The sequence below is a fragment of the Mytilus edulis genome, chromosome 8 (genome assembly GCF_963676685.1).
Source record: "Mytilus edulis chromosome 8, xbMytEdul2.2, whole genome shotgun sequence".
Taxonomy (NCBI): domain Eukaryota; kingdom Metazoa; phylum Mollusca; class Bivalvia; order Mytilida; family Mytilidae; genus Mytilus; species Mytilus edulis.
In genome coordinates this window covers 31,484,884-31,629,062 of record NC_092351.1, presented here as the reverse complement: position 1 = coordinate 31,629,062, position 144,179 = coordinate 31,484,884, and the positions used below count along the sequence as shown (strand labels likewise).

At 31.4% G+C, this 144,179-nt stretch overlaps 5 protein-coding genes across 18 annotated transcripts in view; 3 read left to right on the top strand and 2 right to left on the bottom strand.

The window, feature by feature from the left end:
- Positions 1–397, bottom strand: part of LOC139486972 (fibrinogen-like protein A) — a 6,725-nt gene extending 6,328 nt beyond the window's left edge. Inside the window, exon 1 of the mRNA XM_071272010.1 lies at positions 232–397. Coding sequence (XP_071128111.1) covers positions 232–394 — 163 coding nt within the window. The 5' untranslated portion in view covers positions 395–397. The remainder of the gene's footprint in view (positions 1–231) is intronic.
- Positions 398–2,097: 1,700 nt separating this feature from the next.
- Positions 2,098–16,713, bottom strand: LOC139485346 (uncharacterized). Of its 2 annotated transcripts, XM_071269764.1 has the most exons (9): positions 16,670–16,713; positions 10,888–10,952; positions 10,561–10,743; positions 7,696–7,883; positions 7,279–7,313; positions 6,836–6,877; positions 4,766–4,855; positions 3,528–4,136; positions 2,098–2,777 (listed from the first exon to the last, which is right to left on the bottom strand). In XM_071269764.1, the coding sequence occupies exons 3-9, from the start codon at positions 10,726–10,728 to the stop codon at positions 2,482–2,484; spliced, it is 1,428 nt and encodes a 475-aa protein (XP_071125865.1). In that variant the 5' UTR covers positions 10,729–10,743; positions 10,888–10,952; positions 16,670–16,713; the 3' UTR covers positions 2,098–2,481. The 2 variants fall into 2 exon arrangements, with proteins under 2 accessions (XP_071125865.1, XP_071125866.1); XM_071269765.1 differs by lacking the exons at positions 10,888–10,952; positions 16,670–16,713 and adding an exon at positions 10,005–10,033.
- Positions 16,714–21,336: 4,623 nt separating this feature from the next.
- Positions 21,337–28,698, top strand: LOC139485344 (uncharacterized). 4 transcript variants are annotated; one of them, XM_071269762.1, is made up of 7 exons: positions 21,337–21,449; positions 22,362–22,512; positions 23,313–23,506; positions 25,531–25,577; positions 26,261–26,371; positions 26,997–27,036; positions 27,727–28,698. In XM_071269762.1, exons 1-7 carry the CDS (start codon positions 21,442–21,444, stop codon positions 28,271–28,273), a joined length of 1,098 nt encoding a protein of 365 aa, XP_071125863.1. In that variant the 5' UTR covers positions 21,337–21,441; the 3' UTR covers positions 28,274–28,698. The 4 variants fall into 4 exon arrangements, with proteins under 4 accessions (XP_071125863.1, XP_071125864.1, XP_071125861.1 ...); XM_071269763.1 differs by having other exon boundaries at positions 21,341–21,449; positions 27,766–28,698; XM_071269760.1 differs by lacking the exon at positions 21,337–21,449 and adding an exon at positions 21,818–22,069.
- Positions 28,699–35,278: 6,580 nt separating this feature from the next.
- LOC139485343 (uncharacterized) lies at positions 35,279–44,109 on the top strand. The gene is made up of 7 exons (XM_071269759.1): positions 35,279–35,466; positions 36,082–36,232; positions 40,034–40,227; positions 40,883–40,941; positions 41,181–41,291; positions 41,656–41,704; positions 43,200–44,109. The coding sequence occupies exons 1-7, from the start codon at positions 35,357–35,359 to the stop codon at positions 43,747–43,749; spliced, it is 1,224 nt and encodes a 407-aa protein (XP_071125860.1). The 5' UTR covers positions 35,279–35,356; the 3' UTR covers positions 43,750–44,109.
- Positions 44,110–54,757: 10,648 nt separating this feature from the next.
- On the top strand, positions 54,758–126,408 carry LOC139485372 (LIM domain only protein 7-like). Of its 10 annotated transcripts, XM_071269809.1 has the most exons (22): positions 54,758–55,141; positions 66,921–66,994; positions 68,450–68,519; positions 74,110–74,219; positions 91,875–91,920; positions 98,789–99,481; positions 101,861–102,000; positions 105,088–105,277; positions 106,400–106,777; positions 108,074–108,194; positions 110,324–110,350; positions 111,906–112,064; positions 114,035–114,567; positions 115,128–115,214; positions 115,757–115,979; positions 116,705–117,000; positions 117,471–117,637; positions 118,169–118,227; positions 118,615–118,763; positions 119,901–120,846; positions 122,159–122,323; positions 123,273–126,408. In XM_071269809.1, exons 1-22 carry the CDS (start codon positions 54,944–54,946, stop codon positions 123,296–123,298), a joined length of 4,857 nt encoding a protein of 1,618 aa, XP_071125910.1. In that variant the 5' UTR covers positions 54,758–54,943; the 3' UTR covers positions 123,299–126,408. The 10 variants fall into 10 exon arrangements, 9 of the variants coding, with proteins under 9 accessions (XP_071125910.1, XP_071125911.1, XP_071125912.1 ...); XM_071269810.1 differs by lacking the exon at positions 110,324–110,350 and having other exon boundaries at positions 108,074–108,198; positions 111,910–112,064; XR_011655305.1 differs by lacking the exons at positions 54,758–55,141; positions 66,921–66,994; positions 68,450–68,519; positions 74,110–74,219; positions 110,324–110,350 and adding an exon at positions 78,262–78,660 and having other exon boundaries at positions 108,074–108,198; positions 111,910–112,064; positions 123,273–126,026; positions 126,122–126,408.
- Positions 126,409–144,179: the final 17,771 nt, after the last annotated feature.

Sequence of the window (144,179 nt, the reverse complement as noted above, 5' to 3'; positions counted from 1 at the left end):
ATCGAGAAATGTAATTTGAACATAGCTTTTATTATTATATTGACCCACTATTCACAAATAGTTTTGACCTCATACTATCGTTTTGTTCATTTCTAAAATTTTGTTAAAATTAAGACAATTTTGTCACTAGAGTTTCCCTGTACTTTCTCTTCTCTCAGTAGGTGAGAATGTTTTTTTTTTAAAACGAAGTGTTATCTTAGATTATCATCCTATCAAGAATTTAATGCTTACCAGAATCTGATGTAGATACAACTCTTTTTCTGTTTAACTTAGTATCCGATGCAACCAACACATTCAGGGTGGTTAGAACAACAAAAATAGATAGACAGGAAGCCATTTTAGCCCCAAATGGAGAACTATACATGCGATACCATTTTATACTTTCAGGATGCATGTAAACAGATATGCTAGTGTTATACAAGAAGGCAACAGATGGTTACCAGATAGTTTTAACACGAAACAATTTCCAAGAATCTTGATATTTCTTGTTTTTCTTTGATATACGCCAGAACAAGTCATAAATAACTGATCAGTCGTTTTCACTGTTTCTGCTGATTAATATGTTTAATGGAGTAGGTCCGGTAAGGACCGATTTTGGCCTCAAATTTCAGGTTCATCTGACAAAAGATTTTGACCACTTTTTAAACACTTAAGTGTCTATTTTATTTGAATTAATTAGTTTATGTGAAAGATTTTAACAGCTTTAGTCATTAAAAACGATCCGATTTAAGCTCAAATATGAAAAATCTACCTAATATGACGAAAAATGTCACTTTTCAGATGGTTTTTGGTAAAAATGAAAGTGGCCGCATCCGTGTTCATCCTCAACCTTTATATATGTTATATATTATCATAAAATACAACTTACATTTCAATATTAAGGATGAACACGAATGCGGCCACTTTCGTTTTACACGAAAACCGTCTAAAATTGAACCTACTCCTTTGTCAGTTTGATGGATATCCTCCTTTTTGAAGTTTGGTTCCCCCCCTTTTATATATTATGATACTTACAAAACAAAAAAATTTACATGTGTATTTTTCTTCCTTTATATGCATGGGAGTATCACCGTCCTGTTGTATGTTCATGTTCGATGTGAGATCAACAAATGTGCTGGTATGTGCGAATTAATTATATATAAGTTCTGCTTATAAATTCGAATATCCATTTGGTATCTTTTGTCTCTACGATTATAAACGAGCATAGTTACTCTTTGTTTTTCACGTATAGAATAATTAGTACCGCAAGAAAAATCGATTTGGTAATCGTTATTATTGGTCGCTGTACTTTTATATGATGATAAGTCAATAAGACGAAATTTTATGAATCATACTGAACAATCTAAAAATAAAATAAAGACACCTTGTATGATTGCCAATAAGACAACTTACTACTAGAGACAAAATGACTGTTCAGATATTGACCCTCGTAGTACTCCTTGTGTTTCCCTTATTAACACCTTCTCCCACAACAAGCTGATGCCAGAATTGCGTGCATTTGACATAGAGTGAGGTCGGATGCCTCAACAAGACAAGGTTATTTTGCTTTTCTTACCTCTGCCGTAATGTAAATCTAGACTCAGTAAGAAAAGTGTATAAAGAACAACGGTAAATTAACTTTAAGTTTAATATTCCATAGGCATATTAGAATAATAAGGACTTGAGCGGTATTTGGTCAAAAGAAAGGTGCCCACCATATCTACAAAAAAACAAAAGTGATTTGAAGGGCTAAATGATTGCCTTCCGAGGCGTCCGAGATCAGCCTAGTTTATGGTAGGGCTGGTGTTGTTCAATCTTTAGTTTCTATGTTGTGTTTGGTGTGCTATTGTTTGTCTGTTGATTTTTTTCTTTTTTAGTAGTACTGTGCAAGTACAGACCCGAAGATAAGACTAAAATTAATTAATGAATAGTGTAAACTTTTAAGATTTCGGTCTAGCTATATAGTTGTCTGCCTTCCTATCGTTGACAGCAAAATACATCTTCATAAATTATTTCAATAGGTTATGCGGTTACCATGGATCACATGTCAATCCCATTAATATCATGTTCATTCATATGACATTTGTTGATTATTCATTAGAGAATATGAAAAACACATTGTTCAAAAACTTCTTTTAATATGAACTTAATGAGAGTGAAACAAGAAATGCCCATAAAACCTTAAAAACATGTACATCAACATTACAAATGATTCAAGAGAAAGCTGAGAAATATTAACCAAACTTTTTGAATACTTTTTTTACAAAGAATTCCAAACATTTGTGAACCAATTCTTGGAAATGATCCGATTAAGTAAATTTCAATTATAATAAAAAGGTATATAATTTGAGCAACTATCTATTCAAAAAATCATCTTTGATTTTTACATAAAAAAAACAAAGAAACGACAAAAACAACAAAAACATATACATGAACAAAAACTTCAACAAAAATAAAGACGATTTGTAAACAAATATTATAAAATATTGATTTGCTCAATAACTAAGCACACAGTCTTTTAACCGTAATGTTTGCATGATTATTAATTTTGGCAACTATTTCATTAAGACCTAAATCCTGAATTTTATTGATAACGTCAGTTTCTGTCTGTATCAGTTCTTTTTGTTTTAATTTCAGTAAAACTTGGTATCCTTGCTCTACAACATCATCCTTGCAGTTCTGTTGAATATTCATAAGATCAGTGTCAGACAATCCTAATTCCCTTGACAAACTACGGAATTTGTATCGTGGTCCAAGGTATCTTGCTACTTTACTCATAAACGTTGGTGACAGCTCTTCTGTAAAATAAAAGTTTTTTTTGGCGTAAACACAAGTGTTATGATTTTGCAGAGGATCAAACTACGTTTTTGTGTTTTAAAAGAGAAACATGTTCTTAAAATTTAACCAATCTCTATCATTATTCCTGTTGATATTTTAATATTATTTATTCTATCTATTTCAGAGTTATTAGGAGGATTTTGTTCTATTTCATGGTTATTTACACTTGACAAGCATGTACCTAACATGTAAATCAGTTAAAATAAATGCGTGTTACTTTCATCACGGATGACTTTGGTCAGTAACATTTAGATGTTGATTAAATTTTATCTAAGAATACGATCGTAAAAACAGGGGTCCTATCATTTAAATTATAACGCCAATTTTGTCTTCTGTACGTAATTCGCGTGAATGCATGCAGCTTATCAACACCTCATGTTTTCTTTAAATGTCCGGTACTAAGTCAGGAAAACGGCAGTTGTTATCGTATTGTTTTATTTTTTTTGTATGTTGCATTGTCGTTTTTGTTTTTGTTGCACTTCAGTTTTTCTCATGTTTTGTTGTTTTCCTGTTAAAGTTTATGTGTTTCCCTCGGTTTTAGTTTGTAACACGGAATTATTTTTCTCTGAATCGATTTATGACTTTAGAACAGCGGTTATACTACTGTTGCCTTTATGTGGTCCCATTAAATTTAAAATTATGTCGAATGTCTTATTTCATCAATGTTGACTCAAAACATAAAGCTACTGTATACATTATAACATTACTACCTTTGTTTTCCCATCCCCGAACTTTCCTGAGAGCACTCTCTTGACCACTTGCATGTGTTGCTAGAAAGTTGTATGCTGAAATAGTACGCCTGTGATTGCTCTTATCTGACCAATTATATTTACAATCCCATGTTTGCACTTTTTCTATCACTCTATTTTTATCTGGAACATTGAAAGACAGAAGAATCTTGTGTGGTTCTTGTCGTGATGTAAAATCTGTTATACCAGAATCTAGAATATTGTTTTGTATTGATACTTTGGTAAAACTCACATCAGGATACGAATACCGCTTTGAAAGACTTAAACTTGAGTCTTGTTCAATATCACATATATTTTCATTCGATTCTGAATCATCAGCTTTTAATTCACTGAAAGGATATGTAAAAAGTCTCGTCCGTTTTCGTCTGAACGGAAAGCGCCCACATGGTGGAATTAATGCTTTTGTTTCATCATCTTCTTCACCTTCTGAGTCACGGTGATTATTTCGTTCATCAAGTTTCTCATAAGTACATTGTTTTCCTCTCTCTCGGTGAGGACTATAGTTGCAAATCATATTGTCGTAAGAGCCATATTGTCCAGCTTCTGCCTGTACAGCATGTCTACGCTGAGCTAGAAGAAAAGAAAAGAAAAACACTTCAACTTTTGATCATCTGAGAGCCCTGAAAGTTGCATTAATGAACTTCTTGCATCCATTTGTTTTGTACATGCTCGTGTATTTATAATCTTTCAAAGGGTTAAAATTTCTACATACGAATTTTTTTTCCCTAGAAACGGGACAAGTGCAGAGGCTTGCCATTCGATATTGATACGGCAATCTGTTTCGTTCTGGTCTGTTCTTGGACGCCTAACTGTATCTTTTATTTCTTTTGTTTTGTTTTGTGTCTTGATTCCTGTTTTGTTTTGTGTCTTGATTCCTGTTTTGCTTGTGCATATCAAAGCGTTTATTATATAATATAATTAATATTCGATGACAATTAAGCCATCTCAATTCTTCTTGTTTTTTTAATACATGAGTATTGTTTAATCTTCTCCTTCCTTTCTTCCATTCGAATCTATTCAATTACATAAGCGTTTAATGTTATGTCGGTTCCATTAAAGTTTTTTGTTACAAATATTGCTTCTTGTGAAACATCAAATATCGCATACTCGCATAAGCCGAGCAAAACAATAAGACTCTTTTCGTTGAAACTTTGACATTCTCATTTGAACAACTTTGTCAATTGTTTTTAAGTACTCACCTTTTTTCAATTTCCATCTATATCTAATTACACCAACAGTAATAATTATAATAATTATTACCAATGCCAACACAATTCCTGCAATTGCATCTAGAAAAACGGAAATAAAATAAAACAAGTGAAACTGCGAGCTACTGCTCACTGATGATACCCCCGCCGCAAGTGGATAATATTAATAGTGTAAAAATATGCAAGTGTTCGGTAAACAGGAAGTTGTCAAGTAATGAATCTGAAAACGCATCACACGGTATAGCTGACTTATATAAATCCTGAAACCAAATTTCAGAAATCCTTGTATTGTAGTTCCTGAGAAAAATGTGACGAAAATTTTCAACTTGGCTATCATGTGTAAAATCATACAAGTGTTCGGTAAACAGGAAGTTGTCGAGTGATGAATCTGAAAAGCATCACACGGTATAGCTGACTTGTATAAATCCTGAAACCAAATTTCAGAAATCCTTGTATTGTAGTTGCTGAGAAAAATGTGACGAAAATTTTCAACTTGGCTATCATGTGTAAAATCATACAAGTGTTCGGTAAACAGGAAGTTGTCAAGTGATGAATCTGAAAACGCATCACACGGTATGGCTAACATATATAAATGTTGATACCAAATTACAGAAAGGGTGGATGTGTAGTTCCTGAGAAAAATGTGACGAAAATTTTCAACTTGGCTATCATGTGTAAAATCATACAAGTGTACGGTAAACAGGAAGTTGTCGAGTGATGAATCTGAAAACGCATCACACGGTATAGCTGACTTATATAAATCCTGAAACCAAATTTTAGAAATCCTTGTATTGTAGTTCCTGAGAAAAATGTGACGAAAATTTTCAACTTGGCTATCATGTGTAAAATCATACAAGTGTTCGGTAAACAGGAAGTTGTCGAGTGATGAATCTGAAAAGCATCACACGGTATAGCTGACTTATATAAATCCTGAAACCAAATTTCAGAAATCCTTGTATTGTAGTTGCTGAGAAAAATGTGACGAAAATTTTCAACTTGGCTATCATGTGTAAAATCATACAAGTGTTCGGTAAACAGGAAGTTGTCAAGTGATGAATCTGAAAACGCATCACACGGTATGGCTAACATATATAAATGTTGATACCAAATTACAGAAAGGGTGGATGTGTAGTTCCTGAGAAAAATGTGACGAAAGTTTCATGGGACGGACTGACTGACGGACGGACTGACGGACAGAGGTAAAACAGTATACCCCCCCTTTTTTAAAGCCGGAGTATAATAAATTGAAACTGTCATATATCACATCCAATTTCTTTCAAAAAAAAAAAAGGATAATTTATAATATTTTTGAAAACATTTGTAATTTTCTGTCTTGATATTCGTAAAGATAATGTTAACAGTTAACAATAATGTTGCACTTAAATGTAGGTTTTATATACTTATATGTCTACTCCTATTTAAATATTTATCAAATACCGTTCATTCTGGTATGTTGTCGTGATTTTTGTTTTCTGGCAGTTCCTTTTTTATTTTGTTTGTTACTTTTATGACAGTCGCATCAAATTCCTACGTTATATATTCATTTGATATGTAGAAAATGGTGAATAAAACCTTGTGTTATTGCTAGATAAACCTTACAACAATATGACAGTCGCATAAACAGCTAAGGCATATAAAACACTTCAAATCATAATATGGATGTTTGCAATACATTAGTTTTAAACGATTATATGACAGCCGTAAAATAATAAATTGGAAGTTGGCTAGCCTAAAAGTTATTCCAAGATTCATAAATAGATTCAATCGACAAATAATAAAAATATCCCCATACAAAAAGACCATATGACCTATCATTGTTTACTCTTTTTTTTTTTTAAACATTATTACTTAGATGGAGATTTGTCTCCTTGGAACTCATATCACATCTTCTGATTTCTATATACTAGTGATAAAAATTCTATTGATGATTTGCAGTTATAGTACTTGTAAAAGCTCCTACTTGCATGTAAGTATTACAAGTTACCATAATCTCTAATATTTAGAGATAGAAAATATGCAATCCAAACAAAAGAACAATGTTTTACAGTATTGTAGCTATACCTGATTGTAATCCATCAGAATGCGTATCTCCGTCACTTTTATCTGAAAATCATATTTATAATGAAATTATTGAAAAACATAATTACGTTCAAGACTACATATGAATATTTGTATATTTAAAGATGCCTGCGTAAATCAAGTTAAACAAATAAGTAATTTTTCATCAAAAACATAAAATGTTTACTTCATAAAGCTGAAATTTCGTTATGTTTACTCCAAGTTTTTTTGCTATAAATATTTTACTGTTTCGATATAATTAGCCATTACATTTTTTATAGTTGAAATATACAATCGAAACTTGTCTTAAATCTTTTTTTCTGATTGGTGTTAAAAGATGATTTTCTGATATCTTAATCTCAGTTTTATTCGCAATGGAAACATTTTTTTTTTGCCGAACGATTTATTTGTCAGATGCCAATCTCCTCGAAATACGTAAGACTTACCAGTACTCCTAGATTTGTCCCTTTTAGCTATAAACCTTAAAATAGATATTACAAATAAGTGACAATTAAACAATTTTTAGTACATAAATTATTATAAGTATGTTAATTCTCTTTAAATAACTGGTCAATCAAGCACATTGTCTTTTAGTAACCTCATCACTTTATGAAACGCATAACTTCGAGAACGTTTGTAGAGCCATCAAATCTGCTTTGAATTTGCTGAAGTAAAAATAAATCAATTGGGGCATTGAAAAAAAAACAGCATTTAAAAGAAACAAAATATACTACAATACACAGAAAAATTAGGATTGAGTAACTATATCCTCAAATACAATTATGAGTAAACACATATGATCCAGAACCGTTTGTAGTGTTTGTCGTAATATACATATATGATTTATACTTCTACTAACTTACTGCAGTTCTCCACAGACTGTGTCCTCTTTTGAAGTACAATACATGCGCTGAGACTTGTTTAACTCTGTACAGTTGGTACATAGTTTACATTTGTATGCATGTACATCACTATAATACCCTGGTTTGCACGGGCGGCATGGTATACAGCTAGATGAACCATATGGTGGATCTACTACGATGTCAGATTCCTGTTGGTAACGAACAACATAAATGGAAAAAGTAAGATAAAATGATTATGGTGTAATTGATCCGAGATCAAAATATGTCTTAAAATCATTGACCTAATCACAGCAGACAATCATACGAAAATGGAGATACAAGTTTGAATTGAGGGATACTGTACATTCGACTCATCATATTATGCACATTCAGTTATGCAAGTTTAATCTATTGCAACATACTAGTAATCATTATTTGATATCCATTTATTTTTTTATTTTATTAAAAGTATACGATTGAAACTTCAGCATACCTTATGTTAATAACATAATGGCAGTGTGAACCATACACTTGACAAATACGCATTTTTATGTAATTGATACAGCACCATAAGTGCAGTTGTCAGTAGATAACTTTTTAAAAGTTTACCTATTTTCCTAAATGATAGTTCTTGAGAATCTATTTGTTTTAATATTTTTGTTATAGATGTTTAATTTCATGATGCTGAGGTACGTGTTGGTTGCGACTGAGGATTGTGCCAAACATTCAGGAAGTATCATGCATAGAGTAATACCTAAACATTACAAAAATAGAACTAACAAAATGAGCCAAACAAAAAACACTTCATGACACCTAACATAAATCAATTAGTGAATTACACAAAAAAGCCATGTGCAGCTTTGTATGTAAACAATCTAGCAGATACCTATATACATGCAACACAATATATTTCAGACGAAAACAAAAATATGTAGCTTTACAAACAATTTTCTCAATTCATTACATAAAAAGTGTACAATTGTAGAAAATATGTGTACCAACGATCAGTTTAGAAACAGCGGAAAGAAAAATTAAGTTTGAGCAGCATGCATTCCTCAAAAACTTTGGTTACTCTCAAGTGTGCCGGAGAGGTATGCAGATCCTGCATAACTAGTGGCTCATGCTGGGTTTCTCGTCGTAAGTCCGGTTATGAGTCTCTCTCGGTTATGTCGCAATTGGAGAAATATTACAATCATAAAAATTACACATATAAAATTGAGAATGGAAATGGGGAATGTGTCACAGAGACAACAACCCGACCGTAGAACAGATTACAGATACACAAAAGATTCGTTTTGTTTGAGCATGTTTCCCCTAAGACACCAACTTTGATTAACTGCTCAGAGTTTTCAAGGTTGTAGCTGAATGCATTTTTTACTTCCTAACAGGAATACATTTACTACCGCCATAATATCCCTGGATAAAACTGAAACATGTGCACCACTGATTAAAAGATAATGATTGAAATGAATTGTTTTTATCAGATTGATCAAACTCGAATGTTGTATGATCTTATAGAGTTTATAAACAAGGCCATTTGGATTGCCCCAGAAAATGAAATGACCTTTTACTTTGATTGTTAAAAACGATGGACTACATTTCTACTTTATTGAATGATATATGAAACAGGTTTGCATTGAAGTCAATTGAGATTTGTTTACTGAATTCATCCCTCAAGATCTGGATCTGAATTGTAGTTTTACCTCTAACTTCCTTTATCATATACTAGTATTACAAAGTCCCTTTCATGCAATGACTACAGAGGACACAAATAAACTTTTATTTCGCGACATTTTACTTACTTATTTTGTTTAAGATGTCCAATTAATCACAACAAGTAAATGATTAAGAACTACTGCGTAATTGTGTCCCACTGGGGATGAAGAGGATAAGTAAGTAATATAACTACTAACGTAATGATAAAAACTATCAAAATGAGTTGTAGTAAGTTTCCCGACCATGTATGCTGGCGCAAGAGGAACTATTATATTAATTCATTTTACAAGTCATTGAGAACTTCATCAAAAAGATATTCATATTGTTAACACTAACCAAATGTATAGCTAAATAAATTTTACCTATATATTTTTAACGTGGAAAATGTATTTGTTTGTTTATTGATAACTTACAACAAAAAAAAACTTTGAGAAAATCTGAGACTTTGTTGGTTGTTACAGAGAATTAGTATTCATAAAACAATATAATCCTGTATGGTACTAGATTTCTATAGAAACGATTTAGTTGTCTCTATCCATTTGATTTACAAGAAGCATTATAGTTAGAAAGACGATATTGAAACGAAGAGAAACATATATGGTTTGAATCATTACCTTTTTGGTTCATTTAAATGTTTTCCAATCTGATAAATAATAATAAATAAATAAGATTAGATTGTTTCGAATTTTTCAAATGACAATAAACAATAATTACACTAATTTTATCTGTGTGTGCATAAGCCAGACATATATTAATTAACTTATATGTATACTATATGGTATTACTATTAAATTTTATATAAAAAAAAGGGAAATCAGCAAAATAAATTTGGATATGAAATATTTTTTATGCAATTCATACGTTTTTCATTTGCGCGTTATGTTTGATAGGACACGTTTTTCTTGTATATTTTAGCTCACGGCTATTCAATAGTGTTCCATTCTACAATAATGCACCAAAATGAATGCCTTTTCACATCAATTTATTGTCATTATTTACTCAAGGTTTTCTTTAAATTTCATTCACCGTTGCAATTTTCATGGCAAATTTAATATCTCCACAGGGGACAAACTGAATTATGTATAGATAGGTTATACATTTTTTATAGTTTATTTGTTAGAATTTGCTGTATCTAGATTTGTCCAGGTGAATTTTAAGCATATCTATTACCTCTAGTGTTATTTTTCCGAAGCCAACAGGACATTTTTCACATGGGATACACTCGTTAAGTTGCTTATGATATGAAACATTATCCAAAGGATCACAGCGCAATGTCATGGAGGTAACTGTGGTTAAACTTGTAAAACACAAAACACAAACTATCTGGATAATTAGCATGTTATTGATTCAAATCTGAAAATATAAAAGAGAAATTACAAGTTCATTCTAATTTTCAATGAATAAAAATATCTAGATCAAACACTTGTTCTGTTAACCTGTTATTTTGCACTGCATTTGTAAAATGACAAAAAAGAAGAATTTCAACACTTCACTTACCTCGATAGAAATGAAATGGATTTTGTTCTAAGTGCCATCACTCATCATCACTCATGTATTATTTCCTACAAAAATGATAATGAAACTTTATGTTTCTGTTTTCCGTCCGAAACGCTTCGTTGGATTTACTTTTATCATTAATGCTCGAAACCAAAACCAGTTCAAAGCCAAGGGCCCATAAAAATCAAAATATTCAAGCGCTTTTTCACCAAAAGGAACCTAAAATAAAAGCCAAATCTATCTGGGGTGAGATTTGCCTGGTGGAATCGTAACCTTAGTTACTTAATTATTAACTGACAATTTATGAACTGTATGTTATTAACCAAGTCAGACTATTCAGCAAATGATACATTTGGGGACCAGCAATGGTGTCAATCCAATGCTATAAAAAAATAAAAAATATCACTTTATAATTTGTATGCGTTCGAAGAGCTTTTCTTGATTTATCAAACATTATTCAAATGTTTAACCTTTTAACGTATAATACAGAAATCCTTATATCAGAAAATTATAACTTTTGTTACATTAGTCTGTATCTGAATATCTAATATAATCAAGAAGAGACCTTGAAAATAGAGGTACAAATTAGAATAATAATATTGAGTTATCCCTCTTTGTTCTTGTCTTTTCTTCCCTAGTGTACTATACATCTTTTAATAATTAGTTATATACCAATGAATGTTTGCTTGCGTGTGAGTGTGTATATCAATTATATGATTATTTTAATAAATTTCCTGTTCCAAAACTTTGAACTTTGAATTTTTCGAAAAACTACAGATTTTCTTATCCCATGAATAGATTACCTTTGCCGTATTTGGGAATTTTTGGTCCTCAATGCTCTTCAACTTTGTACTTGTTTGCTTTATATCTATTTCGATCTGAGCGTCACCGATGAGTCTTATGTAGACGAAACGCGCGTATGGCGTATCAAATTATAATCCTGGTCTCTTTGATAACTATTTGAACATTATTTGTTTTTTTTATTGCTTATTGTAATTAGCGATTTGAGATAGTCTTCAAATAAAATTTTAGAATTCCATGAGTGTCTGTCTACGCCTTCACAGATGTAATATCACCAAAATGACGGCCTTTCAGACTCATATCAAGCAGAATTCATACAGAACCTTCTTAAAAAACACAAAGAAAATATATCATACTGAACTTAATACCAATGATACAACCGAAAGTAAAAGGTCCGAGTTGTATCTGAATAATTGACTTGACAATGACGTTGACATGGAAGAACGATCTCACACTAAAATGTATGTCAAACGCGATGTTTTCAACGATCCAATTGTTAACTTCCCATTACTAGTAATCAACAGTAATTTATCGTCTATTCCATCCTATGGCGTTTACATACCTCAGTAAAAACACTATATATATTATATATTTTATGCTCGTGCATGTTTACCGTTCGTTTTCTTATTTTGTTGTTCCTTTGTTTTCCTGTTATAATTGATGGGTTTCACTCGGTTTTTGTTTGATTTCCCAAGTGTTTTTTTTGCTGTTATGTGTATCTTCTTATTGAATTGGTTTGCTATATACGAACATCAGTACCGGAAACCTAGTGTCGATTTATTTTTATCATAAAAACATGTTTTCATTACAGGTAACATACTAACAAGACAAAATGATAGGTTTTCGGTAGTTACCTCAACTGTCAAATTAATCTATACAGTTACAATTTAAAAAAATAAATACTCAGTCTTGAATGTTTAATAATTATTTGGTTTTGATTATATGATACAGATGTAACCTATGAATAATGACGAAGTCCATATTAGTAGTAATTCATTTTTGTTCATCTTATTACTTCGAGAATGATATTTTTTACAATACACAATTCATAAAACTAAACCCCTAAAGATAACCGGTAGTCAGCTGAAATGTACCACGTCCATGACGTCATCATTTAGGCCTGGACAATTAATACGAACAAAAATAAACGAATTTCTAGACTATCGTCGATTGTGAAAAGAGTAATGAAATACGTATACATCCCGATGTTGGTCATGATAATTAAACCTGATTTTGATTAAATATAGGTATTTGCGCTCATTCCAGGATCTAGATTTTCTGTATCATTCTTCGGTCAATGTATCCGTACACTGGATATTGGAAAAATACACCACTGAACATACTTTCCCAAGCTGAGGGATGAAACAGTCGCAGAACAATATGATTTTTTTTACATACAGGTGAAAAGTAAAATCACAAAAATACTGAACTCAGAGGAAAATCAATTCGGAAAGTCCATAATCACATGGCAAAATCAAATAACAAAACGCATCAAAAACGAATGGGCAAGAACTGTCATATTCCTGACTTGGTACAGGCATTTTCAAATGTAGAAAATGGTGGATTGAACCTGGTTTTAAAGCTAGCTAAACCTCTCACTTGTATGACAGTCGCATCAAATTCCATTATATTGACAACGATGTGTGAACAAAACAAACAAAAACAATAGGCAAAAATGTCACAAATAGGGGTAAAAAGTCTAATTCGGTAGGTCACATTCGTGAAAAGGGAACGGGATTGTAGTTACGACATAAGGAACATATCCGATATCATCTGTGAAACGGATATTCCATAACGGTCAACCAACTCGTGATGACGTCCGTAAAATTTACAAAGTGATGATTTCAACTTCACCATTTGGAACTCTTGGTTTAAAAATGAAAATTCACACAATTTGGAAGCTGAAATCATCTCTTTTGTCGAAAAATTTAGTTTTCAACCGACTCTCATAGTCAATTTCTAGATATAAGTCATAATCAAATGGCAAAATCAAAAGCTCAAACACATCAAACAGATAACAACTGTCATTTTCCTGACTTGGTACAGGCATTTTCTTATGTAGAAAATGGTGGATTGAACCTGGTTTTATAGCTAGCCAAACCTCTCACTTGTATGACAGTCGCATCAAATTCCATTATATTGTCACCGATGCGTGAACAAAACAAACAGACACAATAGGTAAAAATGTCAAAAGTAGGGGTACAGCAGTCAACATTGTGTTATCATCTTAATCACTATAAAAACAACAAATGTAACGAAGAAGCACAAAAAGGCATACATCAAATTAACATCCTCATTTTGATTATATTATACGATTTTATTTGTCTATGTAAAAAGAAAATGACTTTTTAGAATGTTTTTAAATTTTGTATTCACTGCATGACAAAAAAACATTTACTAATATAACCACTAGTAACATTAGATATATAGATAACAGAAAAAACTCAACGGTCATCATAATGAAAGTACTTTTTAAAAATGTGTAAGAAGCTTTCAAGGCAGTGGCAGATCTTGATAAAATTCTAACAAGGCTATCAGTATTCCTATGGCAGAATAAGTACTACCGTGCAACATAAGGATTTTTTTTTAAATTAAAAACTTAATGCTATACACAATACAGAAAAACTCAACTAATAATTTTTTCAAATATGAACAACATTTTAACCGGAAATGTTGTTACCAACTTTAGACTAAGTAATTGTAAAAGAAATCGGATGACATGAACGTAAACAAATAGCTTCGGAAAACCAAACCTGCTGCAACAATGTGAAAGACTCTATCGATACCTAACGGAATTTTTAGAAAATAAAATGTTTGTAATCGTTAAGCATTTTTTGTTTTCAAATCTCTTGATTTAGATTTTAACAAATAAAATTGAGAATGGAAATGGAGAATATGTCAAAAAGACAACAACCCGACCAAAGTGTATAAAACATCCGAAGGCCACCAATGGGTCTTCAACACAGCAAGAATATCCCGCACCGGAGGCGTGCTTCAGCTGGCCCCTAAACAAAAATGTGTACTATTTCAGTGATAAAGGACGTGATAATTTGACAAATGTATAACTAGATTATTATACATAATTTATTTTGCATTTAAATAGTTTATATTTTCGAGATGAGACAAGAAAAAAAATCAATTTAGAATAATTTAATATAGTTATTCCTCTTTGTACTAATCCTGACTCCATTTATTGGTAAACTAGTTGTCAAGCTTTATTTTCAAGCTTTTATCTATATCAGTATGAATTTTTGCACTCGCATAATGTATGCTTGGATGTTATATACATTTGGTAAGTATTATTTGATCTGATTTAAACCTCGTGGGGGAGGGGGGCACTTACTATATAATGACTGGTAGGGATGAGCTGTTGGAATATGTCACTATTGTATGCGCCAAGATATATGAAAAGGGTGAGTAATTCAGATTAAATATATCAATAGGTTGATATTATCACTTGCTTGGTTATATCATAAGTATATAAAATTAATCAGATGTCAGTATTTTGTCAGCCAATTGAGCATAATCAAATAATGCTCAAATAGACTTTTTCTACCTGTGTCATACATCAGCAGATTAATCACCGTTCAAACACCAGTACTAATTGACCATGAAATGCACGCATTAAATTTTAGCAAGTATCAACATTCAATTTAAACACTCTGATATATTGAAGATTAGTATACTAGATAAGTTAACAGTATATAATAAGGGAAAATACAACATCACTTTAACACTTTAAGATTCTTAAGTAAGCCACCTACCAAAATCAATTACAACAACAATATATGTTGATGCTGTCAAACCACAGTCGTAAATGCAAACGCTATTTGTCAAACCAATTAACTTCTATTTATCCCAATGTGATATTTCCACTAATGCCAAACACTTTGACATTTGCACCTTATTAATATTCAAAGGTTTGTATACATGAAACATAACAATTTTTAAAACAAAATTCATAGTGTCATAGTCCTTAAAGAAGGAACGGCAATGCAATTTTTTTTCATCAGTTTTTTATTTCAAATATTAAACTCAGTGAAAGTGCAACTCTCTGGGGTGTTACTACAATCACCTGAAAAAAAACATATTTTATTGTCTATTGAAGTTAAAATTTGCTTCATAATGCAAGATATGAAAAGGGCAAATAGTGGAAAGTGTTTAAGATGTGATAAATTTACTGGAAAAGCAAGGTGTGATATAAGTTAAACGATTGCGTTAATGAGCGGGTCTATTCTTATGTACCAAAAGATGAAAAATATTCAAATATATCTTTAGGTCTGTTTTTTGTTAATTGATATATGACAAGTTACATATTTTTGATAAACAAAATACATGAAACGGTTGGCTACTTGATGTCTCACTGCTCACCCGTACAAAAAAAAGATTGAAGTACCCCTTCTTCCCCGAGATGTAAACATTCAAATATGTTTTGTTTAAACAATATCAAATAAAAATAATATTTCATAAAGCTCTTGTAGCATACCATGCACAAACTATCGATGATTATTTATTCGCTAGTTACTTGAAACAATATTTTATAGAAATGAAATCAACACACTTTTGCATGTTCAGCACTTGTGTGACTATAACTAAAAATAGGAAAGGGGAATTCTTATCCTGTCACTTGTAGGAATGAATGAACCTGTAATGGCTTTATAACATCCGATACGTACCTGATTATCTTGTTGTTTTTACATTAACATTATTGAAAAAACTCATAAAAAAAACAAAGTGCGGTCAAAACATTATAAACTGTTAAGCAAGTATGAATCAGATATTACGTCAAAAAATTGGGTCACGTGATGTCTTCACATGGCAAAAATGTCATTCTAAAAATCTGACAATAAAAACATCATGTAACAGTTTATACTTAATTCTAGATTATGTATGTTATCAGATTTTCATTTCTTACCGTTCGGCACATGCAGCAACAATCTATATAATATGATTTGAATGAAGGAGAAATTATTCGACTTACCGACAACAATGAAGAACTGGAAATAACCTTTTCTAAAAATAACTTATAGGATTGACTTGACATACGGGCCGGGCTGAATGCGTGATAATGTATATTGTTTGCGTGTTTTTTTTTGTTTACTTGTTTGTTTGCTAGTTTAGTTCAAGTTATATCTGGTTTATTATCATTATCATATTTAATTTTACTGTAATGAATAAATCATTGTGTGGCTTTGATTTATTTAGTTTTATCTTTTTTTCGTTTATTCATAAAATATAGTTTAACAATATCATGTTTTGTAGACATTGAAAATATATGAAAAATATATTATACATGGCTGAATATACATTTATTTTCATAACTTCTCTTAATATCAGCACAACAATGTTAAATCTGCAAATTTACAAAAGCAATTTTTTGTTCTATCCCTTTGAATTTATTATTTTGCCATTATATACATTCATTAGTTTGTCAGCATAAAACCTCTGAACCCACACAATAAAATGAAAATGTGTGATGACATACTATGCAGATGTGCATTTCGACAGACTATTATGAATATTATGCAGCTGCAGACGTGTAGTTAATTTTGTCTAGTATATTTGTGTTTTATTCATTGTTTTAGCATAAATGACTGCAAGATTAGTTTACTGATCGATGTTCAAATATAATCAATAGATTTAGAAAACAATCAAGATATTAAACAGAGACTTAGATAATCTGAACTCTATCTAACAGCAATATCCAATGCGTCGATAAGTTATCCGCGTCCAGCTATTCATGCATTCTCTGCCATGCGAATACATACATGTATTCATGTGTAGCATAAGTTGTTTTTCCATGTTTTTCCATGCATTAATTAACGTTTTGACATTGATGGGAGTGGGGGTGGTGGTGGGGGCGGGGGGATGGGGGCTGAATCACTTTTATTAAAGACACATGTCTATGAAAAAAGACTAGTTGTATACCTTGATATAACGCAAGGTACCTAACTCGCATATTTAACATTTTTTTAAAACCCTGGTATCTATGATGAAGTTTATTAACAACTGTGTCGATACCACTGCTGTAGGGTTTTTTACCCAGAGGGTATCACCAGCCTTATAGTACTTCTTTGCCGACGAATATTATCATTTATATGGTCTTAATTTTAAATGAACTTTTAAAAAACTTAAAATTAGCCGTTATTGGTAAAATCTTTCGTTATTTAATGTGTTCAATGTCATACTTTATTTTGCGTGTTTTACTATTTTCATTCGAGCGTCAATGATGAGTCTTTTGTTGGCAACACGCGCATCTGGCGTACACAAATTTGTTTTGGCTTTTAATTTTGCCATTTGATTCGGGACTTTCCTTTTTGAATTTTCCACGGAGTTAAGTATTTTTGTGATTCTGTTTTTTAAATTTTTATGGATGATGAGTATACTGATATTTGATAAATCTTAATTTAACGTGTAAAACACGCATTTTTTTTGTGATCGAAATCGTTTGTAGCAGGCCTTCCACGTACATCAACATTGAATTATTTTGTCTTTTGACGAAGTCAAAACCTACCTAACCAGAGAGGGTACACTACGATTGCTGTAATGCCATGAAATATTCAAAATTATGCTATGAGAGAATGAAAAATTATAGCACATGTCATCGTCCTATATTTGTGTGGTATATTGAATTGAATTTTATTTGCTGATAATGAAGATCAAAAGAAAAGCAAAACAGAAACGTAGTTTGTTGTCCTTCTTTAATATCATTTTTGTCATTTCAAAGTAGCCCAGGTCACAATGTTTGCATACATTACGTTAGTCAAACACTAACCAATCGATGTGATCAATATAAAATTGAGATTTGATTTCCACCACAAATCGAATGACATAGATGTTAACAGATATAGGTCAACGATCAAGTATGATATACACATACAACGACATTTAGTCAACTAAATTATAATTAAACAAAGCAGTTCAAGTATTTCATGAACAATACAAACCACAAGTACTTAACATTAACCTTTTTAAACCTTCACCGTAGAGTACCAACAAAACTACTTTTAAAGAGATTTTTTTCCCTGACCTATAAATACATCAAGTTGAATTTAAAGGCAATTTTGTTTGTAAAAAAATTACAGTTTTATACAATTCATGATATTGCAATCAAAAATAGATAAAATGTACTAGATATTTACTTAGTTGTATTCTAATGTAAAAAAGGCGGTGACACTATTTGAATCACCCGGCTCTGTTTTTTGAAACGCTGGAGGCCCTAGTTTGTATTAATAAAGTATATAACTGAGTATATTGTGACGTCTCAAAGTTATATGAGACGGTAGTCAATTATGCCTGACGTTACTTTAAAGCAGAATATATATTTAACCTCCTATTGGACAACAAAACGCAAACAATATTTTAGCATGCTATAAGGAGGAAACAAAACAATGACCAGAATATGAACTACCCCATTTCGATTCTCAATTTTATAATGAGAAAATATTAGCAGCTGAAAGTTGTGTAAAGCCGGATGTGGAACAACATATACTATGCATGAAATTTTGATAATTTATTAATATCGTTGTCGGTTTTGAGCGTTCATCTCCTATTGAAGTTTAACCCAGAACGCATGCAATTTATTAAGTATTGTTTTATTTTCTTTCTCTAAAAAGACATATTATTTGTTTTCTTAGTTTAGTACTAACATTCTTAATGTTACCCATTATAGTATATATCTTACGATAGTACACAGCCATTTCGAAAGCATCACTGCCTAATATTTGTTTTGAAATAGCTAGTTCATCAACGCAGTCACTTTATTCTTTACTGAGCGCTCAGTTTAACATTCACTAATAACAGGTAATCACGGGATGTCACTTATATTTTGTATTTCAATTAAACATGTTAGTCGTCCGTCAACGAGATTACAACCCAATATCACAGAAATAAATCTATAAGCCAACATACGGTATGGGTCAATAGGTCTAGCTCTAATTCGTCTTGCTTTTACCAATAGAGATCAATTCCTAATAAGGGGTAAACATATGAAAATTTAGATAAATAAATTAATATTTCTAACCAGGTTCTGTTTTTTTTATAGCCACATTACAAGTAGTTGGGGTTTAAATATTTCTAGTCGATGAGGTGACACAAAATGAAAAACGTTGATGCAATTAAAAAAAGCCTTGATATTTCCATTTTCAGATTCATTCGAAAAATAACGTCTCGTCCTTTTTCTAAAAACCGTTATGAGAAGATACCAAGACTACGGTGCAAATACGTATCAACTTCACAAACAATATACGATGGCTTTGAAGTATAAATTAATCATTATAAGTACTGGCGTTGTCAATATTTTTAATAACGTGTAATGGTATTCTTCTATTTGTCGTTGCAAATTATTACTTTTAGTGGTTATATAAAAAAGAAGATATGGTATGATTGCCAATGAGACAACTCCCCACAAGAGACCAAAATGACAATTAGTCTATTTTTTGCAATATCATTTTGAAATGGACATATACTTATAAATCACGTCGTTATGCTATTTTGCTATGGTATTTTATTGTATTCTTTTATTTCGTTTTTGATAATATGCTTTGTTTTTATGCCTTTTTCTTATCTTTGTTGACATATTTGCTTGTTTTTATAGTGATTATTATATTACCACATTGTTGACTACTGTATCACTTGTTTGACATTTCTACCTGTTATGTTTATTAGCTCATGATAGATAACAGGATTGAAATTTTGTATTTGCGCAAGACGCGCATTCGTCTACAAAATACTCAATAGTGACGTTCGAATCTAAAATTTTTAAAAAGGCCAAATAAAGTACGAAGTTAGAGAGCATTGAGGATCAAATATTTTGCAAAATACAGCTGAGGTAATATATTCCTGAGGTAGAAAAGCCTAAGCATTTCTTTGTAAACAGTCCATTTTTAATTATGACCATATCAATGACAATTCTGCCTGTTTGTTTTGTTCATACATCATTGTCAATATGATAAAATTGTATGCGACTGTCAAACAAGTGAGAGGTTTAGCTGGCTATAAAACCAGGTTTGATCCATCATTTTCAACATTTGAAAATCTCTGTAACAAATCAGAAATATGACAGTTGTTATCCATTCGTTTGATCTGTTTGTGTTTTTGACTTTGCCATTTGCTTAAGGACTTTCCGTTTACAATTTTCTTTTGAGTTTAGTATTTTCGTTATACTATTTTTTATCTTCATGTTTTGTAGAATTCTGTAGAATTTTGTAGAATTATAGGATACATAGAAAAAATAATTCAGCGAGCTCTTGACTTTTGTCGGCTATTCTCTCGTTAGTCCGATTTTGAAAACTTACGATATTAACATTACTAATGAAAATGTGTTTGTAACGTGAAAATCCATAACCATTCATATACTGATATGTGAACAAATTATTTAAAACACCCTTTGAGTACAAATATTATTTGTAATAATAAGTACATCTGTGTTGCCATATATATCATCTGACATTAAAAGGGGCTTTATTGATACCAATGCACCTGTATAACTTTTATCACGATAAATATCAAAAATAATCACCGGCTTTTATTGGTCTATTTAAATGCTTTGTACAGCAATACATGTATATAGTTTAATAGGAAGTAAATCTAATATTGTCACGTGATGTACTAGTACTTATCAAATCTCTTCCTATTTCGTAAATAAGCGGAAAGTTCAATTCAAAAGTATTTCAAGTTGTGATTTTGTTTAATAAGCTTATTCGCGTTGAAGCACATTCGGATGACGGTCGTGGTGCAAACATAGTCGACAACATGCTCAGGTCAGCACATTTAACAGATTAACATTTTAATCTAAAAACAAGTTACTTCAAATTATGAAAATATAATAATACACAATTAAAAAAAACATATATACAAAATTTTAAAATACAGTTCGACAGATTATCAGGGATTAAGCAGACATTAAACATCAATAATATGAACATAAATTGATATTGAATGGATAGGAACTGATATTGGTACATTGCATACTTTGTAAAACATTTAGATGTTTATTCTGGTTTACAATATGTATATTAAACTAATATTTCAAGGGTGTTTACTGTTATGATTATCTTTGTTTCTAATAAAGAGACACAAACTTTTGAGATTCATCAACTAAACCGGTGCAATGTTCAAGGATGTTTTTGTTTTACAAAAGTACGAGGAGGTGAACATCATTTGTGATAAGTGTTCATCAGTTTTTGAAATATCATATTAGGTTCCATGCTTCTAAACCTTAGATAAATATATATTTGTATATATTCAAATTTAAAATTCGCAGACTACATTTCACATCAAATAATAACAGTGCGTTAAAATATATATACATGTTTTTCGTTTTACTGAGGAAGTACAAATATCAGCAGTATTACACATGGAATGATTTTATTGAAGCTAGGTAAACGTTCAGTGACTTACATTTCATACATTTTAGGACGTATCAAATTTATAATAAATAAAAAAGGTAAAGGCTCTGCAAGGTATATCTCAGAGTTCAACATTTGTGCTCGACACACTGAAGCAAGAGATTTCATTGATGGATTTCTAAGTCTGTCTACAAAAGTCGTACTCCAAAGTTTTATGACCACAAGGCCAAGATGACGGATGGCTAATTGGGACCGTCAAGATAAATGAAATTATGTTTGAAAAGCCATTTGCATTGTATAAAGTGTCATATTTGTGTTTTGCAGCATAGTTCATGTTATTGGGATAGTTCTTTGTCTCGGACCATCTATTGCTGAATTGTGTTTGCCGGACGACAATGTGTACTACCACAGACAGTTAGGGACTTGCGAGAAATGTGACAGTTGTCTGCGTGGAGCAGAAAAGGATACAGTTAGTGTAAGTCACTTAATAATGGTTGTTGGTATGTTATCGTAAATAGTTATTTTTGAAGTAATTATGACTTAACATCTATATATTTCTGATCAAATAGATTAAAATTAGATTACGGAAGAAACCTTTATACAGGTATTGTTAATAGTTTCACAATGCTACACATAATTGTTGTATGTTCAGCTGTACACTTCATTTTCCGTAAATTAGTGTCTTTCAAAAAAGTATGATACCTTATGTTTTTAGTATTCCTTCCCTAAGATATATTTTGAAATAAAAAAAAAAATCTTAACTGAATGAACCCGAACTGTATACAGGCAAATCGTATTATATTAATGTTGACACTGGACGGGAGATAGTGTAACATTTTTAGTTTTTTCACACAAAAACCTTGTTCGTAAACTGAAAGATTAGCAAAGATGAATTATTTCCAAATACTCCAAAAACAATGAAATGCGTACTGGGCTCATGTTACATACGGGAAATTGCCGTTAGCATTGCTACGGGAAAAAATCAGAAAAATTATATAACTTGAGACACTTTGCAATTACAGATATTATATTTCAAAAGGATACACTAATTTGAAAAATTTGAAAAAAAATAAAATTAATAATAAATATATACAGCACCACTTTTGTTTTAATCTAAGAATGATTTGCAGATATATTATATTATATTATTTGTGCCAAATAGTTAATTGATAATTATATCGTGACATTATCGAAGCACTGATATTTACCTCATTTATGAATAACTTTACTGTATTGAAATCTCGCATGTTTGCATGAATATTTTTGTTTTCAAAGGTTAATAAAAAAATCAGATGGGATGAAAATCATGGAGCATTGACTTGTACACCTTGTGTTCCATGTTCGAATGGATACTACAACAATCGAAGAGCATTCCACTGCCAACCATGCAAGAACTGCTCACAAGAGAATCGGTACGAATTGCTGTCATGCACAAAAAGAAGAGACGCTGTTTGTGGAGACTTCATTATGTGAGTTGAAAAAATATTTTAGGTAAACCATGATCATGTACTTTTGTACTTTTGATATAATATCAGATTTTGGGAACAGTAGTTTTGTACTTTTGATATATTATCAGATTTTGGCAACAGTAGTTTAGTCCTGTAATGTCATGTTGTCATTTTAATTTTATATTTAACGTTGCTATTAAAGCGGGAGGTTTGGCATGCCACACAACCAGGTTCAACCAGGTTCAACCCACCATTTTTTTTCTTTAAAAAGAATATCCTGTACCACGTCAGGAATATGGCCATTGTTATATTATAGTTCATTTCTATGTGTGTTACATTTTAACGTTGTGTTTCTGTTGTGTCGTTTGTTTTCTCTTATATTTGAGTGTGAATTCACATTACTATAAGACGTGTCACGGTACTTTTCTATCCCAAATTCATGTATTTGGTTTTGATGTTATATTTGTTATTCTCATCGGATTTTGTCTAATGCTCATGTCGTTTCTGTGTGTGTTACATTTTAATGTTGTGCCTCTTATATTTAATGCGTTTCCCTCAGTTTTAGTTTGTTACCTCGATTTTTTTCATCGATTTACGAGTTTTGAACAGCGGTATACTACTGTTGCCTTTATTTATCGATGTTCATATAACAAAAAAGAAATTTGCATTTACCAAAATTGTCACAGGAGGGCATATAACACAAATACAATATCCTATAAAATATTTGCAAAAATATATCATATCAAACATTTGCAGAACAATATTAAAAACAATTTAGACAATAGACAGCCGGAACAAAAACAGCAACGCATCATGATAAAATTAATATCATTTCACATTGATCCAATGACACTAGGCAAGTGTAATTTGACTTTCAAATGAACAGAAGGCATACTGCATAATGGAGAAATCTCTCCAGATAAGTAAAAAATATTAATAAAAAAAATACATTACTATGAGGTATACTGCAAATACTGAAATTATTTAATACAATACAGCATATAACGCTTAAAATGAATTACAAAAAAGAACAGTACAATGGAATTATAAAGTTACTGGACATACGATTGATATGATACATAAAACTGTTATATTAAGGATTTATTTCAATTTCAATAACATCGCTGTTTTCAATTCCTGTTTATTAGAGCAATACTATTTCAGTATATTTCGGTTGCCTTTATGAATTGAATTAGATATATTTTCCCCCTGTTTAATGATAAAACTTGAATGTGAAAGACTGATATGTAAACACTCCTACACTAGGAAGTTAAAGTTCGTCTGGTCATTGACACTTCAATAGTAGTATACTTCAGGAAGTTTTTAACTTTGAATAGTATTTTTTGCATCATTTTTTTTTATGAATGGTGACAAAGCAGAATGGGATTGGTTGCAAGAATATATTATCACGGTCATATTTCATTTTCCTTGTTGTAGATTTCACAGTAAAATGCAATTTTTGAAAGAATGTGTTTTTCTCTGAAATCATGTAATTCATCATCGCAGATAATTGGTTACTCCAAAGTTAAGAACTTTCTCTACAATATGTTTTTATCTTTTGGGGATGTTTCGAAAAAAACTCGTTTCAGGGTCTTGGTTTGTTCATACGTAGTTATGTGTGTGTGCCTGTGCGTCCAGATTTGTTTCGCTTATTTTTGGGGAGGGGTTCTGGCCATGGTTGTGTCTACTAATATTTCCAATAACCGTACGAAATAATCAGATGTACTATTGACTTAAATGTTACACATAATAACAATATTATATCAATATGACTGTTGGATAAATATTGTTGCAGTCAGTTCAAATTAAAATTAAGAAAAAAAACGAACATGATTTCTAAAAAAAAATCCCCGACAATCCAGATATATTGGTGCAAAGAAAAACACGGCAGTGAAAGATTGATGAATTACAAACGTTGAAAAACAGAATGTTCATCAAGTTTCTTGTTGCTGGAAGCTGTCCTTATATTACCATGTGAGCATTAAAATAAAAATTTACAAATTGTAACCAATATTGAAATCATGTGTTTTAAATATGTTTGACAGAACGGAAGTACCTGTAACATACAGCACAAGAGAATCCATCCCTTCAGGTACAAATTGAATCTTTATATAGAGGTTTTTGTGTATATGTCTTAAAGTTTGAAATAAAATGATATTTAATGATCAAGAAATCTGCCTTGGTATCTTAAAAATGTACATGTATTATAAATATTTAGTCAAAAACATGTCAGGCATAACATTTGTTTTTTTTTTTTTTTTTTTTTGGCACAAGGTATTCGAGAAACAAATAATATGTTGTTATGCTAAGCGTACTAAAGTCAGTCAATAATTGTCTCAAGTTTTTTCTAAGTTAAATTAAATGCAAAAGGTTCTTATGCGTTTTGTAGATCGCACATTATGTGAGAAGCTATCTTATCATCAAATAATTATGATTTCATGAACATTTCTTTATTCTTGAAATGGATATTATTTAAGAAACCCTTAACATTTAAAAGAAATGTTCCAGATTAAAACAAAAAATAAAACAATCAGGTCATTGCAGAATATAAAACAATAATTATTAGAAATATAGAAAATTCCGAAGTGGAGGTGTAATTCATCATGGTGAGTAAGCAATGCCAATTCAAATGCAACGACCATTTATAAGCCAATTCGTTGTATGCAAAATGACAGAGTTACCTTTTACATTCAAATTAATGATGGCATTAAAAAAAATCAATTTGGTTGTGAAACACTGATTAATCGTCTTATTTATTCTTGTAATTTCTTTCAGAGCCTTCGTATTTGGTTGCATGGGTGGTCGGTGCCGTTGGCTCTGTTGTGGTAGTTTTGGCAATCATTGTATGTTTGCTACTCCTACAAAAAAAGTTGAAGCTGTCTGAGAGTAAGTGTTCTAATGAATTATTCATATAAGACTTGTCTTATAAAAGGAGAGGTTTTATATATCAGTGTATCTATATTATATATACAATCATTATTTGACAAACCACAAATGGTATTTTTTCAATCCGTTCAAATTCATATCGATTGAATACATACATAAATTTGATGATATATTCTATTCCGTTTATGTACTAATGTGTCATATTTGATGGTGCTTTAATGTTATAATTGACATATGAACATTTTACAATAAGTATAATTCTAAGTTAGTGTAAATTCCTTAATTATTGCGCGCATGCATTATTGGGGTTTTTGAAGCAACTAAAATGCGAGAGTTATTTTTGATTTGTTTTAAAATCTGCATACATAAATGTCTCAGATGTCTGCATGTGAGTTCTTAGTACTGCGATTATCACCCAATCGCATTAATCGCAATCATTTCAGAATTTACAGAATGTAAAAGCTAAATGCAAAAATGTATTTGACATCAATTTATATCTTTAAGATATTTTAGTAGTAAGGTAGCATGTAAGGGTTTCTCAGATTTTAGAGGGAATGTGGTTCTATTTTTAATTTAGAAATAACAAATATGTTACACAGTTGTATATATTTTCCCTTTTTTTCAGAAAACTTTGCAATGGATAACTATTCAGAATCTGCACAGAAGTAAGTTATAGACAAACATGTTTGAATTTGGTTTTTTTAGTATATCTTGGATATATATAAAAAGGAAAAATAAAAAAATCATAAAACGTCGATTGTATGAGTATGTATTATTTCTTATGATAAATGTTTGAAATGAGATCCAGGGTAATATTAAAAAAAAAATCACACCACCTACTTACAAAAATTGTAACTATTGTTATCTGAAAAAAAAACGCGAAAAAAAAAGGATAACCACATGATTTTTATGCGTACATCACAATTTATGTATGTGAACGAAACAAGTAAATACATACAATTCCCTGGAAGAAATTTTGATATTCGTCTTCTTATAACTATTTTGTGAAAATAATCATTGCTTTAATAAAAATATTCTACCTTATGTTATAGGGTACCTTTGGTTGTTACCCTTTACAATAATCTTGATAATACATATTCTACCTTATGGTATAGGGTACCTTTAGCTGTTATTTATAATAAATATTATACCTTATGATATAAGGTACCTTTGGTTGTTATTGATAATAAATATTCTACCTTATGGTATAGGGTACCTTTGGTTGTTATTGATAATAAATATTATACCTTATGGGATAAGGTACCTTTGGTTGTTATTGATAATACATATTCTACCTTATGGTATAGGGTACCTTTGGTTGTTATTGATAATACATATTCTACCTTATGGTATAGGGTACCTTTGGTTGTTCTTGATAATAAATCAAATTCCAGTGGTCAGAAATGGTTTGAAAGAAATGGTAGCTTCAGTTCAAACCGGGAAAGAATAAATACTCTCTCCACAACTGCTGACAACAGCAGAAACAGTGTTTGTGACTGCGAAAAAACACCGAAAGTGATTGTTGCCAGCGTTGACGATACAAATGAACACCAAAATCGAGAAACCACTGTCCACCTTAATCATGGAGAAGTACTTTTTCATCAACAACACACAGAGACAAAAGTAAAGAAAAACAACCTTATTTGCTGTGCTGCCACATTTGATCCGTCCATTGAGGATGTTAGCAAAAGCTCCTACATTTGCGATAGTGTGGATTCATCATCAGAAACATTATTGAAAGAAAGATCTTCAAATAATAAAAATACAGCTCTGTCAAAAATTGAATCACGTGATGTTAAAATATCTGATTGTAGACCTTTGAATAACTTTTTTCATTTAAAAAATAATAATGTGAACTATCCGTATATTTCCAAATGTGAAAGTAATTATACTACAGTTTAATTAAAGGTGGTCCCTAACACTACAGGGAGATAATTCTGAAAGTTCAGCTAAACGTTTTAATCACGTTCTTTTGTTAAGTAAATCTGATCGGAATTAGGATCAAACTGCTATATATCCAATGATTTTTTTTTCTCGAAAAAGTGATTGTTTCAAGTTTTTTGAAATTTTTATATTTTTTAAAGGGGTCAAAAAAATATTAAGTCAAGGTGTTGGGTACCACCTTAAGAAAGGGTATTATTAACATTAGTTCTTACAAGCTATTATGACCTTGAAGATATCTTATGTACCAGGGTTATAATCTAATTTTCATATATTCATTTTAACATATTCCCAGTCATTTTACATCTTTCATAATAATATTCTTATGTTGAAATATGCATGTATTATTTTTATTATTTCTAAATAAACAAACCTACAAAATCAAACTAGACTTTGATTAACAACATCTTCATACTTTTTTTAATTGATTAGTGTAAACAGTATTTATACTCAATTTCAATTTTAACAAATTGGATTCTCGCTACTCTGTCTTTTGTTTTCAATGTATTTATTTTCATACCGTGTTTTTTGTATTTTCTTTCTAAAATGGCGGTGACTTTGTCTGGTCTTCAACTTATGGTTTGCGACTGACCATTCCTTTTCTTAAACTAATAATTATACGTAACAAATTTATAGAATTGGTGCGTTCGAATCATTGACCTTCTTGATCTACCATCATCAAAAACGCTAAAAACCAGACAATTTGAGAGCTATAGGTGTATAAATACGTGAATGCTTGAGGGAGGGATCTATGAATAAAAAAGGTAAAATAATTATCCAAATACGCCTAAGGTTAGGTTGCCAGAGGGAACATTTTAGTTTCTCAATAATGTGTAAGTGTATCAACGGATAATATAAGATAAAGGAATACAAACAGTATCTTCTCAAGGAACCCGCTTCTAGTCATTTGTCTTGTACTTATACTTTCTAGATTCGATATTGGCAATGGAAACCTTGATATTAAAAATATTACGAATAACAAATAGAACATCAATCCAATTAACAACGAAACGATATGATTCTCAACACCAAAAAGAAGTGCCAATTAAAAATAGTTTCACTCGAACAATTGTACATATTCCTATAAAAATACTAGTCACTTTTCCTATGTTCATATGTTCTTCAGGAATTCGTTGTTAAGGTGGTATGGGTGTCTTCGCCATCTTGGATTGTAAAAAACAGAGAATCTAAGGTCCGTATTTTCTATCAAGTTAGCAAAATTTGATGCGGGAATGCAGATATTTAATGTGAATTTTCATTTATAAGAACCAATTTATAAGAACATAACTTATAAATATTAATATTGTTACAAGTGTTGATTATTTTTGGTTGTTTTTAAATATTTTCAAATTGGCATTTTAAGGGGAGATAACTCTAAAACAGTGCATTTTCTGAAGGACTATACATGGAATTTTTCTATTTTGTCTTTTAGCCGGAAAAAATGTACGGTGACCCTATCTTTTCTTTTGATATTCTCAAAGCATTGTCTGAAAGCTATCTTTTCCTAAAGTATATAGCAGGTTTTTAGCCATGGCGTTGTCAGTATATTTTTCGATCTATGAGTTTGACTGTCCCTCTGGTATGTTTCGCCCCTCTTTTAGACAGTATGGTAATATTATTCATAACTTTTCTTAAATTTGTTGGTTATTCATGCATGCAGAGTTTGACAAATTGAATATTTGTGTCTACTATAGACTGTTTTAACCTCTGTACGTCGCCTAAATATCTTTTGTATAGATAAGGTGGTGTTTTATTTTTGTCTCGTTGACATATACCATCTTTCAATGAACTGATTCTGACAGTTCTTTTCAGAGTGTTCTTTTAAGTCATTTTCGGTTTTCTTCAACAGTATCTGTTTGAAGTAACACATGCAACGGTAAGCGTTGCTGCAATGCATTACTAGTGCAATATGTGGAGCAGGATCTGCTTACCCTTTCGGAGCACCTGATATCACCCCTAGTTTTTGGTGGGGTTCGTGTTGCTTAGTTTTCGATGTTGTGGCATGTGTACTATTGTTTGTCTGTTTGTCTTTTTCATTTTTAGCCTTGCCTTTTCAGTTTATTTTCGATTTATGAGTTTGACTGTCCCTCTTGTATCTTTCGTCCCTTTTCATAATTAAGAAAGAAAGACAAGCAATAACATTGGCAAAAGAAACTAGAAAAATAGACAAATAATAGTCCCTAAGTACAGTTCAGAAAGCTAAAGATTACGCAATTCAAATATTGACAAAAAACAAGGGGAGCTAAATTTCTAAAGAAGGGTAATGAGTTCTAAAACCACGTTTCGTCTGCATCCTAATCAATTCTAAAATAAATAAAAACATAGTATTAATCAATACACTTAAACTTTTGATGAACAACATATCGGAATCCACATATCTACATATCAATTTAACTTCCTTATATTTCATTTTTAAAATAAACATAAAATATTATTGGTTCTCCTCTAGTATAAAAGTCTTATCTGATTGCAACGCTTAACAAGTACTTAATTTCAAGGAGACTTTATCATCGGATTTGTCACGTTTACATTGTGTACTTTAAAGATTTTGTCGAACTGATCATCGAAAATTGTCAAAATAAAACGCTAAAATTTTAAATCAAAATTTATTTTGTCAGATTGCACACCGGAAATGAAATACAATAATAAATAGTATGCGCGTGTATAATGATCTTTAATATAAACAATGATGTGTAAACTATACTATACAAATCCTCAGTATGAATATAAAAATGCCCCCGATACCTGCTTTAATTCATATAATTTAACTATTGATCTGAAATATTGAAGATTGATGGTATTCCATATTTAATATTTCTAAAAATTAATAGTCCTAATGTTGCTATATATCTTATATAAGATATTTCAAGACGTAACAAGTTAAAAACATTTCGAGATATCGAAGTTCTATTTATATGGTTGTCAATTAAAAATAGCGAGAAAAGGAAGCAATGTGATACATGTACATTGAAAAAAAGATGTGTCATGATTGTCATACATAATAATAATCAAGTACATGTGTACTAACAAATACTTTCTGTGTAAGAGTATAAAAATGCATGATTTGTTTAGTTCCTCCTTTTTACTGAATCATAGCCATAATAAACAATCTGACAAAGGATATCTGCATGATTGTGAACTGACTTACAAAGATACATTTAAAGTTATTTTCAATGCCGATAATACCCTTTATGACCTTAGTAGCTTATCAGTTATGATATATACTAATCCTACTTAAAGTATATTATTATAACTTCTGGTTTTACTAGTGAAACATAAAATAGATTAAATATATAAAGATAAAAACCCATATCTATTATAAATACAGAAGGAAACGCATCTACCACAAGAAGAAAACAAAGGAACAATTAACAAAGCAAAATTGACTTCAATAAAAATGCGATGTAATTGTTTTTTACGTTTCTCTATTTGAACGGGACTAAGGCCTTCTTGTTCATCTATATGTAATCTTAATAAATAATATAATACAATCAGATATTTGGGATCATCTCGTCTTGGTAAAGTCGCTAAACTCTATATATTCAATGTCTATGAAAACATGACTACACGGCAATTATAATTGCACCATATACGCATTTCTTCACCAAACTTCTTTTCGGTGAAAAACCAAAACTACATACAAACGCTAGAGAGCTGATAAAACTTAACAGCGAAAATCGGACATGACGCTAGAGCTTTTCATGAAAGAAATACAGTCCTTAATTTAAATCGGTTTACTAATCTTTATAACAAACAAACTGAATGAAACAGTATGCGTATGTTCATGCTGGGAGGCTGATACCTTCGGGGATAAACAATCCTCTAGCAGTGTTATCGATCCAGCGTAACACTCACGGTAACAAAAATTTACTGAATCAGATTTGCATCTCAACGAAAAAGGTCTCTTCAGTGATGTTTTGTATGAAGCCAAATTATAAAAAAAAAAACTAAATACATACGATGAAGACCTGTTAAAACCAAAATGGACCAATAAATGCTTTCAAACGATTTCTTACACAAAAAAAGGATTACAGTATTTCAATATAAGTTGAATGATCATAAATCTAGACTCTGATAAAAAAAATATCGAAGTAAAATAGAATGAAAGTTTTTAATCAAAAGTAAGAATTTGTAGTTTAAAACCGGTATCCTTACCATTGTTAATGTTATTATTATTATTATTTTAACAAGTAATTTTCAAAGCGCATTTTATATCAATAATATTACTCTAAGCGCTTTACATGTTAATAGGTATACACAAATTCGTACATACACGAAACTACAAAGTACAAAAAATGCTTTTAAAAGAACACAACATCAAATCAGCTATAAAAAGTTATTCCGATTAAAACGTTTATGATATAATATTGATAACCGACAAAGGTATAAGTAAACTCATCATAGATACCAGGACTAAATTTAAGAGCATAGAAATCAAACTCATTATAGATGCCAGTATTAAAATTGTGAACGCTAGACGCGCATGAAACCTTCAATAGACTTAACTGTGACGCTTGAAAAAAACAAAAAGGTTAGAATTTAGTATGAATTTGAAGAGCACTTAATTATGAAAAAGGGACGAAAGATACCAGAGGGAAAGTCAAACTCATAGATCGAAAATAAACTGACAACGCCATGGCTAACAATGAAAAAGACAAACAGACAAATAATAGTACACATGACACAACATAAAAAACTAAAGATTAAGCAACACGAACATCACCAAAATGTGGTTGTTCTCAGGTGCTCCTGAAGGGTTAGCAGATCCTGCTCCACATGTGGCACACGTCGGGTTGCTCATGTTATTACAAACCTGGTAAAATACATCTTACAATATCTTTTCCTGGGATAGGAAACACTTTTATTCATCAACAAAAAAAAAAATTTGTAAACAGTTAATTTATAATTATGACCATGTCAGTGATAATTCATGTCCAAACAGAGATGCTGACTACTGGGTTTGTGATACCCATGGAGAGGAAACCTAAATAAAAAATGTTGTTTTGCTCAAAATGAGCCATTTATTATATACACCATATAACATTGGCACATAACACATTATAATGATATGTAACCGTACTTCAAGAACTAACACCATACTTCCAACAGCTAAAGCTTAGTCTTGTTTGAATGTATAATGTGCACTAAGTGGGTATATTCTTAAACGACACATGCATTTCTTAATCAGCAATGGCGATTCACAGGAGACTAATACAGTAACATTACAATTGTGAAATCCAACTTTGATTTTAGTCGACCTTAAAATTTATAGACACCGCTGATGCCTAGACTCATATTTCTGTACATGAAGTCAAACTTATTAGTATCATCAATTATCATATGTGTCCCATTTTGTTTGTTTTTTTTTATGATAAGCATCTGTCTAATGGATCAATAAGATTTCAAAAGAGATGAACTACTGTTTGTTTGAATATAATACGTTATAAACTATCATTGTACTGACATGATTTACAAACTTTGCTAAAATTTTACGCTTATTAATTTAGAAATTAATAAGAAACTAAGGTTTCAAATCCCTCAGGCAAAGTTTGGCTATTCATTTTAGGTATTTTTACATATAGCTCTTCAACGGTCATCTATACATCTATACATCTTCGGATTTCAAATGTTTGGCTTTGAGTGTTCCTGATGAAAGTAAATCCAGAAAAGCGCTTCGGACGCAGGAAATTATAAAATGTGTTGTTTTCAATTTTTTGTATATGTAAAATAAACAAAAATCGATGAATTTGATTGATAAATTCATTTTGTGCGAAACATATGTTCATAAAGTGTAAATGACAGGCGAAATAAACAGGAGGTACATCCAAACTCGTAAGTCGAAATAAACGGACACCGCCATGGCTTATAAAGAAGAAAAACAGCAGATAAATAATAGTAAACAAAATCAACACAGAAAAACTTAAGACTGAGCAACCCCAACTCCATATATAGTCGGAATGATCTCATGATCAGGTGTTCCAGAAGGTAGATAGAACCTGCTACACCTGCGGCATCTACATGTGTAGCCATATCTTGATATTGTTATACTTCCAATGCAAGAAAGTCAAGATATCGCAATGTTGGGTGACTTTTAGAATTAATGACAAAATGCTGATATAGTTTAAATGAAAACACATCGTTGAACAAAAGCGAAACGACAACTGGTAAACATTCCAGTTTTTCCATTTCTGTTTATTCATTTGTTTCGTATAGTATTTTACAAGATAAATTTACGAGATATGGACATCGGTAAACTGATGTTATGACATATTTATAATGTCTGGATAGTTAAACTTGCACTTTTGTTGGACTTTGATCTAGGGTTATAATGTAACATTCATTTATGAATTCCCCGACTAGTGATTTTGTAATAACAAACTTTTATTAGTGATTTAATGGAAATAGCCGGAGTTGAGACTATACAAAAAAACACGTATAGTTAAGATTAACCAAAGTAATTTTAGAATTATACGCCTGTGTTTGCCCCACATAACATTAATTATGATCAAATAATTAAAGGAGATCCGTGACATTAATCAATGAAACAACCAGCATATATTTTAGAGACTTTTGAAAAATCGGTGTGCACCATTTTGTTTGGTTTACAATGGTATATTTAAATGATCATTAATGTAATTGCACACAGGTGAAGTGGGGATTACCCTTCTATTTTGCATAAAAAATGAGTTTTTTATATCTTGTTGTTAAAGAGGTACGACTGTTATATAATTGTTTACTCTTCGTGACAGTGTTTGTTTTTAACCCATTTAGTAGGTCAAACAAGATAAGATAAATGTTTCGTAGTAACAGGGATTACTACGAATCAGAAAGCACTGCACAAGGGGGTTTCTTATAGGTGTTTTTCGGGCTATTTTTATCTTCAAAATATAACCTAAATAAGATACAGGTATCGATTGGTGGTTTTTAAATTTCAACGTAAGTCTCTCTTAACTATTTACTAAATTAGGAAGTATAAACATACATGACGTTGTGTATTGGCTTTAATTTTATACAACACGTGACTGCTTTCATGTGTTATTATCAATGCGGAAATTCTGCTTAATATATCAAATCTTTTCTCACACATTTTCTCAAACTTACATTTACTCATTCACAAGAAGGTTGTGTGATCCATCAGTTTGCAAAATGATCAGGTGAGTGGGTGAAAAATACTTGGGTTTGATATCAGCTTTTATATAAAAATTGTCATTGGAATTTTTTTCCAAATAATCAGCTGATATCATGAATATCTATTCAAAGACTTTAACTAATTTATGTTAAAATGATATTGTTCTTCTAAATTGAATACTTATGCGTCTGATACTTTATTCATAAGTCTAAAAATATTTTTTAACAAATATTTCTTAAGACATATATATATATATATATATATCTGATGTGCGCCATGAAAAAGCGTCTTTTGTATGCTTGTATTTTTAACTATTTAGTGATAGTTTAACTTAATCTGGTCTTGCGAATACTATAGTGATGATCAATCCAGGACGATTGTCTATTCTATTATATTTTAGTTTGCTATTATTTTTTGTGCTTCAAAAACAATTTATTTGGCTTCGAAATGTTTTGGTCAGTAACTTGCTTATTTTAAGTAGTTCGAGGAATTACTGAGTACTTCGACATTATATGTCCTGCTTTACAACAATTACCCGTCATACAATTGCATTGTCACTAAAGATTATTAGTCTTACAATGTACATTGTATTGTTATTTATGCATTTCACTGTTCACTAACTTGATATTTTTTTACACAGTAACCGTCAAATATGCATTATCATGGTATGTGTTGGTTTGGCGATTGCTGAAATATGTTTACCAGACGATAATACGTATTACAACCCTCAGCTAGGAATGTGTGCAAAGTGTGACAGCTGTCTACGTGGACTAGGAAAGGATACTGTAAAAGTAAGATTCTTTTTGTATGGTCGTGCCATTTTGAGTCACGTCTTTATAAAAGAAGGGCGAAAGATATTAGAGGGACATTTAAACTCATAGATCTAAAGTGTGGTTGAAAACATTTTGATTTGATTTAAGAAAACAGTAAATTCGTATACAATAACAAAAAGTTCATCCGATTTTTAGTATATAGGGATGATAACAAATATTTGAGGTACGTAAATAAGACAGCATGCCAACCACAAAAAAAAAGACATTCAATCATCATCACACAGACTTCAATAATAGACTGTTTATTATGTTGTTTGTCAAATTTTCAATTTCCCGAGTTGTTTATATATTTGTCGGATATAACTAAGATTCTACAATCAACTTATGTATGTGCCTGTCCCAAGTCAGGAGCCTGTAATTCAGTGGTTGTCGGTTGTTTATGTGTTACATAAAAAAAGCTGTGGTATGATTGCCAATGATCAACTGTCCACAAGAGACCAAAATGACACACACATTAACAACTATAGGTCACCGCATATTTGTTTTTCGTTCATATTTTTTTTTATATATATATATATAAATAAGGCCGTTAGTTTTCTCGTTTGATTTGTTTTACTTTGTCATTTCGGGGCCTTTAATAGCTGAATATGCTTTATGGGATTTGCTCATTGTTGAAGGCCGTACGGTGACCTATAGTTGTTAACTTCTGTGTCATTTTTGTCTCTTGTTGACAGTTGTCTCATTGGCAATCATACCACATCTTCTTTTTTATATTCAATAACAAATATAATCAATTTCAAGATATGTTGACAATAGAATACTGCTTACTGGTGTCTCCGTCGTAAAACACACATGTATAAGGTATGTACGGGTAGGGTGACACTAGATTTTATATGTAACTGGAAATGACCTTTTAATCGACCAGGGGACTTCCCAAAGTAACATAAACACATTAAGCATTTAACCCTCATATAAAACTAGTATATGATAGATAACAAAAATCTCAATCCAAACCATACCTAAAAGTGATCGCATTTAGTGAAAGTAACGAAGACGGATTTGACTTAACTGTTTTCATTAATGTATTTCATGTAAGCGTTTGAATCATTTTATATAATCTAAAAGCAGCTGAATGTTAGTTCCCGAAATAGGTAGTAAGAAATAAAAAAATCTACAACTATTAATTTCCAAGAATATGACGATACACACTACTGATGGGTGCTGACTGGGACTATTTAAATGCGTGAATGCAATGTTTACTCCTGTTGGTTTTTTTTTTACATATTTGTGAATATTTGAGCGTTTTATTTAAGTTATTCTATACTTTATTAAAGAAAGTATTCAGAATTGAAACTTGATAATTCGATGTCTGATTGGTAATTGAACCACCTTGTAGAAGATGATGTGATTTCTTGTTAACTGCCTTTCCAATTAATATGTCCTCCTTTGATTTCTTGGATAGATATTTCTTGGGATATGTTAAAGTGCAATAAAAACTAGAGATACTGCATTAGCATCTATAACACTTGATTTTAAGGAAGTATTACTGCATTAGTTTCATATTATTGTTTGATGTTTGGGGCATGTCAAGCAGATTGTTTGATTGCATACATATCATTTTGAGGGATATACTATACTGACAGGATTTCATTACATTTACAATGAACATGCCTTTCATTCAAATTTGACGAAAGATTCAACCTTTTCTTCTTTAACAATAAACTGCAGAAACGGTTATTTTTTTTAATCAGTTTTGTTAAAAGTGTCTTTAACGCATTTTCGAAAGCTATTGTAGTTATTGTATAGCTTAATTTACAATATAATGTTGTACCTGATGTAAAAGTGTGCCGAGCCATTTGTGTCTACTGATCAATATGTTCCAGTAAAAAGCACTGGGTACGAGATAAAATCAAATCCTCTAATACAACATTTCCACCGACACACTATAAAATTTCTTGTTATTACTTCGACCTTTCATTTTTTTCTAATTAAAATCGACGTAAAAGTAAAAGGTAAATTCACAAAAATACTAAATTCCGAGAAAAATTCAAAATGGAAAGTTCCTTATCAAATGGCAAAATCAAAAGATAAAACACATCAAACGAATAGATAACAGCTGTCATATTCTTGACTTGGTACAGGCATTTTCTTATGTAGAAAATGGTGGATTTAACCTCGTTTTACAGCTGGCTAAACATCTCACTTGTATGACAGTCGCATCAAAATCCATTATATTGACAACGATGAGTGAACAAAACAAAAAGACATATCAGTTAAAAAAAAAATCAAAAATAGGGATACAGCATTCAACATTGTGATATAATCTTAATCACAAAAAATAAAAAACAAATATGTTATACATGTTTTATGACCAGCAGTAAATCATAACAAACAAATTTGTGAGGTATTCAATAGATTCGCAAACAAATATAATATCAAATGTTTCTTTTGTGTTACTTATAAATGACTTTGACCTTTGTTTATGAAAATTAAAGTTTATAAAAGCGATATCCTTTCTCAGAACGCATTGAATGAATAAATTGAGAAATTATGTAACATTATCGTAGCTCTGTTAATTGTTTCCTGGTACTTTTTTTGAAAATCTAGAGAAGGTTGCACTTAAATTTGAGAAAGCATTGTGTTTATGCAAATGCATAGAAAAACTTTCTTTTCGTTTGGGTCAGCGTGTTTGCTTGTTTACAATGAGATCATTACCCGACTGAATGGTGTACATTTTAAACAAATAATTCACTAGTGCTTATTCATAAATGTCATGATACATTTTGCCATACAAGTAGTTATCTTTTATGTTATTTGTTAATGACTATGATTATACGTTGATTTGTTTCTTTTTTGTTTGTATCCCTTGAGGATCACATGAGATAACCCCGTTTTATTGGTGGGGTTCGTGTTACTCAGTCTTTAGTTTTTATGTTGTAAAACGCCTTTGTTTTCGACATGTTAAGAATCTCTTTGGAATATTTTACCGCTCTTAAATTTATGAAAATTGAACACTTGTACACCACTGCAGCCTAAACGTTTTCTTATGTCCTTGGAAACTTTTCATTTTGTATTTCTACATTCCGTCTTTAAATCAAGACATTTTACATGCACCGATGGTTTGTACTTTTGTTTAGCTTCAAATGGTTAAAGACGTTTAACAATCCCCTTTTAATGTTTCATTAACACCGGGTTTGTGTCATTATAGGATTTTAGCAAGACAAACACAATGCATGTTGATAGAAAGCAGGACTGAGAACCTCAAATATTCAGTAGATTTAGATGTTGCTGGTAGTGTTAACCGATCATTTTGACAAACTATTCTGATTGTCCCTTTGGCTTTAGAAGATATCAGAAGGTGTTCAATGTGGTTCCTTATCCCTTATTTAAAGTTTCGAGAAGTGGAATTGAGAAAACGTTTTCTTAATCAAATTCATATAGTTTTTTCACCATTTTCGATTTAGGGCCTGTTCCATCTCTTTAAAAGTTTAGATTAGGTCATTTTGACTGAACAATATGAATAAAAAAAATCTTTTGATTACTGTGAATCTATATTGAATGGAAAAGTCGAGATACATACGCACTTCGTTTAAGCTACTTATCGTCGAATGAATGACAAAATAAAAAAAATAATTGCAGACCTTTCACGGTGCCCATTTAATAAAATGTTGATTTGGCCATAGTGAGAAATAAATCCTTCATAGAATGAAAAGTATTTTTCAATGTTACTATAGTTTGTATATCTTTCTCAATTAAACATTGCAAGTCTTCGGAGATAAGTTTATAAATTAATCATTTAGCTTTTTTTGTTTACTTCAGGTTAACGAAAAAATAAAATGGGACCAAGTACACGGAGCACTTACGTGTACACCATGTATTCTTTGTACTAATGGATTCTATAATGACCGGCGGGATTTTGACTGCAAACCATGTAATAACTGTTCCCAACAGAATCGTTACGAAATAGAACAATGCACATCAATATCGGACGTAAAATGTGGTTCTATCATCAAGTAAGTCCAAAAAAAAAGTAGTAGTATGATACATATATGAAATGAAATTGAAATATGAGCAAAATATTGTTGCAATAAAGGAATAAAATAAAAAAAATTTAATGTTATTAATTTCAAAAAAGTTATTTGTCTAAATATCCAATTTGATTTAGAATGCATACAAAAACTCACCAAGGATGCGAAGCTTTTAGCTAAGTATGCCGGTCACGCGTCTTTCCAATACTCATTAGCTGTGCTTTTAGCAAGATATTTGTAAGCAAAAACATCATTTCCAGATTTGATTATGACCACCAATTACGGAAAAAATTTACCACTTATAATGCTGTTCTAGAGAGAAACTGGATTTTTTATGTATATTTAACTTATTTCACTGATAAGTTTTGTAATAATTGTAATGTAGGTAACACTAGCCACTTTCGACATGTTTAATGACGTCATCACGATATCTCAAGAGACTTTTGTCAGCAATTTCAAAATTGTAACTAACATAACTTTGAAATATTGAAGATTTTTACTTTTCTTGAATTGCAGATGTCAAAAAATGTCTCTTATTAATTTTGCTTCTTACATTAGCATTGTAAATCATGTCCAAAAAAGTACTTTGGTAATAATATAAACATGGCCGATCTATAAATGTGTATCTTATTATTTTCAGGACGGAACATCCAGTAACAGGCAGTCTACAAGCAAATCCCACGTCTCTTAAAATAAAAGGTAGTGTAGAAAAAAATTGTAGGTAGTTGTGAAATCAACGTTAACGTCTATTGAAATATCATGAAAAATAATAAATTGTTAATAAATTGTTAATAACTAATTTAACCTTATAAGTGCGAAAAACAATTTTTTGCTCAATAAATAGAGAAAAGTTTTATTTTAAGCAATAAACAATTATTTTGCATGCATTTATTTCAGATTTATAAATTTTTAATTCATAGACCAATTTTTTTCTTCAGAATTCCATATTTTGATAACCCTAGTTGTAACTACGGTTGGTTCATGTTTGGTAATAGCATCAGTTTTGTTATGTTTTATTTACCAACGAAGAAGGTACAAATCAAAAGACAGTAAGTGTATGACATTCATATAGTATATAGACATAAGATATGATAAACAAGTAACACGAATAATCAAATAACAATTAATATAATATTATTTAAAGAAAAAGAAAATAATAAAGTATGTATATTAAATGGCAATTGCAATCATGCTGTTTTCATGTATACTGTTGTTCAATGTAAGTTAAAACTTCTGTTAAGTCTGGTCATCGCTAAAGGTAACACTAAAACAAATCTGTGATATAAAACAAACCATTAAGAGTCTAATGCATTGGTACACTTTTTTTTAACAATCATCATCATCATCATCATTATGAAAAGAATTATTATAATGATTATATTATGATTTAAATTATGATTATTATTTTTGCAGGAAGCTGTACCATGAACAATAACATAGAGTGTAATGATTCCATGCAAAGGTAAGTGTAATGAACAGAAAGACACCTCTTATTTTGTATGTGCCTAATAGATGATGTGGGTAATACTTATCAAAGGTACCAGACTTATAATTTGATACGCCAGACGCGCGTCTACATACGACTCATCAGTGACACTCAGATCAAATTAGTTAGAAATTCAAACAAGTATAAAGCTAAAGAGCATTGAGGAACCAATATTTCAAAAAAATGTGACAAATACGGCTCAGGTCATCTATGCCTGGGATAAGCAAATCCTTTGTATTTCGAATAATTCATACTTTTGCCAACAGTAAATAATACGTCAATGACACAACAATCAAAGACACGCACTTTCCAAAAGACACATAGATGTCGGTTAACTGGCATTAAAACACACGTGCAAATATCACATGTCAAGCTCTAAATAACCTAAGTGGGGCTAGTAACATCAACTACGGTCGAGTTTGGAGCACATGATACCATTCCCAGTTTTAGTTCGTGTTTCGCAAGCATGTGTATTCCATGTAATGTAGATTTTCGTATTGTCTATTTTCAAATGGAATAGTGTTGACTGTTTTGTTTTGTTATGAGGTTATTTGATATATCATTTAATTGCAAAAAATTACTAACATTACTTCTATATGAAATGTGATCCATCTTCTATATTACAAGTACATGTATATGTGTGTCAGACGTATTTAGTGGGTGTCCCAGGTACCATCCCTTATTTACTTTATCTAAAAGATAAATTGGTAGTCATCAATTATTTTAGTACTTGACTTGACTAAGACAAAGGTCCCACACCTTTTGTATATATCGGATTTAAGATTCGGTTTTCAATGATGCTGTTTGTTTTGTGTGTTTTTTTTTTTGTATTTCATAATCTTAATTTTGTAATATATTCATATTCTATTAGTCTGGTTACGTTCTAACTGAAGTGAGTTGATACATATAGGAGGTTAATAGATCAGGAATGCGAACATATAGATAAATAATTAAAAAAAAAAAAAAAGAACCTTTAACGTTTAATTCTTTGCAGTTAAGTAATCATAGTGCTATAACTTTTAAAATTGGAGAAATAACTAAGCCGATAGTTTAACACAATTCCAAATATAAATAGTTTTTAAACATTTAAATGATAGAAAATAAAGACTACAAAAAAGGTAGTTGCTGAGTAATACTTTAAATTTTGACCACCTCGAGTACTGTTTTTCGAGAGAAAAAAATAAACCAGGTTCAACCCCTCCATTGTTTTCTTAAAGTGTCTTGAACCAAGTCAGGAATATGGCAGTTTTTATCAATTATTCCGTTTGTATGTATGTTGGCGTTTGTTTTTGAAGCAGATCAGTGTTTTTGATGTTCTGTTATTTTCCTCTAATAGTTAACGTGTTACGCTCAGTTTTGGTTTGTGACCCGGATTTATTTAAGTTAAATCGATTTATGATCTTTGAACAGCAGCATACTACTATTGCCTTTATTCGATAATCTTCTTATGAACCAAATTTGTTTTTGACAGGGTACCACTGGTTGTTGTTGATAACAGATCAAGTACATCACCATCAAACAAGGACGAGGATCGCACATATGACGTACCTAAAAAACAGAGCACAATTATAAATATTCCTACCTCCAGTAACACAATTTCACAACAGTTGTCACCAGGGAGTGAAACAACACCAAAAGTCGTTGCATCAAATAATGACCAAAATCGGGAAATTCAATGTAACTCAGAAGTATCATCAAATAATCAATGTTCATCAATAAAGGAAATAAATTCAAACAAATTTTCAAACAATTGTGCTAAAATACACAGTCCATTATTATGCTGTGCGGCCATATTGGATTCGTCAATAGATGATGTAAGTAAAAGTTCATTGAGCACTGGAGGTTCACCGTTGGTGTTAGACACTTTCTTGAGTGAAAGAAATGACAAATCAGTATACCCAGAAACCTGTATGCTTAAAAGATCTAATTGTAGCATTTTATCAAACGGGTCTATGTTTAACCACGATAAAGAGTGTAGTCCATCTTACTTCTGCAAATGCTACGATTGTTCGAATCACTAAATTCGTGTTGATAATGTTGTTTAAATTTAATAATTGTATTATTATTAGTATAATTAAGTATTGAATAGAAGTAGTAATAGTAGGAGTATAAGTGGTAATATAATGACTTATATTTTTTGGTGTATAACATATGTTCATATTTCGAATTAAAATATTTTTTGGTGTATAACATATTTTCATATTTCGAATTAAAATATTTTTTGGTGAATAACATATGTTCATATTTCGAATTAAAATATATGTATTCAAGACACTGCATAGTGATAAAAGACGTGATGTTTACACGTTTGCATCACTTTTTAATATTTTGTTATTGAATAAGGGGATGTATTTTAAATAAAAGATGTCTTATGCTATTTTCTCTTTATCTTATTTCATTTTTTTAACGATTTATCGTTTAATGATGTGCGATCTGCTGCTCAGCCATTTATCAAATATTTAAAATAACGATTTAGGAACTAACAAGAGTTACACACAAAGACTTCACTGTTCCCGGGATGTTTCATTCCCGGGAGTATCACCAGTCTAGCACATCTGTGCTGACGTTAAATAGCATTGGTATGGTCAGATATCTAAATTAACTGTTTACATAAATTTAAATTATTCGAAATACATAAGATTTTCTACCCAGATTACCTTAGCTTATTTTAGAAAAACCTTTGAAAATTTTAAGTCATTGATGCTTTTAATTAAAAAATTTGTGTTTTGAACGTCACTGGCGAGTCTTGAGTGGTACACGGTGGTTGTGCACAAAATGCTCAGAGACAGAATGTATTTCTAATATACAATTTATGCACATTTCGAAAATGTGTGTAAAGAAAAAAATCAGTAATAAACTCCCCAAAAGATACCAGGAATAAAATGTGTACCCCGGATGCTCGCTTCATCTACTAAAGATTCATCAGCTCGTATAAAAAGGTGAGAAAAAAAAAACCAAATTTAAGACCACTGAGGTCCTAAAATTCCGAAAGGTTTTGCTTAATACAGCTAATTTCATCTTTTTTTCGGATACAAAATCATTAGTATATCGGAAAATATATTTTTTTGTAAGACATAAATAAAGGCAACGATAGTATACCGCTGTTCGAAATTCATAAATCGATTGAGAAAATAACAAATCCGGATTACAAACTAAAACTGAGGGAAACACATCAAATATAAGAGGAGAACTACGACACAACAGAAACACAACATTAAAATGTAACACACACAGAAACGAACAATAATATAACAATGGTCAATATCCTGACTTGGTATAGGACATTTTAAGAAAAAATGGTTTAGTTGAACCTGGTTTTGTGGCTAGCCAAACCTCCCGCTTTTACGGCAATGTTAAATATATAACATTAAAATGCCAACATTACATGACAGGACTACAATACAAATAAATTGGAGAACATAGGGAACAGATAAACACACGAATATAAGCTAACAAAAGGTACCAGGTTTAGATTTAATACGCCAGACGCGCGTTTAGTCAACACAAGACTAACCAGCGACGCTCCGATCAAAAAATTATCAAACCAAAACCAGTACAAAGTTGAAGAGCATTGAGAACCAAAAGTTCCAAAAAGTTGTGCCTAATACGGCTTAGGTTTTTTGTCTGGGATAAGAACATCCTTTTTATTAAGAATAATTCATATTTTTGCAAATTGTAAATTTATAAAAATGACTATATAATAGATATACATGATAACACCGAAGTGGTGACTAACTACAGAATAAAAACGGATACAACCCAAACCAGCACATAATAATTCACAGCCGAGTTAGCCAAAGAGATCAACACACAAAGTGACGTCACATTTGAATTTCTTATAATTTCCCCAAAATAGGATAGATTTAGGATAGAATTCAAGATTAGGTTTGTAAAAATGATATAACAATTATTTTATAACAATGAAAATTACAATACTAATTAATATAAAATTGTGGTAGTAATTAGATAATAAAATGTATTATCTAGCTATTTCGGTGTATTCTAAATCAAACTTTAAACCAAATATGTCGTATAAATTTAGTTGACCCAAATTAAAATCTAATAAATGAACTGGGTGGTTTATTATCTTTACCATAACACATGAATACAACAGAAAAAAAAAAGATTTACAACTACAAACGATAAGACACATAACATTATCAAAACATATGAAGTTATTATATATATATTATCTTTTTTAAAAACATAAAAAATTACATTTGAAAGATTTAAGAAAAATAAAGCCGAGAGGAGGACGAACTCAACGAAAGAAAATTTATGTACAACTCAGGGTTATTTCCGATTTACCTTATAAATCAAATTGAAATGAAAAAGGGATTCCACAGAGTCCACAGAAGCAATCAAAATAGTAACACCAAGCAAAAACGACGAAAAAAATAACAACAAAGGCTCGAACTGTTTCCTCTAATTAGGTTATCCCTCAAATTTATTCAATATCAGATTCACATCTCGTTTTGGGCCTAAACCACCTGATAACATAGTCGAGTTCGTAAAACACTGTCATAATTTCAATATTTTGACTCGCGAACTCAACTTTAACCATCTTTAACAGTCACAATTCAAACAGACCGTTGACTTTAACAGTGCTTATTTGTTTTCAAGGGAGGTTTGTACGAACTCCCCGAATCCACCTGGCTACGGGTATGGTTTACATCATATATTGTTTTCCTCTAACAAAAACCCTTGACGATGTATGAAATCTCTCTGTTAACATATATATATATCCCAGTCGAATTGTTCTGGAAAAGCTTGCTCACACATTATCAACAATTTACTTGGCCATATATTTATATGAGCGTGCAGTTACTTTTTCGTGAATTGTTGTAATGAAAAAAAATGTAAAATAAAGATATGAAAAAAGTCTTTCAAAGAATAGGTTCATAAGTAATTACAAATGTATTGACATTTGATCAAACCATTTAATCAAAATCAAGAAGCTTACTTCATAATCAATGTACACTTTTTAAATAATTAAACAAGCATGTATAATTAACGATCATTAACTTCTAAATTTTTGTTTTGAAATAATTTTCGAAACTGAAAATGAATGGGTAACGGTATAACAAAAATAGAAAAGAATGAGCGAACAATAAAAAATAGACAACTACATAGTACAAAAGTAATCTTCGACGGACACATCCAGTTACACGCCACGATCAAATTTGGAGAACGGGAGATAACTCTATGTTAATGTTTAATCTACCATTTGCTACATAAGTTAATGCCTGTACCAAGTCAGGAATATGACACTAATTATCCATTTTATTGATTTGTTTGAGCTTTTGAATTTGCCATTTGATTAGGTACTTCCCGTTTGAATTTTCCTTGGAATTCGGTATTTTTATGATTTTACCTTTTAATACCTAATGACATGCTGTACGTAAATGAAAAGAAAGTATTTTGCAAAACACCAAAACATCTACAGGTCAAAAGTATTTCAAAAACAAGATAAGAACCCAAAATTAAACTGTTTTGAACTTGCAATTTCAATAATTGTCTAACTCGATAGCAACACAATTGGTAACGAGAACAGGAAACCGTTAATGCGTCATATATTGAAGTTATTTTGCTTTATTTTGTAATGGTTACAATTCGACATGCTGACATTACAAACATATATTTGACATAGTATAAATAGTGAAGGATTCCTAAACCAAACACTAAGAGGCAGTTGTGGTAGCATAGATTTTTTTTATGGAGATACGTTTTATTGTCAAAACAGGGACGTATGCGTAAGTTGAAATCATACCTTCGTAAATTTTACGGAAGCCATCACGAGTTAGTTGACCGTTATGGAATAACCGTTTCACAGATGATATTGGATATGTTCCGTATGTCGTAACTACTATCTATTCCCTTTTCACCACGAATGTGACCTACCTTATTAGACTATTTATCGGGATTGTAATAACATGAGCAACACCACGGGTGCCACATGTGGAGCAGGATCTGCTTACCCTTCCGGAGCACCAGAGATCAACCCCAGTTTTTCTTGTGGGGTTCGTGTTGCTTAGTCTTTAGTTTTCTATATTGTGTCTTTTGTACTATTATTTGTCTGTTTGTCTTTTTTATTGTTAAGCCATGGCGTTGTCAGTTTATTTTCGATCTATGAGTTTGATTGTCCCTCTTGTATCTTTCGGCCCTCTTTTTGGAGACTTATTTCCCTTATTTTCCCTGAATCTGTTAAAATGTGTATTGTACAATTTACTATTATATTTCGATTTTCTTTCGGTCATTGATATCCACAACATTGCACAATAGTCTGAATATAAAACAAAAACGCAAAACAGCAAGTACCAGCCTGGAATATACGATAAGACAATATATATATATATATATATATATTAAATTGCACAAACAAATGTATTAAGATTGGCAAAATATTACTCCTTAATGCCGGCGTCACACATTGGCGTATAGACCGGCGTGCACCAGACGGACAGAGAAAATTGACACTGACTCAGACGTACTTATGAATATAATTATTTTCTGTGACTGTATCTTACATTAATTTGTAGGATCCTTTACTATAGATAATTTAGCTGATCTGTAACAATAACATCTTCATGCCTTATATATCATGTACTGTAGTACGCCGCTAGATTAAAACTGACGTGGAAAGGTAACACATGCCCACCGAAAGCTCTTTTTTTTTGAGAGCCCAGGTGGTCGTGTGGTCTAGCGGGACGGCTGCAGTGCAGGCGATTTGGTGTCACGATATCACAGTAGCATGGGTTCGAATCCCGGCGAGGGAAGAACCAAAAATTTGCGAAAGCAAATTTACAGATCTAACATTGTTGGGTTGATGTTTAGACGAGTTGTATATACATTATGTACACAGCCATGTATCACCATCATTGATGGCGATCCGATGGATACATCTGTTGTAGGGTTGTCACTGACTCAGACGTACTTATGAAAATAATTATTTTCTGTGACTGTATCTTACATTAATTTGTAGGATCCTTTACTATAGATAATTTAGCTGATCTGTAACAATAACATCTTCATGCCTTATATATCATGTACTGTAGTACGCCGCTAGATTAAAACTGACGTGGAAAGGTAACACATGCCCACCGAAAGCTCTTTTTTTTGAGAGCCCAGGTGGTCGTGTGGTCTAGCGGGACGGCTGCAGTGCAGGCGATTTGGTGTCACGATATCACAGTAGCATGGGTTCGAATCCCGGCGAGGGAAGAACCAAAAATTTGCGAAAGCAAATTTACAGATCTAACATTGTTGGGTTGATGTTTAGACGAGTTGTATATACATTATGTACACAGCCATGTATCACCATCATTGATGGCGATCCGATGGATACATCTGTTGTAGGGTTGTCACTGACTCAGACGTACTTATGAATATAATTATTTTCTGTGACTGTATCTTACATTAATTTGTAGGATCCTTTACTATAGATAATTTAGCTGATCTGTAACAATAACATCTTCATGCCTTATATATCATGTACTGTAGTACACCGCTAGATTAAAACTGACGTGGAAAGGTAACACATGCCCACCGAAAGCTCTTTTTTTTGAGAGCCCAGGTGGTCGTGTGGTCTAGCGGGACGGCTGCAGTGCAGGCGATTTGGTGTCACGATATCACAGTAGCATGGGTTCGAATCCCGGCGAGGGAAGAACCAAAAATTTGCGAAAGCAAATTTACAGATCTAACATTGTTGGGTTGATGTTTAGACGAGTTGTATATACATTATGTACACAGCCATGTATCACCATCATTGATGGCGATCCGATGGATACATCTGTTGTAGGGTTGTCACTGACTCAGACGTACTTATGAATATAATTATTTTCTGTGACTGTATCTTACATTAATTTGTAGGATCCTTTACTATAGATAATTTAGCTGATCTGTAACAATAACATCTTCATGCCTTATATATCATGTACTGTAGTACGCCGCTAGATTAAAACTGACGTGGAAAGGTAACACATGCCCACCGAAAGCTCTTTTTTTTGAGAGCCCAGGTGGTCGTGTGGTCTAGCGGGACGGCTGCAGTGCAGGCGATTTGGTGTCACGATATCACAGTAGCATGGGTTCGAATCCCGGCGAGGGAAGAACCAAAAATTTGCGAAAGCAAATTTACAGATCTAACATTGTTGGGTTGATGTTTAGACGAGTTGTATATACATTATGTACACAGCCATGTATCACCATCATTGATGGCGATCCGATGGATACATCTGTTGTAGGGTTGTCACTGACTCAGACGTACTTATGAATATAATTATTTTCTGTGACTGTATCTTACATTAATTTGTAGGATCCTTTACTATAGATAATTTAGCTGATCTGTAACAATAACATCTTCATGCCTTATATATCATGTACTGTAGTACGCCGCTAGATTAAAACTGACGTGGAAAGGTAACACATGCCCACCGAAAGCTCTTTTTTTTGAGAGCCCAGGTGGTCGTGTGGTCTAGCGGGACGGCTGCAGTGCAGGCGATTTGGTGTCACGATATCACAGTAGCATGGGTTCGAATCCCGGCGAGGGAAGAACCAAAAATTTGCGAAAGCAAATTTACAGATCTAACATTGTTGGGTTGATGTTTAGACGAGTTGTATATACATTATGTACACAGCCATGTATCACCATCATTGATGGCGATCCGATGGATACATCTGTTGTAGGGTTGTCACTGACTCAGACGTACTTATGAATATAATTATTTTCTGTGACTGTATCTTACATTAATTTGTAGGATCCTTTACTATAGATAATTTAGCTGATCTGTAACAATAACATCTTCATGCCTTATATATCATGTACTGTAGTACGCCGCTAGATTAAAACTGACGTGGAAAGGTAACACATGCCCACCGAAAGCTCTTTTTTTTGAGAGCCCAGGTGGTCGTGTGGTCTAGCGGGACGGCTGCAGTGCAGGCGATTTGGTGTCACGATATCACAGTAGCATGGGTTCGAATCCCGGCGAGGGAAGAACCAAAAATTTGCGAAAGCAAATTTACAGATCTAACATTGTTGGGTTGATGTTTAGACGAGTTGTATATATATATATATATATATTAAATTGCACAAACAAATGTATTAAGATTGGCAAAATATTACTCCTTAATGCCGGCGTCACACATTGGCGTATAGACCGGCGTGCACCAGACGGACAGAGAAAATTGACAAAGTCGGTATACGTTAGTTGCACGCCTGATGAACGCTAAGCAATCGTTAAACGCGCGTTGCATAAGTTTGAAGTAAGTCGAAATGCAAAGGTATACGCTTGGCGAACACTATAACTCCAGGAAATGTTTAAGCAGCATCAAAATTTTCATTCAGCTCAAGCGTTTGTCTAACGTGTAACTATACGCTACACGCACGTTATACATACGCTACACGCGCGTTGAAAACGCTACAGATAAGTTTGAGACACGTTGAGGGCACGTTGTATACGCTTCAAGATCGTTCGACTTTGACTAGAACGTATGCTGATGTGTTTGTAACAAACACCCTATGATAAAACGTCACAGACACGCCGAAAGCACGGATTATCGTCCCAAATATAACCGGAACGCGTCTGAAATACATTGAAGAGACTTTTTTTCCTTCATATCGTGCATTCCATCTACGCTAGACAAACGCTAGGCATACGCCAACATACGTTACTTGAACGCTCGATAAACGCTTAGGTATGCTTCTCGTACGCCCAATACACGCTTAAAGCTCGTTGTGCACACGATACAGATATGATTGACAGGTTGAATGCCTCCAAAATTACTAGCGTATTGGCAGCGTACATGATTTTTTACCACGCCCGGCGTACGTCGGAGCTGTACGCTGATGTGTGACGCCGGTATTACCTTGAACGGGACAAGTAAAATCACTGAAATACGACTTAATACACAGGATTGACGTATAAGTGGTGAAATTAACCTATGAAATTAAGTTAATTCTTTACATTTATAGAAGCATTATAGATACAAAGATACTAAAAGACATTCAAAACTAGTAAGTAGAAGAAAACTGACAACCCCATTGCAAAAAAAAAAAACGCCACAAAAACAGAACACTATATGTCTACATTACCCCCACCAAGACGTTAGGACCTCAAAATAAATGTCTTAAAATGGTAATTATAAAGTATTTTCTATTCAATTATTTCGATAAGACTAGGACTGTTTACGCTTTTCATCATTATACTAGATATACATAGCGTTAAAAAAGAATGCTCCTAGTGATTTGTTGCAATTCAAATATGTATTGTCTGTTAAATGTATAAAACATGACTTAGTGAATCATCTAACATGTGTTAAAATGCATATTATCAAGTGTTTTAATTTTTTATTGCCGTTAAAAGAGCACATGAAAGACTTAATTATGTTGCATATAAATGTATGCACATGTCAACATTCAAGATATGTCATCGTTGATTTGTCATCTCAATTTTAATCTTGAGAGCTTCGACAACTTTTGAAATATTATAATTCACAATCTTAAAACACTTCAAAGAAAACTTCAAATTATCACTTAAGATATAAGATATACCTCAAAAGTTTTCATTTCACCACGATAAATACCGGGTCTTCATTTCTCTTCCATTGAATTTTGAGGGGATGGGCAGGGGTGAGTGATTATGCATGGGTATAGTAAAAGGTGTTGGTAGCGGAAGTCAGGAGGGATGAAATTGGGAGTCAGGACCGATAGCCAGGGAAAAGAGGAGTTACAAATAAGGCTATGCAGTAAAAGATGTTCGACCGATTTTCGCGTAGAAGTAAGGGAAGGGAAGAGGGAGTAAAAAAGGGGGGGGGGGTAAGGAGAAGGGGAGCGGGAAGTGGGATTGAATGTAGAGAAAAGCTGGGGAATTGGGGACAATCAGTCAATCTTTTTATTTTATTGTCGTTACTATCATTCAATATGTTATCAATATTATCACTGATATAATTTAAAGTATTAATATTAAAAAGAATAATATTTACAAAAAAATGTAATGTGAAGAAGAAAGAATGGTGTTAATTAGAACGAATTCGTCTGTCTCTATAATGTATATATTTACTTATTTACATTTGCTTTTTATTGATATTTCTATTTTCTATTTTTGTTGTTGTCTTGTTATCTCAGGTTTTCTTTGCTTGGTCATATATATGATGCTGTTCGTTATCTTAAGCGTACGGTTGTCTAATGGTTTCCTTTATAAACTTTGCTTGTTTGTGCAACTGCAACTTTTAAATTTACTTTTCCAAACATTATCTTTCACGCACATCTTAATTGAAATCATCCCTTTGTAAATTTTACGGACGCCATCACGAGTTGGTTGACCGTTATGGAATAACCGTTTCGCAAATGATATTGGATATGTTCCTTACGTCGTAACTACAATCCCCTTCCCCTTCATGAATGTGACCTTACTTATTAGACTGTTTACCGGATTTGTTATCACATAAGCAACACGGCGGGTGCCACATGTGGAGCAGGATCTGCTTACCCTTCCGGAGCACCTGAGATCACCCCTAGCTGTTGGTGGGGTTCGTGTTGCTTTTTCTATAGTTTTCTATGTTGTGTCATGTGTACTATTGTTTGTCTGTTTGTCTTTTTCATTTGTAGCCTTGACGTTGTCATTTTATTTTCGATTTATGAGTTTTTGACTGTCCCTCAGGTATCTTTCGTCCCTCTTTTTTAATTGCTATAAAGATTATGGATAGGCTAGCTATCAAAAATGGGGAAAAAAATGCATTGAATAATAGAGTCGTGGATTGATCGCAAATCAGAGAACTATATATATATATAAACGAGTCTAAATTGAAAAAGACGTTCAAACCTATGATTGCGTTGGATAAAACCGCAATTTTTATACGTGTGCATGTAAAACAAATTTTGTTGTAGAAGGGTCTAAAACAGCACAAACAACATTTTTCAAAAGACCAAAAAAGTGAAAAAGTATATTTAAACAAAACGCATGTGACTAACAGGTCGAACAACTGATGTTCTTTAACCCCGCTGATTGTCATTGGCGATTGCCAAAAAAATTTGATCACAAGATGTAACAAAATGGATCTTAATATAAATTTAATACTAAACAGAAATTTTTGTTTAACTTGTGGCCACGTTGTTATGCCACAAACACACGGTGCCAATATTTATTTAGTACACCAGATCCGGATTTCGACAATAAATGAGGGGGAGGACAGGAGGTACCCTTCTCCCTTCTCCCATCCCTCTTCTCCTTTCTCCCACCCCCGTTCTCCTTTCTTCCATTAGAATAAAACATCTCCTTTTGAGATATTTTTTCTTGAAATATTAGATCATTTTTTAAAAGGAGAGATATTTTATTTTTTCTCCTTTCTCAAACTTTTTCTCCTTTCTCCTTTCTCCCACCCCTTTCTCCTTTCTCCTACTCCCTTTCTCCCTGTCTCCCTTACCCCTGTCCTTCCCCTCATAAATGTCTCTTCAGTGATGTTAGGGATCGAAACGGTATTTGGAAGGCTTAGGCCGTATAAAAAGTACCCTCATTTTTAGAAAAAGTACCCTCATTTTATATATATATATGCATGTTAAAAAAAGGGACCTGAATGATAGTATTGTATCTTTTTATTGCACCTGCCACAGTTTTAATTAAGTGTGATGGAGGTTATACATCTGTGTTCAATTTTAGAGGTGCATGGGACCGATTCGAAGAAAAGATGCCGTGCAGTGATAATTGTTTTGCCGATTAAAAAAACTATTTAATATCGAAAGAATGATACTTCTTTCCGATCTTTAGTTTCCGCCTTTTCAGAAATGCTTTTATTTAATTTTTTGTAAAGTAATTTGGTTATCATTTTCCCACATAAATATAGGCCGAATTTATAAGTGTAAAACCAGACGTATATATTTCATTGTAGTATATATGTCTCTGGTAAAACTTAAAATTTTGAGTAGTTATCACTTACAAAAAAAAAAAAAGATTTTGCATTGCATAATGATAAACTGCGTATAAAAATTTTAATTAATAAACTTATTTTTGTAAGATAATCAACAAAAAACGGTAATTACGTAGTTCCGTGTGAACGCACTTCAAAGCCAGGGTTGTTAAATTACATTATGTTAAAGATTATCTCATATTACTTGAAATCATATCACAATACACAAACCAGATTAAAATTAGCGATCGTAAGTGGTCATGTCAGTGTAACGTTTGCGGTTCACCGATTGATGTATTGGCGCAGGTAGTCTAGAGTGGAATGTCTTCATGCTCGAGTGATCATCACAAGATTTGTTTACAGCCTGACAATGTTCCACTGTGTGTGAGCTTGACCACAAACCTGTACACAATGGCGAACGAAGAAAATGATGAAAGTTGGAATATAAAATTAAGGCAGGATACTGAACAGGAATTTTTCACCGAACTTGCGCTGCACGAAGCTGAACGTTGGATACAGGTGAGAATCCGAGGAAGTTAACTTGTCCAAAATTCATCAATGTTAGATTATGCCCTAGATTTCTTGACATAATTTGCCTTCGGCAGTAGAAATATTATTTTTTCAATGTTTACAAAATAAAGATGTTTTTATATTTCAGAGATTTGTGTAGTATAAATTTAATTTTAGATTATCGCTGGGTTATGCACGTGTAAGAATTGAAGCACGGTGTAGAAAACAAACTGCATAGGTACTGAAATGCAACATATAAATTTGATTCATCATTTTATGAATATGCTTGCAATTGTTTAAATGAAATTTCTTATGATTCATTTCAAAATTTACTATATTACCATGTATAATAATATATACGGAAAATAAAATACTTATGATATATCTTGCCATGGAAAAAATACAAGCTGTCGCCTTGGAATATAAAAAATAAATCCTTTACAATAACCTCAGACAATAACACTCTTGTATACACTTGAACTATAAAATTGAAAATAGTAGTTACACGTTTAGAATATGATATTTGTACACTTTAAGTCTGAGGAAACTAGTAATATATAAGAACCCTGAATTACACAGTGAGTGTAAAAATGCATTTTTGAAGACTATGAATGAAATAGCTAGAAATACAATGGACAAGTATAAAGGGGATCAAACCAGTAACCTGGATAACTGCCTAAAGGGGGGACTTTCTTTACAATGGGACTCTATACTATATAGTATTTTTGGAAAGTCCCTGAATAAAGACAAATACAGAAACCAGTAATGTTAAGATAATATCCTATCAAATTAAAAATAAAATGATATGCTCAATTGCAAAGAAAATGAAGGTGTACTTTTGTTTATACATAAATTCTTCATTCATATGGTATTGTTGACAGTTTCAAGTCAAGGCCAAATGTCACATCATAACATATATGTTTTTTGACACTTTGTATTTTACATCCATGGGGCCTAAGGGTGATCATGTGGTCAGTTTGAAACCTTGAACAAAAATTTTTACAAATATATTTACAAATATTTTATTTTATTGGCACAAACACAATTACAATAATTGGCAAAGGCCCATATTTCAGTACAAACAGAACACCTAGTTAGTTCATGTACTTATACATGTAAGTAACTGTTTTTCCTTAATGTTCCATTATCCCTCTTTTTAATTATATAATCAGATAATGTTGTTTGGTAGTAACATACATTGTACATGTACGAAAAACAACTCTCTATTTAAAATAAAATGCAGAATTTGGACTTTGAAAAAAATAGGGTGGGAGACAACATACAAGTGGCACAAAGTATATGCCTCTATATAGTATATAGTACTCTAAGGTGTAGCTCTTTGAAATGATCTGATAGGATTTAACTGTACCTTTCTATGAAATATTTTTTTTGGATAATGGTTACTGAAAATTTTGCATGCTTCATCCATATAGTCAGAGACTGCTTCTAATAAATGACATGTTATTTCCGCGATCGATTGATAATTTAAGACAAATCTGCCTGCCCTGTGCAGAGTGTTGTCCCTCCTCAACCATATAGTATAATACATGTATGTGTCATACAGTACACTATACCCAGTGGTGGATCCAGGGGGGTCCATGGGTTGAAATCCCCCTCTTTTTGGGACATCAATGCATTTGGATGGGGACGTATGGTTGGAACCCCCTCTTTTTGGGACGATCAATGCTTTTGGATGAGGTCATATGGTTGGAACCCCCCCTTTTTATCCTGGTTTGGTAATCCCCCTTTTTAAAGTGGTTGGATACACCCCTGATACCAGTACAATTAGTCTTCTAGAAAAAGAGCAGGTAGATGCAATCTAGTTTACATTTTAGATAACCTTCTTAATCATAGGATTAAAAAGTATATTAATATATATATATATAGATAAAAATGTGTGTAATTAGTCAAGTATGTGTTACAACTTTGAATATTGAAACCCATCTATAATGTTAAATATTGCCTGTAGCTCTTTCATAAGATGTTTTTTTTTGAAAATATTTTAACATTTGGTTGCTAATTATAATTGTCTCATTGATTGACAGAGTAACATCCTCTTTAATTTACATGAACATTGAGGATAATGAAGGCTTTGTCTTTACCCCATCTGGTTGTTTACATACTAAAAGTACATCACAAATTATAGATTCATGATATCATCAGATTCTAAAACAATATGTACATGTAATATAAACTGGACCCCTGTCAAGTTCACTTATTGCTATATAACACTTGGTCTGGAGATTTAGATGGAAATTAGCAGACTAGTTTAATTCTGAGTGGCATGCGAAATTGGATTTTGGGTTTTAAATAATTTAAAGAAAATCTTCTGTCTCTGCTGGGCAGATTTTTAAGAGTCACTTTCCGGACCAAACTCCTATCATGATTATCTAAGTTTTCCAGGGATTGTATCCATTGTAGGTGACCCATCAATGAAAACTTGGTTAGTTGACATATTATATTGAAATAAAATTCATTTCACTGCAATCTTAGTTGAAGGTCAGAATGGCCTTTACCATGTTTACTGTCAAAAAAAAATCATAGGTAGTAAAGCAAGAAACATATTTTTTTTGGCCTAACAAATAATGCCCAATACACATTACTAGTAAAGTATTGCTGACATGCAAAGGTGTTAATAATCTCTGTTTTTCAAATAAAAAAGAGAAGGAATTTGTGTATTTTGTAGCTTAAATGTATTGGTTTACTTCACTTCAAAGGGGAGCATTGTTAATTTGTAAATACTTATGTCAACAAAATAGAAGAATGTATACAGAGTTTACTGACTTGAACATACTTTATTTACAAAGTTAAGATAGGACCATAGTTGTTTGATAAACAAACAGATTACTATATCTAGGGTGATTTGGTAAATAGGTATAATTTGTAGATAATACAAAATTACTTTGTTTAATCAGGCTTCACATAATCTGTGAAGATAAACAATCAAATTAGTTGAATTTCATATAAATTTCAGAAAGTCTGTTTTAAATTTACCGATTACTAACTAGATTTTAAATTCATATACATGTACTAAATTTTGTTTTTAAAATATTCAAATATATATCAATTTAATAGACTTATTACCATGATTACTTAAAAAAAAACAATTTATTATTTATAAGATAACTTAAAATTTTTTATGAAATACATATTTATGATGAATTGAAAATGAATATTTTCTGCTTCACAAAATTCAGGAAACGATTGTGTTCCAAAGTGAAAAAGTGAAAATAAGTAAACATGCATACATAGAAACAGATAATAATGAATACCAGTAGGTAATTCTCCTGCCCCCCGATATCCCCTAAAATATATCATGATCATGTGAAATCTAGGCATTTTTGCCATTTGGATGCACTGAAAGCAATTTCTTTAGGCTAGCTGACTTCTGACAATGATACAGGTTAGATTGTGGGAAGTAACAGAGAATAAACAATTTAAACATGCAGTCCTTGTACCCTAGAATCTTTCTGAGGGGTGGGATGGATAATGTGAAAAGATGGGGGTCTTCTTTTTTGATTGATTGGCTGTTGCTTCAGCTTAATGCGCACATGGCATCTTATATTATTTGTTAAATATTATGTATGCCTTTTCCCAAAATCGACCTGATTTTTCAACAATTTCATCTATTCTGGTACCCTCTGCCCATTTTATTATAGCTGGCAAAACCATTATTTCCAGTGGCAATCTAATTATTTTCCACCCTATCCTGACTCTGTCATCCAAAACTGAGGGTCAACAATTATCCAACAACCCCATCAAATGACTTTATTAAACACATCATTACACATGGGCATTGATTATTTATTTTTCTTGGAAATTTACTTCTGTTTATTGCTTTTTGAGGAGTCCATAGGCAGACTGATGCATAAGGCAAAGTTTCTGCCTCTGTAACTACAAAACACCAATAGTTTCCAGTGGCAATAGATAAAGGAAGATGTGGTATGAGTGCCATTGAGACAACTCTCCATCCAAGTCACAATTTGTAAAAGTAAACCATTATAGGTCAAGGTACAGTCTTCAACACCGAGCCTAGGCTCACATCAAACAGCAAGCTATAAAGGGCCCCAAAAATTACTAGTGTAAAACCATTCAAACTGGAAAACCAACAGTCTCATCTATATAAAAATGAGAAACGTATGAATCACATAAACAGACAACACGACAACTGAACATCAGATTCCTGACTTAGAACATGTGCAAACAATTGCAGTGGGATTAGATGTTTAATGGTACCAAATCTTCTCCCTTTTCCACATTTTCTGCCCTTCAATTCTATCTTCGGACTTTACAGAACCAATGCTCTTGTCCAGAATATACCTTCAATCAATCAACCCCAATGCTCTTGTCCAGAATATACCTTCAATCAATCAACCCCAATGCTCTTGTCCAGAATATACCTACAATCAATCAACCAATCTGTCATTTTAATACATTTATATGATATTGCTGGATTATAAGGTTGATAATGCTATTGACAATGAGTTTTAGTTATGTTAATAATTTGTTTGATTTCCTCTGACATATTGTTGGTTACCATGAACATTTAGTTTAACTTCAATTACGGCATGTCAAATCAATATTGGGGACAGATAACCCAAATAGAAATTTAATTATAACTTCAGATTTAAATTTACAGTGCTGATAATACTAAGATTAATTGTACTAAGCTGTGACAATTTTCACATAATACTTTAACTTGAATTAAAGTCAATAATTTCCTCAGATTATCACTGACTTATTGTTACAGATAATCTCTGCTTAATACCTGTTGAAAATATAATCACAACCACTCTTGCAAAAAATTATTTGTAAATATTTCTTTTGGTTAGTCAGCAGATATATAATATACCAGGTATAATTGAATTTACAAGAATCAGACTGTTTTTTAGAAGATGTTTATATTATAAGGCTAGGATTACAAAATGTACTTTCATATATATTTTAGAGAATTATATTTTCATTCAATTAGATTATGAGGAAGTGTTTTTGATTAACAAATTGCAAAGAATTTATTTGAAGTGTAACTTTGAAGAGTTAGCAATTTCACATGGTGAAAATTGAGCTTATAAGAAAATGAAGAAAATGTGTAGCATTTATCCAAAAATATAATAAGGAAGCTTCAAGGAGGTCAAACTTAAATGCTGGTACATTATAGTAACAACTTTGACTGTTCAATGTTCTTAAATATACTCATAAAACAGCCTCAGTGGTCTGTTTGTGCACATAGCATAGTTAGGGTGCTCCAATTGATTGCAATTGTAAGTCCCTATTGTCATGATGGTCAAACTAATAAAAGGCTTAAAAATGTATTTGCTTTCTGACAAGCATGCAGCATTTAGGAGAAATTGTGAAGACTTGTTTGTTCTCCTCGAGAATTTGTGTCTTGGTTAAAAAACCTGTGATTTCTTGGAGAGTGGTCATCATTTTAGTTAGCACATTGAAAATACAACTGAGCATAATACATCTACTAGTACATACATTGTAGCAGTGTTTATTTTTCTATTTTCATATTGCTAAATTAGAATGACCCTGTCCTGAAGGTTGACAGGTTACAGAGTGCATATCAAATATCCCTTTGGTATTTGTCAGGTTCTCTAGACTTATAATCAAGTTATTCAAGTTTTTTTTATAAACAAAGTTTGCTATTTCATTGGATGATAGCAATCCATCTGTCCATACCTTCTGATTTTATATCAGTCAGTTCATTTACAATACATCAGGATCCAATCTTGAGACCTGTTTTATAAGCCTACATTAATTTTAACCAAATATGGTCATGCATGTTTATTGATTTGATTGTTGTTAACTAACAAGTCCAGTGGCAAGTACTTTAAATGATGCTTATTCAGAACAAAACATGTAGAGACTCATTTATAAGAAAAATATTATTCAAAATACAGGCCCAGCTGTTTATTATAAAGGGATCATAAAGGTTAAAAGTATTTGATCATGTTGATGATTTGCATACTGAAAAACTCTATATCATGTACACTGTAACAATGAGCATTAACTTGCAATGAATAGAAAGCAAGTTATGTGTAAAATGTAAATGAAACCATAAGACCTTTTATATTTCTGATGGTGTCATGATTATTTCTACTACTATATATACATGCAGTGTCATGTCACTATCGTCATGATGGGAACATATTTTGCTTATGATACAGAATGGATTTTGGCTCAATGTTGAAGGTCATATCGTGGCCTATAGATGTTTAACATTTTTGTCATTTGGTCACTGATCAATATCTCATTAGCAATCTTTCAACATCTCCATAGGTTTATCATATGACGTTGAAATAGCATTGAGTGTTAATCTTTTATAAAACTTCATTTGGAAAAAGACAGAAATTTCATTTGTTGCAGGGTTACCAATTTTTATGTTGTTAAACTTTTCATTCATTGAAAAGCCTGTGGTTTCTGCTTCATTTACATTAGTTTTCCAAGACAAATATATAGTTTTGTTCACAACAATATTTACAATATATATATGCTTTTGTAACTCTTCACCAGAACTAACAGCTGAGAGATTGATGTTGTAAAATGCAGCTTGGATAATTTACAAGTAGAAAAGTTTGGTGCTGATCGTATATATACATCAGATGATGTAAAAAACATGCACAGGCAATTAAAACGTGTGTGCAAATGAGTAAAACATATTGATTCAAGTACTGCATTACAACTAATGAAAGTCTGAATGAAAGGAATTTATTCATAAGAACAATTACTAGTATATGTGTTAGTGAAATGTATCTAATGTAATTAGATGATGGTTATGAATGGAATAGCCTGAATTTGATATGAATGAATTATGTGGTTTATGAGATAAATTGAGAATGGAAATGGGGAATATGTCAAAGAAGCTACCAAAGGGTCTCCCACACAGCAGGGAAATTCCACACTCAGGAAAATTCCACAATCCGCACACCTAAACATGCTAAACAAGTTGCTTTCTTTAAAAAAAGAAATGCAATCGTAAACCCAAATGCTTGTTTGGCATTATATATATATTAGATAATTGTTTAATAAAGATGTATTGTCTTATATTACTTTTGTTGTGCATAAGAATTAGAAACATGACTATCATAATACTAGCAGTGTATCAAACATGCTGAACACACTAAACTGGCCTATTTTAACACAACGCAGACTGCGTGCACGCCTGGTTATGATGTACAAGATCACACATCATTTTTTTGCTATACCATCTAGCACAATTCTCATCCCATCAGACTCAAGAACCAGAAAACATCATTTTCACACCTGAACACGTTAAGGGCACATTGCATACAAAAATACTCGTCGCCTTAAAGCTTTCATTTAGGAAAAGAAGTCCGATACGGGTGAAACTTCATCAAACCTACAGAAGATATTACACCCTCTCTAACCATGCAACATGGGACTAGACATAGAAGTACAGGAACTACTCACATTAGTTTGAGCTGTACAAGACTCTACAAAAATATCCCGCCTGCCTCAAAGGTGCATATAAAATCGACCATGGTCCAGCACTAATGATACAAATACCAACCAGAGTTACAATGACGTGGTAGTAAGTCTTTAAAGGCCACCGAGCGGCCTCCAAAAATGAAAAAAAAACTACTATTTAGTCGGCTATTAAATGCCCCGACCATTAAGATTTAAAAACAAAAATCAAACAAAACTAAACAGCCTTATTGATAACAAAATAATTTACGAAAACAACTTGACCGACATGAATTATGAACAACAACCACTGTACTACATGTTTCTGGCTTTAGAATGGACATTGGCACATAAACAATGTGGTGGCCATAAACCCAACCCTCCCAAATGAACCAAACCTTAAGGACAACACATCGCAAGAAAAACCTGTAAAATATCAGTTGCAATTCGCGTCCCTAAAATTATGGGTACGGTGCACAATAATCACTTACATAAAAACAATAGACACAAATGACTGAAATAATCGCACTTACCGAAAGCTATTTCAAAGCTAGTGAACATGTAGACGAACCAGTGGACATAGACGGACTGGTAAACATGTAAACAGACGGGCGAATGTGACAGACTTATTGACAAACATTCACATATAGACAGACCTGCAGTTGGGAATGTAGGAAGACCAGGAGAAACGCTAAGGTACGCTTTACGCACACCCAATACACGCTTTAAGCTCGTTGTGCACACGATACAGATATGATTGACAGGTTGAATGCATCAAAATTACTAGCGTTTTGGTAGCGTGCATGATTTTTTTTACCTCGGCCGACGTACGTCGGATCTATACGTTGATGTGTGAAGCCGGTATTACATTATTCAAACCACTAAACAGGCTTCTTTAAGTATTCCAGTTTTCCATCTGAATAAAGATGATTAATAACTGGTGCATGCGTGGCCTATTTATTAAAAAGAACTAGTTAATATTTTAGTTATATACAAAACGGTGCAGAGAACAGATGTAGTGATTAAAACTATGTACAGGAGATGAAGATTTTTAAATGATAGTGGAGAGAACAGCATATGTAAGCTGATCTCTGAAAGAGTCGACTGTCTGTGTATTTACCACTGCGGTTGGTAAAAGATTCCATTGAGTTATTGTTATGTATATGGGAAAAATGAAAATCTGTACGAGTCTTTTGATGTATAAATGTGTCTGAAGGTGTGAAAATGATGTTTTCTGGTTCTTGAGTCTGATGGGATGAGAATTGTGCTAGATGGTATAGCAAAAAAATGATGTGTGATCTTGTACATCATAACCAGGCGTGCACGCAGTCTGCGTTGTGTTAAAATAGGCCAGTTTAGTGTGTTCAGCATGTTTGATACACTGCTAGTATTATGATAGTCATGTTTCTAATTCTTATGCACAACAAAAGTAATATAAGACAATACATCTTTATTAAACAATTATCTAATATATATATAATGCCAAACATTTAGGAAAAGAAGTCCGATACGGGTGAAACTTCATCAAACCTACAGAAGATATTACACCCTCTCTAACCATGCAACATGGGACTAGACATAGAAGTACAGGAACTACTCACATTAGTTTGAGCTGTACAAGACTCTACAAAAATATCCCGCCTGCCTCAAAGGTGCATATAAAATCGACCATTTTGTTAATTTTCTTTTTTGACTGATTGTTTTACATTGTCAATTCGGGGCCTTTTATAGCCGACTATGCGGTACGTGCTTTGCCTGTTGTTGAATGCCGTACGGTGACCCATAGTTTGTATTTCTGTGTTATTTTGGTTTCTTGCAGATAGTTGTCTCATTGACACCAAACCCGATATCTTCTTTTTTTATATTCGATATCTTATCGCCGACCTGGTTAAGTCTGCTAAAAATGCATGCATGATTCATTTTTAGGTTATCAGTCGTAATTAAAGTGGCACATTTAATTCGTTGTTTCATTGCTTGAAGTATCATTTCTTACATCTGCATGGTCAAATGTGTATTTTTTTTAAATAAATTTTAGATTTAAATTTCAGTCACGGTTATTTTTTCCCCCTTCATATTGAATATCTATACTTATCAGTCGCATTTTAATGACGAAAAGGATTCAGAGGTTATTAAAAAAAAGTAAATAATGCTGCAATATTTAAACAAAGAAAATAACTTTAAATTTGCAATATTAATGAAAATAAATACGGACATAACTTTCATAATTAATTTTAACGTTATTTTCAATAAACGATTTTTTTTAAAATCCTCCTTTTTACACCTATTTGAGGCACGAATTTATGATTTTATTTCCATGTCCTTGGTCTATCCTAGACGTAAAATTTCAAAAAGTGCTAATACTTTTTTTAAAGATATTATTTTTAATTGTTCTCGTTCAAAATATTTTATTTTTTCATATTCAATATCTATTTAATTTTATTTTTAATAACCATTTTTTTTTATTAAAGTTGCAATATTTAACCCAAAAAAATAACTGTAATTTAATCATATGCAAGAAAGACTTCCCTTTAATTTCAGTATAAACAAATAAATAGCTTGCTTTTTACAACATGTACATCTTCACTAAGCGTAAAATCTGAAATAAAATGCTACTAAAACTCTTTCTAAAGATTTTATTTTTAATTATTCTCGTTCAGAATATAACATTGTATAAAGCGCATTGTTTACATGAAATCTTATCTCATATCTAAACACAGCTGGTTACATCGTTTGACTAATTAAAATACTACGCATGTAGGTTAATATTAGCAGCTTGTAATCGTGTGCAAGAAAATATTATATCATAATAAATTTCAGATCATACGTAAAATATCTCTATAGCAACTTAAGATGCTAATGCATATTCAACAGATTTGTAAGCTATTGCGCATGCATTTGAAAGGTGGTCATAGCTATTGCGCATGTATTTGAAAGGTGGTCATAGAAAGACCAGAAGTGTTCCGACTAACAACCGGTGTTCCGAAAGACTACATCACTCGTCCAATATATACTGCGTAAACCCTCAGGGGTTTACGCAATAAAATATAAAGATGAGAATCTCATTAAAAATCAGATATTCTTTTTCTCAATGGTATAATCAAAATTTGGTTAATTAAATGAAGGCGAATAAGATGTTTAGCTAGCTAGTGGTTCTATGAAGGCTTCAATGTAATGTTTAGGGTTGGTTGAGATGAAGATTTTTTCATGTTCAAAATTTGGCCTGACTGTCTCATACTTAATATACACAAGCATTTGATATATAAATATATTAGCTGAGGATCATATTTTTTAACTGTTGTAAGAGTGAGAACATGTTGAAGGCCGTATGGTGGCCTATAGTTGTTAATTTCAGTGTCATTTTGGTCTCTTGTGGAGAGTTGTCTCATTGGCAATCATACCACATCTTCTTTTTTATATATCTGGTTGATGTACTTATACAAACATTCCTTATTTCAAAATACAAAATGTAGAGTGCTACAAGCTAATTTTTACAGTAATTTCAAAAAGAATTCCAATCAACAATATACAAGTTGTATTCTCTAGGTATATATGTATACATGTTTTAAATCTTATCAAATGTTTTGTTGTTTTAAATCTTTGAATTTTCTGGACACTGGTCAAATTATTTAAATTAAATTTTATATAGACACCACTTTAAACTGTTAAAGACAGTTTAGTTGACCTCTAGATAGCTTTGGGTCTTTTATTTGTGTAAATGGAATGCTGTTTCATATCTTATTTAACAGTTTAAATTCCTTTTATTCATATATTTTAAATATTAATATGCATAGAGGTGGTCATGAAAAGTTATCAATTATCAATTAATTTACTGTTGTCATTTGTTAAAGAACATTGTATAGGTGACAAAACTAAATAGTTCTGTTAAATGTCAGTATATATATTTGTTTTGTATGCTAATGTGACACCAGATGTTTTACTGAGGTCATATCAGTTATTGTTTACACTATGATCAATTAAATTTAGGTTGTGATTTAATATTATTATCTTTGTGTATTCAATATTCAATTTATATACATTATGTGACATCTTGTATTAAATCAATTATTATCATGATTATTAGAAATTTAAAAAGCAAAGAGTGTCCAATGATTCAGCCTATAGAAATCAAATTAGTGTTGCTCAGAAGTCCTAAATTTCATGTCAATATTACACATGATCGTTTTTTTCTTTCTTTTTTCCTCTTCAACTCTTTTAATACAAGTATGTCACACAAAACTTATAAATTTAGGACATTTTTCTAGTCTTTTCTTTTAAAATCTTTTCTACCATCACTAATACCTAATAATCATGATTTACCTTAAAAGGGAGATAACTCCAACTTTTTTTTTTGTCTTTACAGGCTGTGACAAGAAAGAAATTCGAATACCCAGATGATTTTAGAAAATCCTTAGAGAATGGGGTACTGTTGTGTGAGTAAGTGTCACTTATATAAAATAAATAATAAGGTATAAAAAAGAAGATTTGGTATGATTGCCATTGAGACAACTGTCCACAAGAGACCAAAATGACACAGAAATTAACAACTATAGGTCACAGTACTGCCTTCAACAATGAGCAAAGGACATACATCATAGTCTGCTATAAAAGGCCCCGAAATGACATGTCAAACGAGAAAAACTAATGACCTTATTTATGTAAAAAAATAAGGTATACATTTTTGATAGACTAAAGAAGTCCCAACATTTAGCATTATTTTATCTAGCATTTGTGTAAAGTTGTCTTGATTTCTCTGCTTTTACTGATGGACAAACTCTTGATTAGTCTTGAAATACTGGCAGTTCATACGAAATAGTGTAAGAGACTGATTAAAGTCTTAACTGTACTTTGATGTCCTGAATATTCACTAGGTTTGTTATAATTTGTGGTATAGCATAGGGTCTTCCCTGAGCATTAATTATTGACTGGTCCAAATTGAATATAACTACAGAAGAATACATGGATATAAAGAATTAGTTTCATGAATAAACTTTAGACCCAATGGAAGCTCAAAAAGAAGATGTGGTATGATTGCCAATGAGACAACTCTCTGGGACACAAGAGACCAAATGACACATACACAGGTATAGGTCACTGTATGGCCTTTAAAAATGAGCAAAGCCCATATCGCATAGTAAGTTATAAAACAACTGATGTTCTTAATGAATGCTTTAATTTTGCTTTGATTCTTTCTGCAAACTTTAAAATGTGTATACATTTTGCATATTTTCGAGAATTATATTTCATGTAAATATGTACTTATAGTCCTTATTATAAAAGTCCTATATAAAAGTGATATCAAACATTTACTTTATAATAATATTCTGTAATATCATCATAATTCTCATATGTCAAACTTCAACCTTCTATAAACATACAATAATAAAGTATGATTCATAGACATTAAACCGATAAGATGCATGTGGACAATTTCTATAGGGTATTTCATGGGTGCATGCACATACTTCACAATACAGTTGGTGTCTCATTTGGGTATTATAATATCAGATCTACTTGAATACATAATCAAGTACATTTTGTAATAACATAATAAGACAATCATTTTATGTACAAATGAAAATGTTTATATGATAGTCATACTTTAAACCACATGCCTATAATTTGAAAATTACAAAATAGCATGTGAAAAATGTAAAATCACAAAAATACTGAACTCCTAGGAAAGTTCAATCGGAAAGTCCCAAATCACATGGCAAAATCAAATGATAAAACACATCAAACAAATGGATAACAACTATCATATTCCTGACTTGGTACAGGCATTTTCAAATGTAGAATTTGATAGGTTCAAAGGTTAGCTTCATATTTAGATACAGAATTATTTTTTTGAAAATCCGAGCAATATTTTAAGCAATTCTTGTTTACTTGAAGGTTGTTGAACAATTTGAAGACAGGGTCAGTTAAAAGAATTAACAAGCTGCCCACACCTTTGGCTGGATTGGTAAGTATTGTTGTAAGCCCATAAACGTATCCTGTTAAAAAGTGTCCACTTGGACACTTTTCCCCAGAAAAGGTATACATTGTGTATTTGAATGTGTCAAATGCTGTAAAAAAGTGTCTATTCAATCAGACATAATTTCATGTTAAATACTATTAAATTATGTCCTGTATATATTGATTGTCAATATGAGGACACTTTTTCAAAGTTAGGTGTCCTTCAAAGGGAGATAATACAAAAATGTTGCTGAAATGTTTTAGCTATATTTGATTTTGTTTTACTAAAACAAACCAATTTAGAACCAGTTATAATTTGATATAAACAGATATTGAAGGTAGAATTGAGAATGGAAATTGGGAATGTGTCAAAGAGACAACAACCCGACAAAAGAGCAGAACACATCACATGTAAGATATTACCCTTAAAACTCACAACTTACAACTCCTGTTAGTGCTGTGTGGTTCATATGGTGACAGTTGGAATTTATGTAGGATTTTAATTTTACACAGACATGTTGTTGGACTGTCACTCAATTCTATAGCTGTAGACCAAGAACAATTTTTGCTCAAGACTTCTTTCCTTTAAATTGGTTGCTGACCAAGATGAGGTCAAATTTCTAACTGTATTTTGTAAAAGATTTCAAATCATTATCCTCACTAGCTGACAACCTTCTTCTGGCCAGCTTAAGTACCATGGCTTGCTTTGCACCTATAAAAAGAAGCATAGCCAACTGAAATGAAAGAGTCTACGATTCCCCACCACACTTTATATATTTATTAACCAAACCAAATGTGTAAAACAACTCTTTACCAGATTTGTACCATCACATTTGCTTCTAAATATTTTGTGAAACACTATTTTTATGTAGAATTATTATATATAGTCATTATGTAATCTGTTTTCATATATAATATTTGATGTGTTTCATAGCGCAGCAGTAACACAATATGAATGTTTTAGATCAGATTTATTACATTGCTAAGATTCTACGATTTGGAGGATCTCTTGATTTCAAAGTTGATAAGTTTCAGTTGTTTAAAACAGGGAATAATATTTCAGAAGCTAAAATACATATACAATCAATATAAACAAATTTCATGAAGTGTGTCTTCCCAATTCTTCTGGTTGACTTTACATACATGAAATGAAGTATGAATATAAGTAACAAACAGCCTTTCCAAAGTATATATACTTATAATATTTTGAGCATTATGACTTAAGGTTAGGTTATATTGAGTTGTTTCCCCTTGAACATATTTTAAAGGAGGTTACAAGAGCGCAATTATTTGTAATGCATTTTCCATAGGACCCCAGTGGTATTCAAACATTTATTTCTTGAAGAATAAACAAACTACAAAAGAATGGGTAGCAGTTCCTGAGACTATAGATGTCAGCCTTTTATTACAGCAAAAAAAAAGTATATGGTCATGCGGCAAAAAGTGCCCAAAAATGCAGTTGTTATGGAAGCTTCCTAATTCTGCACTAAATTGGAAAGGCTAATTTTGAATGGATCCTCAGTTAATGAAATAATTCTATCTTCTACACATTGTGAATTATGAATTTAATTTTCACCAATTTTCAAACCTAAATGGATAAGCTTTCAAATAAAAAATAATTCCAACTTGCATCATCCAATCAGGAGCTTCAAAGTTTTTTTTTCTGAGTACCATCTTGGGGTAAAAAAGTTGCCAGTTGAATTTTAACAAATAATTGCGCTCTTGTAACCAGGAATCAGTATCTCCCTTACAAAATATATTGATAAAATGCTTTTGAATATCAATGTTTGACTTTGGTAGGCATCAATAGTTGTCTGGACCATACCTATAGATGTGAACTTTTAAAAATCAATATTTAAGGCATTCTGACTACTTTAAAAAATGAGAAAAAGCACTCATACAAGCACTGTTCCTTAATTATGTTGGCGTGTTTCTAGTTTTTTATGATATTTTCATAATGCAAAGATCTACCAAATATCATCTTAAAATCAATGTACCAGTATGCTTATTCCAGTTTAATACTTATTCAACATTGTTCAATAAGATAAACAACTACAAGAATTTATGATAACATCAGCATGTCAATGACCAGATAAAAATTCTTATGATGGAAATTACATCACAAATGTTCCATTTCAGCCCAGCTCAAGAATGTTGTTTAAATTATAGTAAAAATATGATCGATTGCTCCTGTCTATAATATATTCTAATGTTAAATTTTTGTTACTGCTTATTTTACATAAAATGTACATAAAATGTACTGTAAGTTTGATGACCTGAGGTTTACATTTTATTCAATTTATGAATTTCATGTTAAAGAAATTAAAGTTTTTTTCATTGAAAAAAAAATTAAGTTATCTCCCCTTAACCATTCAAATTATTTGTGTTGGCTGGAACATCATAGTATAAAACATAAAACAACTGAACTGAAATGAGGAGCAACTGATACGAACTGATTTTAATAATAATAATAAGATAGGTACGAAAAAATGTACATGTACGGTAGGACCACAAATATTGCAAATGCAAGTTACCCACTGTAGAGATGTATGTGTGTTTGATAGAGACAGAACAGATGTTTTGTTTCACTACAATTTATTAATTCTATCTGAATTATGACAGAAAATATGAATGATAACTTCTTTTTATAATGAGAACAAATGGGTTTTCATAGTTCTAAAACATATGCATACATTTTAAGGACACAAGATGTACATCAATTTTAAAGTTGTTTTATACAGTCTTCTATGAACCTATGTAACTGAAGCAGTAACCATAAAATGAAAATAACCAAAAACATCTAGAGATCTACATACAGTCTTGAACGTTAGGCATTTGTCTTTAAAATATGTATAGTCAAAGTAAAGTGACTCAAAGTAAAGTGACTCAAAGTAAAAGTACATTTCAAGTGCTGATAAATTGAAAACCTTTATATCATAGTGTGAACTAGATTTCAATTGATTGTTAGTAAAGAAGTTGCAGTTTTCTATAAAACTGTTGTCCCTGATGAAGGGGAGGCTATCAGGTTGCTTCAAAATTGAAAGATTATAGGATGGTGACCTCTATAAACTTACATTTGATCTTTGTTAAGTCAGAAAAAAGCTTAGCATATATATGCAAATATACTTAATATCTGAATAAAGTGAACTCATTTTCAACTTCTATTGACAGAAAATATTTTTGATATAAAGATAAAAGTAAACTCCTCAAAAATGTAGTTTTATTCACAAGATCCTTTTTGACTATTTTTGAAACCATTTTATACTTTTAAAAATCTGTCTAAATCAAACACTACCAACTTAACAAGTTAGCTTTTAATTTTCCTTTATGTATTTCAAAAACGTAATTAGAAATTTTCAAAGCTGTTAGAAGACAGAATATTAATAAAATATTTAAGTGTATCCATGTTTATTCTAGTGTTGATTTGTTAACCAGTTCAGGACAATTTAGAATAAGGCAGTATTATAAAGGTACTCATTTTAAAATATTTCATTTCCATGAAGACCAAGTGCCTGTATATAAATAATATTAAACCAATTAAACATTTTGATTTGACAAAAACTTAGCTGCTCTTCATGCAAAAAATTTTGGGGTATGAGTTTTGCTGAATATCATATGGTGATTCATAATAATATAGCTGTTTACGTCTATTTCTTTTTGTCGCTTGGTGGAAAGTTGTCTCATTGTCAATCACATCTTTTGATTTTCACATAGCTACAAAAAAAAACATTCTAATTCTTAACTAATTTTCTGCAAGTTGTCAATTCATGATTCAAATTGTTACAAAAAGAAAATATAAATAGTAGCTGTTGTCAGTGTTTGAATTACATTTTAAATATACCATGTGATAAAATTGAGAATGGAAATGGGGATATTATGTCAAAGAGACAACAACCCGATCAAAAAGCAGATAACAGCCAAAGGCCACCAATGAGACCATTTTAAATTTGATTTTGAATTTGTTTTTGTTTTTGCAGATCTCAAAAAATGACATTTCATATTTCATGATTTTTTTGTGTATATTTGTAAAGATTTAATTACAATCCTTAAATCTTTATTGAATTTTAAAGTTTGAAATTAAATGTGAAACTATCATCACTAAACTAATTGTATATTTTTCATAAAACTCTATACAGAATAGGGGTATAATTATTTAAGGTTTTTAATATACAAATCATTTGTCATTGTTTGTATATCATGGATTTTGTTGAAATTTTACGATTTGGAACACCTTTTATTATAACAGGTTAATATGTTCTTCAGTATATTTTATCTTGGAACCATTCATCATACATTAAGATCATTGCTTGTCCCTATTTTATTATAACATATCTCAGAATACATTAGAATTGAGTCTCCATACAAATTTTGTTTCTTTATTTAATAATATTGACAGTTAATCCACATAATTAGTTTGTAAGTTGTAGTTTGCATGTCCAGGATGGCACACCTAAATGTCTCATTGATGTAAAATTCAAGGTTGAATTCGTTTGGGGTGTTTCTTGGGGTCAAAGAACAAAAGCAGTCAAAACAGAGGAAAAACTTCCAGGAAATTAACAAAATAATAATTTTTGAGGAAATATAACATTTCTTTTAGGTTTTGAAAAATATGAGGTTACCAATAAACAGAAAGAAATACTTCTTGAGACAAGTTGTATTACAGCATATCATTTGTTAATAAAAGCCTAGGATAAAAAGTCATGAACTGCGTATTCCTTAACAAATAAATGACTGCATTTTTGTGTCGATTGACAATGCAACAATACATCATTCTTTTATGCACATGTCAATTATCGGAGATTTAAAAAATTTACATCAGATAGCGGAACTTGAAACTTCTAAGTAAATAGATTTTTTTTCACAAAAGTACAAAAGTAGACTGCATTTTTGACACCATGGACCATTAATTTAGTGCAAACACAGCTTGTTTATTTAAAAAAGATTTAAAAGGGTGGCCTTATCTGATATAATGAAGTTAAATTATTTTCAAATTCAAACTGCGTTTAAAAAAAAAGTAGGAGTTCTGTTTCTGTTTATAATAAGCACTATCCTTTTACAAAAGTTTATCATATGTATTCAAAAAATAAATTTGATTCAAGATTGTTTGTCATCTTTAATAATCATAGCAGATGTGGGTCTTAATACATGTTACTTCAATTGTTTCATTTAAGATTACATTTTTGCATAACTCTTTCCAGCTACCATCAAGAAAATTACTGACTCTGTGCTTTTGTGATAGCAGACTTGCATGCAGTGCAGTAGTATGGGTTGCTCTCTTCCTGTGCTGTCATCTGTCTTTCTTGAAGAACCAAATTTTATTTGAGAACATTTCAAACATGTTAATAGAGTGTGTTTGTTGGGGTCCAAAGACAAAAGCAGTCAAAATGATAAAAATAAATATAGACCATGCAACCTATTGTAAGCATAAGGATCTGATATGATTACGGATTATGTTGTGGCATAACATATACAACAGTAAGGTATTGTTTGCAATATGATTAAATATGGCAGAACTGTATCTATTAAATAGATATACATAACTATACAGAAAATACATTATTTTATTTTGATATGTTTTTAAATTGTTTATATTTCAGGACAATATTAATGTATTTCTCAATGCTTGCAAAAAGAACTTTGGACTGAAAGAGAATCAGCTGTTTGACCCCTGTGACCTTGAAGATTTATCCCAGAGAGCAATTTCACAGTAAGTTACTTGTCAGTTATAAGATGAAAAAAACTTGTTGAAAAGAAATTCACCAAAATATCTGGTTCACATGTAGATGCAATATATATCTTAATGTTTGCATTTATAACCTAAAAGCTTTTTGGTGATTATTTTTGGATAAGATTAAAAAAGGCTTCAACTCTTTATATAATAAGACTGTCAAAGTAATATCAAGTTGCTAGAGATTTTGATTATATTAAAACATTGCCTTATTTGAACAGCTTTAGTAAAAAGATATATCGTACTAAATTATGCACAATTTAACATGTAATAAAGCAAAAAAAGTACAGAATGCATCAACCTAACTTCTTAAAGTAGCATGCATAGACATTAAACGTCCAGTGTCAAATATAAAAAGCATATACAGGATGAAAAATGCATAAGAACCATGTTTGGTACAATACTAGCATCATCTGTTGTTACACTAAACTAGGCTCCATGCAGACCATTTTGTTCTAACAGTTAAATGCTGTGACATCCCCATAGAAAATGTTATTCGAATTCCAGTGAAATATTGTTGATTCCACTGACCCATTGGAATTCCACTGGTAAATTTTATAAAACTAAAAATTCCAGTGGCATTTTATTGGTGATTCCACTGGAATGACATTTGAAAGATTTACCACTGTAGTTCCACTGGAATACATTATACATGTATATGCATTTACAACTAGTCATGATCATGAAGTACAATGCTCAGTGCAGAGACATGGAAAACCAATTTGAAAGTTTTACACTAACTTGTAACAAGGTGATAATGCTAGCATGAGACTATACTGGGTTTTCTATAAAAAAAAATAGGAGAACTAAGGTTTGCTGATTGGTATAGATTTACAAACTATGTTTTCCATGAAAAACAATTCTGAGAATGCCATTCATTTCTTACCTGTACTATGGTATATAAAATTCTTTGCCAGTGGAAACCTAATTTGGAAAAACTTTGTTGAATTAAAAAAAAATTCTAGAACAATCTTGCATGTAAAGACCTTCACAATCTCACCTGGTGTTCTGATTGGCATTTAGACTATTAAATAAATCATTCAGACATTATAGAAAGTTGTATGTAAATTGACTGTTAAAACGACAATATTGACACTTTTTAGAACAACAGACTGATAACCACCCCATAGGAGGTCTCTTGGTTCTGTGTGATTATGACATCAAAGGTCATATATTCTGTGTAGACGGAACCAGGGTGTGATTGGACCTACTAATTAAATCGTGAATAATGTCTACCTTGTCCTTGATTGGTCAAATTGCTTAGGTCTAGCTATATTGAAAAGTTTGAATAATGACATTTCTATATTTGTAATAATGATTAACTTGAAATCGTTTGAAGTTTTTTGCTAGAAGTAAATTTCTTTGAATGGGGAAAATGTGGGGTCCAGATAAAGGGCAAACATTTTTCACTGTACATATCTTTTTGTAGTTTGATAATTATGGGGGAAAATGAATACATTAAATTGAATGACTGAGTGCAGAACATTTATAATTATGGTTGCTAGACTAAGTTAAGGGCTGTATAATTATTCCCCCGTATAGGTGGTTTCCCCTTTTGTAACCTCAGATTGAACTGTTGTGTAACTTTGTGTCATTTCACATCAAGAATTAGTCCTAATCAGGTTGTCCTTTAAGGTAGTTTGTATAATTTAAATGGTTTGGAGTGTTTGGTCAATGGCTTTGATAATTAGAGCATTAATAAGAGACTTTTGTGTTACATTTAAACTATTGTAGAATTTTTGTAAAGATTTGAATTACCTAATAACATGAATAATGAATATTGCATTCAATGGTAATTACATTTATAACAAGCACATTTCTGTAATCTATTATAGTGTATAATTTCAGCTTGAAGATGTTTTAATCATTTTACATATGTTATCTTAGCAAGAAATATAAGTATCTGGGCTTGTAATGGTTAAGGAAGCTATAAAAGGTAGGATTACATGTACTGTCGACTTACCAAGTAATAAAGAGATTCTGTTTCGGAAATTAATTAATAAAATTAAGTAGTCTCATTTATATCAGTATAAACACAAACTGTGTACTAGCTTGAAAACCCAAATTTACAGAACATTGTCTTTTAGGTTTGATTTTATGCTTTATATAATAAGTAACAAGATAAATATGATGCAGAAAATAGGGGCCATGACCGCAAACTAGAATTTGTAAATTTTTATTGAGTAGATTGAAAGAAAGGCTCTTAATATTGTCAACTGTCTCAACTGTGAATGAAGTTCTGACAAGAAGGACATATTGGTGCATATTGTAACTGCATTGGCACCATCCACAAATGTAGATAATTATGATATTAGTTTTGTTTAATAGGAACCACTTATCTCAAGTTTAATGTTTATTTAAAAAAAGGAAATTTGTTTGGCAAAATATCTTACACCATACAACAGTTATGTCCAGTAATGTCTTGGGGATATAGATATAAACTATCTTTATGTTTATTTGTAAAATTTATTAGTGTAAAGAATGTGTTGTGTATTGATAATATGCTGAATTATATTACCCCAGGAATGACAAAATTCATTAAAGAACTATTGACCAATAGGGGATTAAGTTAAGCGGGTCATCAATATTTAAAATAATGACCATATAATCACAAACATTTTTTAACTTGCTTTACTAACAAAATGTTTTGTAGTAACCAGAAATCAACCAGCTCATGGAACTAGTTAAATGTTTGAAATTACTAAAAAGAAATGAAAAATAAAACAATCCTAAAATAAGGGGGGTGTCCATTCTCCAAGCACCTGTGATTATCTTTAATTTCTCTTAAATTTCTGTAAGAATGTGAAGATTTTAATTTTCAAATTTTGTCCCATTTAAAATTGATTTATTTTATTTGATTTTAAAAACCTTAAGTCTGTTAGTTTCAAATGGTATGAACTTAGTAGACTATGCTACTAGGATATTAACAATTAGCCCTAATAAATAAATGATAAAAATTCTCAGTTGTCAAAGGAATTTAAGATTTATATGCTAAGAATAAATAATTAATCTGACTTGCATTCTCAAATCAACATGGTCTAGTTATTTCGATTGAATCTGATAGAATACAAATTTGTATAGATATGTTGGATTCCCTCCTGCATGAAGTTAATAAAATGATATGGAATCAAATATGACAAAAAATGTTTTGTATTGACTTTGGATCATTTAATTGAAGATTTAACAGATCTATATGTAGATATATTATCTTAAGATTTCTCGAAACGAAAGAGTATCATCCTGAAATTCCTTGAAAATAAATGCTGAATCCCAAATACCTGACAAAATCAAAATAAAACAATATTTTCAGATCCTTAATAATAAGTCTCAATTCCAGAGTTCTGGTAAGAGAAAATCCTGAATTCCTTAAAAAAAATAAAGACCCTTTTTCCAATGTCCTGAAAAAAGTTCTTCAGAAAACCAAAATGAAATTTCAATTTGTAAATCATTTTCAAATGCATGGTTAAAATCAGATACACTACATGCATTCAATAGGTTGTTAGACATGCATGTTTTGTCATGAAACATGGTTAAATATTGTTTGGATTTTTAAATGATGGGCGTTCCATTTCAAATTTTATCATGTAAAATTTTATAAGAAATTTTGTAGAATGTTACATCATTTACACATGTATTCATGCCAAATACATATCTAACTTAATATGACAGAAAATCCATGTTCACTTGGGGCAACTAACTAGAACACAGTAATGTTAAAGTTAACTCTTGTTACCTATCTGATCACATATCAATAGGTTAATGAAAAAACAGGGAATTTTCTTAAATTAATCAACCATCAAAGAAAAATGAAGGTTTTGTTTAAAAAAAAACCATGTTTAGACGTCGCCAGATGAATACACAATTTTTGTCTTCAATGGAGTGTATTGTGCACTTTGAAAGTTTACTTTTTGTTTTTGTTCAGTATTGTGCAAGGTTTTAATGTCCTTGTATAGAAAGAAATTGCATTCGTCTTTGCAAATATGATTATACTATGGTCCCTTACCCAAATAGTTGATCACACGACTTTGTTCTGCATGAATGGTTGGGGAGCTGTTTAAGGGTAAAAATGATTTTACCAATACATTAATACGTTTTCATGTTCCTTTGGTGCTCGGTGAAGTGTGGGAAAACATTGAAGCTAGCGGGATTTAATTGTTTGTATTTTGTCAGTTGATCTTGTACTTGTGTATTCTTTACATATACAAAACAATAGAAGGAATGTTGGGACTATATTCTTCTTCTAATTCTTACCTATAGACTATCTGACGTTTGTCGTTGACAATATTATGTGATCTACCTTTTTATCGTGGAATTAAGTCGTTGGGGGAGAACTGAAGTAGCGTGGTTTATTCCCTCAAGGAAAGAGATAGTGCTGGCTGGAATTTTATATGACATCAAAGTTGATTTAATTTGTTTAAGGGTAAGTTAAGTCATAAATTATATTTTTGTAGATTTTTATGAAATGTATCTTTTTTGTGTTGCCTAGATTCATTTCCTTTTAGTATAAATGTACAAAGTGCATCAAAGCTTAGGTATGTAAATAAATGGGACTACAGTTACTTGTTCAAATATTATGTAGAAAACACATCAGATTTCCACACGGTGAGTCAAACAAAAATGTTGAAGATTCTAACTTATGGGAGGGGGTAAGAATATCTTGTGCTTTATAATTGTACATTTTGAGGAGTGGTATATTGTTTTTTTTTTATATTTGAATTAACACTTAGAACTTGAAATTTGCTGAATATTTATAGAATCTTATATTAACTAAAAATATATATGTAGGATAATCCTCTTCATTAGATTTTTCTTTTATTTCTAAATTCAACTTTATGTATGGATTGATCTGGCCCTTAGATAATATTCAATGAAAACTAATTAAGTGACATGAATTTAGATAACAAAAATATTACCTAAATCAAAATGAATCATTCAAAAAGCAACAAAAATGTCTATTATATATATATAGACTTAATTGATTCTTAGTTGTGGGAGTCAAACCGTCAAATAAAAAAAGTACTAAATGATTCAAGTCTAATGCAACAACAACCCTTTTGAAATTTAAAGGCAAAAGCCTCTTAGCTGTGAGGATGTCTTTTGGCCTATATGTAACATGGAAACAGTTTGTTTCATGGCACAAAAAATGCACATATATTCCATATGAAAATGTGCATATAAACGAGCGTTTTGTTATTTTGATATTAAACACCTGTCGTCTATTTCAATGTTTATACCTTCTTAAATACCTCCTAAGCTACATGTATTATTAAATATTATACCTTGCAGGCACATATAAACCTTTCGGCTGATCAGTTATTTATGAATCATAAAGACCCATAAAAATCACTGTTGCAAGTGTGACGTTAAATACTTTTGCACCTTTGCCGATTTTGCATATTTTTTCGGTTGATGATTACGTCATTTAAAGGAAATTGATCATACCAATAAAAGTTGTTATTTAGTTGCTTTATGGTGGTTAAGATTTCAAAATTTATGTTTATTTCATATAGATGTTAAAGGAACTATTTGTATACATGTACTAAGATCACACTTGAATACCGTTTACATGTGTAAGAGGGATAATTTCTTTGAACTAGTGTTTTAAAGTAGTGGAAGACTTGAAAATTATGTCATTTACAGGTAATAATACTACCATAAAGGGACTATGATTTTTAATGGTATTCATCATAAATTTAGTCATTTCAGGATTTTATCTTAAAAGTTAGGGTACAAAATAATACAGAAGTACATAAAAATTGCTAATTTGGATAGTTTAAACCAACACCCAACATGTCCAGAAAACAAATAGACGCAACAACAATGAAAATCATAGTCCGGATATCTTGACTTAAATCAGGCACACAATGGGAGGTCAATGCTGTTTTTTTGGACGTGTAAACCTTTCCCTTATAATTTTCGAACAAGATCATATGTCCTTAAATTAAATTTTTGAATCTAATTATGCAACTACCAACAAATGATAACCTACATAGTAAAAGGGTATGGCTGCTGTAGTTAAATCATACATCTACTGTTGTTAGAGCTAACATATTGGATGTAGCTAATGTACATTGCAATATCTGAGATGTTACTGTTCAATTGTGTCTGTTATCAAATGAATTGAAAGCTTCAATTATTTGATAAATGTTCCAACAAAATATTGTGCAGATTTTGGATTTAGAGGATGCTCAGAGCATGCTTGTAACAATGTGTAATGTTATTACATGTGCACATTTTGGATTTAGAGGATGCTCAGAGCATGCTTGTAACAATGTGTAATGTTATAACACTGCTTAATAGGTGAGAAAGGTGAGAAATCAAAGCAGTTTTACCACCTTTGTTGTGATGTATGATGTATCTTGTTTGCTAAGTTTTCATGGTTTAAATACTGAAAAACCTACATAATGTACTTTGATAACTTGTGTAAAGTTTTAGTATGATAGATATATGGTACCCAGGTACCATGTAGTCACTGGTCTGTGGGGGATCTTGACAAATTATGGAAATAAAAGTTATTATTATGTATCGCAGAATAACCATAACTGTTGCACATAATTTACAGATATGTGGGTTTTAAGAGAATGTTTTTGTCTTTGTTTGAAACTGTTAATCACATTTAAAGAAAGTATTTTTCTTGCTCATCTATCATAAGGTCTGAAATTTTGCTAAAAGATTAAATCTGAACCACATAAATATATTTCCAAGAAGTTAAATTGTTTACCACATTCAAAGTCAGCGTTTTTTTTTGCTCATCTGTCAAAAGCCAGTGTGTTTGCTGAAGACTAAACTGAGTGACGTAAATATATTTCCAAGTAGCTAAATTGTTAATCACAGTCAAAGTCAGTTTTGTTCTTGTCGATAGCCAGAATGTTTGCTTTAGGATGAGTTCTGAACAACAAAAATATATTTCCCTTCAGCTCACTGATCTGGCACATTAAGATTAAATTAGTACATGTACTTGTTAATTGTCTAAAATTGCATGTTTTGGTATGGGTGATTATGCTTTGAAACAAACTTGACAAAATATCAAATTTTCTTTGATAGATATACCAATCCTTATTAGATCATGTAATAACAAACTTTTCATGACACATATATAATATTGCATATAATAATTATATATACATATAAGGCGTTTATATTCCTTTGATTAGGAAAGACTACAAACTATAAAGACCTTTATTTCTACTATTCTTTAAAATTGATAGCCCTGAAAAAATTTGAGGCAAAAACAAATTGTTTTGTTTAAATCAATTATGTAACAAAAGAGTTATTCCATTCATTAATAATTGAAAACAGGTAATACACTAATACTTAAGAATACTGTACTATTTCATTAAAATTTAAATAGTAGCAAATATATAAGGAAGTAACATTAAGATTAAGGCCGATCAAGGGAGATAAATCTTTAAATCATGAAAATGTTTTGGGTATGTAGTCTTTACCTTCTGCAATGCTTTTCAAGCTTTTCAACCATAAAAACGTAAATTAAATTGAAATAATCTGTGACACATTTAATTTTTGGGTTAAGATTGCATGAAATGCAATCAGAACCTTATGTTACTGACTTGATATCTAAATCTTCCAAGGCTTATCACTACCTTTTTGATACACAAAATATAGTGCATTGATCATTACATTTTAAATATCCTATCAATGAACATTTCCATAAATTTATCAATGTAATATATTGTCAGATATTCAAATCACAAAACAATGTTACACCTGTCAAGATAATTACATAACTTTCGCAAGGTGAAGGAATCTACTATCTGTTCTAAAAATATAAATGATGTAATTGTTAAAGTCATCTTAAAAAATTGGAGTTATCTCCCATTGCCCAGAATTGTTGTTGAATCAACTGCATCCAATGCTTTATTGACTATGCAATATCTAATTTTACTTCCCACTTATAGATTAACACAATATGTACCCTTTTGTGCTTACAAGCACTTTGATTGTTTATTTTAATGGATGTGAAGGAGAAGAGTGGTTGATTTGGGTTAGTGAATTTAAAATGAGATTCTTTTATACAAATTTTTGTTGATCATATAAAAAAGCTTCATCACATTACTAAATTTATTTGAAATACAAAAAAATAAATAGATTGATAATGCAATAGAAAAAAAAATCTAATTAAATGTTTGATTTCAAAATAAAATTTTCTTGTAAATCTTGACATGAAAGAAAAGCATTTTTGCCGAATCAGCTTAATCCTGTGAAGATATTATGGCATTAATAAGGCTCAATTGATGTTACGAAAAAAATTCACACATTTGTTTCTTTATTTGCCATTGAAATAGGAATGTGATACAAGATCTGGACTATTTGTATTCAGTTAAAAAGATGTCTTTAATCTTTTCTAATGTGAAAGTGTACATATTTAGCTTTCACACTCTCAAATTTTGGCAAGTAGGTTTGAAAATATTTCTTAAATACTTAGAACTAACAATCAATCTTTCATTGTCACTTTTATGTAACACATAATGAAATCATATCCCGATATTTGGCACTATTGTACCACATTAAATATTTGATTAAGTAGAAAAACGATCATTGGGGTTTCTATATATTGAGTAAAAATCTTATGATCGCCCATTGCTACTGTTGAAGGAATCTTAATGTTCATAATTCTTTACTCAAAAGCCCTGCAGTGAATTTTAATGATGTGTTAAAATTGCAGAGTTGATGAAAAGCCCAAGGATGATTACACAACAGCTTTTCAATGGGTAATAAATGTGGAAATTAAATAAAAAAATTATGTATAGAATTATTTCAGTCACATAATAGGATTTTTTTATCATTTTAAATTTTATGTTTTACCTTGGTGTAACTTGTTTTGACAGAAGTGAAAGGTCACACTTTAGATGCTTTATATGGTATAAAGTGTGAGTCATTATTAGTAGTATTGACATAATACTGTTTACTTTGCGGTTTACAGTTTACTTAGGTTTGGAAGCAGGTGTGACATTTTCGACAGGTTAACAGGACGTTTAATTGCACATCACCATGTACTTTTCATAACATACTTTCTAATGTGACACAAATGTCTTTTAGAGGAATTTGATAGAAAGATATTTTCTTAAAAAAGGTTCAAAAAGACCAGTAGTAATTTTGTTTGATTTTGGGTCAATGAAAAAACATATACATGTAAATTCAGACATTATTGCAAAAAATGCGACAGAGTTGTAAACGCAATAATTTTAACTCACATTTTGAAATATTTCATTTGAATTAAACAGGATTTTTCTGAAAATCGTAAAAATTAACTACGCATTTAAGTCTTAAATGATAAAATCACAATAATGACGTCAATAATAAATGCACGCAATAATTTTTGAATTTACATGAGTATTGCACTATTAAAGCATCAAGGTCTAAATTAGGCTGTGTCTAATGTATATAAAGTTGAAATGGAAACAGTAAATGGGTCAATGAAACAAATCCTTACAGAAAAGTAAAAAACAGCAAAGGCCACCATCTGCCTATGTATAGACCCTAATAAAAAAGATGAAAGTTGTTGCTATAATTAACTGATAAATGTAGTCCTCTGCTGGGTATAACCATAGGAAAACAGACATTTAGTTACTGGTAGCAAACCAAATAACATTTTATTAACAATGGTTAATAAATTCTTATGATCTCACTATGTATGCATAACGTTGGAAAATAGATGCTTTTATTTTATTTTACAAATGTTTTTATGAGTAAAAGTTCTTTGTTGAAGTAATTGGAAAATGCTGGGGCTTTTGAAGAGTAAATATTTCATTTTGATCTTCTAACAATTACAATGTTGACCTTACTTTCTCACTTGACCTTGAAATTGCATTTTATACTTCAGAAAATATGAATACCATTATTGTATTTTGGACATGAATTAATGAGAACATTTCCATTGAAAATTCACCATAATTGCCTTTTGGAATTTTTGTAGTTATTGACAATTTCCGCCAAGTAGATGTTTTGTTTGGTGGTTACTACCAGACTATGTCATGCTAAGGAGTAATTTCTTGTAAATCAAGGTGATAATTGAGGTCATGTTACCTGTGGCAATCAGCTTATGACAGGTATGCAGACAAGACCACTGACCACATTATTGAAATTTGTCTAACCAACAAATAATTGATTTGTAGTGCTATATTAAAGTTGTATGTGGGTGGTTTTGACCTGATGGTGACTTATAAAAACAGCAGCTACCTATAAACTGCCTTAAAGACAGACTTTTTTCTACAAAATTGATGCATATGGCAGGTGGGAATTCCACTTATCCCAAGTTAATATACATTTAGTGATTGGGATTGTTAGCTCAGATATTAGCTACAAATATAGAAAATAAGTAGTTCTGATAGGTAAACTTTGCAGATATTATAAATGCTAGGCTTCCTTAATGCTAATCATATTGTGGTTTGGAATTCAAATAGACATTCCAGTACATTTAGCAGACTTAAAGAAGCATGAACAGACTATTCCATTTGTGTTATTATTGAATTGTAATTACCATATCCTTTGCTTTGTGTCATTATAGGTTTGTGAAAGCTATTATAGAATTAAGGGCAAGCTTGTACATGTAGAACAGAAAAGATACAGAAGCTTACAGTATATAAACCTTACAATAAGTAACATATCAGTTCTTGGGAATGGTTATTGCATTTCTTCAATTATCAAGAGTCAAATTCAGGTTGGCATCTCCACCCTCCTCTGTCGTATACAAATATGAGACAATGAGACAACTCCTAGTCCATCCTAAGTCACATTGTACATAATTGCAAATTTTCATGGAAATATTGCATTTAAACCTGATGGAAGTCGAACACCATTAAGGCCACAAAAAATGTCTGATCTAATATGCTTTTACCTTTTAAAGTGAATGAAGATAAAATTTGACTTCATTGTCATGAATAGAAATGTTAATGGGGTTGTAAAATGTTGTATTTTGGAATGCTGTGCATACTTTATAAACTGCTTACTGATACTAGTTAAGATAGATTACCAAATAAGGTCATGTTGGGGGAGAACAGTTTAAATCAAGGTCATAGACATTAATTGGATAACTTTGACAATGCTGGAATTTCAAATTGCATTTATCTTGTATATCTAAATAATAAACGTTATTGAAATTAATTGACATCAGTGAAAATTATTACCTATTTGGTAGTAAAAGTTACGCACCTTTAAAAATGTAATGGTCCGTTAATGAGATTCTAAAATCAGATTAGGTCATAAAAATGTACTAAAACTTTATAATGCGAGTTAAAACCCATTTACTATAAGGTTGTACCTTCATGACTTTGTTTAATAAGTCCTTTAGAAAACAATTTTTTTGTTACAATTTTAAGAATAAACAACTTAATTTGTAAGCCTTGAAATGAACTGTGTAATATTTTAAAGAAAAAAGAAGAAACAAAACAAAACCAAGAAAAGTAACCCCACTTTGATAACAATGTATGGTCATCTGCTGAGGTTGCATTGCGTAAATAGCATATTGTAGCCATAAATAGTTGTTGTTTGTTGAATAGAATGTGATGAAAGTTAAAGACTTACAAATGGACAAACAAAAATAACTTGTGAATGGGCAAGGTTATTGAACTTTACCATTCATTCTGAGAAAAGATCAAATTCCTCTGATTTAAGTCACAATGTACCCTTCATACCCTTTCAGAGCACCTATGTCTGATAATCACCCCCAGATTACCCTGCATACCCTTTCAGAGCCCCTGTGATCACCCCCAGATTTGGTTGGATTGGAGCTGCTCAGTCTTAAGTTTTCTATGTTGTGTTTTGTGTACTGTTGTTTGTCTGATTGTTTTTTCCTTTTTCAGCATTTGCATTTTCAGGTTATTTTCCCACTTAAATGAGTTTGAATGTCTCTTTGAAATCTTTTGCCCCTCTCTTTTGGGGCGTTTGGTGATTTCATTTAAAAACTTAATAGATAATTAAAAAAGAAAGTTTATATGCGTCTGACACACCTAACGGAGCAACTTTATGGAACTTTCAAGTTAATACTATCTTGTCTTTATGTATAAACTCTTCCTATTATACAATAAATGCAAAAAAATAAATTCACCAAAAAAAAGGTCCATGTTGTTTTCAAGTGTGTGATAACTGTACATGAAAAAGTTATCCATGGACACCAAAAACAGAAATATTTCATTAGTATTAGATTTAGAAATCTTTAAAGGTTTTAGCAATATCTATTGAAAGAGCCATTATGTAATATTTAGATGGATCCCTTTACAAGTGATGTAATTGAACTATAACCTTGTTGAGATATTTCTATGGATAAATTGCTGTTAGTAACTTGCATGTTTAAAGACTTTTACAGCATTCTTTTCAGTCCACTGAGATTTATGTATTTAATTGAACACATTTCTGAGTTTCTAAGCCAATTATGGTATGAATTTTACATTTGAACAAACTCTTTCTGAAAATCTAGAATGTCTTTTCACCTGGAGATCAATATTATTGTATCACATGAATTGATTGGAGTGTAAAACATGCTTATCAAAGGTAAGTATACATATATATCTACATATTATCCTCATGTGATGTCATTTCCTGTGTTTACAGGTATATATGTAATTAACACATAGGTATATAGGGTAACGGTAAAAATTCTTTTGATTTTGGATTTTAACAACAGAAATGTATGTCTGTTCATATATTTTACCTGTTCAGTAAATATGGAAAGAATTGACAATACCTGAGATTTGTTAATTACTTTACCAGTGTAGAGTTGTCAGGTGTGGAGAAATTTAATTATAGTTTTTCGGCAGGCTTTATTTGGTAATCGGGTGTTGATAGGTGTGATCAGTGATTTTCAATGTGGGCAGGACCTTTCTTTTGTCAGGTAAGGATAGTGTTATCTAACTATTATCGGTAAGTGAAATAAAAAATTACAGGTTCACTGATTCTTTTGTGAGTTTTGCTGTGATTGCTTTTTTCTCTAAGGAAATCGATGTCATTAAAGACATAGATATTGAATTTTCTATATATTGTTGCCATTTCTATATTTTTTAATGGAATTATTACAGAAGAAATTATTAACAAGGAAAGTGGGAGGGGCTTAGACATAATTAAAGTTTCAACTTATTATTGAAAGTTCATTGGCGTAACAAGCATGTATAAGTATATACTGCATTTAGGTTTTACTAAAAGAGGAACTTTATTAGATTATTTTGCCCTATTTGTAAATGATTTGATGACATCTTCATTAAAATTGATATAATTATCCCCTAAGGGCCTCTAAAAATGATTGGAATGTTACCTGTATTGATCAATTGATGTGGGCTTGCATAATAACCCTATCCAATATTGATTCTATATCTATAGATCTATGTCTGAGGATAAAACTGTATAAGGTCACACCAAAACATCATATTAAAACCTATCAATACATAAAATCAACCTTATATATTGTATGTCTTGGACAGGTACATTTGTCAGAACTTGTAGACTGAATTTTTTTCCGATTTCATCAATAGCCTACAGATTAACCTATGATTAAACAGGTGGTTATTTGTTATGATAAGCTGTTCTTATAGGTGAGATGTGTTTTTAAATTTGACCATTTAGAGCATGTCGGAAAATGTACAGTAAATAACTTTTTAAATCCAGATAATTGAAGTTTCAATGTCTAAAGTTTTTGAAAACATTGAAAAATAAGTATGAATAGGATCACTTCTTAACCTTTCTTGCTGTGTTTAATTGGGGGGGGGGGACTTTCATAAACAGTTTTAAGCACCAATATCATTCTTTTAGATATTTGCTCTTGTATATTTTGCAACATTTGAAAAGATTTTGTTCACCTGGCCCATTATTATTTATTGCCACCACTAGTGGCCTCCATTGTCTGTTGTCTGTCATCATAATTGCCTGTAAACTTTTACAAAAGTGACTTCCCTTGAAACAATTGGGCCCAATGGAACCAAACTTTGGCACAATCATCAGTAGAGTATTATGGATGATTCTTACTGTCAACCAACCTGATTACAATATTCAAGATTGAACATTGGGATTATAAATGCATTTTGCTTTCTTTAATACTATGAAAACGACACTATAAAATTACCATAATTTTTTATGTTTTTGTTTGTTTTTTGGTGATGATCATAAAAACTGTAATAGGTAGAGAGAAAGTTAAAATTATCAGCCATAAATGTATTATCAATGAATCAACTTAGCTGAAATTTTCAGTTGACCTCTTATTGTTTTTCAAAGTCATACTCATGGTTTTTCATATTCACTGTAAGAGAAAACAAGAGCTAAGGAAAAAGGAAGAAAGAAAAATGGGGTCTTATACTGTATAGTGTCAATGAATTATCTTGTATAGTACAGAAGCTCTGTTATTATAATTATCTTATTACAAATTACTGTCACTTTGTTAGTGACACTTTACATAGGTAAACTCAGGGTCTTATTTTATAACAAGACAGAAAGATAAAATAAGAAAAATGACTAAGTTTGTAATTTGTTTAATTATACTACTGATGTAAAGTCATTTGTTCAAGTTTACATCTGAACGAAAATAAAAACAGGTTGTTGTCTATATAGAGAACAAAAAGTAATAAATTATTGTGGTCAAGGTTAAAAAAAAGTTTCTCAGACACATTACAGCAAAAAATAATTGAATCAAAGTTGACATTCATTCATCAGTTACTTTAATTAGTCTGTTTGTCACATGATATATTGTGAAACTGATTTGTCAACAACACTATTATAATAATTTACTAATTAATAAATATCTTAATTACTAGATACTGATAGTTAATGGCTGTCTGTGGTCAAAATATGTCAACAATGTTATAATATATAAGACACATTGATAGTAAAAAAGTCTATATTTTTGGTTTACTTGAGACCAAATATAACTGACCATTACCTTGACCATTAAATTACCAGCCGGACACTGAAAGGTGAAAAAGACTAGAAGTGGTCATTAATTGGCTTGGCCACTCTACCTGCTAGGTAAATTATAACATGGACAGGCTTGGAATGTGACAGTGATGTTTTGTTGTACAAATTGACATTGTAAGATAAGAAATATTAAGAGGAATGTACTTCTGTCAGAGGTCAAGTAGTAACATTTTTTCTGTGTATACTGATTTATTGAAATTGTGGATAAAAAGTTTCAATAAACTTCCAAGAGGTAAAGTCGGTATAATTACTAACTTTTAAAATTGAGAATGGAAATGGGGAATGTGCCAAGAGACAACAACCCGACCATAGAAAAAAAAACAACAGCAGAAGGTCACCAACAGGTCTTCAATGGAGTTGAATGTTTTTTTGGGCTAAATGTTTACATGTATCCATTGCTGCCTGTAATTCAGTGCTAAGCTGTCATTTGTTTGCTGTGCTACATATTTGTTTATTAGTTCATTATTTTGTACATAATTAAGCCTTTAGTTTTTTACATTTGAATTGATTTAACATTTGTCTTTTTGAAGTCTTTTATAGTTGACTATGTGGTATTGGCTTTGCTCATTGTTGAAGGATGTAAGTTGATCTGTAAATTTCTGTGTCATTTGCAATGGTCTCTTGTAGTGAGTTGTCTCATTGACAATCATACCACTTATATTTATATTGTTATTGTATATCAATCACCAGGGAACAGAAGCCTTGTATGGGACAAATAGATCTCACCATTGAGACTCTTGTGGAGAGTTGTCTCATTTGCAATCATACCACATCTTCTTTTGGTATTGTTATTGTATATCTATTGCTGGGAATTGAAGCTTTGTATGTGACACATAGATCTTGCCGAGTTGTCATCAAAAGAAAATTGAAAATTGACTCAATATGCAAAGATTGAACTTGTGGTGGGATAAAAATGTAACTATCAGTGTGATTTATAGTAAAGTGAAAGTTATGGAAATTAGCATGCTTTAATAATTAATAATATGCGTTCAATATAATACTTAATCAAACGTAAAGTATTTTTACAACAGTTTAATTAAATGACAAAGAATTTTGGCATGCAGATACATGTATTAAACCTTCTGAGGTGATGAAACATTTCGTTCTGATTTCATTGTAAATAAATGATAAAGAATTTTAGTCAGTCATAGTTTATCAATATCCAAATCAGGTTTTCCTGATAGGTCTGAGATAATCATCTAAATTTTCTTAAAATTGTTCTGGTTTATTTGTTTATGTGAGTAAAGTTTGAATTGTGGTTTATAATCGTTTGTTTATGTGGTCAGTTGTTACATAAAGCTGTTATGTTAGTGAGCCACACAGATCACAAGTTTCTGAGGCATGGCTAACCACAGTTGTGTTGTTCAAATAGTAATAATGACACATTAGTAATTAAGTTGACCACAATGTCTCTAATTTGTCTATATGACTCATGAAGGTTTTGTTATTGGAGCACCATGGTCTAGCTACAGGACATAGAGTATTGCACTACTGATACATGCATATATGTGAAGAAAAAAAAGACAGTCAGTGTGGACAAGTCAAAGTAGAGGCTTGCAGAATGTGTTACAAGAACATTGCATCTTGGTTTCATTTGGAAGACGCATATGTTCTGCAAACCTTGACATTTGCATATTTTTGGATGTTTTCATGCCCCACTTAATGGCATTATGTTTTTTGGTCTGTGCGTCTTTTTGTTTGTCTGTTTGTTCATTCATTCATTTGTTTGTCTGTCCCATTTCTGGTTACAGTTTGGATTAATGTTTTGGTTAAGGTAGTTTTTGAGGAAGTTGAAGTCAAATCAACTTGAAACTTAAAATTCCCTATGATTTGATTTTCTAATTTTGATGCCAAATTCGAGTTTTGACATAGAAAATTATAGTGCAAGTGGGGCATCCATGGACTATAGACATATATTCTTGTTGATTTGTCCTTATTCTGAGTCCTCTAATATTCCTACACTATAACAGTTAGAGTAGTAAACTGAATACCAAAAGGATTATCATTATACCCAAAATAACCTCAACAAAATTTAAATATGTTACTGCATATTTGACTCCAAGTCTCTCCTTAAACATTATGTTTCATTTGTTTATATCTAAAGTTCAAATCAAACTTTTAATTGTCAGTTCTTTGTTATCTGTAGTTTTCTTCCTTGCATAATACATTTTAGTTCATCTGCTTCTTTTTTAATCCATTATCAGTTTAAAATTAAAGAAACTTTAAAAATGTTTAATTAATTGTCAGGAATTTTGGGATAAATTCAATTTTCATTGACAAGTGGACAGCTCATTGTGAAAGAACGATAAAAATGAGAATTTCGTTTTATCTTGCTCATAAAAATGACAGCATATTGAACTGACAATAGACTTAAAGTATAGGTCTTTGTTCAAGCATAATCCATGGATTATTTTTGTATTTAATTATTTTTGACCAACAAAAGTCAGTCCTAATGCCATTTGTTTGTCAAGAGATGAAAATCCAAAGGATTAATTTCATATTAAGGTCGAAACTTAAAATGAAAGTCACCTGAGTTAAGGTTTTGAAATGTACCGTGTTTTAAATGACTCCGTTAGATAAACGAAACCATTAGTACAAATTCCTATACTACTATGGAGCTGTACAAAGATTTGTTGACATACTAGGTCTTTGGTCAAACAAATGGGAAAACAAATGCTTTCTCCAACTAGACTAAATTTGACCTTTGTTTTGTCATTTCAGAAGTGAACACTCATTACAGCAAGAAGTTGGACGAAGGAATACTAACGTAAGTGAAATTAGAATATATATAATCCTTTACATTTTCACCGTACCTTAAAAATCAAAGATAAAAAAAACCAGGAGACATGTAATTACCATCTGGGGAAAAAAAAAACAAAAAAAAACAGAAGGAATAATCACTTCCTGTTTGAGGAGAACATTTAATATTCTTAAAAATGGACTACATTAAATTTCTCTGCATGCTTAAAATTGAAATTGCATAACAAATTGGGATTAGAAAGCTGTTTATTTAAAAAATCACATTGTTAAACATTGATAAAATAAATGTGTTATGTCACAAGTAATAGAGACTGTTATTACAGACCCAATGTTCATATTCATACTCCATGACATATTTATAGCCCTCATGGTGGCTGAAACTTAAACAAGATGGTGAAGCAATTGTTTTGCTCAGAAAATTTATGCAGTCCTTTGGCATAAATTATAGGTCCATGCACAGTTTATTACTAGAAGTTTTTTTTTTATTCATTTGGCATTTTACAACAGAGGTAATAATCTGTAAATCATAAATGCATGATTTTTGGGTACGCAAACTGATGATTTTGTAACAGTCTGTCTTTTGGCATGATAGTTTAAAAGGTTATTCTGAAAACTGGGTAATTTATTAGGAATTAACTTTATTTTAAGCAAACAGGATCTAAATTTTTCAGCCATGCATTAATTACATTGAAGGAGAGCCAATGCACTCTTTGTACTGTTTGTATGTTGAATGCACTTTTGTAAGGAGTGATGCCTATAGGCTTTAGAAAGTTGTCTCTCCTCAGATTGATATGATTGTCATATTTGTAGTCAGTCCAAAAAATGCATGTTGCACCAAAGAAATAATAATAAAAACTTGTTGGTCCGCAAGTTATTTTAATTTCAAAGCATTAAGGTAGTATTTTATTTTACATGTTAACTGAAATAGCTGAGAGTTAAAAGACATTTTTCATTTTATTATTTAATACTTAACCTTTTATGCACTTGTAGTAGGAAATTAAGTTAGCTTCAAGGTTCTATTTTCTTTTGTATTATAGAAATGTTAATTTTGACATTATTTGTCCATTAGTCTTCAGGAAGAAGCACATTAATTTCTGAGTAAATTTACTTTCTGTTCATGTTTGTATATAGTTCTAATAATTTCAAGAATGTAAAAACTGCAAAATTGCATGTTTATATTAACATTATTATAAGTTTTTAGATATATATATTTATTTATTCATATCTATGGTAACCTTTGAAGAAAACGTGTTGTATTATCGGTAGTGTTATAAGTTAGGATAAATATGGGCCACCAAATTTAAGCATTATAAGTAAAAATTTATTATTTTAGAAACATTTTTTTCTCTTAAATATGCTTTCATCAATGTAAGGTGACACATGCAGGTACTTAACTTGGGTTCTTTTCAGTAGAATAAAAAGTAACAGTCAAAATTGATAAGTACCGGTAGTTTACTGTTTTGAAAGGATCTTTTTAATTTCAATATTTCCTGGTTAAAATGTTTTGTTGGCAATCATACCATGGATGTTCTTTGTAAAAAAAAGTTTTATTTAAAAGATTGCACAGTGACTTATAGTTGTTAACTTCTACATCCTTTCTTCTCTTGTGGAAAGTAACATTGGGGATGTCATTGGCAATCATACTACATCTTTTTTGTGTTGAAGTCATACATTGGTACATTTTGATAAAAGACCAACATATTATTAGTATTATGAAGCATGTCTCGATTCCATAGAGATCTGTAAAACATACGTCTTTGTCAACCTTGAAATAGCGTGTCTTTAAAAAATTTGGAAAAACCAAAAACTTCATATTTATTTGTAATCATTAGGTGTTTATCATAAATTATTCAAAAAAGTTGTATCATAAATCGTTTTAAAGGTTTAATACCTTATGCAAGAAGTTTAGCTGTGCTTGAATGATTTTTAAAGGCTGCAATTTTCACATTCCTTCGTTACAGGGGTACAGTTATTGCTGTCCAATTAAAAGATTTGTGAAATTGAAAATTGGTAGATTGGCTCTGTCAAGCACATAATGAAGAAATTGTGACATGAATTTCAATTAACTTTAAAGGACCATTTAGCAATTGACACCATCAAAACCACAAGAAGTGTCTATTTTATGTATGCAGACAAATATTAGTACTCAAGGTTATAGTTTGAAGATTAGGTGCTTGAAAAATGGGGGACTAGTGTTTTATGTACACTTAAGTTTTAAATCATATACTTTTGTTCCAAAATTTAATTTGTTCTAATATTTGTCTATTTATTTGGGTTCACGTTATCAGTTCATACATATTAGTTGTGTAGAAGACTGTTCATTAATTAGGTCTTTCCACTTTTCTGTGGAAAGACCTATTGTTTTTCTTCTGATTATTTATTTTTTTTTTTCTTCCGCCTAATTTTGTTCTTGCGATAAACATTTGTTTCGCAATATGTCGCTTTGATATTTGGTATATGATATCGAACAGTTTATGCGCTTTTGAAATTTACCCTGCGTAACCGAATACTTTCTTTGTAGGAGTTATCTCCCCAAACACTGTTTTCCTTGTGCTCACAACTCCTTCGCAACCGTAAAAGATAACGACAAATTTATTTTACAAAATTGCTCGTTATATCTTTTGCATGATTTGTCCTATTTTGACCGAAGCAATATGACCGCTCCATATGAGAGTTATTTCCCCTTATGCATCTGATATAAGTGATATGCATTTCTATCTTATAAACCATAAGTGATAGAGACCTAGGATCTTTTGATTTGAGGTCCTTGGTCTAAAAAAATGAAAATTAGGTCAAGGTCAAAGGTCAAGGTCATATTCTAATTTTTTGAATTAGGCTTATTTCAACTCATTTCCAGAAACCGTATAAGATATCGACAAATTATTTTGACTAAATTGTTAGTTGCGACATGTCGCAACTTAATAATTTTAGTTGAAAGGGTGCGTAGACAATGAATGGGAGTTTTTGCCCCTATCATATCTAAAATTATGTGTAAAGTGATATAACTTATTAACCATACGTATTAGAGACCTAGTGTCTTTTGATTTGATATCCTCAGTTTGTGACCTTCAAATTGAGGTCAAGGTCATATGTTAATTTGACGTTCTAGATTTTGACCTTTGCTTTAAATTCATATCTATACATCATAAAGCCATATGAACTGACATTTTAGACTGATTTTAATATTTTAATATCAAAATAGATATTAACTGGTGGAAAGACCTTCGAACAATTGGTTTTTAATTGTGTTTGAATTTCTTCTGTTTTTGCCTTTTATCTCGTCAAAAGATTTATCATAGATATCTTTTTATGCCTCTGTGAGTTTTAAATGTTACCCTTGACCATCTGTTTTTCTGTCTTTCTGGCTTTTTGTCCCATTTTCATTGCTGCCTCATGAAAAGAGAGGCGAAAGATACCAGAGGCATATATTCAAAAGTTGAATATAAACTGACAACGCCATGGCTGAAAAATAAATTTAAGAATTACAAACAGACAAACAGACAAATAATGTTACTTAAAGACAACATAGAAAACCAAAGACTGAGCAACACGAACCCCATCAAAAACTTATACTATAGGTTAATATCAGCAATATCTCGGACAAGTGCTATAATGGTGGAGGATCAACCTGTTTAAAAAGAGTTATGCCCCTTGAAACTATTAGATGCAAGGCGGGAGACATGTAAACTGCTGCCATCATTTTAAAGAAATACTTATGCAATCTTGAATTTTGTAAAGGATTTAAGCTCTTTGTTCCAAAAAAAACTCACATGTAATTGTACAACATTCTTCAAACCATCATCTAATCATAAAAAGACAGACTTAACTAAGCCAGCATATTTTTTTTAAGAATGGAATTCAAATTTCAGACTGTTACATCAATTTGTGACACGCCTATGATATATTGAATGGGTTAGGTAATTCTTATTTGCAGCTGTTGTTAAAAAAAGTGCACTTGTAACTGTCTAATATGTCAGCATATTTTCTGTCATGTCTGGTTCATTGATTTCGGAATGTGTAAAAGGAAATTGAAATTCAATGTAAATTGATTTCATTAGTTCGCTTGGCTATTTTTACGTTATGTCATTTTACCGAATGTTTATTTCTGTGTGAGATCGGACCATTTTATTTTGTTATAATCCAAACCATACCAGTAGTTGTAAATTCAGTGGTTTGTGTATCGGTGAAATAAACAACTTTTTAAGTATGGTGATTTTTGGGGACATCAAAGGTGTTTCCTTGACATTAAAAGGTAGAGTTGCCATTTTATATAACTGTAAATCTATGTTAAATGTGTGAATTGTTTTGTATCTAGTGATTTTAAAGAAATTTATAACTAATAGGGTTTACATGTATTCAGAATTTCTGATTTGTTACTTGAATTTATAAGTGGTATGTTTTTTTCTGGAATAGATATAAATTTATTCAGAAATTGAGATTATGTTCAGACATTATGGAAAAAAAAATTAATTCAAACATATTTGGCAAAATTAAAAACAAGATGCACTCATATAAATGTGATTATAATTTTTAGCAAACGGTTAACCTTGACCAAAAATCAGTAGACACAGTTTTGCTTAAAAAGGAAATTACTGCATTACTAAAATAATTAATCCTTATTTTCTTAGTTATATCCTGCAGACTTAAAATAAAATGTCATTTGTGACGATATTGATAGCAAAAAAACAACATCCACAGTATAAAAACTTGATTAGTTTTACAACAAAAATTGCTTGTTCATTATAGAGAAACAGACATTAAGCCAATTTTTTTTCTGTTGAAGCCCTTTACTTTAGAAAGGTCATGCAGAATGACAAGTTAGGAATTATAGCTAAAGACATATACATGGGAAACAATGTAACCAAAATGGTCATAAGAAATAACTGAAAAGTATGTATTTAACATATGTTTATTCTGTAGCCGATGGGAAAAAGGCACCATCAAACTTGGTTGTAACAGTGTATTATAGGGTATTCATATCGGTGTAAATGTCAACATTAAAGTTTATGAAAACTCTATTTTTTCCCCAGAATTATTCATACATGCAACTTCAAAATCATTTAGGACTGTAAAATCTGTTTCAGCGCGTATCTGACAAGTTTATTTTACTGAAAACAAAACCAGAAAACTTTGCCTAGTTTGTGTACACTGAGTATTAACATGATTAAAGTTACATAAATATTTTGGTCATTTTTTTCCAAACAGTTATCATGATTCAGCAGTTTATCAAGGAATTTCGATTGATCAGAAGCTTGCTTTGTACTTCCCACAATGCATTACTAGGTGTATTATCAGACTGTCATAAAAACATTTGTGTAAATTAAGTTCATAAAAGTTTTAAAATTTGAAGAGGTTAACATAATCTATTGATTTTAATTGGTTCGATAATGGAAAGGTGTTGGATTTATTATGTTAACAAACCAGGGTAAGGTTACAAACTTGGCATAGATCACCCATTATCGATCAGTTTTTGCCAAAGAGAGACTAAGTTTTTGAATGTTTCATTTATAGTTTATATGACTAATAAGTTGCAATTTAAAATGATATTATAATTTAATTTAGTATTTTCAGTTTGAAATATAAAAAAATTATTATTCAACATTATTTTATGTGTTTTTCTATTCCACTTTTGTAAACTTAAGTGTCAACTGTACTGTGTGGTTTCTATATAAAAATGATACTTTGGTTTGACTGCATAAATTTTGCAGTATATGGGAAAATTTGATAATAAAAGTGATTTAAAACTTGATTCACAAGACAATGTTCGGGACCTTTTGTATGTCGAACAACATCAAAAGTAATAATTTTTATCCATGCAGAAATGTTGTATTCAGTAAAATTATAATGCACAATTTTGAACAAGATATTCTAAGATTACACTTCCAATAAAAGTAAATAGTATTGTGTTGGGTGTTGATGGAAACTTGATAGACTCATCAACCCATGCTATAAATTTACTTGACAACATACGGAGAAAAATTAATTCACCAGATACAGACAAATGAATATTTCACTACAAAACTTTATATTTGTTTGAACTTGATATCAGAAATAAAAGTTCATACATGGGAGTTCTTTACTTTGAAAAAAGACCAATTAAATTTGTGTCTGATATCTGGAATGCTACTTCTTACATAGCTAGGGGTCTATAACAGTAAAACAAGTTTTAATTTGATGTATGATAATATCTTGCATTGAAACATTGACTGCATGAATATCAAATCAGTTTCATCAGAAAAAGCAGCTGGTGATGTGTTTTTGTATTGCCATATATGGTCATGCACATGCAAGTGGTTCCATTTAATGCTACAGCTATCACAGGTCATGCAAGCATGAAATTCATTTGCTGTCAGTTCAAACAAAGGACCATGACGGATCAACTAAAGGTTATCATATAATTAAATCTGTTGGTATTGCTCTTTGCAGCTGAGCTAGCTATTTGACAGGGAAGGGAAAGAATATTACATACTTTGAACACATTACAATAATGCACATTGTTTTAATGTCTTACAGTGTATTAATAAAAAAAGACACATAAAAAGGCTGTAGACAAGAAGATATAAAAAATACAGTGTCTACATAGATAAACATCAAAAGACATGCTAAATTAAGCATATATTAAGAAGTGTTGTACAAAAATTATGGTTTCATACAGTGAGAATATGGGTAAATATGAATTTTTGATGATTTAATTAATTTAGGAAATAACTGTAACCGTGTACATGGTGTAGTCAAGAAAGAAAGTTTACTTTTTGATAAGGAAATAATCTTTCAGTGTATCGTATGATAAAATATAGAAATTGAAGTGTTTCAAGTTGATTTTCTAAGAATTATGATATGAAATATTGTTAATGAAATGAGTTTATATATTTCAGGTTGCTATAACAATCTATTGGCTTGGACGGATAGTTGAGACCACTTGTAGTGGACCCCATTTGGATCAGTCAGCATTTTCCGCTCTTGTTAATATTCATAGAAAGGATATTTTATCAGACAAGCCTGCACAACATGATTCTTTGGAATGTAGTGGATATTCAAGTGCATATAGTTCACATGACGGGAAAGAAGGACAGGGTGATTCTGTAGACAGAAAACACAATCGTGATAGTTCATATGATTCTTTTGGATCTTACGGTCATTCTCGAGAATCTAGTTTAACAGAAGAACTGAACATGCCTGTGGGATCAGACATGCGCCGCTATGGGAGCACTAATTCCCTGAACAGAAGTGGAGAATTAAGGTTGTCCTCAAATTTAGAAGCAAATTCATACGACGGATATCATCAAAGTACCCCTGACTTGTCAAATCCTCATACAAGGACTTCATCAGTGGATAGTTATGACGATTCACATGGGAATCATTCAAGGCAATCGTCTGATAGTGTTGATATCCCTACTAGAACAACTAAGACTCAACGTAAGGTTAGCCAATCAGAGGATCCGTTAAAATTTATAAAATTAAAACCGTCAAAAGATTTAGCCAAACAAGCTGTAGAACAGATTACAATGGTTAAGGAGGAAAAACAAGTGAGGAAGACAATAGAAAGGGATGAGGAGGACTGGCAATCAGTAAGTATTTTACCCTGCAGAATTAGTAATCTAGAGGCCTTCAGGTACTTGACAAAGGCATTTGACAGATTTACTCACTCTCACTCATTTTGTGTGAATGTATCTGGGTTTTCTGTCATTAAACTTTACGCAGTATTCTGAGTACAAAATTTGTGCTTGAAACACCAAATCCAGTATTTTGATTAGTTATGATTCCTAGCCTCTGACTGGACATAGTTCAAAGTATTATTTCTCTCTTGAAGTAGTGACCAGTATGATCAGCATGGTGATAAGGATGTATTCTTCATCTACTGAGACCCTGACTGGACTATGGTGTAAATGCTCTTATTATTTGCAGTATAAGATTTTAAAGTCACTTAAAGAGTCCTGTCAATATTTAATGTACAGCTATATGAGGTCAATTGTTGTACCCTTTTCAAACCTATAGTCAATGCTGGAAATAACAAACCACATTATGTAAATTGTAAATTTCATAGTAGTTTTATTTAATTTTGGCAAAAAGGATTAAGCAGATCAAGGGGGAGGGTTCCCAGGGCTGGATCCCCCCATGTTTTGCAACGATCAATGCATGTGAATGGGGATATATAGTTGGAACACCCTGTTTTTTTCCTGGGTTGGGAACCCCCTTTTTAAAAATGATTGGATCGACCGGTGGAAAGGGTGCAGCCTTTTTATTGTCAAGAAAAATTAAAAATTCAGTATATCATTGTAAATCAATTCATAGGAAAACCCTTGTACATTGATCATTTACAGCAAATGTAAGTCATTTTGTAAGTCACTTAGTATTTTTTATTAGCTGTACTTTTACAGATAGACATGTATTGTTTTAGTACTGTCATTGGAAACATGCTGTAAGCGGTTGTCTTTTTATTTTAGTTTTATGAGCATACATGCTTATAAACTTTGTAAAGTGTCAGATAGATAGATAACATGCATAACATTAATCTAGTGCTGAATAAATAAAATGATTCATTGGTCCACTTAACCATTAACTGGTAAACCTTGGAAATATACCAAATAGGCATGTGCAGTAATGACAGTTAAATTATGGATACATAGGTTTCTTTTTTAAGGAAAAGTAATAGATTTTAAGGATATATGATAGGTAAAAGATGTTTCAATATGGACCCAATAGAAGTTTTACAAGGTTTGACTGGTCCAAGCCTGTTGATAAGCTGTAGAACAGCCCTAATAATAAAACACAAATGATACAATTTTTGCATAAATTTCTAAATTTGATGAGAAAATAGCATTTTCTTATGATAAGCACAAACTTGGCAATGCTTTGAAATTTATTTCAAAAGAATCTTTTAAGAGGAACTATGAGGTTATGATCATGTGATGATTATATTTTCACTTTTGAAATAGTTCAAAGTTTAAAATTTTCAATTTCACCTATATCATGACATATTGTGTGTTTCGTGTTGGTTATAAATTTTGACAGAGTATTTAATTTCAAGCTTCTTTTAAGAACACGTTCCTTTCATGTTGTATTATATAATCCATTACATGTCACCATGTATAGTTTGTGTTCGGTAAATAAGTGGTTTTGTCAAGGCAAACAAAAGCCCTAAATAGCTGTAGAAGAAATTTGCATGATTTATTTTGCCATGTTTAGCCGACTAAAATCAAGTTTATTAAGTGCTTGCCATATACATCATGTACATGATATATATATATTTGAATTTTTATTGCAAAATTTCAGAAAATTTTACTGAAAGTTGTAAGTCCTCTAAATAACTACAATCTATCCTTTTTTTGTGGCATTTTAACAATTTATTTGCATCGCTCAATGCAAATAAATAATAAGATTAACAAAATATTTCTGGATTTTTTATTTTTTTTAAATTCGTTTATTTTCAACTTGAAATTATAAGTATAGGAAAATTGCATAGTAGGATCATTATCAATGTAAACATGGTATACATGGTAAATGAGTTTGACCTTTCTTATATATTTTTTTCCTTTGCAATGGACATCTGCCATGACTGCTGGACCTAGACATCTGGATGTTTTTGACTTAAACATGTTAAATCGTATGTTGTTAACAAATTACATGGTTAAGACGCTGTCTTATTAAAATATCAAGATTGCCTCCGGATACAGAATTTTCTTACTGTGATGAAGACCCATTTGTGGCCTTTGTCTGTTTTCTGCGCTTTGGTCGAGTTGTTGTCTCTTACTCCTCATTTCCATTCTCAGTTTTATCACCACCTTTTATTCACTCTTAACATGAAAAGGCAGATGGACTGAATCATAAAATGCAGAATTTTTCATACTTTGCCAAAATATTGTTTACATCATCATATATAGTTTGCAGTATATTTTTGTATTTTGTAAATGTTTGGCCTCTATAAATGTCTAAAATCTATACTGTAGAACTTATCAAGTTGGAAGAACAGACGGCGGAGAGTTTCTGCTGCTACCATAGAAAGAGTTGAAGGAGCAGATGATATAAATAAAAGTGAAGAAGATAAGAAAAAGCCAGCAAAGACATTTGACCAAATGAAAAAAGAAAGGTGAGAGAAAGAAAACATTTGTTTAGCATTCGAGTTTGAGTTAAACTCAATTCCGGAGATTTTTCATTGTATTATAATACATATAATAATAAATATAAGTAGCATCGGAGTATAAACGAAAGAATAGAGTACTGTGTAATTGTTTAATTTATTTTGATTTGCAATTAAAGCAGTTGTAATAAGATCAGAGCCAAACTTTGTATATGGGCATGATTGAATTAAAAATTCCTGCATGTTATATACAAACCAATCAATCTTCAATAGTCATAATAAATCACAAATTACAACTATAAATTATGAATGAATGTCTGAGAATTGTAAGAAATATAAGACTTATAAATATTCATAAACATGCAAGATTTATAATTACCACACAGTTTTTAAGATTGTTTTGACATAATTAGTCATGTCTTTCTGTTTCTGCAGTAGCTCCAGAAAATTGTCAGAACTCTAATCCAGCTGCACAATTTCATTTAATGTTTCCTAAACTTGCCCTTATTGCCCTTTTCATCAAATTTAATAAATTTCAGGCCTTGCAGTCATAAAATTAGTAACCATGGTAACTTACAATTAACTTACTCCGAATCACAATTCAACCAATCAAAATGCTGTATTTGGTGTTTCTAGTACAAATGTTGTACTCCAAGTACTGAGTAAAGTTTTACGACCAAAGTCCAAGAAATTAACAGCTTATATTTTTTTATTTTCAAAAAAACATGTTATGAAATCTTGTACAGTTCAGTTTACCTTAATATATTATCACACATTATTGGAGCCTGTTGTCTTCGACTTCTTACTGAGTTTGTCAAAGACAACAATATGTGACTAAATTCATGACTTCAATATCAATCCAGTCTTTAACCTATGGCCTGGAATGTATGATTGTATGATACACACGATATATCATTGTACAGGCTCCAACATAAATCAATACCTCAAAGAATTTATCGAACTTATTTCAATCAGGACAGATCTAAATTATGTATTTCAAAAGGAGCTTAGCATTGACTTTGTTTGGCTTGTATGATATGATTGTTTAATAACATTTGACTGAACACATATGGTATTGACCTAAGAATGTTGCATGTGGCACATGTATATGATAACTAAGAAAAAATAGTTTCCTTATTTTTAAAGATTAAGGGGACCTTGGTGGTCGAGTGGTCCAAGTAGTTATTGTACTCTATCACTAGCCTGTCAGCACTTAGATTGTGATTACGGACCCCATACCTGACATGCATGAATGTGGCGTTCACTCTTATCTTTTCAAATTGTTTAGGATTGTCCATTTTTCAGTAATATAGCTTCTTTTAATTATCATATTATAGGTCTTTTAATGTATAACGAATAACTCTGATTTAGTTAAAAAAGAAAGTTCTGCAAACTTCTTGCAAATAATATGAAAAACAGGGACTGAAACAAAAATCTGGTTTCTGACCAATTCAGCCTTCATGATTAAAGTATCAGGGGACTTACTAAGAGTAATATTGTACCTATTATTTGGACAAATATTACATGTTGGTTAGTAGTACCATAGGTCCATTGTTATAAAGTTATTACTGTATTTAAACACAGAGAATTCAATATTGGATAATTTTTAAACATATTTACCAAGTAATATATGTTTTGTGTTCAATAATTATAAATAAACAAAGGGACGACACAGACAGCACAGTAAACTTTTAACATTATTGTGTAAAAGGTTTTTGTTGTTTGTCGTCGGGTTGAAGAGAGATATGATAAAAAAATCTGATGTTTTCAAGGTTTTGATTTAAAATACTGAATAGAACCATTGTTATGATAGACTGTTTTATATTCTGGACAATAACTTTGGATTCATTAATGAACATGGGATGGATTTTGTGATTAGAGAAATTCCCCTTATTCAGATAATTTAGGAAATTTTTAGTTACCAATGATATTAGCAAATGTTGAAACCATGAAAAAAATGGCTTATATTTTAAAATAAAACCATTAATTTCTACTGTGTACACTGACGAATCCAGAAATTTTCATAAGTGGGGGCCCACTGACTGCCTAAGTGGGGGCCCGCTCCAGTAATGCTTCAGTGATTCCCTATATAAGCAACCAAATTTTTTTCCCAAAAAAGGGGGGGACCGGGCCCCCTAGCCCCCTCACTCCCTAAATCCACCTCTGGTGTAGGATTTTGAAACTTTTACATGTAGGATATCACTGAAATGTGATCATAATATATATAAAATGATCATAAACTTTAAAGACTTTCACATTTCAACAGTTGTTATAACAACAACAACACTGAAAGTTTTATGATAGTCAATTGTTGCATTGTTTGTCCTTTAACACTGCACTGATAAAATCATATAGACAAAGAGGAAGTAAAAAGAAAATTGTAAACAATTCTTTCCCCTCATTAACAAAGTAACTCAAAGATAAATTCAGACATGAAATTGATTTGTAAGAATTTTTGAAATATTTGATAATGGTACCTGAGAATTGTTAAGTAAATAGGTTGTCCCTGTGTCTGATTGCATTGGTTGATCATGAAGTATGGTTAGATTGAAGTAGCTATCAGAGATATTTATGGTGGATGATTACTGTGTTGATGTAAATTGTTTGGTAGTGACAATGATGTCAAAGTGACTCTTGTAAACAATTGAGACAGTCATAAATAGTTTACATTTGTTTAGGGTAGCGTCTCCTGTGTCTTGTATTGATCAGGGGGAAAATAATTTAGCAATGAATCTTTTATTGCATAAGAAGGTCTAAAAAATATTTTGAAAAGATTCTAACTGAAAAATATAATGAGTGACATCATAGGGAAAATGAAATTCAGAATAAGATTTATCAATTTGTCTAACGCATCTAGGTATGATCTATAATGAAATGCCTGGCTGTAAAAAAGCATAAAATGCCCCTATTGAATTTACAGAAAAGTCTTTTGGACCAACCAAACATACAGCAAAAAAACAAACAAATAGGAATACTTTGACTGTAAATTGCTGAACTAGCTGCATTTTCTAAAATTATGCATTCTAATACAGCTGATAAGAATAAGATCTACACTCAAGTATGTAAAATAAAGAACAATATTTTGATATTTTTCAGAGAGAAAAGAAAAAGTGTTGGTCAGTTACCAGTACATTTCTATCCTATAGAAGATAATGAAGACTTATTATGGGATGTGAAGACCCCATCCAAAGCTCCAGGAATTTCAGATGCTATGTCTCGGATAGAAGGAAATCAAACAGAGTCTGAACCTAAAAGAGCTCCAATGTTGTCTGCCAAAAGCAGATCAGTAAGTCTATATATTATAGCTATAATACAAAAAAAAAGTATTTTCAACATTTTCTTATAAGTTTAACTGCAAAAAATCTGCCAAGGATCAGTTCTCCAATTCCTGTTTAAATTAGATATGCAAAAAGAATTTGCACAGATGGTCATTATGTTGGTATGATATGAAGTAAAATTATATCCTCCATGCATGTACAATGATTTTGTTTGTGTAAATAATTCATTACATATCATTGACATAACTCTTTGGAAGAAAGAAATAATATACCATCTTTGTAAACAATCTTGGAAACATCAATGTCAGTAAATTTGTTTGTCCAGGCTGCATTCATGCCATGACAGTGCAAAACGTACAAAAATGCATTGCAATTCTTAACATGAAATTTTTATTGTACATAATAAATTTTGAAGGCGTTGTTATCATATATAACTATATAACTTCATGCTATTGTTTGCAATAAATTATGCATTAGTGCAGACAAAAATGCACTTAAAATTTGTCAAACCAAATGCTTGGAATGCATAGCAGTAAATTTCAATTACTCTTCATAAATGGCTGGAATGTCTATATTTGATATAACATGAAATGCTCCATAATATTCTGTTATTCAATCAGTATTTTTCAAAACAGCAGCTGTGCAAATACGGAACAAAAAAAAAACAGAATACGTAGCTATAAGGGAGATTGAATTTTTTTCATAAGAAACCTACAGAATTAACTAAAAATAAATGTATACATAATATCTATAGGCCTCCTATGATACACAGCCCCTTTACAATGGGGTTTCCTAGCTTACAAGTTATCTTTGGAATGGTCTTTATTTTACTGTTTTCAGAAGTTTTAACAAACCAATCAATTATTTTTAGAAATCAAGATTAATAGTTCAGTAGAAATGAGAAGATGTGGAACTATAGGTCACCATCATCCTTCGACAATGATAAAACCCATATCACACAGCAAGCTTTAAAAGGCCCAAAACTTTAAAAATTCTGCATTATATCTTTAATCTTGGAAAAGTCCTACACACAAGTTGCCTTTTGATTATGATGTCTTTGATAACAAAATATGACTAAGAGTATATTTTGATTAAAAATAGTATTTATATTTCAAAAATATTTTTTGTAGAAATCTATGGGCAATGCATTCACAGGATCAGGAGTGTCTGCATGGGCTGATAGAGACAAAGAACAGAAGGATACATCTTATAAATCAAAAACAGAAAACAGAAGTAGTCGAACATTAGACGAAAATCATAACGCTGAAAAACCACCAAATCAAAGTGCCAGAAGATTGTCCAATAAATTCAATAGTATGTTGAAAAGTTTTGAGAGTAAGGAAGACAATGAGACATCAAAGGTCTACGAAAAACCACCAAGAAAATCATTTGAATTCAGTAGTATTGATGCCAAATCGGATAAATTTAAGGATCCTAAAATTTTAGATACACAAACTGCTAGATCTACGTTATCGCCGAAAAAGAAGCCTGAGCCAACTAGGCCTAAGGTATGATTTCATTTGTCTGTTTTATAATTATTTGGTATTAAATAACTGTAAACACGGTAAATAAATTGACAGAAGTTGACCTATGAGAAATTGAAACGTATATAGTTACATGTATCACCTAATAAATAAATTGTGCTTTATACACTGATAAACACGTAACAAAGGTTGCAGGTCAATTATGTCATCATTGTCTGCTGCCTCATCAGATTTACGAGAGGCGTAGAATTACGCATTATGCAATTAATCAAGAGATAAATAGAGCAGTAGCTACACTTATTAAAAACTTTAAATTTATTCTTTTACAATGATATCTACCAACCAGTACACGATCAGTCACGGAAACTAATGTATTGCATTACCATACATGTAGAATAAAACTTTTAAGGAATTTAATATAGAGAATGTTGATCATTTCAATGAGCAAAAATACAAGATTATTTATTTGGATATCATCAAATCCTCCATACAATTAATTATGCAAGATTTCATTTGCAAATTTTTAATTTGATGAAACCTATCTTGTTACAATTTTTGCAATAATAAAAAAATTTGCTAAAATTTAAAATTACTCTCTAAAGGCTTTCTATACAGCTAGATCATTGCAGGCAGCCACAGGTAGCCACAGACAGCCACCTCAGTGGACTGCTAAGCATACGAAGAACCAGTTATTTACAGGGTTAATCATTATTCAGTGAAACAGTTAATTTAGAAATATCCCCACAAGAGAATACATAATTTTCCCTATAAAGAGTTTGTTAAACTATTGTCGTTGGTTCAGTTGATAACTGTGTTTAGTATATATATCGTACAATAGTTACATTGTAATATCACAGTAGTGAAAAATATCCTGTAGAGAGGGGATTAAATTTTAAATCTCGAATCGAAACAAGTATGTTATATGTATGAAATAGGTTAAACCAAATATATCCACCCATCTTATTTAAACATTTTTGGATGTTTGTGTTTGTCCAATCTGTTTATGATTTAATTGAAACAATGCCAAGTAACTCTTTGGAAAATCATGATCCTCATTCCAGATTATTTTGTTACTGACATATTTAATTGAAGCGTGATGTCAAAATAGTGATTTGGATAGAACTGTGTTCTCTGGAATGTTGATCTGATTAAGGAACCAGATAGATCAAGTCTGGATTGTTTTTGTGGTGGTACAAACATTATACACAAGTATGCCAAATATGGAAGTGTGTTTAGCCTCCAAGATGTTTTAATATCATTTATTGTTCACTTTTGGGGTTAATTTGGAAAATGATATCATTTCAAGCTATTGTTTTTCAGAACTATATTGAAAAGGATATAAAAATAAAGCAGAAGTCACACAATCCAAAAGGTTTTGGAATAACTGTTATTGGTGGACAAGACAAGAAGCAGCCAGTGATTATTGATAAAGTTAACTTAGGTAGGTACTGGTAAAGAATACGAACAGAGTACCAGATTTTGAGTATTTTTGAAAATTGATGAATCAGCAAATCTTTTTTGTGTCCAAAAAATATTTAGACTCTGGTGTAAGTTTGTTAGTATGTTATGTTAAGGAGATTATTTACATATTATCATGTAATAAATACATATTTATTGCCTCATTTTGTTTTATCATGTCCCATCAAGACCAATATGGTTGTATTCACTAGCATCCAACATCATCCCTCCTGTTCATTGACATTATGTCATATCTTAATTGTCTATCTAAACATTTTCTGTTTCCATGTACGTGATGTAAGACATTTAAGAAGAACTTCAACTTTGAACAAATTGACTAAATTTTTTAAAAGTAACGAGAGTGCCCTTTTTTAACTACATTTTGTCATATCTAGATTGGTAATCAGTTATTTTATAATTATTCCTTTAAAGAGATTTACTTGATGCCTTTTTAGCACTGGTCCTATCTCTCTCCTTATTTAAATGTGATGGCTTTATTTAATTATTTTTAATGTAGGTAAAAGATAGTATCAAATAAATTTAGTTTTTCGTATTAAAAAATAATGAATTATGATTTAAAGATCATATATATTTAAATGGATGAGAGAAGTGTAAAAGGACATCTTTTATGTTAACCCTCTAATATTTTTATCTATCTATAGCATCATAGCTAAGGGGTAAATGAAAATATTTTTATAAGTAAAATTTTGTTTGTTTTTTTCTTTTAAAAAACTTTTACTCATTCAGTTATGCTGCATCATCATATTAATTTTTTGCCAAAGGTGAAGAAACTGAATATCCATTAGAAATATATTTCATTGGAGCCTTCGTGTCATCTTAACATTTTTAAAAACACATAAACACTGATTAATTTGCTTGATTAAGGGATCAAAAGACAGACAGAAATAAGTGAACATCCGATTTAACCCTATTTTGTATATAGATAGGTATATTACATGTATAAGGGATTTGCCATTTGAAGAAGATTAAAGCTTTGCATAGTTTATGCACCATGTAACATGAGTGAATATTGTTGGAATTTTCTAATTGCTACAAGATGAAAAGTCAAGACTTACCTGAAAAAAAGCAAGATAATATTTTTAATTAAGAGAGGAATTAATAAAGTTATAAATATTTTTACTGAAAACATATATATTAAAAAAGAGACAGAAAAAGTTCAATGGCACTTTAAGTAAGACACGGTCTGGTAAAGTGTCCGAAGAAAAGATATCAATTTAGATTTAAACTAGAAACTATGGCATAAGACAAACAGGAAAAAGTATTGCTTTTAAAAAAAAATGTTATAAAATGATATTAATTTGTTCTTAGGGGCAATAGGTGACTTTCTTCTACTGGACGGAATATTTGTCTGACATATTTACAAGTAAATTATGACTACCTTATGGCATAAACATTGTGTATGAGTGTTAATAATAGATCATACATAATTAAGTACCAGGTACAAGGACCAAGACATGTCACTTGTCTTCTAAAACAATATCTTCAGTATATAACTCATGTACAACTCTCACAGCCAAAAAGAAAGAATTTCAATGTCTTGTTTTTTTTCAAAAACATTGTCAATATTATTAATAAAGGTCATTTGCAAGGTTAATAATGACTTTTCCTGGTGTGTTTGCACTACCTTTTAAGTCGTGGTATTAACACTGCTTGACAGGGAACCCCTCTTGGGGGGAAAATATAATGTGTTCAATTTTTTAAAGTAAAAGAAACTTATAATATACAAAAATGTAGAATATACCAAAATTGAAAATAGTATCTAGCTTTGAAAATGTTCTTGGCCCATAGAAGCTACACCCAATCCCATTCCAAGTTCATTTCAGACACTTCAATATTCTTTCATTAATCTAGATAAAGCCTTATGGGAGGGTCTGGATTAGGAAGGGTTCTTCATTTCTTCACTGATTTAGGCCTATCCTTTACTATCCTTATATTTAATCACCTTATTAATCTCTATTTTGTAAACCCCATCCCCACCCTCTCTCTTTGCTCTTGTAAGATTGTAGATGAATCATTATGTTACAACCCAGAAATCCTCCATTTACGATATCATACATGTATTTATCATTGTCATTTCATTATCCAAAACAGATTCAGGGGTTTCTATCTTTGTAGATGGTGAGTAGACATAGTTACCAACACTGGTAACTAAGGTGAAGGGTCAAAGGGCACGTCTGTCACCTCACTTATTTCAGGTCACTTAACACTTGAAGATACTCAACTAACAATTTTTATTTTATAATCTTTTTTAAAGCCAGTTTGAAAAGAGGAATAAATTTCTATCTTTTTGTAACAAGGAATTAATCTGTATCTATAAGAAAATCATTTGTCTTTATGTTTCATTAAGGTTCATAATTATTCTCTTCAATTATTAATTTAAATTCTACTTTTTCTCCTATGACTGTTATCTCTCAAGGTCAAACTTGTTTACATGTAGACCTGAAACATACATTACAATAAATAATGGCATAGTTTATTATTTGTCACATAACTTCTGGCTAAAACACATTGTAACATTACACCATTTATAATAATACTTGTCAAGCTAATTTGTATTAATCTAGGAAATATTTATACACATTATATTTTCTGTTTCATATTTTGTCCTATTTATTAACTGTGTACCACCCCATAACACATGTCATATTTATAACATTTATCTGTCTGTTAAATATTTTTTCCGGTCATATTACATTTTTCATGCATATTTGTTCATAAACCATAACAAACAAATGTAAAACCGGTTTGTATAGAGATAAAAGGAGAAGTTAAAGTTATAGATATCAATAAAACAGCAAAACACTCTTATCAGAAGAAATCCAGGATTCAACATTCATCTGTCTGTATACTATATAAATGAAAAATGCATATCTGGAACATACGAAAATTTCCTGACATAATGTAATTTATGAACTAAATATGCTAATGCTAGCCTTGCATATAAAACAACTTTAAATCTAGCCATTTTAGAAATAGTACTATATCCTGTGGAAATTGAGGACCTGTCTGATCCACACATTTGTGAAAAAAACATGAATGATACTTTCTATTCTAACATCTGTTGGAATGTATGGAATTAATCTAGGAATTGAGATTTTTTATCTAGAGTAGTATGAAAATCTGAAAACAGTTTTTGGGACTCTCAAGCTTACCTTAACAATCACTTTTTCATTTATTTCCTCTTCAATCACTTTATACCTCTACAATAAAATTACATTCTGGTGGAAAATTCAGAAAGCTTATGATACTGGTTCTGAAAGATATCTTTCATAATAAATATTCCTCAAAGGGAAATATTTATGTGATGACCTCATTTATATGATATACATGCGAACCATGAGTATTCTTCATGTAACTTTGTTTGGCAAGCATTTTGGTACTGAGCATAGCAAAAGTTAAACTGGCATATAAAGCTTAAGGGTATTGGACATTGATTTATGTTACCTTTGACATTCAATATACCCAGTACATGTATTAAAAACCACAATCATCTTGATAATGAAAAATATTTTTCATGTTTGAATGAATATATTTCCCCTTCTGCCTGAAGGGAAAGATTTTTAATAAAAAAAAAAAATAAAGGTACCATTTTAACTATTGAATGCAAGTGACAACAAATATCTAACCATATGGTTCACACAAATTTTAATTTAATAATATTTCGTCTTTTCAGGTAGTGCAGCAGATGTATGTGAAGTACAAGCCAAAGACGAGATAATTTCTGTAAATAACCGTGATATCGGCATCATGACACAAGCCATGGTCCGCAAGGTCATTGATGATGCTAACAAGAAAGGAGAGTTAGAAATCCGTGTTAGGAGATACAATGCAGGTTTGTTTCTATAGATTCATGTATGGATGATGTTTTGAATGATGTTTTACTAGATAACAAAATTTAAAGCATCATCAGTAACACAAATATTTTAAATTCTTTTAATTTTTCAAATATTTTGGCTTCAGGACATTAATTTGGGTGTATATTTTTAATGGTTATCTACCAATGACTAGGGCAAAATGAAATTTCGTAACATAAGATGATTTAACAAGAAGTCAGGGCATATAACAGTAGTTAACCTGTTTCTAGTACAAGGCTGTTAAAAACAGTCCCATATATTGAAGAGAGGATGTTAAAGGGTCAGACCAATGAAACAGAAACCTTACAATAGAAGAACAAACATTAGACATCTAGAGGTTATCATGGAACAGCTTTTTATGAAAAATGTTAGAACAGATATTATTTAGTTTAAATAAAAACACACACACATAAAATAATCAAGCTTCATATAAAAATATATATTGCTCATCTGAAACTGTGTTCTTCTGATTATTTTAGATTTTCTGGAACGATTTGGATTTCACTGCCACATGCAGGATCCAAACTTACAACCTCAGTGTTGATAGGCTAGTGATACAGTTGTTTGACAACTTTGGCCGCTCTGCCATTAAGGCCTCTCTCTTATTTTAATGATTACATATATAATTGGTAGGGTGTAAGAAACACTGAAGGAGTTCTAAGTAGAAAACACATTACTGGAATTAAGCTTATTTTCATCTATAAATTTACAAAATTATGAATGACATTTCAGACATCATTTAGCAAATGAGGATTAATTCATAAATTCATACATTGCGATAAACAAAATGTGTGTTGTATTTTCAAACCATTTAATTTATTTTACATAGTCTTAATTATGCTGTCTTTTCAAAACAATGTGTAGGTGTGACTTGAAAACAAGTTAATTACATGTTGAAAATATTTTAAAAGCTATCCACACCTTAATGATCAATAGTAAAGAAAGTGATGAGTTAAATACCATGTCATGTTGGAATCCTGATATCAAATAATAAACATGATAAACATGCATTGTGGGAGTATTTTGTCTAGTGCATATATAGGTTTTGTAATAGTTTGCATATTTGACAACAGTAAATGTTGGATTTATTTGACAAACAATTATTTAATTCTCTTAACTTCTGAAATTTATTTGCATAATTTAATTTTTGTCTACATACACTTTTCCAGAACCATATTTATCAATTCAAAATTAAAATTAGAAACTGTATAAGAATATGTTTGCTCATAATAAAAATATAGCAAATCAAAGTATACCTGTATGGATATTGAGTAAAAGAAGAAGTAAGGTTAATTTTTCATAATGGAAGAATTCACAAAAGTTAATTAAAACTTGTCTGTATTAAAAAATCTAAAATAATCCTTGTAGATTGTGAGAGTGTCTAAAAGGTTTATGATTGATGGAGATACCTCTAGCTTTCTATAAACTTGTATATAATTATTTTATTGGTATCTTTATCTTTTAAAATGAAGATTTCAATATATAACTGCATAAAGGTGATTGATGATAAGTGATATTATAAGTGCTGCTAGAGTGGGGAAAAAAATGGGTACACTTAAATGGTGACTTGTATTTGGATAATTCTCTAATTGATCTTTCTGCAAAAAGAAAAAAAATACTGTTTGAAAACCTTAAATTTAATTTTGAATCTTGATTTGATTTGATTTGATTTTTGGTATTTTAATGCCACTTTTAAGCACCACATTTAGGCGTTTTCATGGGGGGAAGCCAGAGTGCACAGCGCAAACCACTGACCTTAAAACTGACAATCCTAGTCAATTAAAATTGGAGTCCAGTGCACCTGCGCGAGCAGGGTTCGAACTCACAACCTCAGTGTTGACTGGCTAGTGATAACAGTAGTTACTACTTTATAATAGACCACTCAGCCTGACAGAGGCCCTCTTTTCAATCTTGAATTTAATAATAAATATAATTGTTTGTTTTACAGAGGAGTCAGAAGAAGAAGAAGATGAGGATGATGATGAAGATGACGATGCTTTCCATCCTTCTATAAATTCCTCTGTAGAACCTGACACCTCTTTCTCTACAAAGTCAACATTCCAACCTTCACGGACATCATCCAGGGTATCTGAGTCTCCGTCAACTCCTGAAACTACACAGAGGACAAGGTCATCATATCAAACATCATCTTTATCTCGTAGAACAGAATCACCATCTTCCCAAGAGTCACCACTAAGGTCACATGACCCTTCACCAGCCTCTAGAACTACAGAGTCTTCCTCCACAGATGAGACACCACGATTTGCAAGATCTACACATGAATTCTCTGCAAGAACTAGGCCTTCTCCAGAGAAAACTATTGAGAGTGCTCCTCCAAAGGAGGAAGTTATAACAACAACAGTTACAAAAGTCACAGAATCATCACCTAAGCCAACTGAGATGGATACATCACTACCTCCCTATCAACGAAGGAGGCAGAGGCCGAATTATAATTTTAATACACAAGAAGATACAGAACCGGTATTTAACTATTTCATATAGTTTACTATATGTTTTTAATAGAACTTCCATTTCATAAGTAATGCACTGTTCTAATAGAAAGCCAAGTTAGTTCTCTTTAAATATCAGCTCTCTAGACGTTCCTGTCTGCTCATTTGAAAAGACCTTTACCATTACCTAATTTTCTGCAGAAAAATTACCAATGGGCATATATGAAGTCTGCATAATAAAGATGTGATGAGACATCTCTCTATAAGAGACCAAATGATATAGAAGTTAACAACTGTAGGTCACTATGTCCTTCAACTATGAGCAAAGCCAATACCACAAAGTCAGCTATGAAAGACCCTAAAGTTTTGATCGGGTTATTCCTATGCAGCATTTCCTGAAATTGCAATATTAAATTAATATCCCATTTTTTGGTCCATTTTTCAACAATCCCTATGATTAATGCACCCAACATTTCTGAATTAATATAATAATTACCTTGGAAAAAACCTTGTTCAAGTCAATTAATTATAAAAGTAAAATAGGTTTACAAAAAACTAAAAACTTATGAAAACATTTTTGTTTGTTTACAGAAGACAAGTATACTGACAGAACTAGGTCGTGAAAAAGAATGGATCATGGAGCAAATGTCAGGGACAAAATCATCTACAAATGAAGAGGTAAAAATTAAAATAAATTTACTCTGAAAAGTTCATAAGGAAAATAACAATTAAGCAATTCATTTGTATTATAACTTGAAGAAATATGTATTTAAATGAAATATGCAGTTGTTATTAGGAAGATGTTTTGTAAACAGATATGCAAACTTTAATGAAAATTAGGCTACAGACAATTTCATTGAGTATGTAGCTAAATGCAATATCTTTGGTTAGCTTGCTTGCTAGCTGAACCGTGAATTCATTATTAGGTAAGGTTTACTACCCTCCTTTTGAAGTAGCCTAGTCCTACAACAGACAGATAGATTGGTTATCTGTCAGACTGGTCAATTCTTAAAGGAGGGTAGTTTACCTAACCTTATAATGACTCCACGGTTCAGCTAGCAAGCAAGCTAACCAAAGATATTACCTTTTGCTACACACTCAATGAAATTGGCTGTAATACCTACAAATTCATTTTTATATATGTGGAGAATGGCTGTATTAATGGATTGAAAACCCAAATAAATAATGAATGTTTAATATTGTCTTATTTTTTTCTTCAGAAAGTCACAGAAAGAGAAGAGGCTGCGATAGAAGATCAGATTATTCCACAATCCAAACCTAATGAGGAATCGTCCTACCATAGGTCATACAAATCATATAATAAGACCGAAGAACCAGTCACAAAAGAGGAACCAGTTTTGCAACAGACTTCCCCATCATATGAAAAGATAGAGGAAGAAAAACCTACAATTAGAGTTCATAGGTCAAGACCACCAGAAGAGGGTAAATGTTATAAAAAGTGTTTTGCAAGTGTTAAATATAAGTAAAGAATTATATTTGGAATATAAAAACTCCTTTTTGATAATATGAGACAATGCATGGTAAATAATGTCATTTGCATAGCTTTTTATCAGATATGAAATAATTCTTTTGAATAACAAAGAAACACCTGAAAAAATTAAAGCCATTGTTAAAAAAGAAAATTGAACCTACATTCTAACTATGTGTGAGGAGTTTCAACCACCATTGAAATATCTGAAAACACAAAAGGGCACTACAAATTTATTAGTCATACTAGATAAACAGAGTGCAATGACCAAAAGAAAAAAATGTGAAAAAGGGTAAGTCTTGAAAACATTACACAGTTTTAGCAGCACGAGTTGTGGTGACACAAAGTCTTAAATTCTAAACAACCAAAAATCAATTATCTTGATTTCATTTTCAGTCGTTGTATCTTGAATTAAAAGCATCCTTTTGTTGCAATTTGTATACCACACCACATACATACATTCAGAAGTCTGAATGATAGATGCAAAATGTTCCAATATCCCTTTGTCAATTAAAATGTTCTGAACTTCTTAAACCTTGGCATAAACCTGTACAGGGTCATTCTTTACTTCAGAAATAAATATACTGATTTTCCTGTTAATAAATTTTCTAATTTGATAGTAATTCACAAATATTTTGCATTCAGTAATATATAATGTATATATAAATTTTTCTTTAAGACACATCCAGGAGAGTAAGAGAAATTCCTGTCACCAGAGCCACAAAGCCTGAAGTGAACCACATAGATCTACCTGTACATACAAATCACAGAGAAGATAGACATGAAGATCTTAGTCCAAGCCAATCATCAGGAGGCTTTGGTCCACCAGAAATTCTACGAAGATGGCAAAGACCTCGTCCACGGTCAGAATATTCTAGTAGCAGTAGTATTAATAATGATGACAAAAGATTAAGTGCTGCCTCTCTAGATTCTACAGCATCTTCTCCCAGATTTCCTGAGGATGATATTGCACAGGTTAGTGTATTCACAATATTATCCATTATTTCTCATTTATAACCAAATTTGATAGTTTGATAAAATGCTGTTGATTGATTATTATTCAGCTGAAACTAAATTCTTGTCATTCATTGGAAAGAATTACCCACAATGCACAACTTAGTAAAAATTTAAATGCTTGAATGGCAACTTTTGAAAACCATGAACTCAAATATTCATGAAAATATAATTGTTCCTAATCCTAGAAAATTCATACCTCCAAAAAATTAATGAATCCACAGTTCAAGGGAAAAAAAATTAGCTATTCTAATTCAATACTTGTATGTTATGGATAACAGCCAAAGGGAGATAATTGTAATTTGAAAAAAATCTAAAAATGTGTAAATAGGAAGATGTAACTTAGTACAAGTTCATAGTAATTTTAGATTACAAGAGAGAAGTATTTTTACACAATTAAGGCATCAATTTATGGTATTAATAAATTTCAGAATCATATGAATGGTGCTAAACCTCATGCAGTGGTTGGTCAGCCTGTCATATTAGAATTTACACAAGAACCTTCCTCACAGTCTTTCAACATGTCTGCCCCATCTCAGAGCAACAATGCCTCTAGTTCATCACTGGTTATAGATCCCAGAAACAGAATGGATGAAAGGTATGTGAACATTTGTATAGTATACTGCTGCAACAGTTTGTCATAGCAACTACTCTGAATCCACACAACAGAATTTCTTGAAATTTTGTAAATAATTGTAACAATCTATGAAGATGTACATATTGACAGGAAATTATGATTAAATTGTTTGTCTATGAGCACACTTTGAACTTAGAATTTTGGCCTGAGCATACTGCTGCAATAGTTTATCATTTCAAGGTTTATGATTGTTTCTGAAAACAATCAACAGGATATTATAAAACTAAAACTTTGTTAATAATACGGACATAATATGTAGATGTACATATACACAAGAAATTTTTATCCATTTACTTTTGTAGGCATTTTTAGTGTTTCAACTTCATGTCAGAATCTGGTCAGATTTTGTTTGCCCAGAGACAATGTGGGGGCATGGGGTATGTGAGCGTGCTCATATAGATTCTTTAATTTTCAAAGCTAATGTTTCACCCCTCTCGGAAAATTCTGTTTATGTATCTTACTAAAACATAAATGTTCTCTATTTATTTTTAGTGATGTAAGTCTTCCACAGTACAACTTCCATTTTAACATAGGAGACAATAATTCCAAAGGTAAATCTAATTATTATGATTGGTTTTTTCAAAGAAACACCAAAAAAAAACACAGTAAAACAAGATTTCATTAATGGATATTGTGTTATAAATTGTAATTATTAGGCAAAAAGCTAGATGTCTCTTGTACAGTTTCGTTTAATTGAAATATAACTCCCAGAAATTATTTAAAATAGCAGTTGCTGACATTATTAAAAACTGTTTCTATGTCTTTTAAATATAGACATTATTGTATAAGATTGCAGTTTTGATAAAAGGAAAGCAAGAGTTGTTTATACATAATTTGTAAGTTTTGTCATAAGTTTTGCACTAAATGCAGAATTAAGATAACCTGCCCATTGTTTTCAGCTCAATTGATGAATTGATAATTATTTAAACTTTGAATAGAAAAAGACCAGTTGCAATATGACCTTGAAGCTGAAAGGGAGAGAATTAGACACGAAGAAAAAGAAAGGATGGAATATGAAAGGAGACAATGGGAGGAAGAAGAACAAAGAAGAATCCAAGAGAAAGAGGCACAATTGAGGGAGGAAGAGGTAAATGTTGATTTGTTATTCATGTTATTACAGAAAACTGATTTGTACCATTCTTTTCTCAACTTGTATGATAACCCTTGAACCTATCTCAAGCAAGAAACTGTATTGTGTATTCACCAACAATGTAACTCCACAGAAAATATTTCAACTTTCCCACATGTTTAAAAAATTGGATTAAGAATTGAATGCTTATTTTAGTAATTTTATTAGGCTGTTAAAGATTTGCCTAATGCACATTTCATGGAAAGCATGGGAACACTGGATACTAAACTTTTTGGCTGATACATTCTCTTACAACTCTATAGAAACATTCATTTTTTTTAAATTGCGCTTTTTTGCTACAACCATGAAATTATGAGTTACTTGAAATTTGCAGTTTGTTTTCCCATGCACTGCTGTGACATTGTTATGGAATGCATGTGCTGTCATGAATAGTACATTTTATTGGGAAATAAATAAATTTTGGAATGTCTCTGGAATCTGGATTGTCTTGTAAAACATGCATGTTATGTAACTATTTAAGTTTATCTATAACATAATAAATAAATGCATCGAAAATTTGCATAAAGCACCTGGTCCTGTATTTCAATCATAGCTTTGTACTTGTAAAATTGATAATTACCGAAATGTTTACTTGTTATACATGTTGTATACTAACTTATTTATAAAAACTATCTTTTGATATATGACTTTCAACAATTCTATGAAGCTAGACGATTACACTGACAATAAACACAGAGGATCGGTAAATGTAAATATTGAATGTCAATAAACATCTAAAATGAAATGAAGTGCATTTGTCACATAACCATGCAGTTATCAGGATGGAAGATTGCACTGAAATTATCTTTATGAAATATGATGAAATATTTTCGTAACCAATTTTATAATTATTTCACTACATGAGTAATGAATGACCTTCAGAAAAGGACAAGCTCTCCCAACCTACAACAAGCTGTAAATTGTTCTTAGTCTAGACAAAAACACAATATTGAAAAATTAACATGGTTTTCTGACTATTTAAAATTTCTAATATGTAATATACCTTTTGTATAAAGTACCTGAACTTCAAGCAACCAGGTGTACACAGATTGAAGTAAAAAACTGATTTTAAAATTTATATTCATTATTTTACAGGAGAAACTTCAAAGGGAAAAGCAAAGAATTGAGGAGATGAAAGCTTCAATGGAGCGTGAAAAGATGGAATTAAGTAAACACCAGAATGACAATAGGAATAGTGACCAATATAATACATATAGTGATAATAAACATGGAAGTGATAGGTATTCAAGGTCAAGGCCAGATAATCATAATTTTTCTGCCTATGCTAATTCAAATTCCACACCAAGAACATTAGATACTTCTTCATCTTGGAGATCTAGTCATCCGAAAGAGGAACCACAGCAACGAGAAAATTTGTCAAGGGAGGATATGTTGGCTATGAATAGGACGGCAAAGCCTTTTAGTAGGCGACCTGAAAATGAACAGCAAAATAATGCTAATGATAATCATGTTCAAAGAGACAATTTATCAAAAGAGGATATACATGGTTTAAACTATGCTCCAAGACCAAAAATTCGCAGTTCACAAGACTGGATACAAAATAATGATAGTGGAAGTAAACATTCTTCAAGATCTGAAAGCCCTAATGAACATTGGTTAATAGAAGAGGCTGAAAGACGGAGAAAGTCTGGTCACACGTCTGGCTATCAAACGGGACCAATTCAACCAAAGAGTGATATTTTATCTAATCGTTGGCAGAACGACAGACATGGTCAACCTTCTGGGTCAATGTCCCCTCAGAATACTAGGAGTTACGAAGTTAAACAGTTTAGTGCTAAATCTCAAAACAAATTGAATCAGACACTTCCAGCAAATTTTAGTATTGGAAATATCAAACCAAAGCCTATGCCTCCTGTACCCCCAAAACCAGGACGTAATTCTAACAGCAATTTCTCATCATCAACTAGAGCCCCATCAAACGTGTCATCACCCACTTCACCTTCATCGCCAAAAAGTTACGCTGAACAAGTTGTAGCAGTCAGTGGGAAACAGCTTTGTTCACATTGTAGTCAAGAGCTAGGTAGGTTGGAATATATATTTAATATGAAAGGAATATCAAATGTAATTGTGAATACTTATCATAAAAACTGTAAACCAAATTAATTTTGTGAATATTTTATTTGGCAGCAATTTAATTTTGTGATTTTCAAATTTATTTGAGGTATTTAAATAATGTTGTAAAAGGAACGATCTAATTTTTACATGTTCCTGATGATTTATTTTCTCGTTATTGTTTTACTTGTGAAAATCGTGAAAATAAGTTGGTTAACAGTATATTCTGTACATGCTGTATTTCTATTGTTATTTTATATATCAATAAGTAATTTATGTCATTTTTAACTGGGGTATTGTTTTAAAAAATATTTATTTAAATATAATTCATATAGATCAGATATATTTGCAAACATAACAGTGTTTTTGCTTACATGGCTTGAATAGCTTTGTTTAATATATTTTTAGAAGTTTTTAAAGACTTATCCATTGGTTTGTTTTGAATCATACCCTATCAAAGACAAATACAAATTATTTACTGCATTGAAATTTAATAAGAATAGTGAAAAAATCTATATCTTTTTATCATTCGTTGTCAAGATGTGAACTCCATTGTTTTGAATAAATAATTAATCTTAACAGAAAATCAATGTACAGTCAAAGGCTAGACACAAACAAGTCCTTTTTATAGCAGAAGCATTTAGAATGTTTTCTTGATCATGTTGATACTTTGTCATAAATTATTGCTCTTAAATGTGTAACAAAATATGACTTCAAAAAGTTAATGATTGTATTGCAGAGCTTGGCTATGAATTTTTTTTTTATCTTGTTTCATTAAACAGAAAATTATCTAACAGGACTGTGTGTTGCATACATAATGATATTTTTAAGCAATAAATTTTGAAATTTATGCAATGTTTTTGATGATTCTAAAATATGCTAGAATAAACAGTCTAATGATTTAGCTCAGTGACAATTGTTCAAGATCTAGATTTGCATTACAGCGGATTCCATTGAGTGTGTAGCCAAAGGTAACATATTTGGTTAGCTTGCCTGTTAGCTGAACCATGAAGTCAGGGTTAGCTTAGGTAAACTACCCTACTTTAAGAATAGACTAGTCCAATAGAAAACCAATCGATATGTTTGTTGGGCTATGCTATTTCGAAAGGAGGGTAGTATACCTGACCTAATAATGACTTCACGGTTCAGCTAACAAGCAAGCTAACCATTGATATTACCTTTTGCTACACACTCAATGGAATCCGCTGTAATTAATGTCAATTTATTGTCAGTTATTAAAGATAACATGAATGATAACATTGAATTCTGTACACTTGCAGGTTTTGGAGCAGCCATGGTGATAGAGTCTCTAGGTTTATACTACCATGTACAGTGTTTTAAATGTTGTGTATGTCACTCAGCCCTTGGTAATGGAGTACAAGGGGCTGACGTCAGAGTTAGGGTCAACAAATTACATTGTCGCAATTGTTATAGTAATGAGGAAGGTAAGGTCAGCCATGCATGATCAAATAATACTGTAAATTCAGAAATTACTGCGAGGTTGTTATCAATGCGAATAATGTGACCTAGTGAGTATCGCAATAATAAGAACTCGGATTCTTATATCTGATACATATATCTGTATGCAGATTTTCTTGAGATTGCAATAATTAATCTCACATTATTGGCCGTTTATCCAGAATCTCAATTATAAATGCAGGCAATAATTTCTGAATTTACAGTAATGACTTTGAAATTGTGTATAATAAATCTACCAAATAAGGTAAAACATGTAAGGAAGACGTTAAAACTGTTAAAAAAACTTAAATGAATTAGTTCCAAAGAAATGTGATATTATCTCCCTTTGGAGGACATGCATGGTTTTTACATGCTCTACCAAAAATTAATATAATCAGATGTGGATAATAAGTCAACCAGACAGATAAAGGAATTCTACTAAAAATAGTATCCCATGAACATGATGATTAATAACAATGGATCCGTACATTTTTGGCATAGTAATGTGTCTATATTTAAAGACATTTTGTTGCTATTTATGTTAATTATGTATTAAAGCATGAAGAAATGAGCATGTATCTTACTATATGAATGAGTAATTAATGCTTATACATCATATACATAAATAGAAGCTCTTAGAAAAAAATGTATTTAAGGACAAATATAGGCAACAGTAGTTTAGCACTGCTCAATAGTTATAATTTGATAAAGCAAGCACAAATCTGGGTGAAAACACATCAACTATAAAAGGAAAACAACAGAACAACAGAAACAAAACCCTGAACTACAACAAAAGCAAATATATGTTAGGTTTTATAAGTATAAGTATGTTTGAAATTTTATTTAGAATATCTTTAAAGAAAGTAGTCTGTCATTGAGGAGACTGATATCTGATTTTGAATTTTTTTTTTATATGAATTATATTTTATTTTTCAGCTGGATTGAAATTCAGCAAAGTTTGATAGAAACCACCATATCACCATGACAACTGCATTTGAACAAAAAATATGATAAATCATATTATACATAATTAGACACAGTCAAGATAGTATCATGAAAAAGTCTTCATCCAAGGATAACCAGAAGCCGTAGGGTTATACCTGTGGAAACATTACAATAAATGTTCAGCCCAATTTTGAGAAATGTTGTATCGTCATGGGGTTGTTGAGTGTGCTGTAAAAACTTAATAAATCATACATGGATTAGTAACAAATAAAAAAAAAAACAGATTTGAAATACTTTTTATTTATACTGACAGCATCTTTATATATCTGAAACAGTAAAAACATATGTAAGACATTGATTGAAAAAAAATCATGTTACAAATAATATAAAATATTAATTAATAAAATTACATTAAAACATATATTTCAAGATTTGAGAGTTGCATATTTAAAAAACATGATCAGAGACCGAATTCAGAATATTATATATTTAGATTAATGGTGATTTTAATTGGTTGATTGTTACACACATGTTATCTGACCAACAATGTTATATCAGTTCACATTTTCTATAGTCTGTTGGTTGATGACCCCATTGCCTTATTGTTCTGCTTTGGTAAAAAATAGATATAGCAGTTAACCAGGAGTTTATATATTTTGAAATCCATAAATGTTCCTGAGTTTGTAGGTATGATAAGGTTTTATGTTCTAAAGAAATTAAGTTGTTTTAGGTAAATAGTGTTGTTATGAAAGCTAAAACTTTCAGGCAATCAGATTTCTTGAAACTACATTAACAATTAACAAAAATTAGAAGGTGATCTGAAATAAGTTAGAAAAAATAACTTAAGAATGTCATGAATGATTTTTTTATAAAAATGGAAAGTGGCTATTTTGTGTATACATGCTAAATATTAGATATGAGGAAAAAACAGGAATATATATATATATTAATAACTGGTTTATCTAAATTGATATATAAATATAAAAGACATTACTTCTGTGGATTCATTTATATTCAACGGGTACCAACTTTATTGAATCGAGGAAAACATGCATTTTCATGGATATTTGATCTTGTGATTTGCTAAATTCTGTATATATTCCTATAGAAAAATTGTACTCCATTGGACATTTGAATTCATGTCTCCTGGGTACCTAAAAATCCAAGAAAATTGCTATCCAATGATCCACAGTATACAAGGTTCAGTTCTAGCTTCATTTCCAATGAATTATATCTGATTGTTATAAATATGGATGCAATAAAAATTGTATGTGCCTTCATCTGAATCATTGAATTTGTTTGTTATGTGTTTAATGGATAACTATATGTGTTTTTAATTGACCAAGTGTTGGATGTTAACTTTGTGAATACACAGCATTATGAGAAAATATATAATCAAATGTGTTGTATGTCCTATTATATGACTAGTGGTGCGTATATAAATACATGTGTCAAAGAAAACTCTTGTTAGCTGTGATCAAAAGTGAAATGTGAATTTTTTACACGACATGTATAACTCTGTAAAATGTTTTAGTATATAACAATATATTCATGATTGTGTCTCTATTTTAACTCCATTTTACATAGAGTAAATTTTATAAATAGCATTGTATGTATATTTAAATGTACTAAAATAACATTCCTTTTAATATATATTGTTTAAATGGGAAGCTGCAATCCACTTTGTGTCCATATAGTTGATATCTGTGCAGAGGAATGACTGTATAGTGGAACCATATGTGTTAATTGATTTCAAAAATGTAGGAAATTTGTTTTTTAGAATATATTTTTTGTAATAAATATAAGTGCTTAAGTCTTGGATGATAGTTTGCAAGTGAAAGACAAATGTGATTTGGGGTCTCAGATTTAGTTGTTGAACAAATTGAAGGGTTTAGCTCCATAAATCAACATGTAGGTGTTTCCCTTTATGAAGACAATGTATACAAATATAAAAAAATAGTATGATCTTTATATGAAGTAAACTTATGAATTTGTCATTGTCAAAAGTTTAAATGAACTCAATAAAACTGAAATTTATTGTTCGAAAGATATGTATGAGTAATAAAGGATAAACAAAGTGTTATGAATGAGGAATGAATGTTGAATTGGTAAGTTTGCAAATATCTAAATATCTGTAAAAGTTTGCAACATATATGTACAGATCAAATAGTGAAAAAAATGCTGTTAAGGATTTACAGTATAGTTGACATAGAATATATATCCATGACATTGTAATTAAATCAGTATATTATATATGAGAAATTATGATAATGGTCAGTAACTAACTTATTTGTTATGACCAACATGAATTTACTACATTTAGAAAATAAGTATTTTGTTGCTTAAAGGTGATAAATCCTCATTATTTGAAAAAGATGGGTCCATTATATTACATAGGTTATTACTTAATTGGATTTTTCATTCCATATCATAACAATCTATAGTTGTATGTTATTTCAGTCTTTAGAAATGAATTGGACTAATGTATTTATATCAGCTGGAATTGAATTTCAAAGTGTCTTGTAGAAATGTTATCCATTTTTGCTCATTTATCGTTTGTACCTGTAGAATCAGGATGTCATTGTCTCTGAATCTTGATCTTTTGAAAGAATATTCATTTTACTGGGCCGATGCTTTAATAATTTGTTAACAATTATGATTTAATAAAACTGGAATATCTGTAATTGAAATGGATTTGAACGTTGGAAGTAGAATGATACATTTGTACATAGGGTAGACATTATTGTATCAACTATCTGAAATCTTTTATTTAGTTTATATCTCTTCAAAAATTTTTTTTTACACATTTGATATTAATGAAATATTTAAATGTATACCAGAAATGGAAAAATCATTAAGGAGTAACAAACAAAATTTGAACTGTATTCCTTAATCAAGAATCATTTCTCCCCATAAAACATGTTGAATGAAGTTTTCCTTTAAAAGATCAAGATCACTTTATATATCATACATTGCCATAGAACAATTTATGTATTGGCTTATTTATTATTAATATTGTTATAATTAATTACAATCAGAAGCTTGCTGACATAGTGCAGCAATAAATATTGCAAATAATATCAAATACATTTTATGTATGAAATAATAATAAAATGTATAAACTAAATATTAAGCTTGTTTTTGTTTCACCCTATTCAACTGCTGCTTTAATGCATACTCACCACAGAGGTTGAAAAACAAATGTAAGTGCACATATAATAAGATTTGTTTACAACAGTTCTGCATGCCATGTAATGCAAGAACAGGTTGTGAGCTGATAACAAAGTAAAATTTGAGTTTTCGATGAATTTTATTTTATAATAATCAGTTACCTTAGTATGTCTATTAAATAAAGGCAACAATAGTATACCACTGTTCAAAAGATATAAATAGATTAAGAGAAAACAAATCTTGGTTAGAAACTAAAACCAGGAGAAACATATCAACTATAGTTACCGTCAGCTGAAAATCGTAGCGGTTATTGGTAAAAATAATCTAAACTATCAATCGCGTTCACTCGAGATATAGTTTTTCACATTCCATTCATAAATTGCAAAAAGAAAAACCACTACTGACCTGCCTTTTAAGTGTTCGCACTGTAATAATCCTGACCTTCACATTTTCCAGAATGTTTTCCATTGTAATTCTGCCATCTTCGTTTCTATGAGAATCATTTGTTTACATATGACATTCGTCATTTACACAGTTTCCTGAAATGTTCTTTTCATTGATGTGATAAGGTTTCCTGCGCTTTATGCAAATTTTATGAAATTGAACTCCACGGAAACACTTCCGGTAAAAACAATGGCGGATTTCACCATTCAAAATCGTCTTATGAAAATGTGAAGGTCAGGATTATCACAGTGCAATCACTTAAAAGGTAGGTCAGTAGTGGTTTTTCTTTTTGTGATTTATGAATGGAATGTAAAAAACTATATCTCGAGTGAACGTGATTGATAGTTTAGATTATTTTTACCGATAACCGCTACGAATTTCAGCTGACGGTGACTATATAAAGGAATAAAAATACATAATATAATAGTTTTACAACTGCAGAATAACAACAAACATCATCCATTTACGACAGCACAGGTAAAAACGTCATAATGTTTGAACCGAAGGTGATAAGTTTGACCCGAACTTATCAAGTCAACTTCCGGTTGCTGCTAAATCTCAGAAAACACTCACAAAAGACGCAAATACAGCCCGATAAATCGATAATCAGGTTATCTGCATATTATTATTGTAAAAAATCAGCTGCTCGACATAATATGAATGCTTTTTGATCTCGTTCACTGCACTTACAAGACAAAAAGCTTCATATTATGAATCGCTGCTATTTTTCAATGTCAACATGCAGTCAACCTTATAATCGGTAGGGAAACGACAGAATCAATGGAAGCAAGTTATTTAGTTCCTTGGCCATTTCGTATCCAAATTTGAAATTTTCTACCCAACATTTACCATTCGTACACACGATAATATCCATTGCGTACCCTATGGGCCAAATGCATCCACCATTTCATACCTCATGGACTTCATACAAGTTCCCTATTTCGCATCATATTTTTGTAAAGTTATTCATGATTTTAATGGGTTTTTTTTATGCCCCACCTACGATAGTAGAGGAGCATTATGTTTTCTGGTCTGGCTCCGTTCGTCCGTCCGTCCGTCTGTGGTTCCGTTCGTCCGTCCAGGTTAAAGTTTTTGGTCAAGGTAGTTTTTGATGAAGCTGAAATCCAATCAACTTGAAACTTAGTACACTTGTTGCTTATGAGATGATCTTTCTAATTTTTAAGCCAAATTAGACTTTTGACCCCAATTTCACGGTCCACTGAACATAGAAAATGAAAGTGGGAGTTTCAGGTTAAAGTTTTTGGTCAAGGTAGTTTTTGATGAAGCTGAAGTCCAATCAACTTGAAACTTAGTACACTTGTTGCTTATGATATGATCTTTCTAATTTTAATGCCAAATTAGATAATTACCCAATTTCACGGTCCATGGAACATAGAAAAGGATAGTGCGAGTGGGGCATCCGTGTACTTTGGACACATTCTTGTTTTAAATATAACATACATACAATTATACATATAGACGTAAAAGTTTTATTAAGACCAGTGAATGGTTTGATTAACTCATTCGCCCCCAAGACATATTTCCTCGTGGGTTTGAACCCACCCCCAGTGAAAAATGGTAATTTTCCGTCTATTTTCCGATTTCAAAACGACCTTGAGAGGTGAACACTGACAAGACTGTGTTTTTTGGTCATTCAAGTATTACCCTATAGTTACAGTAGTCTATTCATGCTAGCTGGGAGTATATTGGACTTCAGTGTCTTGCTTGGGAATTATTATTGTCAAGTCAGATCTGCCTAAATGTCCGTTTTTATGGATTTTTGACAAAACGGTGACCTAGATTTTACAGACTAGATTCCTATTGGCCAAATTATACCTCGTTGTGTTCCTATACCACCTATGCATGCATATATGATAATAGTTTTTACCAACAGTCACTTCCAGTTACGTAGTGGCCATCAAAAGATGCCCACCCCCACCTGATTTTGGCTACTTTTCATGTTTTTCCGATTTTGAACTCTTAAACGGCTTTCAAAGTACCAAATTTTCATGAACAGACATCTGAGAAGAGTTGATGGACCATGAACTGCTTGGTTGAAGTCCCTGCTATCTTGACAGTTCAGTTGGGGCAGTTCAAAAAAAGTATAGAGAGTCATACGGGCCATCAAATAATGGTTGTCGCCATCACGCCTACAGGCGGGATTGGGGGTTAAAGGGTTAAGCAGTAGTTGAAAACTTCACAGTTATAATTACCCTGTGTTTGTCCCTAATTAATTGTTAAATTTTAGAAATATGAGGTTAATTATTCAACAAAGAAATAATTATCTGCAACTGTTTTTTTTAAAAAGTTTTTAACAGTAACAGGTACGAAATAGTATACATAGTATACATAAAAACCTTCAATGAGGTTCGAAATGGTGAACATACAAACCTTCCATAAGGGATCATAAGGTACGAAATGGCATACATATTATCTTCCATGAGTTACGAAATGGCATACATATAAATCTTTCATGAGGTACCAAATAGCACATCAATGCAACACTTAAATCTTCCATGACTCACGAAATGTCCATGAGTAGAAAAGTGTATACATACAGACCTTCTATATTGGGTACGGAAACATTTTCCATGAGGTTCGAATTGGTATACAGGTTAAAATCCAATGATGTACGAAATTAAAGGTCCCTTGAAGAATGCACATCCTAATTTGATTGTTTCTCTTTAGTGTTAGTTCCAAAGAAATAGCCACATTAGCTTAGATAAATTCATGATTTGTCCTGCATGAAATTAAGTTAATTCGGGTATTTCTCCAGAATTTTCAGTAGTGTAATACCAAAATATTGAGACAATTATATAACTATTCCTCATGTAAGGGTCATTTGGTCATTGTGTCTAAAGTGTCATTGAGGACGCATTACGCTCAATGAGAGAAAGGAATTGACAAACTCACAGAAACTATGATTAATTACCCTTATTTACTAGAAGAAACAATCTATTCAATTTAGATTATTAAAAGACCAGTTACCTTATTAAATGTAGATACCAATATTATAGCATATTATGCTGCACAAAAACTTGCACCAATATTGCATTACATCATAAAAAAGTGATCAAAACGTGTATGTAAAAAGCAGATATATTGGATTTAGTATTATAAATATTTATTCATTATGGACTTTTGACGAGGTCAATATATTGTTATAAATGGTATTGAGAATTATCACAAAGAAACAACACATTTTATATTTCAATTTTGATATTGGGATTATTATCTGAAAACCTGAAAAATAACGGTCTTAGATGATTTTTATACACTTAGACAACTTTTGCAAACTCAGTTTGGGGATATCAAATTGCATATGTTCATAAGTTGTAAATGTTATCAGATACCATGATAACATTTAACATAACATCTATCAACTTATCAACTTGACATAGCGGTAAAATTCAACTGTCAGTGAACAGGCACTTCGATCACGATTTTCACGACTCTACATGAAATTCACACTTTTAGGGGGTAATGGGTTTATAAAACATGTTTGTTGTTACCTATTCATTCAGTCTCAGTGTTATTTGACACATTCGTTGGGGTAGTTATCCCTTAAATTCCATCGTGGCGAGTGCTTGTTTACGTAAGAAAGTTGCCATTCCCACAAATGGTCACTTCCGGCTAACGGTACTTCTTTATAAAGTTATGACAGTGCATGAAAGTGTTATTAAGATATGATCAAATTAAGTGCCTGCCTTCCTTTTATCGTTTAGGATACTTACTTATATTATATTATTACGTTAAGTACGTTTTTTTGGAGCGCCACTAAGGAACTATTTTGTGATTTCAATGACGTCAGATAGAAACGTAGGTGATAAGACTACGAGTATTGTATTTTAAAGTTTATGTCACTTATTTATTGGAATTAAAGGCAAACTTTCGCGATTTTATGGATTTATAACGACATTTCGGGACATGAGCCAGAGTTTTCCTTAGTATTTCAAAGTTATAGTAGATTTTCAGTTCTGGAGTCGCGGATATATTTAACCGTCAAGTATAAATACGGTGTCGTACCAGGACTTTGTCATATCGTATCTGGCTGTCAAGCTGAGCAGAACAATAAACAAAACAACCCTTAAAGTCAACAAAGCTATTTAGGTACAGGATGCATTTCGATATAAAGCTATTTTACCTTTTATTCCTGTCAATCATCCCGGAATCGTTGAGGTGAAAGACCTTGACCAAAGATTCCATGTGCATTTGAAACTCTATAATTAGATGGAGAACAGCTTAATGTCCGGTATATCTCTTTCAAGCTATGCACGTGCCTTTCGAAATACTAATTAAATAGTGATACATCAAAGTTTTGACTGACCGCAAAAGTAAAGACATCTGTAGAGAACATAATATGTGTGTGAGTTAAACGGAAAAATAAATAAATATTTAGATCATTGATAAAGACCGTGAAAGTAATAAATATGTCTCATTGGCGATTTGTGGTCAACATCACCTAGTGCAAAATCAAGTACTTCTAAACATAAAATTGAGAATACAGACTACCAAATTTTATTCAATAGATTTACATAAGTTTATGATTATACAATTATTTTTTGGCCCTTGTGAATCATCTCAGCTATGTATAATTTTTGACCGGTCCATGCCTAAAAAGTTTATTAGCATTCATGAGAAACAAACTTCAAAGGTAGTGATACACCCGTCAGTTCGAAGGAACACAGCATGGTTCCGAGGGAGCACAGCATGGCTCCCTACTGCTTTAGACAGCGCAGCATAGCTGCCGAACGAGTTGAAATGACAGTGGTGATGAGACAACTGAATTCTTGGGGGAATAAATGAAATTTGGTTTATAGATCCAGACAATAAAATTTCATTAATGTCCGAAAACTCAGATGAGAATCAGCTGAGTGCCCCCAAGGATGGTGTGAGGTGGTTAAGCCTTCAATATATCAACGATAATAAACTTGTTTCAAAGACAAGAGAAATTAACCGCGTAAACTAAAAATAAAGTGTATTAATATACATAAGCAAACAATCCTATATGACACAATGAGTATATTCAAATGTAAAAATAAATTTACGACTCAGTTAAACTTTTTTGAGCATATTTGATAGAAGTTGGGGAAATCTTGATATATCTACAATAACTATCTGATTTCCATCGACCAAGTACTTTGATCATATGATCTTCTATGCGTGCGTTCCCCGCACTAGTTGCGGCACAAGATCTGAAAGAATGACCATTATACACAAGTTTGGGTCATAACCTCAAAGTTCTAAAATATTCTTCAATTTCACTAGAAAAAATTGTCTTGTTAAAGCTTCCCTATTACCTGTTATAAAAAGCGGATCAGATGGAAATCCAATTCCAAATTCAGAATGCCTAATACTTAAATATCTTTTTAACACCCAGCCACCGAAAGCTTCATTTTTACAAAGCCCAGGTGGTTGTGTGGTCTCGCGGAACGTCTACAGTGCAGGCGATTGGGTGTCACAATATCTCAGTAGCATGGGTTCGAATCCCGGCGAGGGAAGAACTAAAAATTTGAGAAAGCAACATCAACCCAACAATGTTAGATCTGTAAAATTGCTTTCTCAAATTTTTTGTTCTCCCCTCGCTGGGATTCGAACCCATGCTACTGAGATATCGTGACACCAAATCGCCTGCACTTTAGCTGTATATATATACAACTCGTCTAAATAAAGGCAACAGTAGTATACCGCTGTTCAAAACTCATAAATCTATGGACAAAAAACAAAATCGGGGTAACAAAGTAAAACTGAGTGAACCGCATTAAATATAAGAGGAGAACAACGACAAAATGGTGGGTTGAACCTGGTTTTGTAGCATGCCAAACCTCGCACTTTGATGGCATTGTTAAATATAACATTAAAATGACAACATAATAATACAGGACTACAATGTAAATAAATAGGAGAACTAAACATCAACCCAACAATGTTAGATCTGTCAATTTGCTTTCTCAAATTTTTTTGTTCTTCCCTCGCCGGGATTCAAACCCATAATACGTAGATATCGTGACACCAAATCGCCTGCACTGTAGCCGTCCCGCAAGACCACACGACCACCTGGGCTTCACAATAATAAAGCTTTCGGTGGCCATGTGTTTCCTTTCCTCGTCAGTTTTAATCTAGCGGCGTACTACAGTACATGATGTATAAGGCATGGAGATGTTATTGTTACAGATCAGCTCAATTATCTATAGTAAAGGATCCTACAAATTAATGCAAGATACAGTCACAGAAAATAATTATATTTATAAGTACGTCTGAGTCAGTGACAACTCTACAACAGATTTATTCGTCGGATCACCAGCAATGATGGTGATACATGGCTGTGTACATTATGTATATACAACTCGTCTTAACATCAACCCAACAATGTTAGATTTGTAAATTTGCTTTCGCAATTTTTTTGTCCTTCCTCTCCGGGATTCGAACCCATGCTACTGAGATATCGTGATACCAAATCGCCTGCACTGTAGCCGTCCCGCTAGACCACACGACATATATATATATATATATATATATATATATATAAAAGAGTCTTAATTGAAAACTACGTTATATATATATATATATATACAGTAGCATGGGTTCGAATCCCGGTGAGGAAAGAACCAAAAATTTGCGAAAGCAAATTTACAGATCTAACATTGTTGGGTTGATGTTTAGACGAGTTGTATATATATATATATATATATATACATACGAGTCTTAACTGAATACTTATACTACGTTCAAACCTATGATTGCGTTGGATAAAAACCGCAATTTTTATACGTGTGCATGTATATAAATAAGTACGTCTGAGTGAGTGACAACTCTACAACAGATTTATTCACCGGATCACCAACAATGATGGTGATACATGGCTTTGTACATTATGTATATACAACTCGTCTAAACATCAACCCAACAATGTTAGATCAGTAAATTTGCTTTCGCAAATTTTTTGTTCTTTCCTCGCCGGGAATCGAACTCATGCTACTGAGATATCGAGACACCAAATCGCCTGCACTGTAGCCGTCCCGCGAGACCACACGACCACCTGGGCTTCAAAATAATAAAACTTTCGGTGGCCGTGTGTTACCTTTCCTCGTCAGTTTTAATCTAGCGGCGTACTACAGTACATGATATATAAGGCATGGAGATTTTATTGTTACAGATCAGCTCAATTATCTATAGTAAAGGATCCAACAAATTAATGCAAGATACAGTCACAGAAAATGATTATATTAATAAGTACGTCTGAGTTAGTGACAACTCTACAGCAGATTTATCCATCGGACCACCAGCAATGATGGTAATACCTGGCTGTGTACATTATGTATATACAACTCGTCTAAACATCAATCCAACAATGTTAGATCTGTAAATTTGCTTTCGCAAATTTTTTGTTCTTCCCTCGCCTGGATTCAAACCCATGCTACTGAGATTTCCAAAATTTACAGATCTAACATTATTGGGTTGATGTTTAGACGAGTTATATATATATATACATACTGGAAAGAATGAAAGTCATTCTTTTACGCTGAATTCATCATTTTATATATGATTATGCTGGATTCAACAAACAACACTCAAAACAAGACTAAGTAGAGGAACACTATCAATAAGCAACCATACGGAATTAAAAGTACACTCGATCCCTACTGGCCCGCCTGTAACAATATGTATACGTTATATTGACAATATAACATAACAGGTCAATGTATATCGTATTCACTAAGCGAAATACCTTAATTATACTATATTTGTAAACAGATGTTTAAAACTTCAAAGTTTGTTGCATTAGCATTCTTGTATTCTTATCGTCTGCATTTAACATAAAACTCTTTAAATCTCCAGCAGAAACTTGCTAATTTTCTTTTCCGATGCGGCGCTTTTTCCGTTATTGTTGTGTATGACGTCATGACATCATAAATCGAAATTTAACAACATTTCATATTGACCACCAATATACGTATAAATAGAAACATAGCGTTAATATACGTAAAAATAGAAACAAGGCGTCAGATACGTAAAATAAACTTTGAAACGCGTGATCGTCATATACAATGAAAACGGCAGAATGCTATACCATATGTTATATAATATAATATTATAGATCATTCTGAAAAAATCAATTTAGGTGGGAAAATCTTTTTTCAGATTTCACAAACAAGGGGTACAATCAAAATCACGTGATGGATATACACAAACCGGAAGTTACAGTCGAACTCGCCGCTTGAAAGGTTAGTAGTTGCATTTTCTTGTTTATATCAATTCAATTTTGATTAATAAGTTGGCACACCGGATAGTATGTAGTTTTAAAATACACAATTGTTTTTGCTAGAAGGCGTGCAGTTATTGCAAACACTTCGACACAGTTCCAAATTTTCGACGGATAACACACACACTCAATATTTTTTCAACGGATAACCACACACTTTGAATATTTTTAATCAAAATTCCATAAAATTGTTTTCTTTATGATTTGTTTGGCAAAATAAATGCATGTCTCAATTCAACACCGCTTCTATTGATTTATACAATATTTTTTTTACGATAAACGCTTGGTTTATTGTCGAAAATCCAATTTTCAAAAATGATACCACACACACCGAAAAAAACAACGGATAACACACACACATTATTTAAGCTAATCGCAAAGAACGTAAAAACAAACAATCATCATAACATGCAGTTAGTACTAATTGGTTGTCTTTATGAGTTTATAGTCTAAACCATTCATTATTTAAGTTTATCTCGTATAAATAATGAAATTTGGCTCGTATTTGCGGCAACATTTGTGCGACTTGTGATTGGATCATGCCATGCTTTTACGTATTCTGTAAAATGTTTCTTTTTTTTTAAATTTCTTTCCACAGTGCTTGCACAATTGTGACATATTCTATAAATAGATAGAAAGAAAATTGATTTTTTTTAAATGAATATAAGAATAATATAAATAATCTAACAATAGATATAATCTATTTAAAAACTTATCTCTCATCGCTTCTGTTTTAAGATATGTTGGTGTCATGCGTGAGTTACTACTTCGGGAGAGGTTAACGACTATGACTGGCTATAAAGCCCTTTTACGGTAGGAAAACTGAAATTTATGTATTTTATTGATATGCAAATGAGATTATTTCTGTTCTGTATGTTATCAAACCTGTTCGCCCTTCGTTATACAAATGCGTTAAGTCCCTTCGATTAACATTCGATAAACAATCAAGGTCGTGAAAGCTGCAAAATGATTTTTTCGAACAGAACACCATTCCGAGTTCACTTGTATAAATTTTTAAGACCTCTAACCAGGTTTTGTAAGATACACCACGCGACATATAAGAAAATTAAAGCGATGAGAGATTGCTTTTCAATTAAAATGTTATATAGGTTAAGGCTTATATTAAATTGTTCTTATGTTTTTAGAATAATGTAGTAAAATACATCATTTGACTTTGCTTGAAACTTTGTACATACCTTCAGTTTCGGTTTGTGTGTGTGTGTGTGTTATCCGTTAAATGAATGGGGTGTGTGTGGTATCTTTTGTGAAAATCGGCTATTCTCCTGTCAAACGACCATTTATCGTAATTATTTGATTGATTAAATCAAAATTAAAGATGATGAATTAAAAAATGCATTCTTTTTCCACTAAAAACTCCCATAACATTGACTTTTCAGAAATTTTATTATGAAAACATATGAGGTGTGTGTGTTATCTGGTGAAATTTTGGAACTGTGTCGAAGTGTTAGCATTAACTGCACGCTTTCCAGCAAGGATAATTGTGTATTTCAAAACCAGATAGTATCCGACATTCGGTGCACTACCTTATTTATTAAATTTTATTGATATAAACAAGTAAATACGACTACTTACCTTTCAAGCGGTCTGCTCGACTGTTACTTCCGGTGTGTGTATATCCATCACGTGATTTTGATTGTACCCCTTGACAAAGGCATTTGACTTGCTAGAATTATTGGAATTTAAGCATTGTTCTTTAAAGAAATTTGACTTTCAGAAATCTCCATTGAGGTTGATAAATACTTTATATATAGATACAAAGGGTTGCATATTAAATAATGGCTGGAATCCTGAAGTACTGAGCGCGGTCTCCGTCAATGGTGGCTCGCGATTTTTAAAATTTCCGTTATTGCTTTTGAAATTTTAGCAAGTTAATTTAGACAAAATAAAACATTAAAAGGTTTCAAATAAAACCAGATAACAAAACCTATACTTTAGAATTAAGCCAGCTTGCAACTGACACCACTTTATTTTATAAATTCAAAACTGGAAGTTTGATCAACTTTGAAAATTATCGAAATTTATGGATCCCTTTCTACATTTGAAAAAAAAGTCTGTACCAAGGTAGGCATATGACAGTTGTTGTCCATTTGTTTGATGTGTTTTCTTATTTGATTTTGCCATTTGATTTGGGACTTTTGAGTTTTCTACGGAGTTCAGTATTTTTTGTGGTTTTACTTTTTTCAGACTAAAGCTTAATCGAAATTAAACAGAGGGATTATGGCTCGGCAGTTTAAAGTCCTGCAAAGACAAAGTGGACACAAGAACCGATAAAAGTTTTGAGACTATACTTTGGACTTACTAAAAAATAAAAATCAGGCCTATAAACTTTTAGGACTGCTTCATACCTTTTTTTCTTTCCAATATTGACACAGACGGACGACTTTACACTGAAATCTATGACAAACGGAACGATTTCAACTTCCAATTATCAATTTCCCATTTCTCAGCAGTATCATACCCTCTGCTCAGTTAATACGTTATGCTCGTGCATGTTCACACTATAAAAGACTACATTTACAGGAGTGTGCTCATTATGCAGACACTGCTCCTACAAAGTTATGTGGAGGAAGAATTAAAAACGGCACTCCGTATTGGACACTATCAGGAATTGGTTGATCCATATGATGTGTCTTTGTCGAAACTAACTAATGAAAGTTTTACCACGTCTTACATATTGTGGTTTACCATTCATGTCGTATGGTCTTTTAGCTATCAAACATGACGTATTCCAGGAATATGACTGTTTTGCTGAGGGTGAATTCGTATTGCTATACGAGATGTCACGGTATTTGTTAATCCAACATTCTTGTAATAAAAACTATTTAGTTGTATTAGTAATTGTGATCGGATATTGTTAAATGTCTTATCGTTCGTAGTCGTAATTCTATTTTCTTTTGTATTTTCTATTCATATGTCAAAGAAGAGATAATTGATAACCCAGTTCATTTATAAGTTGTTAGTTTTTAAAGCAACTATATGTACACGATTTATTTGTTTTACATTTTGATTTAGAAGAAATACCGACATAGCTTAATTATACAATTAATTATCTAATTACTAATACAATTCTAAATTAATATTCTTGCCATTGTTATAAAATACATCCAATAGCATAATTACAAACCTAATCTTCGACTTATATCCAATTTTTAGAAATTTACCTGGGACGTCACTTTTGAGGCATTGGTCCAGTCGTGTGATGGATAGTTTGTTGTTCTGTTGTGTTGTTTTTGTGTGCTGTCCTATGTTGTTTTACGGGTTTGTTTTTATTATTCTGTCGAAATGTGCTATTGTATTGTTGTATTTGTGTATTTCACTGTCCTGAATGATTTATTTGTGCTATATTCCTGTCATGTAATGTTGTCATTTTAGTGTTAAATTTGACATTGCCATTAAAGTGCGAGCTTTGTCAAGCCACAAAAGAAGGTTCTACCAACCATATTTTTCTTAAAATGTCCTGTAGCAAGTCAGGAAAAATGGCAATTGTTATCTTATAGTTCGTATCTGTGAGTGTTGCATTGTCGTTTGTTTTGTTTTTTTGCACTTCAGTGATTCTGTTGTTTCGTTGTTTTCCTCTTATAGTTGATATGTTTCCCTTGGTATTAGTTTGTAAATAAATTGATTTGAGACTTTCGTACTGCGGTATACTACTGTTGCCTTTATTTACGTACGCTATCAAAAGTTTGTTGACCGTTATAGAATATCTTTGGCAAAGTGTTTTACTATTTACTTAATTTCAAGATAAATCATATAATATATCTCATTTAGTTTATAGCATAAATTATATAATTTATAGGAAATTTTAAATAGTTTATAGGATAAAATATATCTTTCATTAGTTATTTTATAAATTTTCCCTATATATTATATGATACACATGTATATACAATATAGTGTTTTAAATGTTTTATATAGATTATAAGATATCTCATATAATTTCTTTTATATATCGTATATACTTCATTAAACCTATACAGCTATTAAACCAAAAGTTCCCTGTTTCCATCGGTGAAGTTTAAATCATCGCTTCGTTAATTGTACGGACGCCTGGTGAAGTTTTAATTCCACGAGGGTATTACCAGTCAGCACTTCTGTGTTGACTTGAGTGATCAATGATATGTTCATAACTATAAATTGATTGTTAAAAAATTTAGGGTTCGTTAAATACTAAGGCTTTTCTACCTCAGGAATTGATTACCTTAGCTGTATTTGACAAAACCTTTAGGAATATTTGGTCCTCAATGCTCATCAACGTTTTACTTTATTTAGCCTTTTTAACATCTTTTGATTCGAGCGTCACTGGTGAGTCTTTTGTAGACGAAACGTCCGGATGGCGTTAATATAAAATTTGAATCCTGGTATCTCTATGAGTTTATCTACTCCGTTTGATTGACCGTTATGAATATAAGTTTCACATATGATGCGGATTTGTTCATAACTACAATATTATCCCCTTTACTGAATGTGATCTACCAAATTAGACTTGAGATCATCTGGGATTACCCACAAATTTTGACAGGGTTTGTGTTTTTAATTTTCTATGTTGTGTTTTGTGTAATTTTGTTTATCTGTTTGTCTTTTTCTGTTTTAGCCATGGCGTTGTAAGTTTATTTTGGGCTTTTGAGTTTGAATATCCATTTGGTTACCTTACATAAACTTTATATGATATCTGATGAATCTTGTGAGATATCTTATATGATTCATTACATATCTTATTAATGTGAGAAGATATATTTATACTTTAATTTCTTCTAAAGTATATATTAAGATATCGTATACAATTTACAAGTTATCTTATAGAAAAATGACTATATAAGACATGGTATATATAATATGGGATATGTTATATATATCATGATATATCGTATATATAATATAAAATATGTTATATTCATGGTTCTTCTGTATCCACAAAATCCATGAAATTTGGTATCAAACTGAGTAATATTTATTAACCAATAGAACAGTAACGCATTTGCTCTATTACATTAGGTGTTCTGATTTACTCTACATGTAGACTAAGTTTGCTTTACCCGTACCAGATAAAATCCAGTACATTCAACGCGCATATTATAAATGCTTTGGATATCAGAAACGAGACTACATGAGAAATGATGAAACCTATATACTCTTTTCTCCAATAGACAAGAAAACTTCGTATTCGACAAGAATGATAGTCTTTTTGCGTACGATTTGTTTGTAATTTTATTCCACATGGTTTGTGCTTGTCCTTATTATTTAAATTTGTCGAGAAAGTTACAATGTTAATACTGCCAAGAAATATGTCGAAAAAAACCAAGTAATGATACAGATAGTCGAGATTCTAGTTACTAGTATAAATGTACTTATTTAAAAAAAATAGACTTGATCAAGATTTTTTTCAAAACATGCAAACAAAAGGAGAATTTTGAACAGATATATCATGTAATAGAGAGGTATTTGCGAAAAATACCAGTCAAGGGACAGTAAAATGTCCCGAGCCGCGGGAATTAAACATGTACTAATACGCGTCAGGAATATACAAAATGGCAAATGCCATGGTATTAGAGACAAATTCACCGGCAGTGTTGAAACAGGCAAATTCGTTTGAAATACGGAAACATATTAGATATGCGAAAAATACAAAGAGAGAAAGGTTCCAAATTATTTTGACGGAAAGAGGCTCGCGAGGATTCATTTATTTTCGTGTGTTCCTATTTTCGTGATTTGAGGAACATTTGTATAGTTATAGATATTTAATAATATTAGGTTTTGGCAAAGTCTTCATGCATTAACTTACAAAATTAAATTTTGTAATTTGTTGAACCTGTAAATTCATGGTTTTCATGTATCCCCAAATCAGTGAAATTTGGTATCCCAAGCATATTAATTAATCAATAGTACAGTAAAGCATTAAATCTATTACATCAGGTGTTCGGATTTACTCTATTGATAACGCACATGCAGACTCAATTAGCTATATCCGTACCATATAAAATTCAGTACAATCAACCTGCATATTATAATGAGCTTAGTGCTATCAATACTTAAAGTTTGATAAGGATTATTAAGCAAGTGAATGTCATTTTTATAACTTCCTTTCCTATCATTAAAGGAATAAAATCCCATGGTATAAAAACTTATGAAGATATCAGGCTCATAATTTAGTATTACTCACACGCGTTTGTCTACATACGGCTGTTTGGTGCTGCTCTAATTAGAACAGGTTAAAAGCCGAATAAAATACGATAAATGTGTATAAGTAACCGAACATTCAAAATACTCCGATGACGATCAACGTCCATGTAAAATAAATTTGGTTGTTTATAATATTTCAACAGTAAACAGTAAATTCATAATAAAGATATTAAAGATAATATTTCATGTTAGAATATATGTGCTGACAATGGGCTGACAACACAACAAACAGTAGTGGCATCGGGGCCAAAGATTGTAAATATATTCCGAGATATACAAGGCTTATACTTTAGTACAGCAAACGCATATTTCGTCTACATAAGACTATTAAGTAAATGATATGATAAAAAAGTAGAATCAAGAAAAATATTACACATACACATGTTCTACAACTGAGTCACTTCGAACATTGATGTTAATGAAACCACGAAGAAAAGAGATCAGTTGATCGAAAAAATTCATTTTAAATTTGTATTTTCTTATTAAACGTTTGCAATAAATATCAATATAAGAAAAAAAAACAGTACGCCACAGATAAATGAGAAAGCACCACACAAATGCAGCCAATTCCTGAAATACCTTTACTAATACGGATATTTACTACCTACAGAGACCACAAACTAACCATTCGTGCGTGGATGGAGATATGCGCACATACTTTCAAAACATGGCTTTTGATGGTGCAGATAGGAGTCAATGTTCATATCGATTTCATTTAATAAATTGCATAAGTCCAATTGCAGTCCATCGGGAATTGGTTAGTTGCCCAACACCAATGTTGACCGACAAAGAAACTACACGACGACGAACATTTTGATTTCACGCTAAAAGAAGGAACTTGACTCCTTTGGAATTACCCCTCATAATAAGGAGCAATCAACCACACAGTATTCATGGAAGTACATACCTACAGAAATATATTCTGATCCACACAGAAACATTACCATGTAATTTATTGGACATATTGATATTTTGAACGTTTGAATTTAATGGTTTCATTTAGTTTAAGTTCAAAATATATATAACTGAGTATCCGCTTAAACATATACATGTACTACATTGTATGTTGTAATGAGCCACACAAAAAAAAAAGAATTTCAAATGAGTCACAAAAAAAAGAATTTGAAAATACAGGAAAACAATATTGTGTTGCCGTTTGAATTTGCCGGTTTGTATTTATCATTCTTTGAAAGTTAAATATTTTTTCGTTATTGAGTGGTACAAAACCGTGGTTTAAATACTGTGAAAGTAAAAACAAATATTATTGCTTGTTTTTCGCCTTTCATTTGGAAACATTTGGAAAATTTATTCGATTATTTAAAACAAAATGTTGTTTGGGCTGTAGGAGATTAAATGAAGCAGTGGCGGATCCAGGGGGGGGGGGGGGTCCGGGGGTTGGAACCCCCTTTTTTTGGCCGATCAATGCATTTGAATGGGAGCATATAGTTCGACCCCCCCCTTTACTCTGGGTTGGGAACCCCCCTTTTTAAAATAGCTGGATCCGCCCACTGTGAAGAAATCTTAAATCTTGTTTTCATTATATTCAGACATACTATATATCAACCCATTTTAAATTCCTGTTGTACATGCATGTATTTTGATATTTTTAAATACCATTAAATATTTAATACGCAATTCAACATGACCCTGGTATTCGCCGCCTCTTCTATTTGTCCACATTACAGGGATATATTTTTAGATTTACCTGCAGTATTGATTAGATACTATATTTTATGTCCCCACCTGGTATTCGCCGACTCTTCTAGTCTTTTCTATATTACAGGGATAATATTTCAACAGTAAACAGTAAATTCATAATAAAGATATTGATAATATTTCATGTTAGAATATATGTACTGACAATGGGCTGACAACACAACAAACAGCAGTGGCATCGGGGCAAAAGATTGTAAATATATTCCGAGATATACAAGGCTTATACTTTAGTACAGCAAACGCATATTTCGTCTACATAAGACTATTAAGTAAATGATATGATAAAAAAGTAGAATCAAGAAAAATATTACACATAAACATGTTCTACAACTGAGTCACTTCGAACATTGATGTTAATGAAACCACGAAGAAAAGAGATCAGTTGATCGAAAAAATTCGTTTTAAATTTGTATTTTTCTTATTAAACGTTTGCGATAAATATCAATATAAGAAAAAAAAAACAGTACGCCATAGATAAATGAGAAAGCACCACACAAATGCAGCCAATTCCTGAAATACCTTTACTAATACGGATATTTACTTCCTACAGAGACAACAAACTAACCATTCGTGCGTGGATGGAGATATGCGCACATACTTTCAAAACATGGCTTTTGATGGTGCAGATGGGAGCCAATGTTCATATTGATTTCATTTAATACATTGTGTTGTGATCCCGAGTATAACTAAAGACCAATATATACCTTGGATGGTCGTTCCTGCAGTCAGGAACGGCCGATTGCTCTTCTAGTGAATATAAGCGTCTGTAGCCATTAGTATTTTCAACCGGAAGAGGATGGTTTCTGGGTAGTGCTTCGGACATCTCTAGATGAAATTGAGAATGGAAATGGGAAATGTGTCAAAGAGACAACAACCCGACCAAATAAAAAACAACAGCAGAGGGTCACCAACAGGTCTTCAATGTAGCGAGAAATTCCCGCACCCGGAGGCGTCTGTCTGATGACCTAAAACTAACCCTCCGGATACTACACTTGCAAAAGTCCAATTGCAGTCCATCGGGAATTGGTTAGTTGCCCAACACCAATGTTGACCGACAAAGAAACTACACGACGACGAACATTTTGATTTCACGCTATAGAAGGAAC

Excerpts from the sequence above, each read along its gene's own strand:
- LOC139485372 (XM_071269809.1), top strand. The coding sequence starts at position 54,944 with ATGTCTTCATGCTCGAGTGATCATCACAAGATTTGTTTACAGCCTGAC. Across the intron at positions 74,220-91,874 it reads TCCCAGAGAGCAATTTCACA|AAGTGAACACTCATTACAGC; the intron begins GTAAGTTACTTG and ends TTGTCATTTCAG. Across the intron at positions 117,001-117,470 it reads CTGAGGATGATATTGCACAG|AATCATATGAATGGTGCTAA; the intron begins GTTAGTGTATTC and ends AATAAATTTCAG.
- LOC139485344 (XM_071269760.1), top strand. The coding sequence starts at position 21,999 with ATGTTTTTCGTTTTACTGAGGAAGTACAAATATCAGCAGTATTACACA. Across the intron at positions 22,513-23,312 it reads CAGAAAAGGATACAGTTAGT|GTTAATAAAAAAATCAGATG; the intron begins GTAAGTCACTTA and ends TTGTTTTCAAAG. Across the intron at positions 25,578-26,260 it reads AAGAGAATCCATCCCTTCAG|AGCCTTCGTATTTGGTTGCA; the intron begins GTACAAATTGAA and ends AATTTCTTTCAG.
- LOC139485346 (XM_071269764.1), bottom strand. The coding sequence starts at position 10,728 with ATGCTAATTATCCAGATAGTTTGTGTTTTGTGTTTTACAAGTTTAACC. Across the intron at positions 7,884-10,560 it reads TCGGAAAAATAACACTAGAG|GAATCTGACATCGTAGTAGA; the intron begins GTAATAGATATG and ends CGTTACCAACAG. Across the intron at positions 4,137-4,765 it reads TAGATGGAAATTGAAAAAAG|CTCAGCGTAGACATGCTGTA; the intron begins GTGAGTACTTAA and ends CTTTTCTTCTAG.
- LOC139485343 (XM_071269759.1), top strand. The coding sequence starts at position 35,357 with ATGCGGAAATTCTGCTTAATATATCAAATCTTTTCTCACACATTTTCT. Across the intron at positions 40,942-41,180 it reads CACGTCTCTTAAAATAAAAG|AATTCCATATTTTGATAACC; the intron begins GTAGTGTAGAAA and ends TTTTTTCTTCAG. Across the intron at positions 41,292-41,655 it reads AAGGTACAAATCAAAAGACA|GAAGCTGTACCATGAACAAT; the intron begins GTAAGTGTATGA and ends TTATTTTTGCAG.